The sequence below is a fragment of the Callorhinchus milii genome, unplaced genomic scaffold (assembly GCF_018977255.1).
Source record: "Callorhinchus milii isolate IMCB2004 unplaced genomic scaffold, IMCB_Cmil_1.0 Scaffold26, whole genome shotgun sequence".
NCBI classification, from domain to species: domain Eukaryota; kingdom Metazoa; phylum Chordata; class Chondrichthyes; order Chimaeriformes; family Callorhinchidae; genus Callorhinchus; species Callorhinchus milii.
The window spans coordinates 6,813,639-6,942,684 of record NW_024704767.1 but is presented as its reverse complement, the minus strand read 5'-3'; the positions used below and the strand labels follow the sequence as shown (position 1 = coordinate 6,942,684).

The following is a 129,046-nucleotide window of genomic DNA, read 5'->3' as shown; positions in this document are numbered from 1 at the left end:
GCATTATTTAAGCTCTTAAGTCCCAGCTTTTAGCAAATCTATTCAGGAATAAAGCAGCAGACAATTTGATAGTCAGCAGTGAAACCTTTGACTTTGTAAATTTTAGTTTAAAACTATTTAGCCAAAAGGTTCTTTCAAATGGGTTTATGGTTATGAAGTAGTGCACATCCCATTTGTACAGTTCAGTGCTAATACAAATATTTTTTAAAATTCTGCTTCACTAAATGGCAATTAATCTAATCTTTTGTAAGTGCAAAGTGAAAAGTATAATGAATGTATCTTATAGGGAACTATGAGATAAATTGAGATAGTTTGCTTTTTCATTTACGCAATGGTTGAACTCAATGGTTCATTCTGTTTATTCAGCTTTATAAATATATTTCCTATGGGTGATGTTCATGAACTGTTGCAAACCTATATTCTATAGTAATCTTCAATGTAAATCATGCAACAGGAATGCAAGATGGACAACTGTTGTGATATTTAGAGCAAAATATTAAAGAAATATGGCGGGGAGATTTGTAGATCTGAAGTGGTATGTTTTGAAGCAGGCTAAAGAGCTGGATGGCCTTCTCCTAATGCTGTATGTTTCTACAAGCACAGAACATGAAGGCTTGAGTACAGAACTAACATATAAATTACTGCTGGGAATAATTTTTTCCCCTTATCAAGTTTATTGAACACATCTGGTTATACACGGTTAATATTTTTTATGTTATGTTATTTTATCCTTAATTGAACATTAGGTATTTTAATTCACAAAGTCAAATTTGCTATATGTAGAAAATGGTGCAGAGTAACCCTATATAGTTTCCCTATTCCCATTTTCCCTTATTACATCAATGGAAATATACAATCCAGGCACTACACATCATAATATAATCCTATGAAGGGTATGAGACGAAATTCAGTGTGCTTTTCTTGCAGTTGAGCTAATGTTTAACTTGTTTTTCTTTGTTTCTCCAGGGAAAGAAGTTTGGTATGCTTTTTGTTTTCATAATGCTGATAATATTTTTTAAATGATATTGCTCCATGATAAAGAACTCATGGGACATTGCCATTTAAGAATGTGGGCAGGAAATGTCTGCTACACATTCCTAAGGCTTGAGCAGCTGAAGGACTTTCTTTTCAGGAGTAAGGTTGTGGAGGCATTCATCAATTATAAAGATATGCTTTCCGTCAGCCTGCAGTTGACCAGAAAATAATCCTTGTGGTAAATGTGGAAATATCTTCAGATTGGTATGTTGACACACTTATCTTTCAGCATGCAAGACCCATTTTAACTCTGTGTACTAAGCTATGTAACCCTGATTTTATATTAGAGAGAATCTCGACAAGATCAGACCTTGTGCGTTATGCCATCCTACACTGACAACTGACTAAACCAGCAGATCAAGTCGTCCTATTGTCATTATGATTTTGATCATCTGAATGGCACATGTTACGTAACTTTTGTTAAATTTCTTCTGTGCCTTACAAGATCTGCACTCTGTTTCCAGGCTCTGCTTGGAGTCCTCTCAGATGGCAAATAGGAGGTTTGTGACAACTGTTAAACTATGAATGTATTCCTGAATATTTGCCCCTCTAGTTTTTTTCTCTCCTGAAAGCACAGACTTCCCTCTGTTACCCCATTTAAGTGGCAGGTCTTTATTTGTAAATCCAGACATGAATATCCACACTATGAAACTGGGGACATCATCACATCCATTCCGTTCCCCTTTTCACAACTGCATCCCTCCAGCAATCCAATGTGATGCCCCATACCATTTGTTAGACCATTCAGGTCAGGTTTCTCAGTTACAGAACGTGGATCATGTTTGGATGTACTGAGCAGTGAGCACTCAAAACTCAGTTAACTTCTCACAACTGCATAATATTGGGAATTCAAGGGAGCCATCTCTTGATAATTGGACTTAAACCTGACTGAGTAGGATTGAGGATTTAGAACTTGATGCAGTGTGCAGATTCAGAACTAAATGCTCAAGATTCTGAGGAGAAAAACTTCCCATTTTTTTCATTAAATTCATCTTTTGTAATTTTTAGATTTTTTTAAAAAATCATCTTTGGACCATTAGAAGAATTGCAAACTTTGCATGTACATCTCTACCAATCATGTAAGCAAATGATGCCCTTGTATAAATTATACATTAGATGGGAAGTGTGTAGGATCGCTGTGTTTGAGGACAGCCAATTTTAAAAAATTAAAAGTATTCTGTAGCCAATCAAAAATTAATGATACACATCTGAATAATAAATTTTGAATTTGCTGTTATATGGATGGCACTAATCTGAATTTTGATTGTGTAAATGGTACAACTTTGAGCAGAAGCTGCTGCAACTTTAAAAAAAATAAGTAAAAATGAGCCCTGCTCCCTTTAAAAGCTCAGTGGATAGAGCACTGGACTCACAACCGAGAGACCTGGGTTCGATTCCCGGCAGGTCGAAACCTTCGGCACGTTTCCTTACTCCACACGCCTGATAATCCCTCAAGAAAAACAACTGTAATAAATTGGTCACTTCAATTTACGACTGTTTGTGGGACACTGCTGGCTGCCGCATTTTGCCCACAAATATGCAGTCAATTCACTTTACAGTCTATTCAGTGAAGCGCTTTGTCTAGAAGACGTGAAAAGCGCTATATCAAATGCAAGGATTATTATTGTTATATTTTTCAAGACCATCAGCTGGTTTGCTCCACACTTAACTCAGAACAAAACCTTTGCTATTAAAACTTTAATGATCTCATGTTGAAGCTCACTGCATTGGAAACTAACATAAACGAGGCATTTACTTAGATTTCATGATAAGGAAGTGGGAATTATAAAGTCAGTAAGAAAATCGTTTACATTTGCTCATTTTGTATCAAATTGGAAACTCGTGTTTACTTTCTTATATAGTTGTAGTCAAAGACTGTTTAGTGTACTCAAATGGAAACTGTGTTAAAATGTTTCAAATGAATCTTACCAACACCAAAAGTTTTTTAAAATATTTGAATATTGTAATTCTACGAAGGATTACATTGTAATTGTACATATTGGGGATTATTTTGGGCCACAAATGAACTGGAGGACCTGTCAGCTGAAACTAGTGCAACATTACCCCCTTGTGTATTTGATGTGAAGTGCATGTTTGAGGCTTTTTCTGTGTTTAAAACAGGAAATCTGAGAAAATTTACATGATCTGCTGAAAGGAGATGACGCATCAGAAATTGCCTAGAAACCTATTTTATAAATCAGATGACTTGTATGCTTAGGCCAAGAATAGCTCTGAGCCTACTACACTGTCCTTCCCCATGATCCACAACAGTGGGCTGACCATGCCAAGTATATTTTAGGCCAAGTATAGATCCCATTTCCACCTATTGCAAAATTCATTAACCAATTAGTCCAATTAACTCATTGACAGAGGATCTTGTACCAACTGTACAGTACCAGGTGTCGGAAAATATCTATCATTGGGGCCTTACCATGTTGAGAAGTGGTACAGTATTTTTAAAGGTAAAGATCTTTTTTAGTGATTCCAGCAGCAAAATATTTGCCTATCACTTCCTAATTAAAAAGGTAAATCAAAAAGAATTTTAATTCCAAATGATGACTTAATAATAATAATCCTTGCATTTGATATAGTGCCTTATCACGTCTTCGAGACATCCCAAAGTGTTTTACAGGATATACTGTAAAGTGAATTGACCGCATATTTTGTGGGCAAAATGTATACAAATGTTTCCTGAATTGATGGTGAATATATAAAATCACCACTAAGTTTAAATGTTTGGGCTGTGGTAAAACTTTCTCTTTTCTTATCCTTTTACTGAATTAATAATATAACTTTGTTTCACAGGGTGCAGCACAGCTATATTTTCATTTTATAAGACTGATTCTCATTAAAAGACAACTTTTAATATTTCACATTATACTGAGCAACAATGTTTGCAGTAAGATTTTATATCATAGATTATTAATGATTGCTGACAGGTTCTGACTAAAAGCATAATATGGAATTTCATCTAGGTTGAATTGGATTATTAAGTTCCTGAAATTTACTGCCCTAATAAAACAGTTGCTTAACTAAACTGAACTAAAAGTAAACAATTAACTGTTGAAATGTATTTCACATGACCAAAATGTGAAAGTTAATTATTGAAATAGATCCAAAATGAGTAGTAAGGACTTTAGGTTGACCTTAAGAAAAGGAAGGACACAATACATGTTTTTTAATACAGTATGAAGAGTAATACACTTTATTAAATATTGCCTGGAAATGTTTAATTGATTAAATCTGTTTTAGGTTTGTGCCTTGTAGCTTTTTGTTCTTTACCACTTGCTTTTTGGCGCTAGCAAGTCTGCTTCTGTCCAAGCCTGATCTTTAGCACTCTGGTACACTGCCAACTGAATACATGTTTGTATTTAGAGAAATCCCTGACACATACAATCTAAATGTGGATGTTTTGAGCTGTGACCCATTTTAAAGGGAACATTTTATGAAAGTCAAGGTACCATACACTCAGTGTGTTTTTTGAAGATATTTTTAGTTAATTTATTTCAGTAGAATGTGCACCTTCTAGTTAGTGCCCCTTCTTTATGATACTGTGACAAATTACACAAATGAACGTTTCCCACATCAAACAAAAAGATTGCCATAAGACTTCTTGTGTAATTGTTTTTCTAAAAATTAGTAGTAGTCTGAATAAGCAGGAAGAATCAGACAAGTTTTTATAATTATGTCAGTTGTGTTTGTACATGTCAAATTATGTTTTACAACATGTATTTTTGTAATCAAAATGTCCTGTCCGATAATGAAGCACAAAGGACTGAAATGACTGTACTATCATAATGTACAGTGTATTGTAGATCCTGTCCTCTGAATACATCAGAAATCATACTCATTTTCTTTGGAACAATTATTTTTTCTTGTGGTAAAGAAAGAAAATACAATGACACCCTGGTGGCGTTTATTCAAAGATGGGAGTTACTCTTCCACCCCCAATTGTTAGGTGAAATGTACAGGAAGAACTGTTTGTATACATTCCCATTTCGCTCTAAAGCATTGATGGCCAGAAGTATTCCCCTGAAGTTACACTAATCTAGTTAAGTCTGTGTTAAATCAATATTTTGTTTCCGTTAACTACTGAGTAGCAATATTTATGATGTGGACATAAATCAACAAAATAACAACAACAAAATTACATTTACGGACCGCCTTTCGCGTCAGGAAGACGTCCCAAAGCGCTGAACAGTCAGGTGTCGGGGCCTGAGCATGAGGGAGGGGTGGTGCAGGGGTGAGGGAAGGCAGAGAGATGGGAGGGAGACCAAAGGCACAATCGAAGAGAAGGGTCTTGAGACCGGCCTTGAAGGAGGCGAGGGAGGAAGCGAGGCAAAGGGACCGTGGGATGGAGTTCCAGAGTGTGGAGGCAGAGAGGCTGAAAGCCCGGCCACCGATGGTAGGGCGGGTCGGGTGGGAGACATGGAGCAGACCCAAGCCCGATGCACGGAAGGAGCGGGCAGGTTGGTAGGGAGTCAGCAGGTCAGAGAGGTAGGAGGGGGCAAGGCCATGGATGGCCTTAAAGTTGAGGATCTTGAACTCGATCCTCTGGGGGATGGGGAGCCAGTGGAGTCGGGCGAGGGTGGGAGTGATGTGAGTCACGGAGCCTGGCGCGTGAGAATACACGAGCTGCAGTTTCGGATGATTTGCAGTGTGTGAAGGGAAGAGTTGGGAAGGCCATGAGGAGGGAGTTCTTGTAATCGAGCCTCAATGTGACGAATGCGTGGGTGAGGGTTTCGGCAGCCTGAGGGGTGAGGCAGTGGCGGAGTCTGGCAATGTTGCGGAGGTGGTGGTAGGCAGTGCCGGTCATGGCGCGGACGTGGGGGAGAAAGGACAGTTCAGATCAAACAAGATACCCAGGTTCCTGACTGGCTTAGTGAGGTTGAGTGTGCAGCCATGAAGGCTGATGCAGCCAGCGCCTGAAGTGCGGAGGCACTGGCGCGAGCCAATCAGGAGGTCCTCAGTCTTGCTGACGTTGAGTTGGAGAAAGTTGGCCCTCGTCCAGGACTTGATGTCGGACAAGCAGTCGGTCAGGACGCCAATAGTCCTGAAGTTCAGGGTGGAGGCAGAGAGACAGAGTTGGGTGTCATCCGCATCAAGAAATATTCAATCACAAAAATTGTATTTGGTTGTCCGACCACAAAGGTCAAGACTAAAACTCTGTCGTGGATGTTAGGCATTCGAAAAGAGAGGAGTTTTTCCTGACACCCTATCCTGTAGCTACACTGACCATTCACTATCTCCCTGCTGTCTGTGGCACATCAGTGCGTCCAAATTTGCTGCCGCATTGGCCCCTTAACACTCGAATCATTACTGCAAAGCTCTTCAAGACGTGTCGGGCTGGCATTGAATATAATAATAATCCTTGCAGTTGGTATAGCACCTTATCACATCGCTGAGACATATCAACCCGCTTCACAGGGATATACTTTAAAATGGATCGACGGTGTAGTTGTGGGCGAAACGCATTTATTTAGGGAATTTGTTGGCCAAGACACTGGAAGAAATTCTCTTTTCATATAGTGCCATGGGATGTTTAACATCCACCTGAACAGGCAGACGAGGCCTCAGTTTAATGTCTAATCCCCTCCCCCCCCCCCATTCATCTTAGAACAGGGAGGGGGGGTCCAACCTTTTGGCTGCCGTGGGCTGGATTCCCTATTTGGGAAAGTCTATGGGCCTCATAAAGCAATACTTAGTGTTTCCATATCCAGAAACGTAACAATAACACCCCCCCCCACCCACAAACACCCCCCACCCACAAACCCCCCCCCACCCACAAACACCCCCCACCCACAAACACCCCCCCCACCCACAAACACCCCCACACCCACAAACACCCCCCACACCCACAAACACCCCCACACACCCACAAACACCCCCACACACCCACAAACACCCCCACACACCCACAAACACCCCCACACACCCACAAACACCCCCCACCCACAAACACCCCCCACCCACAACACCCCCCACACACCCACAAACACCCCCCCACCCACAAACACCCCCCCACCCACAAACACCCCCACACACCCACAAACACCCCCCCCCCCACCCACAAACACCTCCCCACCCACAAACACCCCCCACCCACAAACAGCCCCACACACCCACAAACAGCCCCACACACCCACAAACATCCCCACACACCCCCCCACACACCCACAAACATCCCCCCACACCCCCACAAACACCCCCACACACACCCACAACCCCCCCCTCTCCTCGTCCAACCGTTGCAGTTACCCGGATGTGGGTGGCCGGTAGCCCCGCCTCCTTTTAACCCCTGACGTCCCGCGGCGGCGGCGCGGCGGCGGCGAAGAGACAGAGAGAGGGAAGAGAGAGAAAAAAAAAGTGAGGGGCGGGAGAGAGGGTGTGTGTGTGTGTGTGTGTGTGAGAGAGAGAGAGAGCGAGAGAGAGAGAGAGGCAGAACAAGCTGTGAGTATGACATGGTGGGGGTGCGGGTGGTGAGGAGGGAGGGAGGGAGGGAGGGAGGGAGGACGAATGGGGTTTGATAAGCAACACGAGGAGGGAGAGAGGGAGAGGGAGGGGGAGAGAGGAGGTTTATTTGCCTCATGGAGGGGGAGCAGCGAGGGCTGGTGTGTGTGTGTGTGTGGTGATGATGATGATGATGATGGCTGCCCTGTTTTCCAGGCCTGGCCTTGCGTGTTGGGTGGTTGTTGTTGTGTTGTTGTTGTTGTTTGTGGTGGTGGTGTCGTCGTCGTCGCCTTCTTCTCCTCCTCCTCCTCCTTCTCCGTCCTCGGGATTATATTTTTCTTCGTCCATGTCTTTCTCTCTCTCTCTCTCTCTCTCCCTCACGTCGCGTCGCGTTGAAAGATATTTATATTTTTTTGTTCTATGTCTTACCTATGACATAATATTATCAGAAAGAAAGAAAGAAAGAAAAAAAAATGCACGTTGTCGGTTTTTGCCCGACAACGTGCCCTTTTTTTTTAAAAAAAACAACCAACCAACCACCAAAAAAAAATCCTTTAAATCTATTTTTATTTTTTATTTTTTTTTGGGGTGGGAGGAGGGAGGAGGAGGAGGGAGTGAGGGGAGGGTTCGGTTCCCATTGCACTTCTCTCTCTCTCTTTCTCTTCTATCTCTCTTTCTTTTCCTCTTTTCTCTCTCCTCTCCTCCTTTAAAACGTCTCCCACCCCCACCCAAGGCTGTCTTGTTTTCTATCACGCCTATTGCAGATAATAATAATAATAACCATCATAATCATAATAATAATAATAATAATATTTGCTGCTCCTTTCTGTTTCGTGTTTGTTTGTTTGTTTTTCCTGTTGAAATAAAGCTGATTTGGGGGACGTCGGTTTTAATAACGTTTGCAGATGTCTTTTAGACTAGATTGTTTATATATTATATATATTATATATATATCATGTATCTTATATATAATATATATATTATATATATATAGAAAGGTGATACATGTGAGCTTTGGTGCTGATACTAATCTGCGTTGGCCTCAGAGGAATGATACATAGCGTTAAGACAGGTTACACGATTCAAAATTTGCACGTGTTTCCAGAATATATATATTTTTTGGGGTGGTGGGGGGGAAATTGTTCTGGATGTTGTTCAACTAACCTGGCTGTTTTGACGTCCTTTAATAACTCGGGTCCACATGAAAACACACACGCTGATTGTGTTTTAATTTCTTACAGACGTGTGTAGGTGTTTCTGTTAGTGTGACTGGCCAGAGCTTTCAAACCCATCCGGCCTTCAGGAATCACCCCCAAATTCAAGTCTTACCCCCAAACGAAAAAGCCGTGTGCATTGGGCATCATGTGTTGACATTAAACACGTTAGGAATAGTCAAGGTTAATGTGCATCAGGGTTCTGTTGGATTCTTTATTTTGTTGAGTTGAATTATTTACAAGCATCTTCATCCGTTTTAGGTTGCCAAGACATACTTGGGTCAGGACAGTCGTTTCACTGCTTATTCTAATGTAATTAACCGTTGCGAGGTACATGAATCGTAACCGACGTATGTATGTATGTATGTATGTGCGCTGAATATCGCACTTTTCACTTAGCCCATGTGTTTTGTGGACACCAGAAAGATTTGTTATTATAGTTCTGATTGCTTACTTACATAATGTATGGGATTTGAGATGTGCGACGTGCAATTTTCAGGTATTTGTTTGACCTCCTGATTTTATTGCTGCTTCAGTACTAAAAAAAAATCCTCAATGTTATTGTAGAGTTAAGCAAAACCTCTTGGGACAGTGGATTCTTGAGGTTTTTCCTATTTTGATCATATATCGACTCTGTTGTGATAGCAAGGCAAATGTTTTAATAGAGTGTCAGGAGTCCTGTAGCTCAATGGTTACAGCACTCGCCTCGCAAGCAAGGGACCTGGGTTTGATTCCCAGCAAAGCGAAAACTTGGACAAGTTTCCTTACTCCACACGCCTGATGATAATCCTTCAAGAAAAAAAATTGGTCTCGTCAATTGTTTGTGGTACACTGCTGTGTGCAGTTGGCTGCCTCGTTTCGCCCACAATTATACAGTCAATTCACTTTACAGTCTATTCTGTGAAGCGCTTTGAGACGCCTAGAAGACATAAAAACGCTATATCAAATGCAAGGATTAGTATTATTGTTTGGTGTGGCATTACTCATGCCTGTGCTGTTTCAAAGGCTATTTATCAATTTGTTTGCTTGCATATTGAAATAAGTCAAGAAAGGACATATCTGGCTGGAATGATGATGTCACTGTTGGCTTCTATGCATTAGTACTATGCAACTATTGGCCTGGTGTATTTCATATGTCACAAAACTGCTTAAAATGGATGGAGGCCCTTTAAAAGAAAATGCTGCCTGTAAAAAAAAAACTAACCGGTTGCAACATCAAGCTTTTAAAGTAGCATTTTTACAACTAGATTTACAAATCACAAACCAGAATATGAATTGAACTATCTATGATTTTTTTTGGGGGGCTATACAAGCATTTTTGTGCTTGTTTCAAGTAGAGGTTTGGATCAGTGTAGGGACTCTTAGATGATGAGCAGTCCTGCTCATTCAAATACAATTCACCGTATTTCAATATCAGATATATTGTAGGCTGGAGAAAGCAAAACAAAACTTCCAATTTACAGATATTGGTGATTTTTAATAATAATAATAGTTGCTTTAGTTATTTTGATTGTGAAAGATCATATTGGCTGGTTAGTGAATAAACAAAGAGCATACACTTCCAGATTGTTATTGGAAGAGGTTAAGAAAACTTCATAGAGGGTTTTTAAGACCATGGCACGCTTTGCTATATGTGGCTTGTGAGGTTGACCAGTTTTAAAAGGGATTGGAAAAATCATTGAAGGGAAACAATATAAAAAGGATTCAGAAAATAAATGAATATTTTAATTAGAGCATACAGGTCCAGTAGGGTAGCTAGAGCCATATAGACTTGATGGGTCAAATGGCTTCCTTCTATGCTGTAATTGCTCTGATTCCATAAATGAAATTGTGCTGAAAATGAAGTGAATGAAGACTGCTCACAATCTTAAGATATATATAATTATAGGTTGATGAATAGCCTGGAGACTGCCAAGTGAAAAACATTGTCAAAGTTCATATAGAAAGTGAAAGTTTGATATAATCTGAGTTCCTCTATGTTATTCTTGTAATGCATTCTATATCTAGCGTGGAGTTTCAGCTACAGAACATAGTTTGGCATTAATGGCAAAATGAGTAACCATTTGGCCTATCAAGTATGTTTCCACCATTTCATTAGACCATGGCTGATAGCAGGTTAATACCATTTCCCTGCCAATGCAGCATATATCCTTTAATGCCTATCTCCCTCTCAAAGATTTAAGGTGACACAAAATCTACAAATGCAGAACCTTTTGTGTAGGGAAAAATTATTTCTAATTTCACTCAACTGGTTTAGCTCCAATTCTAAGATTGTCTCATGTTCTGGACTTTGTATTGCAAGACTGCAGATCTAGGACTCATTTAAGATTCAGCTTGATGCTGTAATGGGAAGATGGATGGTAGGGTTTGGATTCTAAAAGGATGATGGTAATTGAAAGATTGAAGGGCCTTTTTCATCTAGATTTCTCTTGTGATCTGGCCTTACAGGTCCATTAGAGCGACAAGTGAAAGTAAGCCTCCCATATGTGTCACTTAACCATGGATATGCTGGAATGCACACTGCAGTCTACCTGTGTTTTAAGTAGTCAGTCCTTGTCAGGGAATGTTGCGTTGAATTTGTAACACTGTTCTTTGTGACTAAATATTTTGAAATTACAAAAAATAATAATGTACTGTTAATTGTTTTTGAAACTATAAATATTTCCAATTTGCTGGCACTGAAGTTTGATTATATCCTCCTGTGCTTCCTCTCGCTCATCTTTTTCGCTTGTCCCCCTCCCCCTGCATTTTCTAATGCAGGTAATGCATTCATTTTATTCAGCGCTCAGGCCCACTTGAGAACTAACACAGAATGGGGAGGCTACCTTCGTGTTTTAGTGGAAAACATTGCCTTAGATATTTGGATTATAAATATCTTAGAACAGAGTTAGTCACTTCAATTAAAATTTTACAGAAACAGCCTAGAATACAATAAATGAATTAAATTTTTCAATGTGGGGCTTGAACCCCTAACCTTCTGACTCAGCAGCAAGAATGCTACTGACAGTGCCAGACTGACATAAACGTGGAGTTGTGTAGGAATATATTGGCACAAGTAGTTACATGTCTGCAAGAGGAAAACAATGTGGAGATCCCATATATTTAAATTGTCTTGACCATTGGGGGATTTCAACCAATTTTAAGTGTTAACTTACTATTTAGTCACTTGTTTGTGCCAAACTGAAAGTATAAGGCAAGTTGTGGTTTGTGTATGTGTGTGTACACACTGTATTTTACATAAATAATGTCCATAGTCTATAATTACCCCATTATACTGCAGAAAAAAATGAGTAAAGTTTTCTCTGCCAAATATGTATTCTGCTTAGAATTATCTCAAATTAATTCAAGTCACAATCTGTATTCTTTATTTGCAGTGTGCCTGCTGAGTCTTTTGAAAAGCCTTGTGAATGAGTATCTTCTTTGAGAGGCTGTAAATTATTATAGTACTTCTGTTCTGTATGATCTGGCCCACTGTATTATTTTTTAGAAAGTCAACTTTGTTTAGCTACAAATAAACAAAATGCATGAAAATGGTGGGGTGTATGGCTTTGTGTAATTTTGATGTGTTGTTCATAGACTTAGTGAGAGGCTCTTTTATAACAATCCCATTTGCATACTGTGTGTACTTTCCAGAAGGACTTTCAAAGAGAACTATAGCTTAGTTTTTTTTCATTGGGCATTGTGAGAATTTCTGCAAAGGCAGTTGCTGGAAATGTCAAATGGCACTGCACTTACCCAATGAAGACCAAGGAAGTTTTTTGTCTGTCAACACATTGCAACACTGATAGGCCACCATAAAGAAAGCAGATGGGTTTACCTTCTGTCAAAACATTTGGTGTAAAGAGGCTTGACCTTGCTAACTCCCTGCTCACTAGACTTCCCAACTCTTCCCTCCACAAGCTGTAGATTATTCAGGTCTGCAGCCCATGTCCCCTCCTGCACCAAGCTCCGTGAGCCGATCATCACACAACCATTACTCCCATTCTTGCCAAGCTCCTAACCTCTCGTATCCCAATGGATCAATTTTAATATCGTCATTCTTTCCTTCAAATCCCTATATGGCCTTCCCTATCTATGGAACCTCTTTGAGCCCTACTCAACTGCTTGTACTTTTTGCTTTATTTTGCTTATTCCCTCTGTTCTATCAGTAGTTCTAGAGCCTTAAGCTCTTCTCTCTTTTTTGCCATGTTTTCTCCCTATTTAGCTGCAAAAAAAACCCTTTTTGACCATGTTGTCAATAGCAATAATTTGATCACTCAATCCACGACTGCTTGTGGGACACTGCTGCACGTAATTGGCTGCCACATTTTGCTCACAAAATATACAATCATTTCACTTTACAGTGTATTCTGTGATTATTCAGGTCTGCTCTAAGATATCTCAAATATACGATGAGGTGCTATATAAAATGCCACGATTATTATTATGCTTTTGGTCAATACAAGTCTCCATTTTCTTTGCTCCCTATTGTATCTGTGAAGTACTTCAAGGTATTTATCAGGACGAGTTGTTGTTTTGTTGTTGAACTAGCATTTGTTTTGTTATAGGACTAATGGTTTCCCTTTCTATATTTTAGGATTGATGGCAATAAAGTGATCCATTATGGCTCTAATGATCCCACCGGTGAAGCTAAAATGGTTAGAGCACCTCAACAGCTCCTGGATTACAGAGGACAGTGAGTCCATTGCCACAAGAGAGGGTGTTTCTATCTTGTACAGCAAGCTAACCAGTAGTAAGGAGGTGGTGCCATTGCCACAGCAGGTGCTCTGCCTTAAGGGACCCCAGTTGCCCGAGTTTGAACGCGAGTCCCTCTCTAGCGATGAGCAGGAACACTACCTAGATGCTCTCCTCAGTAGCCAGCTGGCTCTGGCAAAGTTGGTTTGTTCAGATTCCCCATTTGCAGCAGCACTTCGGAAGCGACTACTGGTGCTACAGCGCATCTTTTATGCACTTTCCACCAAATATCATGATAAAGGTAAAGTCAAACAGCAACAACATTCGCCTGAAAGTAGCTCTGGATCCACAGATATTCATTCTGTCAGTGAGCGTCCGAGATCCAGTACAGATGCTCTAATAGAGATGGGGGTTCGGACTGGACTGAGTTTATTGTTTGCACTATTAAGACAGAGCTGGATGGTGCCTTCCCCAATTCCAAGCTTGAATCTCTGTAATGATGTTATTCACACTGCAATTGATGTAATAAGTTCATTACCACCATTATCTTTAGCAAATGAAAGTAAAATTCCAGCAATGGGATTGGATTGCTTATCCCAAGTGACAATGTTCCTAAAAGGAGTTACTATGCCCAGCTCAGGAGCAGATAATTTGGGGCGAAGACTAGCTTCAGAATTGTTGCTTGGACTTGCAGCACAACGTGGCTCTCTGAGATACCTTCTGGAATGGATAGAAATGGCCTTGGCTGCATCAGCTGTTGTTAGCACTATGGAGAAAACAAAACTTTCTTTAAGCCGAGAGGGAATGATCGGTTATGACTGCTTCATGAACATTCTCCTGCAGATGAGACGCTCTTTGGTATGTATTTAGTCTGGAATGTATTTAGTGTATAGTGCGATGCGAACTAATGTTAAATTAGTTTTGTTTTACTTCTCTTCCCTAAATTTATCAGTTTGAACAATTTTGGAGTATTCATTCAACTTGGATGGTGTTTTTTGACCGTGACTGTCTGTGTTATTAGTAGAAACTTCCTTTGTAAGCCCGTGCTGCCAAGGTCAATAAAATTGGGCAACACTGGAGTATGTGGCGTGTTACCATCTTATGTTGCTACCAACTGGTGGAATGTCGCCCTGTTATAGTTCAAACAGTTGGTTCATTTTATGACCTGTAGGAAACAAAATGCATTTGGTGCGAAACATTATTTAATTTAGATTTACCATACAGTGGTGTATAAACATCCATATTGTTTAAAGTTCATATAAATCCAAATGTTGCTCCTTGAAACAATAATTCTTGTTTCAAAAAGAGAAGGCTATAAAATGTTACTTTTTCTAAAAAGGATTGTTTAATGCTTATCTGCCATTTGTATGATTATTTCTTAGATTGTTGTGCTTTGATGTAACTATTAGCACTTATAACATTTCACCAGTATTGTTGTTTATTGATGATTATCTTCATAGTTACTTCATTTAACTTTTGGACCAACTTGGTTAACTTTTCATTTGGTAGATTTTAATTGTTTGTTTTGATTTTAATTTTCCACAGGGTTCATCAGCCGATAGAAGTCAATGGCGAGAACCTACTAGGACACCTGATGGGCTGTGCTCTCTATATGAAGCGGCTTTATGCCTTTTTGAAGAGGTGTTTATATGCCGCAAAGTTTATTTTCATAAATGTAACAGCTTCTAAAAAAAAATGAGAGCTTATTTTGTACTTGCCTTATTTCGCTCACAAAATACACAGTCAATTCACTTTACAGTATATTCTGTGAAGCACTTTGATACATCTCGAAGACATGATAAGGCGCTATATCAAACTGCAACTGATTTACACTGTAGAGAATTTGTAATTGTGAGTTGGCAGTTGTGCTACTGCCGTTCTCTCTTCCTCCAAAACGTTTTAGGTTAATTGGATTATTTTGCTTAAAATGGTTTTAGGTTTGTCGAATGGCTTCAGACTACTCCAGAACATGTGCAAGTCCTGATAGTTTGCAGAGTGGAGATGCTCCCATGTTATCGGAAACGTGTGAAGTGTATGTCTGGGGCAGTAACAGCAGTCATCAGCTAGTGGAGGGCACGCAGGAGAAAATTCTCCAACCAAAATTGGCTTCAAGTTTTGCCGATGCTCAGACTGTAAGTAGAATAGCTTTATTTTATTTTATTCCCCACCTCATTCTAAATATTTTGGAATAATGGATGCATTTTACGAATGTTAGTTTATGGGCTTAATGTAACTAAGGCAGTAACTTTTTCAACTATGTGAATCTGTGGCTTCAGCAATACTATAAGTACTTAAGATGTGAAAAATATTGTGAAGGAAAAAAATATTTCCATTGTATGGATATATAGAAATATATGTGCTACTGAGGCAGATTTCTTAAGTCTGCTGTCAAATGTAATCTGTGTGTCTAAGCATATGTTAATTTAATGATTCTTCCAAAATGCAGCAAATATACTGTACAGTAAATCCCTTTACACAGAGATAGTGACTTGAAAGGTATTGCATCAATTGCAAGGATTATGTTGGATAAATGTTCTATATATAATATGACCTTTTAATATACTGTACTATGATTTTTCTCTTGTTTAGTATTTGTAACTTACAAGAAGTTTCATGATTTTCGTTTCTTTCCCACCTAGATTGAAGCAGGACAGTACTGCACATTTGTCATTTCATCTGATGGATCAGTGAGGGCCTGTGGTAAAGGAAGCTATGGGAGACTTGGTCTTGGTGATTCAAACAATCAGTCAACCTTAAAAAAGTTAACATTTGAACCACATCGAGCTATCAAAAAGATTTCCTCATCAAAAGGTTCTGATGGTCACACTTTGGCCTTTACTACAGAGGGAGAAGTTTTCAGCTGGGGTGATGGTGACTATGGAAAACTTGGACATGGAAACAGTTCTACACAAAAATATCCCAAACTTATTCAAGGACCTTTGCAAGGAAAAGTGAGTGTTTAATTTTGTCAGGATCATCTGTTTTGTTAGTTTCTAAATTGGCACATCTTGAATGTATTAGTTTTTTATTGTTTCCTCTTTCAACATTGAACAATGTATTCTATTTTGGATCTTTCTGTTTTAAAACTGTTAACTATGTTTTAATAATAAATCATAGTAACTTTAAATGGTGTGAAATACAGTACATACTATAGGCAATTCTCTGCTAAGATTAATTGAAATGTTTTCTTGTTCTTTTCAAGGTAGTTGTGTGTGTATCTGCTGGCTATAGACACAGTGCTGCTGTCACAGAAGATGGAGAATTGTACACCTGGGGAGAGGGAGACTTTGGGCGTTTAGGTAGGCATTAACATTTTTGGAACATATTGGCAATTGCTGGATTATGTACAAATGGCAAAGATGCTAAATTTGTGTTGCAAGAGGTATCTCTTCCAATACATTGAAGAAACAAATATAATAAATAACTAATAAAGTAAATGAAGATTTTTTTAATATATGGCAAATCCTGTAAATTCTAGTTTTCCCATTGGAATTCTAAAGATTTCGCTCCTGGGAATAACGTTAATAGAAGCAACAACCTAAAAGGTTTATTCTGGTACCTCTAGCAGCTTGCTGGCCTGTACAGATCTTTCCCATGATGGCTAGAAAACCTAAAGTTACAAAACAATTTGCTGATACTGTGTTTGAATACGCACAATTGTTTCTGTGCTTCTACAGGTTCTATCCAATTTAGCCTGCACTGGGTGGGATGGGGAGGTTTAACCAGTAGGACAGGGAATGCTGTAAAGGTACTAATAAAGTGACATTTATGGTGTCTTACAAAGTAAAGAAAGCTTTCCGATGAAACAATTTTAAATTGTTTTACATTTTATGTTTCTTAGGTCATGGAGATAGCAACAGCCGTAATATTCCGACTTTGGTGAAGGATATTAGCAATGTAGGCGAGGTTTCCTGCGGAAGCTCACATACCATCGCATTATCTAAAGATGGAAGAACAGTGTGGTCTTTTGGAGGAGGTGACAATGGTAAGTTATTCTGCTATTGCCGGAATCATTCTGAAATAAAAGCTTTTGAATGCAATACCCATTTCTGAAATCGTACATGATTTCAAACGTATGGATATCCTTTTCGTGATACGGTGGCAGTATTCTCAAAGGTGTTCCATTCCTAAATTAAGGAATGCTTTTAGAAATACCACAGTGGTTTGTTTCAGTCAGCCCCCAGCATTGGCATTTTAACATTAGCCTAAGACAATAATTTTATTTTGTATGTTTTAAGTCTATACTCTAGGTTTGTTTGTTTAATTCTGCATTTTTTTGAACAAGTGCATGAGCTCCACTGTCAAAATGAGTGGGGTTAATAATAATGGGGTCATCTTTCTTCCATATTCCCAGCAGTTCAGTTATGTGACAGTGTGACTAAACTTTTGGGGAAAATAGTTAAACATTATGTGTGCTTCAGGCAATCGTAGCTAATGTTTGTCATGGCTAATATTTGTTTTCTTCATCCTGTTAGGCAAGCTTGGTCACGGTGATACGAACAGAGTTTATAAGCCAAAAATTGTTGAAGCTTTACAAGGAATGTTCATTCGTAAAGTATGTGCTGGGAGCCAATCTTCACTTGCTTTGACATCAACAGGACAGGTAGTTTATACCAAACATCCCCTTTTTTGTAATTGCAATTGTGTTATCCTCTTGATTGAAATAATAATTACAAATTATTATTGGAGTTAGGTTAAAAGATCAGCAATGATCTTATTGAATGGCGGGGCAGGCTCGAGGGGCTGAATGGCCTACACCTGCTCCTAATTCCTATGTTCCTATGTAGCAATCCTCTATTTGATCAGATATGTTGGAAATACCTAAAAAGATGTAAGTCAAAACATTTACGTTGTTAAAAATGTATTGATAAAGTGATTTTGTAGTTGAAAAATAAAAGTTGTCTTGTTTTACCTTTTCAAAATTTGTATCTTATGAAATATTTTTACAGTATTGTAATGATCACTGTATTTCACTTGTTTGTAGGTATATGCTTGGGGTTGTGGTGCCTGTCTCGGTTGTGGCTCTTCAGAAGCTACTGCCTTGAGACCCAAGCTGATTGAGGAGCTGGCCACCACAAGAATAGTTGACATTTCAATAGGCGACAGCCATTGTTTGGCACTTTCACATGGTGAGATACAAATCAGGAATTGAAATTCTAGACCAACATATTAATCGTAATTATCTCTTTAAAAAATATTTGGAAACTTAGGAGTAATACGATTATTGGGCCCACTGCAGCTCATTCTTGTATAGGCTCTGCCACACTAGCGTCTTATTCGCAATTTGAATAACACCCAATATTGTTTGCTGTTTACTTTTCTTGGATAGCTACACTTAAAAGTTTTTTTGTGTGTGTGTGTGTGAAATTTGCTGGGACTTCTTAGTACAGCGTGGGAGTGGGGTAGAAAGTTACAAAATTCTGCAGTTGAAAAATGTGAATGAAGAGTCACCCCTTGTGACTTTCACTGTTGTGTTGCACTTTTCCATCATTTGAATATCACTGTAAAATGAAATCATCGTGTAAAATGAAGAATGCTTATTTAAAGAAGGTATACAGTTAATTATATGATGCATTTTTATTTTAGATAACGAGGTGTACGCTTGGGGCAATAATTCTATGGGGCAGTGTGGCCAGGGAAACTCAACTGGCCCAATAACTAAGCCCAAAAAAGTGATTGGATTGGATGGAGTAGCCTGCCAACAGATTTCTGCTGGAACGTCACATAGCTTAGCCTGGACAGCATTACCCAGAGACAGGTCAGAAAATAATTTATACCTTATATAAGAAAAAATTGCCCTATGGAGTTTGAGAGTTGATAATGAGTGTCAGTACATTTTTTTTTAAATCAACACAATTTTTAAAAACATTTCTGACAGGCAAGTTGTCGCTTGGCACAGACCTTACTGTGTAGATTTGGAAGAAAGCACTTTTTCGCACCTGCGATCATTTCTCGAGTGGTACTGTGATGGAATCAACAATGATGTTCCACCTCTTCCCTTTCCATCATCAAGGTAGAATTTGCTCAAGTAAAATGTGTGTTATCTGTTAAGTCTAAAATTATTGAAGGTGTGAAGTTCTGTTGAAAATAATAAATAATAATAATAATAATCCTTGCATTTGATATAGCGCTTTCACGTCGGGAGGACGTCCAAGCGCTTCACAGAATATACTGTAAAGTGAATTGACTGTATATTTGTGGGCGAACGCGGCAGCCAATTGCGCACAGCAAAATATGTTTGATCTAGGGCTATTTATAATTGCCGTTCTAGTAGCTGTTGTTTAGTGGTATATTCATAATGGTGTAATAAATAAATGCCTAAATAATGTGTTACAATGTTTGCAAAGAATCATTTTTTTTCTGAGCTGGTAATGCAATTATCAGTGTAGATGTCGCACCTTCTGTTCATGTGGGCATGGCAAAAATATACATAGTGTTTTTAGTAGAGGTTTTCAATAATTACTTATTACCAATTACTGAGTAGGACTAAGTGAAATGGGAGGATTCTTTCGAATGGTTTACCTATTCTCTAGATAAGCAGTGAATGGCAAGAATAAGAATACAGTACGTCTCCAATATTACATTTCATAGATTAGTGTCCAGCACTATACCTATCAAATGAAATATGAAAGGCGGTATATAAATGCAAGTTGTTATTTTCTAGCTATGTCGTTTTTTCCTGTGTTGATGCATCAATTGTTCTAAATCAGGTTTGTTTTATTTTTGTTTGTTTTTAAAATAGAGAACATCATAATTTTCTGAAACTCTGTCTTAAACTGCTTTCAAACCATCTGGCACTTGCTCTAGCTGGGGGAGTAGCCACCAGTATTCTTGGGAGACAAGCTAGGCCTTTGAGAAACCTGCTGTTCAGACTAATGGATTCCTCTGTGCCAGATGAAATTCAAGAGGTATTTTCTTTCTATATACTTGATTTCAGTGACTAAATTAAGTGCATTCATTCTACTGAGTAATGAAATTAGTTTGAAATAGAAAAAGCGCTCATGTAATTTAAAGCACCACAAATTGTGCTAAAGTGTAAATGTTTACAATAAATAAATGTAATAGTTGTGATGCCTTGAATGAGCATTTACTTTAATCAGCAAATGTTGCTTCTAATATTGCTGTTTATAAATGCTTTTGGGAGCATGATGGATTATGAAGCTTATTAAAACGATTGGCAAATATTAATTTAAAAATTGAACATTTATTTCTGTTTTCCTCCTTTCAGGCTGTCATAGAGACCCTTTCTGTAGGTGCTACTATGTTACTTCCTCCACTGCGTGAAAGAATGGAACTGCTTCATTCACTACTACCCCAGGGCCCTGACAGGTGGGAAAGCCTATCAAAAGGACAGGTAAGAAGATTGTTTGTTTGGATTTTAAATAAATAAAAAAGCTTCATTGTTGGTACTTAAACAAATTTTTCATTGTAAATCTTGGAATATATCCCATGAGGGCCTTCTTTCATCTCTTAATATGACTAAGCTAGTGTCAAGCATCTAAAAGAGAATTTATAAGGAACTATCACACAGAGAGTAGTGAGCTTGTGGAACTCATTGCCTGAAGCATTGGTTAAATCCGATGGATGCATTGAAGAGGAAGTTTAACCTTCACACCAGGGAGAGGGAAACCGGCTCTCACTGTTTATAATTTTGGGAGAGCAAGATCAGCACATACACTGATGTCACCTGAGGTTGATGCATGCTGATGTTAAAAATACATTGTTGTGTGACGTTAGCAATGTGCTTTCTCCAGATTAATCAAGGAACCTGGCTCAATTCCAGTCATGTGTGGAGGATGCTTCTGTCAAACATAAATAATCCCACAATCTTTATTCTCCAATGTGCCTTCTTTTCTAGAATGTGGTGCATTTAATTAAAATCCCTTTAAATCAACTCTGAATGAGAGCTCCTAAAATGTTTAGTTTTCAAATGTCTAACTTTCAGTCTGTAACATTTGTATTTGTAACATACTGTGACATTTGCAATACATGTTAGCCAGAATTACAAACATTTTCAGATTCTGTATGAGTGCAGATTGTACGAGTTGAAACTTGCGTGTTATTTTCTGCTAGTGATAGTTCTTTAAAATTGGAATAATTGTCATTTTTCTCTAGAGGATGCAGTTGGATATTATTCTCACAAGCCTTCAGGATCACACCCATGTGGCTTCTTTGCTAGGCTACAGCACTCCTCCTGATGTCATTGAAACTCCCTGCACAGGACCATTGTATAACAGCCTCCCCGATGGATCCTATGGCTCCCAAGGCAGCCATCCTGATACTCATTTAGCAGAAATTTTGATGAAAACCCTGTTAAGGAATCTTGGATTCTATACTGTAAGTAACCTTTCACTTTCACATATTTAAAGTTGCTGTGGTGGGTAACAGGTTTTTCAAAGAAAATCTGCTTGTGTTATTGGATTGCATAGATAAACCACCCATGATCTAAGTAGCAACCTTTATTGTATAAAGAATGCAATAATTTTATACAACCATTCTTATATGCCCAGAAATACAGTCACCGCCCTTTACTGTGGAGTCCTGTAGCTCAGTGGTTAGAGCACTCGCTTTGCAAGCGAGAGACCTGAGTTCATTTCCAGGCAGAGGGCGAAACCTTGGGCAAGTTTCCTTACTCCACACGCCTAATAATAATCCCTCCAAAACCAAAAACAATAATAAATTGGTCATTTTCAATCTACAACTGTTTGTGGGACATCGCTGTGCGCAATTGGCTGCCGCATTCGCCCACAAATATATAGTCAATTCACTTTACAGTGTGTTCTGTGAAGCGCTTTAGGACGTCCTCCCGACGTGAAAAGCGCTATATCAAATGCAAGGATTATTATTATTATCCTGTGAAGAGCTTTGAAACTTATTCTTGTCATGAAAGGTGATATATCAAATGTCAGAATTATTATTAGCACTTTTTAGGTAGTTAATGTAGTAGTATTTGCTTTTGCTGACAAAATGGCATGCATTGGGCTGTGTGCCCATTTGTAAGTTTAGTTAATTACTTTTTGGATCATTATCAGTGATTTGCTTACATTCACTCTTTTTGTATATAGGATCAGGCTTTTGGCGAGCTTGAAAAGAATAGTGATAAGCAGCTATTGGGGACTTCGTCAGCTGAAAACAGTCAGCCAGCTCACTTACATGAATTGCTATGCTCGTTGCAGAAACAACTTTTGGCTTATTGCCATACCAACAGTGTCAGTGAGGTAAATATAATACATCTAGAATTGCAAAATATGCTTCATTTCAATTTGGGGTATGAACATTATAGATTTGTATTCAACGTAGTGTTGTACTTGGTGGCAGTGGTGATCTCTAGGTTTAAACGCATGTTTTATTTTAGAGTTCCAGCAGTGTGGCTTTACTGCACAAACATCTACAACTCCTGCTGCCTCATGCAACAGAAATTTACTTGCGTTCTGCAACATTGCTGAAAGAGAGCTCCTGGAATGGGAGTGTCAGGGATAAACTCCAAGGTATGATTTTTTTTATTTCAGACGATTTAATTTAAGTTCTTTTTATAGAATATATAACCATTTCTAGATGTCTACATGCCTCAACGTGCAGATTTTGATTTCACTGTCAGCGGGGTATTTTAACATTCACTAAATGTTTTTTAACACTGTCTGCTTTTTAAAAACAACCCATTAAATTGCAAAGTTATAGGATGGATGTTAGTTTTCAGGATGCTTTTTTTTTCTTGGTGTTCATTCACCAAGACATTGCATTTTGTAATTATTAGTTCTTTTCCATCAAATACTTGTTTTTAAAAAGAGTGACTTGGAACCATCTGGAGGTAAATGGTTCAATAAACATGTCAACTTTTTCTCAATGCAATTAATTTTTTGTACATGTACTCTGCAGTCTGGATCAACAAAGAATTATTTCTACTTGCAGGTGTCCTCTATGGTTCAGCAGCAGGGAGCATGCTCTGTCAGATCATTAACTCATTGTTGCTACTACCTGTATTTGTGGCACGACCTTTGCTAAGCCATCTGCTGGATTTATTACCATCATTAGATCGTTTGAACCGACTTTTACCGGCTGCAGCCCTTTTAGAAGATCAGGAGTTACAATGGCCATTACATGGTAAGAGGTTTATTCAGAGCTCTCGATGTCGTTGAGCTTATCTGGTGAATCATAAAGGTTTGGACTTCGCAGGTTTCATCGCAAATTATTTATGCAAGGATAATAAACATGCTGCTGTCAGGATAGAAAACCTTCCACTCCCGATTTCTGTACAGTTACACCTGTTGGGGGTGCATATTTATTGGCGACAGAATGGGTCTCAGTCCTCTTTGTCAAAGTGCCAAAGTTAATTATTCTACCACTGCTCCATTTTACCAATTGGACTGTGAGATGAATTTTGCTCAGTTTGTAAAATTTGCATCAAAATTAGAACATACTCAACATTTGGCCAACACGATCCAACATAGCTTCAAGTAACATTTTTCTGCATCTTTGCAGGTTTTAAATGATAAACCAGTTTGGTTTGTAAACACTTTAAATATGTTATTCAGAGTGGAAATATGTGCATTTGAATTATCTGTGTTTTTATAAAGTATTTGATCATATTTTTGCACTAATTACCATCTCTTACTTGTTTGATACTTTTAAACTACTGCCACCCTATTTAGCTGCTGCTAAAGCAGCAACCCTGGTTTTCGAGACAATGCTATCCACAAAACTAGGTGGTAATGTTGCTTCAGGGGGTGATTACTTCAGTTCATTTACTGGTTTGGGTGGTATAACATTATGCTGAGGTTGGTAAATTTCAAGATGCACTAGTTTACCAAACTCAGAAATTTACTGCCGAGGAGAGAATTTCTCCAAAAATGCAATAACCTTGGGTAATTGAAAAGTGTGCGTGTTGTGTTAACAGAATAAAGTAAGTTTCTGCAGTTACGCAAAAAGTTTGCAATATGGATGAATTCTTTGAAATATTATTACTAATCCTCTTGATTAATGCTGTTAGGTACCCTTGAGCATGTTGACCCTGCTGATTTGTCCATGCCACAGCCTGCCCTGTCTTGGGTCTGGCTTGTAGATCTGGAGAGAACTCTTGCACTACTTGTAGGCCGCTGCCTTGGTGGTATGCTCCAGGGCCCACCCAACTCACCAGAGGAACAAGATACTGCCTATTGGTTAAAAACTCCTCTATTCAGCAATGGATTGGAAATGGATCTTCCCCAACTAGGTAATACTGCTACTTTGAAATGTTCTGACCATCTTATCATTCAGCTTCTGTTGCTGCTTCATAGGTAAGTAAGCATACATATGTTAGAACAAATGTTCTTTATTTTTTCTTCTGTTGATTCTAAAATGAAAATCACTTTAGCTTATATGAATGTCATAGTTGGAGAATTTTCAGGAGGCTGCTGTTTTTCTTCCCCCTCTCCCTGCTCCTCCCGTCTTCTCGCAAAGGCATTTTGACTCCTAGGGTTTGGTTGTAAGGTTGTCGATTGTCCTATGACCAAGAGAGGCATCAAAACCTTGCTTGATCTTGTCCTTTACTCCACCACTTGTACCTTCCATCATGTGCGTCTTGGTGACAGTCAGGAGGGATAATCCTTGTGTGTATAATTGGTACTGAGACTAATTGTAGAATCCCAACAGTTGCCTCAGCTGAGATCACCTAATTCAAGACCAAGACTTGAACTTGCAACATTCAGCATGAATCAGCCTCTGAGACTGACAAATGTTTTGTGGTGGTGGATTACTATATGTATTTTTGTATACACTTTTGATTTATGCACATCTTTTGCAAGTATTATAAATATTTTTAAAGAGAAATTTAGTAAAAGATTGTTTCCTTAATGCAGATAAATGTATGAGCTCTTTATTGGAAGTCGCACTGTCTGGAAATGAAGAACAAAAACCATTTGAATACAACCTTGGTTCTGATGACATTATGTTTATTGATCTGTCTTTGGGTTGTACTAAAGAACCTGCCAATGCTCTGTGGCTCAAAATGCAGGATTATGCCGTCAGCAAAGGTAGGTGGATCTTTTCAGAGGGAACATTTTTTGTGTAATGGGTGAATATTGAATCTTTAAACGTGTATTTTATTTAATTATATATAGTCCATTGTATACCTGAAGTGTACAGGCACTGTGAAGAAACTAATGGTAATACTTCTACAGGGAGAATAGACTTCACAATTGAAAGATGAAGTAATTCTATCTTATCCTTGAACCGTTCGCTTCAATCTCCATTCTTTCAATGTAGTGTCATGGTATCTTACCTCTGTGTGACAATTACACATTCCTTCCAGGTGCACTCTGAAAATAGTGATCCTTCTCTTCTCATTTTATGCCAAAAATATGTGCCCGGTCAGAGCAGTCTCACAAAACACACCCAACTCTTGGCTTTTAATAAAATATTTCTTATTTATTCAAACCCATATGCTTCAATATATATATTCCCACATTCCACGCAAAAATAACAACTACAATTCTTATACAATACTTTGATAATACTATATTAATATAACTTTAACAAGGCATTATAACTCATACTCTATAAGATATCTAACCACTGAGCCTCAACTCTTGGACCAAACAAATAGAGGAAACTTACCCCAAATTCACATCTCTTCTGAGATTCTGAGATTCAGAGTTTTTATAATTAGTGATATTAAAGTCAAATGTTAGTGAAAACTCCAAAACGCAACAACTGTCATAACTCCATTCCCTCTCTTTTATACCTCAAATGTGTCCGTGTGACTTTTTTACCCAATCAGTTCTTTGTACTTTGCAAACTCAACTCCTGATTGACTAAGAATGACCTTGTTAAATAAATCCTTCGTACTTTGATAGTTTGAAAACATGAAACTGGTTAGCTCAACTGTTAACTCAACTATTATTCAGACTGAAAGACTCCGACGGGACCATAAAACGCATTAACTCACAAAATCTAACAAAAAAGCCATAAACCGAAAGCACTTAACCAACATGTTTACACCTTAAGAGAGAGAAACAGATTGACAAATTTAACAAATTCAACAGACTATCTGGCTCCGAACACCTGTGACCCCTCTTCATGTACCGAAATATTCACCCTTTTAATCCTTTACTACCTCACAGTAGCATCAAGGAACTGATTTTACACTCAGATTAAGCACAAATAAATTCATTAAAACTATTTAATATCAATTATGTCTAAATTTATCCTGATAAGATTTTTAAAAAAATAACATTGCGCCCAATGTTTCATCTTACCTGCGTGTAATTCTTGCCTTTTTATTCCAGACTGGGATAGTGCGATTCTCAGCAATGAGTCCTTGTTGGATACAGCTTCAAGATTTGTTCTTGCAGCTCTTTTAAAACACACTAGCTTGCTAAATCAAGCTTGCGGAGAGAGCAGGCAAGTTGCATATTTGCTATCAAAACGCATCAACACTGCATGTAAAATTTGTTGTATGATATGGATTGGTTAGACCAGTTGATTTGTGAACACTTGTGAAAAACCTAATGCAGGGAAGATGCAACCTTTTTCCATATTTTTGTTTACCTATTAAGTTTACCTTAATACTAATCACATTTTCAGTTTAAACTTTCCAAAAGCTTTAATTAAAAAAAAATGTTTTTCAGGTACCAGCCCAGTAAAACTCTTGCAGAAGTTTATCGTTGTGTGTACAAAGTTCGTAACAGGCTGTTAGCATGTAAAAACATGGAACTTATCCAGACTCAGTCACCTTCCAGGGATAGATGGGTAAGTTTATGAAACTGCATTGAAAAAAAATGTTTTCAAATAATTTTTGTTTACCATCTCCATGGAAAGTTAGACCATTCTTTATAATAGTGAGGGTATTTTATAAATCTTAAGTGAAACTGTCATGAATTACATTAGGCTCAAGTAGGAATGTGTATTGATTTTATAAGAGTCATCAAAACTTTGGCATCTGTTTCAAAAATGTTTTGTTATAAGCAGCTTTATCATATAAAAGGAGAAAAAAGCTGTTGTGGTGCAATGGCTATTGCAAAATCACCAAGGGAAAAGGGCTCAGTAACGAGTTATCCAGAGTTTTGAGTTAGGGATATGTGTTGTTACAAAAATAAATGCAACCAGGATATTGACTGCATGATGATTTAAATGGTGGTGACAAGTTAAACCAGAGTCGAGTTATTATCAGGAGTTTACTGTATTACAGAACTGTGTTTCTGCTTTGCTTTCAAGTTGTCTGGAAATCCGGATTCTACAGAGGACCAAGAGCACTCATTTACCCGCACCATTGATGAGGAAGCTGAAATGGAAGAACAGGCAGACAGAGATCGTGAGGAAGAACACCTGGAACAAGGGGATGAGGAAGAAGAAGAAGAAGAAGAAGAAAGGGAACAAGAGGTCATGACTGCTGGCAGTAAGTAAATCTGGAGTTTGCAACCTAAATTGAACTTCCATTGAGTGAAGTATGAAAGGCACTTAATGTTGATCACAGGTTATTCATTAATATTGGACACCTATAATACCAGTAGAGTCCTGCTGAGATAACATGCAAGTGTGTAAAATTATTGTCCAAAGCACAACTGTTTTCCCTGATGGTTAAGTGTAAGAGATTTGTTGAATGCTATCTGCACCATATTTTTAAATTGACCTCCTGCAAAAAAAACTCATATATTCGAGGTATTTGTTAACACATGCTTCTGCTTGCTATGCTTTATAATGTATGTTTGTGTTTTTCTGTTGCACGTTACAGAAATCTTTCAATGTTTTCTATCAGCCCGTGAAATTGCTCGTGGCCGCGATCGAGAGCGAATGAACAGCACCACTGGAATTGGGAATGGAATAGTTGTGCAGCTTGATGATCCACCCACTCAGCTCCTGGAAGAACGCAGGGTCAGCACAGGACTTCCAGAAGGGCAGGACCTGTATACAGCAGCGTGCAATTCTGTCATCCATCGCTGTGCACTGTTGATTCTAGGAGTCAGCCCAGTTGTACAAGAATTGCATCAAAAAGATGAAGGGCAGACCCGAACTTCTGTTTCTGGAGTTACTGAAGGCCTTGGATTCATGACTAGGTTAGCAACCAAATCTTTGAACCTTGAAAATATTTTCTGAGTGATTTTAAAAAGAACACACACAATATATTTTCAGCAATGCTAATTAAATTTGGTACAACTTCTGCTAGAAAACATTGCTTTGTGGTGGTGTTTTGTTGACACTAGGAAAAATTTAAAATTCTCAAGATTATATAAAAGAAAACATTGTTCTGCAAAACTCTTATTGGGTATGTATCATGCCCCCAAACTGCTGGTTTAAGGCAGCCTTTTGGTTTCAGTTAGCAATCCAAGTCTGGTGTTTCACAAATCAATACAGACTCATTTATTGCTTCTATGTATCTGACAGATATTCTGCAATACTCCCTTCTGGGAATAAGTGTATCCATAGAGTCCTTAGTGAAGTTTGTTTCCTCCTGCTTGAAGCCCCTTAATTAATCTGAGTTAAAGAGTTAAACCTAACTTTTTATCTTGTAAGGATTTTGAATTTTTCCTAGGCCTCTAGTAAACTTGAGAACATATGTAATCTCACTTTCAAATTGCTTCATGCCCTGTCACCTCCCTCTCTCTCCAATCTGCTCATGCCCCACTTCATTACCCGCTGCCTTCGCTCAGCTGGCACAGGTCTGCTGTATGTCCCCTCCGTTCCACTGTTGATGGTTGTCCTTTCAGCCAAGATGCCCTGAATCTCTGGAACTCCCTGTCTCAATCCCACTGTCTTGCCTCGTCTTTGCCTGGTTTCAAGTCACACCTGATGACTTTCCTCTTCAGCTGTGCTTTTGGTCACCTCCTCTCCCTTTACAGCTTGGTATCAAACCACACCGCTGTTTTAGTGCTCCAAGATGCTCCCCGCATGAAAGGCAAGTTATTGTAATGTACACTCATTGTGAAATGTTTCATTGAGAAACTCTCACTTTGGTTATTCTAGTTGCCATGATTACAAATGCTGGTTTATTGACTAAACCTATGTGATTTAATTTATAAAATGACCTTGTAAATTTCATCTTTGATTCCGTTGCTACATTTTTAGAAATGAACCATTGTGAGTATTTAACTTGAATGGATATTGAGAGCTCCAGCCTCATGAGATTTGTTTGTTCCAGAAGTGAGAGTTTAACAGCAGAGAGCCATTCTGTGCAAACTGGTTCGACCCACAAACTGACTAAATCAAGAAGTGAGTCAGATTTATCTCAGCCAGAATCTGATGAGGAAGGATATGGATTGGTGAGGAGTTCTTCTTGTTTCAATGCATTTTAATTCTCATTTTAAGTACTTCCAGCACTTACTGGGCTAGCGTTCTGCTCTGAAAAATGGCTGCCTTTGGTTGACACTAACGACACTGCACGTTTTGTGCAGGACACAATGTTAGCGGTGACCTGTTTTATTTTTTTTACACACTGCTCTTACAACGCAGCTGCTGGAACATGAGGCCCAGCCTATACAATGTTTTCCTGTATAGTGGGTGTGGATACTTTTTGTTTACCTCACCTCTGAGACTTGCTTAGAATAGTTCCTAAGTTAAAAGCGGTATTTAAATACTTTTCCAAAGAATTTTTAATTGAGTCAGATTGCAATGCTATACAAGTTATTGACTTATATTTTAAAAGACTTCATTCCAATTTTTGTAACTTTTGTAATTTTTCTTAAAGAGCTCCAGAAGAAATGTGGATTTGGATTTGGCATTTACTCGGAGAAAATGGGGTGAGTCTATTGTGCTACAAATAATGTGCCACTACAGAATGTAATATTAGCTATCTTTAGTCATGTTCATCTGTTTAATCTGTTATACACTATTTGTATGAAACACAGTTTTGGAGGTTAGATTTTCATCGATGTTGGTGCTGCCTTGCCATGGGTGAAACTCACAGCTCGAAGCAGTGTAATGAACAGACATTGTAGACATTTACTTATATTGATACCTTCCGAGAACCACAGAGTGAGTCCCTTTGCAACAAGTTTTTATAACTTGGTTCAGGTTGTTGCTACCAGCTTGTATTGTATTTCCTACAAGAAGATTTGATAAATTCGGTAATCTAGAAAGTCTTCTATTTTAAATAGTTAGACATTATCCTGTAGCTCAGTGGTTAGAAAACTTGCCTTGCAAGCGAGAGACTTGGGTGCGATTCCCGGCAGAGCGAAACCTTGGGCAAGTTTCCTTACTCCACACGCCTGATAATAATCCCTCAAGAAAAAATCAATAATAAATTGGTCACTTCAATCCACAACTATTTGTGGGACACTGCTGTGTGCGATTGGCTGCCGCGTTTCGCCCACAAATATACAGTCAATTCACTTTACAGTTTATTCTGTGAAACGCTTTGAGACATCTAGAAGATGTGAAAGGCGCTGTATCAAATGCAAGGATTATTTATTATTGTCTTAAAGTGACCACAAAATAAATTGTGAATAATCCTATTATCCTAAAGGACAATATTGTTTGAGCAACAATTTGCTTTTATGCAACACATCATCACGTAGGATCATGTCTTACAGTGCTTTATAATGACTGGATTGGATGATGAACAAGAGTGACCGGGAGGATGGATATGTGACCATAAGCGAGAGATCAGTTTTAAGGCAGAAGAAAAAAATGGATAGAGAAGGTTAAAGAGGGAACGTTCTAGAGATTTTTGTAGTTCACATTGCAAACCCTCAACTGTCCAACAACTTGGGGTGTCCTCCTGGTGTGAAAGACTATATAAATGCAATTTGTTGTTCACTTTTTTATTCTGCTTTGTACATGATTGAGTTTTTGGATCTGCTCCTTGTGTAAGTAGGCAAAAGTGCTTCCTGCAAACATGGTATTTATTCTACACTTGCACGAAAATAAGTAACTTTTGCATTTCTATTTCCATGTTATTCTCCACAGGTCCTCTTCATAGTCCGACCGATTCTCTCCGGGGCTCCTGGACACGATTGAAACACAGCAGAGATCAATCGTATGATTCTTCATACTCCTACAGTGGATCTGATTGTGATCTGAATAAACTGCTCGGAATCCACACATTTATTGAAAACATAGTTAGCTTTGTAAGTGGAGGTATGGGCACTTCTCCAGGTTTTAAAGAGCCTGAAGAAAATATGTCCACCAACCCTCAGGCTATCATTATTGCCATGGAACAGCAACAGCTTAGGTCAGAGGTAAGCAGCCGAGACAATTGTATCTTCACGGCTTAATTCGTAGTTTAATGTTGAGGCAAATACAATATTGTTCTTGCTGCTTAAACATATTTACTTTGGAAGTAATGATCTGAATTGTAAGTGCTTAGTCTATGAAATGGGTGAGCGACTGGCACATGTGAAAATGCACTCCAGCATGAATCATTTATTCATTATTAATATGAGATTATTTAATATTCCTTAGCTTCGTCTGGCTGCACTTCACCAAGTCTTGGTATTGCTTACTGGAATGGAGGAAAAGGGGAGCCTGTTAATAGGAAGTAATTGCCCAGGTTCAGGTTTCCAGTCATCATCTTTACTGACTTCAGTCAGACTACAATTCCTAGCAGGATGCTTTGGCCTCGGGACTGTAGGAAATGCAGGATTTAAAGGCGAAAGTGTTCAATTGCACCACTATCAGGTATTGACCAAATGTAATCAGATCCGCTATGTTCTGGGTGAAAAGTTTTTTTTTAAAGAAACTAAAATTGCTTACAAATACTTAATCTTACTGAAGTATATTGGGTCCAAATCCCTGACTGTCCAGGGCCTTGGGATGTCCTCCTGATGTGAAAGGCACAATACAAATGTAATTTGTTGTGTTGAGTATATATTTTAGGAATAGGTGTAAAGATGGTGAGGTATACATGTTTGCAGTTAGATCTATTTATTCCAAAATGATTAAAACATGGGAATACTGCAGAAAAAATAAAAATAGAAATACAATGAAGTAGTGAATATTATTTCGTAGAAAAAAATTATGTAAAACATACTTCTACTCTGTTTTTACTGTATTTAATAAAACTCTGATGACTTAGCATTAGGCCAATTCACACAATTTTCTTAACTGCAGAAACCAGAAAGGCCCTGAACTCCTATTTTGTTTTGGATGATCTCAGCTATGGCATCAATAGTAATGTTAATGTTAAAATTGACAAAATGCTACAGTTAATTTTTTCCCTAGAGAAATGATCCAAGCGATTGTTACAGTCTTTTCTACAGTCGTTTCAAGTAATGGAAATTCAGGTGTTTAGGTTGCACCTTTATGTGCTTTTTTTTATCCTGAATACATGGGGTGCAGTTTATCCACTGGCGTAAAAGTTGATGGTATATTTTACAAAACCCTGCAATTTAATTTGCAGAATGTTGAAGCATAAATGTTCAATTCTGTATGTTGGAAAGGATATATTAATATTTATCAATTGAACTATTCAGGATGGTATCAGGGCTGCCAGGAGAAATATTCAGCTGGATATCCAGATTGCAGTCCACAAAATATACCAACAGCTGTCTGCTACTCTGGAGCGTGCATTGCAGGCAAATAAGCATCACGTTGGTAAGTAAACTGGAACACAACTGACCCCATCTTATTAAAATGATTGAAACAAGAAAAGAATAGCTGGTCCTTAATTGTGATGCCTTCCCTTAATTAACTATCTACTCCACTTCTCCAAAAAATACTGATGAAGATCAAAAACCGTTTACTACCACAGCAGGATTGAATTAGAGTGAAACAATATAACTTATTTCTAAGTATTTATTTATCATTTCCATTTTAGTTTCTTTACCATCTCTCATCTTGCTTCCTCATTCTTCATCAACACTCAAACAGAATGGTGTTGCCCAGTTGCTTAAAATGTACCTTGATATACTTTGAGAAATTCTGGTCACAGCCCTGACATTGAGTATCTTTGGTGAATTTTCCCTAATATGTCCGCAGTTAAAACAATTTTATTTAATTCAGTAAAAAATATATTTTTTGAAACTTAGGAATTTTCTCCCTTCCTATTTTGATACACATTTAATTAGGTTCTCTTTTTCAGAAGCACAGCAGCGCCTTTTGCTGGTTACCGTGTTTGCACTTAGTGTGCGTTACCAGCCAGTGGATGTCTCATTGGCAATCTCCAGTGGTTTATTGAATGTGTTATCCCAGTTGTGCGGCAATGACACAATGCTTGGACAACCACTTCAGTTGATACAAAAGCCTGGTCTTTCACAGCTCAGCACAGCTTTGAAGGTTGCAAGCACTAGACTTCTTCAGATTCTAGCCATCACGACAGGGTAAGAGTATCGTTCACCTGTAGTATCTTTGTGATTAATTTGGAATACTCAGTGATGCAATATTTGGAGTTAAAGTCAAAGAATTGAGGCAACAATGGATGGGATTGAAAAATTATAAAGTCCACTGCAAGTTTTGAATGAGTTTTAAAAATTTCAGCTACAGAACACATTTTCAACCTAAATATGGCCTGAGAAGTTTGTTTTTTGAAAAAGCTCGGCATGAATATCTAAACAAGTTGCAGCGGGCTTATAATTAGTATAATATGGAATAAGAATAAAAATTATGGAAATTCATAACCGATCAATCACCATCTGACTGAAGCCAATGGCTAGGGATGTCCACAGTAATGCAAGGCATATCTTTGGAGGTGGTGGGGGTGAGGGTTGTCATGTTCTTGACCTCGCAAGCCAAACTCATAAGCAGTCTTATCAGGTGAAGTACTGCCAATACCGTTTAGCTGATTGATTCTTTTTTACTTCTACAATCTTATAGAACCTATGCAGACAAACTGAATCCTAAGGTGGTTCAGTCTCTATTGGATTTGTTGTGCAGCCAGCTGAAGAATCTCCTATCACACGCTGGAGTAAAATTGATCGAGCCACGTGAAGAAGGAGAAAACAAACTGGATGAGGCTGTTGAAGCTGACGGTACCAAAGATTTCAGAGGTATTACGGCTATTCTTTTCTGTTATCACATATTATATGATTTATATTTAAAAGAATAGGAAGTGAAATACAGTTCAATATAACTACAATAAATGAAAATATATATTCTAATTAATTGATTTTCCAACCAAAATGGTGACATGCTTATTAAAGAGAAAGACAAGTTGCGAGGGGAAATATATTCTGTTCAAATTACTTCCAGCAGCTTAAAAAAGAAAAACCTGATGCAATTATATTCCCACTGTAACAAGAAATGCTCATCTTTTCTTGATCATAGGGAGTCTTCAGTGTCTTCAGTGTCTAAGGTGTTCCGGTGTGTCCCATAGTGACTCCATTTAGTATAATGAACAGCTGCTTTGGAATATTTAAGGAAGAATCCAAAAAACGCAGAATTGGAGAGTATACAATACCCAGGCAGCTCTGTGCTTTCAGCTACAAATTAGCTTTCAGACCAGTTCTGCCTACCTTATTAATTTAAATGTAGCCACTGTGAAATGTACCTTACGCTAACATCTCTGAACTAGCCTAGGGACTGCAGAGGCAAATCTTGAAGATGTGTTAAAATCAAGAGTTCCTCACTACAGATGTGATATTTTGGGGGATAGTTTGAATGCAAAGTGAATACTGTGAACTTTAGTTCCCCTTTAATATAATAAGATTAATTCCATTAAGTTTTATAAACAGCAGCATTTCTACTTTGCTTTCTATACAAATATTTTCATAAATGTAGAGCAAAAATCGAGGTTTGCTTTAGATGAATGATATGTTGCTTTGTGTTTTGCAGCAGTTCTTCGAAAACAACACTCAGCAGAGCTACAGCTTGGCGATTTCCTTGTTTTCCTCCGTAGAGTTGTTTCTTCAAAAGCTATTCAATCCAAAATGGCATCTCCCAAATGGACTGAGGTGTTACTTAATATTGCTGCTCAAAAATATTTTTCAGGTACATTCCAAATAATAAAAATCTTATTAATCATTAATAAATATCAAAAGTAATAAGCTACCAAAGAGAAATACGACTCATGCTCAAATATTTGTGTTCAAAGTATTTGCAGAAGAAATACAAAGTACAAAAATAGTTTTAAAACAACTTGTGACACCACTTAAGAACCAGAGATAAATAAGCATGAAAGCTCAGGAATCTTTGTGTTCTTGTTTGACGAGAAATGATTCCAAGCGAGTTGTACAGAAAGTATTAAATTTCCTGACTCCATACATGGTCACAAGCTCCATTTGTTCATATAGGTGTGCCTCTGGTTGGTAATCTCAGAACAAGGCTACTTGCCCTTCATGTTCTAGAAGCGGTACTGCCTGCTTGCGAGTCAAGTGTTGAAGATGATCAAATGATGCAGGTAAAGAAAACATCGCATTGATTTTGCAAGTGTTGAAACAAATCTTTATTGCATCTTCGGAATGTTTTGTTTCTCCTTTTTATATAATTTAGCTTGTTTCGTAGTGCTGAGACTGCTAAATAAATCCAATGGGCATAAATATTCTTGTCTCAATTTTAAGCTGAAGTGGTCTGAGAAAATGGCTCCAGAAATGTATCTTAATTATATTGTGAATGGACAATTAATTACTCAATTTAACAAAGTTAATATTAATAGCCTGTATTTTAACGTTTTTATTCAGTTAAGCATTCTAGTTTGAAAGAAAGCAATATAGATTTGAAATGTCACACTCTTTAAATCTGTATTAACTGCTACCTGCCGTAAACTTTCCTATCTTTAATTTTTATTTGGACGTATAGGTGGTGGAGCGGCTTTTTTTGCTCATATCTGACTGCATGTGGGAGGCACCTATAGCTCAGGCAAAACGTGCTCTTCAAGTGAAGGAGAAAGAACAAGAGATGAAATTACAGGTATAGAATTACCCAGACATTCTTGGATTTAAGTCAAAAGTACAGTATAGAGACGTTTCCATGAAATTTACTTCTGGCATCATAAAACTAAATTTCAAAATGAAAACGCACCAAAAATGAAAAGCACTAAAATGACGTAAATACAATAGAAATAGGGTTGGAAAAGGATTTGGAAAGTGAGTTTGGCGGCTATAGAGAGGCATTGACTGAGATTGTCCCTCTGCCTGGGCATATCATGTGGCAACCAAAGCATGGGAGAAAATCTTTTTTTTAAACAAAGTGAAGGTGATAGAAACCCTCAAAAAATCCATCCAAATACGACAAAGCCACGTGAGAGGATGGTAAAAATATTGTCATATTTATTGGAGGTCTTGTATTGTGCTTATTTATATATATATATAATATGCAGGTCATTTATTCATACATATTTGCTGAGTTGTAGATTACTTGTATTTGTCTTAAAAATAAGCTTTAGCATTAACCTAGTTATTACTTGAATGACCTCAAATGTCTCTGTGAATAGAGAATTGGGTTTCCCATTTTGTCAAAATGTGATTCAAAGTGGCTGGCCTGACTTAATTGTAGCACATGTGTTGTACGTTTTATTATTTGTTAATTATGACAGAAGCAAGGAGACAGTGAGGAAGAAGATGAAAATCTTCCTATTCAGGAAGTGTCCTTTGATCCTGAAAAAACGCAATGTTGTGCTGTGGAGAACGGACAAGTTCTGACTCATGGTAGTGGTGGAAAAGGCTATGGATTAGCATCAACTGGCATTACGTCTGGATGCTACCAGTGGAAGGTATGCCCGTAGCGTCGATTTGCAAAGTCTTTATAAATATAACAGCACACCAAAACGTTTTAAATGGTCTCCTTTTTTAACTCTTGTATTTAAACTTAATTTGGGTAAACAAAGTACTTTTTTTAAAAAAAATCTGTTTCAAGAATATTGAGCTGATTGTGGAATTTTGTGACTAGTTTTACATAGTAAAGGAAAATCGAGGTAATGAGGGCACCTGTGTCGGAGTATCTCGTTGGCCTGTACATGACTTCAACCATCGCACCACTTCAGACATGTGGCTGTACAGAGCATACAGCGGTAATCTGTACCACAATAGTGAGCAGACACTGACCCTTTCCAGCTTCACTCAAGGAGATTACATAACTTGTGTGTTGGATATGGAAGCCAGGACAATCTCATTTGGGAAGAATGGCGAGGTAAATCATCATGTACTTGGTGTATAGATGTATATAAGCTCCATATGACAAAAAAACTTAGTATACATATATTATAGAAGAGCAAAACATTGCCATAAGAATACAAACATTTGCATGTACTCTTTAAGGTGTTATCTCTAATTGGCCATAGAACATTGACATTTATAGCACAGAAGAAGACTTGAGTTTCCCGAGTCCTCCGCTCCACCCTTGGCGGCCGTGCCTTCAGCCACTACTCCCCGAGGCTTTGGAATTCCCTTCCTCACTCCCTTCGCCTCGCACCCTCTCTTCCTATTTTCAGGTCCCTGCTGAAGACCTTTTCGACCACGCCTTTGGTCACCTTCCTCCCCCTCCCCCTGGCTCGGCCCCAGGTCCATTACTGTGAAGCGCTGTGAGACGCCGTCCGGCGTGGAGGGCGCTATATAAATCCAAGTTGTTGTTCTGCTATTGTAAAGTGCTCGAGACGTATTCATAGAGCATCATTCACGTGGAATAACAAGTTGTCGTTTGAATTCTAGAATTTGGAAGCTCTAAATCAGATACAATTTCAGTCCAAATTGTCAGCCCTCATTTTAAGTGAAGACACTTCCTCTGGCAACATATGTAGTTGTTCGCTGTAACTTTCTCTTGGGGTTACTCCACAGGACTGAAGATAGAAATTGGATGGCCATTTCTTGAAGGAAGCAAATTAATTTCCTGCTTGCTTGTTGACTAAAAATATTTCTGAGCGCTTCACTTCCCTCTGTTTAAGAGAAGCCATTTTCTATTGACTAGCTTTTAAATAAATAAGCTAGCTAAGAAAAAATTATATTGAATAGACCTTATATTTGAAATCAAGAGGACATTTCAAAGCACTTCACAGGAATTACCATAAAATGTTGTGACTGTATATTAGATGAATGCCTACAAAAGGGAGAGAATTTATTATTGACTTTTTAAGACCAAACTGGGAAAGTATTTTAAAAGTATTATTTCCACCCTCCTTCCTCCCACCCCACCCCAGATCCCTCTGTACTGAATTTGCTTCCATACGTAAAATGCTGTGTTCAAAATATGTACTAGATATACTAGGTAGTATGTCTAGTAATTTCTGCTATATATCACTCCAATAAGCTTTAACACTCACCTATCCAAAACAGACTGGTACTTTAATACTTAGACTGAGTGATGTCCTGATAAAATTTGTGCTGCCTATTTCTGTTCATGTAAATCAATCATTAATAATGTTATATATATTCTGCTGGTTCTCGATTTTGAATCTTGTTTTACTTCTAGGAACCCAAACTAGCATTTGAAGATGTGGATGCAGCTGAATTATATCCTTGTGTAATGTTCTATAGTAGCAATCCTGGGGAAAAGGTAAGAAAAAAAGTTTGTATTTTGTAATATATTGCCTGTGAAATGCAAGGATTATTTGAAACTTTCCTAGTTTTTTTAAAAAAATAAATTAAAAATGGGAGAAACTATATAAAAGGTTCTGCCAGTAAGTAATAGCATTTGAGGAAATATTGAATAGTTTTGAATTAGTTATTAAATAGAACAGGACAAATAATCTTTTTATTCTTCTAGGTTAAAATCTGTGAAATGCAAATGCGTGGCACACCTCGGGATTTACTGCCTGGTGATCCTATATGTAGCCCTGTGGCTACTGTACTTGCAGAGGCCACTATCCAACTCATCCGCATTCTTCATCGTACAGACAGGTGGACGTACTGTATCAACAAAAACATGATGGATCGTTTGCAGAAAATCAAATCTTCCATAAAAGATGGTGGTCAGAAATTAAAGAAGAGTCGTTCTGTGCAAAGCAGAGAGGAACACGAAATGAAAGAAGAGAGCAAGGAGGAGGAAAAAGGCAAGCACAGCAAGCATGGGTTGGCAGAGCTTGCTGAAATCCAGCTGAAGACCTTGTGCACTGAAGTGTGGCCTGTGCTGGCAGTAATTGGTGGTGTGGATACGGGCCTAAGAGTTGGAGGGAGATGTGTACACAAACAAACTGGTCGCTATGCTACCCTTTTAGGTGTAGTCAAGGAAGGGAGCACATCTGCGAAGGTTCAGTGGGATGATGCAGAAATTACAATAAGGTAAGTACTGATTGTGGTTTCTGTTCACATCGCTTATTTAGCATTCACAGAGCTGGTTGCTTAACTAATAAAATTAATGAATGTATTACACAGAAACAGAATATACTAAAATGTAGAAAGTGTTTTAAATATACAAGTTAGTTGAATTATCCTAAAAACGGAAGTGCTGATGTCCTGTTTAAAGCTTCAAGTTAAAAATTCTTAATATTAGAGGTTTAGGTTAAGTTGAAGGTGTTCAGTGCAAAGATGAATGCTACATTATTATTCATGCACCCTAGTAAAGGCAGTAGTTCTCTAACGTTTTTAAAAAGGATTCTTTGTGAAAATGTTTAGAATAGGCTACACCAGTATCAGAGGACGACATTTTAAAATGTGCTCTTTATTTGTTCATTTTAAATTGTGAGTTTAACAATAATTGGTGTGCTGTTTGCCACTTGAGGTGTAAATGTGGTATCATTTATGAAGGGGAAAAATATATTTATTTTAAGAATGTATTTGCATAAAAGTGAATGAAAAAGCAATTTGGCTCACACACTTGCTCTTTTTTAAAATTCATTTCTTGAAATCAAATGTAGCAGTACTCCAGGTGCTGACATTTCCTCCTGTGTGCCTCCTCTCATATTTTTAATGTTTTTTTTAAATGATTTGGGTGGTGGGGGGGCAATTTTGGAGATTGATTATTGAAAAAACATAATTAATATTGGTTACTATATTTTCAGATTTACCAGCAAATTCAGAAAGTGTTGCAAAAATGTTTCTCTATACAGGGCAGCCCATTTATAATGCGGTCGTCTGGGGCCAATATCTCAGAGGCTACAATATAAGTTTGCTATAAATGCTGACTTGTAGATCGTCGAGTTGCTGACATCTTCCTGCACACTGACTGTTGATGCGCAAAAAGCACAATTTGACGTCAGAAATGTTCCTGCATATGGAGTGCATGCTCAGCACACAGGAAGTTTGTTAATGGCACATTCGCCCACAAAATATAGTCAATTCACATTACAGTATATTCTGCAAAGCGCTTTGAGACGTCTCGAAGACGTGATAAGGCGCTATATTGAATGCAAGGATTATTATTATCATCTTGCAGGTAACGCTCTTACAAGCAATGTAATGGAAGTGATGTTAGCAGCAACCTGACAACCAGGCTGTTAAATCAGAAATTGATCAATTTTTAGGATGGGATGCCAGCTAGTCAGTATTGAATTCAGTTAACACAGGTCCACAAGACACCAGCGTTATAAATGAGCGTGCGTTAAACTGGGGAGAGGAGTGGGTTGCATTATAATGGGGTTGCCATATTTGATTTTAAGTTCCCACTGTTGTAATTTTTTTTAATGAAATGAGCCTTTTGAATGCCCTGTTTGCAAACTGCCTAACAATTTGATTGCTTATTTAATCCTTGTCACATCTATGTTTTTTGTTCTCTATCATTTTTAAGTTTCTAACAATTGTTTGACAGATATTGCTAAACTTTCCTTGTGTTTTCCCTCCTTAACAAGTGAATTCTATTTGTTATTCATTTCCTCACTAATATGTTAATTCATGAAATTCATGGCTTTCTGCATTCATATATTTATTATTTTGAAACAGCATAGCCTTCTGTGCATTCCTCCTGTCTATCCCTCACTTGCTTTTTCCTGTGTCATTCTGATCCGTATTAAAGCTTCCCAACTTCTTGGTCGCCTAGTGACACACCACTGTACAACTTGGAACCGTGTGAGCCACTCCCTTTCGATGTGTCAAGATTTCGTGGGTTAACAGCCTCCTTACTACTAGACCTCACCTACCTGAGTGGCATCCACGAGGATGGAGGAAAACCGAGCGGAAGAAGGCACGAGAAAAAGTACATCAGACTTGAATCTGATGAGAAAGGAGACAGTGATCAGAAAACCGAGGCAGATCTCACAAAAGACAACCTTGATCAGCGAATGTTAATACAGCCATCTGAAGAGGTTAAAAGTTTTATCCCAAGTGGTGCTCCAACTTCTCGATCCGAAAGTGAAATTTCAACTTATACTGTAGACTCTGCGCATCTCAATTTGGATTCTCAGCATCATGTACTAGAGGCAAAACGGAAAATGCACGAACACATATTTAAAAATCATGACTTGGTGCAGTCTGAAATTAGAGCAGTGCAATTGTCTTATCTATATCTTGGTGCAATGAAAACCATTAGCGCTCTGCTTAGCTGTAGCAAGTATGCAGAACTGTTGCTAATCCCAAAGGGTTTTGCTGAAAATAGCCACAATTCGGACTGTGCTGGACCTCCTGTTCTACAGGAAGATGTGGAATTGAGAGCCGCACTCCAATTTCTGATGCGCCACATGGTGAAACGGGCTGTAATGCGGTCCCCAATTAAGAGAGCTTTGGGACTGACCGAATTGGAGCGTGCACAAGCCATGATTTATAAACTGATAGTGAACTCGTTGCTGGACGATCAATTTGGTGGCAAAGCAAAACCAGGTATGTGCATATCTGACTCTTAATTTTTAGTGGGTACGCAAGACAAATATTGTTTATCTAAATGTTTAGGAAAATGCTAATTTAATCACAATTTAATTCTAGTGAATTAATATTAACTGATAAATGTACTTTGAAGAAGAAATCGTGAATGCAGTGAGCAATGCAGTAAAGCTTAGCTAATCAGGTTATTGTGGATGGATTTTCAGACTAAGTAGATAGTCTTTATATTCCTTTTCATTATTCTTCCTGTTAAATTATCTTTCTTGGTCTCTCTTGTCCACAAAATGGTTTCTCTCTGAGTGGAAAGGACCACAACCTGTTGTCAGATTCATGGTGCTTTTAAATTGAAAGTAAAAGAAAAAAATCGGTTCAGGTATTCTTATGAGTGACTCTTCACATTTTTTGCTGAAGTGTCGTACCTGGAGCGTTAAACTTTTTCTCTTTCAGGTGTTGATTACCTTGCTGTGTAACTCCAGCATTTGCAGTTTTTCTTTTTATTCATACTAATTAAAACTTGTTAATTATTTGCGCACATGGATTGTATTTTGTACTATAAATGGAGACTTGTATAGTCATTGCTGTTTTCCATAATGATAAATTTAAACAACACTTCTCAAACTATTGCTTACAAATTTGGTAAAATACTTGTAATGAATAGCCTGCACTCCCCTCCCTAGTTGAATGTGAGTTCCATGAAGAAAAAATATTCTTTTAGGCAATTTCATGATAAGGTTGAGAAAGCACGGAAAGAGCTCATTCTTTTGGTACAGTACACTATAGATCTTCCTTTAAAACTATTACACTTAACCTGTGTGGTTTCAATAGGCTGTTTGTTTTACAATATGTTTTACTTGTACGGGGTATGGGTGCTATATCTTAGCTGTCAAATGCTTTTTCTTGTTAAACATGTTGTGGTTTACTAACTCATTAAATTACTAGTAGATATCATACATCAATCTGAGGAAGTGGATATAGCTATGCAAGCCCAAACACCTGTCACTACAAGCCCGTCTGCTTCAAGCACCACATCGTTCATGAGTAGCTCTCTGGAAGACACCACCACCGCTACTACCCCGGTCACTGACACTGAGACTGTGCCTGCCTCAGAATCGCCAGGCGTAATGCCTCTCAGCCTTCTACGGTGTGTAGACTGCTGTCACGTTCATTCAGTTGTGTGAGTGAAAAGCCTAGATGGACCTATTAAAGTTAAGCTAGTTATTAATGAAAGAAAGGGTATTTATTTTAAATTCTTTGCCAAGTTATCTTTATTGGGTAATGAGCGTATTTTATGAGTGGTGCAAAATCACACACTGTTGTGTGATAAACTTTGCTTCATAATAATTAATCAAAAGTAGTTACTCTCCTTGTGAACAACAACAATAGACATAACACCCTTCGTATAGGATAGTGTCTCAGAGTACAGAGGGCGATTGATGTAAATGTAGGAAGAAAAATGTTCTCCTGTGTTGGTTTAGTTGATATCATTGGTAATTCAATTATCTATAACTGGAAGAAAATGAAGATGACTATTGTATTGTTTCCATCAGCCAAATGTTCTCCAGTTATCCAACCACCACAGTACTTCCCACACGACGGGCACAAACTCCACCTGTCGCGTCCCTCCCAACTTCACCTTCCGAAGAGGTGGGTAGAAGACAAAGTCTTACCTCGCCTGAATCCCAGCCAACCCGGTCAGCAAATCGCACAGGTATTTAACTGAAGCATTTTTATTGTATCGATTGCAGATTACCACATCAATGTGATGTTGCTAAATACAAGATTGATTATCAGAAGATTATTTTATTCAAAGTATTAAACTTAAAAATGTTACGGAACTCCCTTGGAAGTAACTTGACTCTTTCTAATATGTTAAATTTAAAATGCTGAATCATAACAAACTGTACTTTTAAAATGTAGGCCACTAAAATGTATATCAACTTATTGTTTTTCAAGCTTCTTCAGATCCCAGCAGCAGACTTTCAACTTCACCCCCACCACCACCTATTGCTGTTCCTCTTTTAGAGATGGGATTTTCGCTCAGGCAGATTACAAAGGCCATGGAAGCCACGGGTAATCAAATCTATTTGTTCAGGAATACAAAGCTGTGTTTTGAAAAGCAGCTATATGAATGCACATGTCTTTTATTTGGTTTAGGTGATTCCTTTGTTATTATTATGCAAGAGTTTTCCAAAACTGCAAGTCCAATAACTAGTTCAAGAAATTATACTATTCGAAGGTTACTTTTAAATTAAAATGTCAGTTTTCTTTCAAATCACTTAGCAGAATAGACCTGCTCTGTAAAATGCTGAAGTAATTTCCTGTAAGATAATGAAGATCTGTCTTTTCAACATCTCTTATCACCTGCTCCTTACAATAGGCAAAACCATTTTATGATGTGGTTTCACGTATGTTGCAGTTTCACTAAAATTGGGCTAATGAAATATTCCGCTGTATAATGAAATCCTGCTGTGTACAGAAAGTTGTAATAAGGGTGTACATTATTATAATAATAATACTTGCATTTGATATAGAGCCTTATCACGTCTTCGAGACTTCTCAAAGTGAATTGACTGCATAGTTTGTGGGCAAAACGAGGCAGCCAATTGCGCACAGCAGTGTCCCACAAAACATTGAGTAACATTGGATTGAGTAATCAAATTATTATTATTTTTTATTAGCAGTTAAGAAATGCAACAAGTAGTGCAAGCTAAAGGAATAGGTATTAAAGCTTGACTACAGCTGCAAAAAACAATCGGCAAGTTCCTCTGGAGTGCCAGCACTGATTGCCATTTATTGACCAAACCTCTAGGAAAACGTTAGTTTTTTTTTCTTTGAAAATGTGGGGGGGGGATAGTAAGAAAGGGTTATATTGTAAAATTACTTTTCATATTTTGCTTTTTTCTTTATAAACTGTGTTAGGTGCCAGAGGAGAAGCAGATGCACAGAACATCACAGTGTTGGCTATGTGGATGATAGAACATCCATGTGTAGAGGAAGATGATGAACCACAATCCTCAGTTAATGCAGATTCATGTCCTGGAGCAACAGCCTCAAGTAATGGGGGGAAATGCAGAGAGATGAGTTATTTACAGGCACCTGGAGAAATACCTGCTGCTGATGCCACAGAATTAGAGGAAGGTTTCAGCGAGAGGTACATTAGTATTCAGAATCCTTCATCAGAATTATTCACCATTAATTACTTCTTTTAAAGATTTGTTGCTAAGTTTAATTTTTTTTCCTTTTGCAGCCCTGATGGACAAGATCAAGGAGAGGGTGAATCAACCATGAACACACCTCCTTCCAGAAGCAGATCAACTGTCACGAGGAGACAGAAGTTTGAACTGGCAGCTCGAACATTGCTGGCACGTGCAGGTGATTCAACTATTTTTAAACAAAAGTATTTTCCGAATGTGCTTCTAGTTTAGATGACTGAACGTAGATATTTCTATATGTGATTAGATTGACACCTCTTGCTAATATTTTAACTGCATTGATTAAAAAGTTACACAGGGTTCTAGTGCGATTCTAGTCCACTGTGAAGTAGAATAAGTTTATATATTTTAAAAAGTGCATTATCCAGTCAGCAATAACATTTATCAACTAGCATAGCTTGATCAAATTATGATTTTTTTTCTGACCAGCTTATTTTTTTGTGTGTATAAACTACCGTTGAAAGATTCCTGAAAAAACTCTGCCCTATTTTTAACAAGTGAATGCTTCTGAATAATAGAAGCTAATAAATAAGTGTGCATCTTAATGATTGTATAAGAATTCCATTTGTGTGCAATTATACAACAAACATTTAGAAATTAAGTACGCTTTTCACGCTTAAATTGCAGCAGGACTGTACCGTTCAGTTCAAGCACATAGAAACCAAAGTCGGCTGGACGGAACATCCATGCAACAGGACTCCAGTGCTCTCCATGACTTTAACCTTGATGAAGAGCTGGAGATTGATCTGGATGATGAGGCAATGGAAGCCATGTTTGGTCAGGATTTTACAAGTGATAGCGATATATTGGGAATGTGGATTCCAGAGGTACTGGACTGGCCAACATGGGTGTGTGGCTGCAGCTTGTGCTGCTTTTGCTTATTTACTAAATTGCCTTCACTACGGTTTTAAAACTATAGTTCAGTTTGTTAAGCACATTGTTTATTGGAGTGGTGACTTTCAAAGCTTTTCGTTTCTGTTTAAGTGCAAATTAACTCTTGGCACATGCAAGCTGGTGTGTGTGTGTGTGTGTGTATTAACAACCCACTAAAAATCCTAACGTCTCATATTCTGTAATACCTAAATGTGAATGTTATAATACTAAGGAGAAGAAGAATGTTGTAAAGAGAAATGTGAGTGAAGTAGACACTTTTTGAAATTTGCTTGTTGCCACATATTCTCAATACTCCTCCATAATATTATAACCTGGCAGTCCAGAACCTACCAATTTTATAATAATAATCCTTGCATTTGATAAAGCGTCTTATCACATTTTCGAGATGACTCAAAACGCTTCACGGAATATACTGTAAAGTGAATTGTCTGTATATTTTGTGTGCGAACCATCCGATATCTAACCAAGCACACTTAATTTACCAACAAATGGGCATCAAGAGCCACTTATCCACGAAAGTTGGTGAATTTACCAACCAAAAATAAACTCCTGTTTTTTTTTTATTGAAAAATGAGAACATTGGATTAGAACCAATATTTTGATGTTGCTGGTTTTGTATTAATTTCCTATCTTCTGCTCTGTGACTGATCTCTCTCTTTCTCTCTCCAGCACGTTTGCGAGTCTGATGAAAGGGAAGAAGTGATCATCTGTGAACTGTGTGATGCAAGTGTTGCTCAATTTAACCAACACATGAAGAGAAGTCACCCAGGCTGTGGGCGAAGTGCCAATCGACAGGGTTACCGCAGCAATGGATCCTATGTTGATGGGTGGTTTGGAGGCGAATGTGGAAGTGGAAATCCCTACTATCTGTTATGTAGCAGCTGTAGAGACAAATACCTGTCTGGGAAGAGCAAGACAAAGGTGCCTGTCTCAGAAAGGTGAGATGATATTTGGTAGAAATTAGTATTTCTTCAGTCGGTGGTGTAAACGATCTTTCAAAAATCTAATAGGTCAGTAAACTACAACGCTAAATTAGTTAAAATATCATGAATTTCAAGTCTCTTATGAACTTTGTTGTATTTCTGACAATTTTTTGTTTTAAAAAAGGCTTCGCTAACATTTGAAAAACTGGCTTTGTAAATGTTCTTCAAAACGGAATTTAACATGTTCATCATCCAAGAAGCTCTTTGATTTTATATTTAAAAAAACTGAGCTTTTTTGTTTCTACAGGTATAAAGGCCAGGCACCAGATTTGATAGGCAAACAGGAGAGTGTATATGAAGGTATGTATGTCCTGTCCTATAGAGTTGACTGTTTCCAATTTTCATTACATTAAATTTTAAATAACCTTGATACTTGATGAGAAACAAATGTATTTTAGCAGCACACAGTACAAAATTATGAAACTGGATGAATAATTTAAAGTTTTTTAAAATCTATTCCTGTTTTGTGGTTTTCACTCACATTGGGTGGCCATTTATCTTTACAGAAACCTCTAATATGTGATGAAAATCCAGAACTCCATATTATAGGAGAATTTAAGTAATTCAAGGGTAGCAAAGTCTTAGTGTAGTATCTTCTGTTCAAAGTACTTCCCATCCCCTTGGAAATATCTTCCTAAAATCTTTCCAAGAACAAAACAATTTACATTGTATAGCGCCTTTCAGGTCAAGAGGACATCCTGAGGAATACAGTACCTGAGGAAAAAATTGAATCAAATGCATTGCCTTGTGATCCCATCACTTTGTGTCTCATCTTCCCTCTTCAGCCGTTCTGATATGTTGTGAGAATGTACATTCAGGCAGTTCTGTACCGTTAAAATTCGCCAGTCCTGCAAACCAGCCTGGAAGTCTTCACCACTGGTGATTGATGCATATTCAGTTAGTGCAGAAAGTACTCCCACAAAATATATACAGGCAATTCACTTTACCCTATATTTTGTGAAGCTCTTTGAGACATCTCGAAGACTTGATAAGGTGCTCGAACAAATGCAAGGATTATTATTATAGTATTACAGTGAAAAGTGTTCTCCTTTAAACATTCTTCTAACCTCTTGCATTACTAATGTAGAAGACTGGGACATGTTAGACGTTGATGAGGATGAGAAGCTGACTGGAGAAGAGGAATTTGAGCTATTGGCTGGACCTCTTGGTCTGAGTGAACGTAGAAGTGTACCTGAGCCCGTACAGTTTCCTGACAGTGATCCCCTGGGAGCATCCGTTGCAATGGTAACAGCAACCAACAGTATGGAAGAAACACTCATGCAAATAGGTTGGTTCAAAGAAAGTATACATTGAAATACAAGTCAAGATTATTCTGATCGATTGTTTTCCTTATGAAAAATGTGTTCTGCAAACACAATTTACAATTTTAACAAAATTAATAATCTAGTTTACCTTCAAATGTATACTTGCCAATAAACTTATTTCTATTCATTTTCTTTGAAGTGTCTCTATCCAATCTCATGTCTTGCGCTTCTTTTGTTGCTGAAGTAGTGTAACTGCATGTCTTATTTCTGTAAAGGGTGTCTGGGATCCGTAGATAAATCCTCATCTGGGAGAGTGACACTCGGAGAACAAGCAGCTGCCCTTCTTAACCCACACGACCGAGTTATGGCCCTTAGGAGAGTGACTGCGGCAGCACAGGTCCTACTTGCAAGGACCATGGTTATGAGAGCTTTATCACTGCTCTCTGTCAGGTAAGAAGACTCTTCTCATTTTTTTTAAAAAAAATGTGTATCTGAGAAAGGTACTGATTGGAGTAACTTTAAGCTTTGTTTGTAACCTGCACCTCCAGATTTGAATTTTATTAAACATGGTCTTATATGAGAGCTCTTACCAGACCATAAGAAATCCACCAGTGTGATTCATACCTGAATTTACATAGAAACAGGAATAGGCCATTCAGCCTGTTCCGCCTTTCTATAAGATCATGGCTGATCTGTACCTCAAGTCCAATTACCCGCCTTTGCCCCGTATCCCTTAATACCCTGACTTAACAAATTACAGTGGGTGCAAATCGCGCTGCTTCTGAATGTTTCAAATGGAATGCAAGTTCACCCCTAACCATAGTATTATATCATATAATGATCTGGAGTCTTAATGTAAAATATTTTTAATTTGAATACTAAGAAAAAGATTTGAGGAATACAAAATTGTTGCATATAAAGTATTTCTCTTCTACCCAAGTTAGTATATATTTCACTAACTACTGTGCTTAGAAGCAAACCAATTAAAATTGTCTCTGAAGAAATGGATGTTTAAAAGCAACTGGATTAAGAATAAAAAAAATTATGGATTGAGAAACTAGACTTTATTCAATTTGGTCATGATTTTGGGAGGAGTGACTTAGAAAATTCAATTTGATCTTGAGAGAAAATTTTGACCAGCAGATAACTGGTTTGTGTTTTCCTTTGTAATTTCCAGTGGTTCTAGCTGCAGTCTTGCAGCAGGTCTGGAATCTTTGGGACTGACTGATATCAAGACCCTGGTTCGGCTGATGTGTCTGGCTGCAGCAGGTAGAGCTGGTCTCTCCCCAAGGTCACCTTCCAATGCTTCAGATCGTCCTCGTGGGATTCATAGCAAAATCAACAAGCCGATTTCCTGTTTGGCCTACTTGAGTACTGCAGTGGGCTGTTTAGCTTCCAATAGTCCAAGTGCAGCAAAGCTGCTTGTTCAGTTGTGCACACAGGTAAAATGTACAAAACAATAGTTATTATTGAAAGCAGTAGAATATTCTAGGACAAAACGTTAGGCTAGTTTCCTGACTCCACGTACCTCTGTTTACCAAAGTAAGTAGGAACCCAGTTGTTAGTCGATCGGTGGTACCTGGTAAAGCGATCTTTATTTGGTCACTCAGTCCATGACTGTTTGTAGGCCACTGCTCTGCGCAATTAGCTACCACGTTTCTCCCACAAAATATACAATCAATTCACTTATATAATCTGTGAAGTGCTTTGAGATGTCTCGAAGATCTGATAAGGCACTATATAAAATGCAAGGATTATTATTAATATCCCCAAAACAAATAAGATAATAATAATGATCCTTACATTTGATATAGCGCTTCTTCACGTCTTCTCGACGTCTCAAAGTGCTTCACAGAATAGACTGTAAAGTGAATTGACAGTATATTTGTGGGCGAAACGCGGCAGCCAATTGCTCACAGCAGTATCCCTCAAACAGTCGTGGATTGAAAATGACCAATTTATTTTTGTTTTTTGGAGGGATTATTATTAGGCGTGTGGAGTAAGGAAACTTGCCCAAAGTTTCACCCTGCGTGGAATTGAACCCAGGTGTCTCGTTTGCAAGGCGAGTTCTCTAACCACTGAGCTACAGGACTCCTGTACTGAGCTACAGGATAATAAGCATAATACTTTTTTAAAATAAATACTTGCACTAAAGATGGGCAAGAGGGAATATTTACCACTAGATTTTCATTTAAGTAGCTAGAAATAAATTTAATTTGGTGCGTTATCGTTCCTAGAAAACTTATTGTCATGTCGTGTATCCAACCGCAGTTTTGTATCATTGTAGAACAAAAAAAAACTTTTTTTTTCCTCTTCTCAGAACTTGATCTCAGCAGCAACTGGTATGAATCTAACTACTGTAGATGATCCCATTCAGAGAAAATTTCTGCCCAGCTTCCTTCGAGGTATAGCCGAGGAAAATAAACTTGTGACCTCTCCGAATTTTGTTGTAACTCAAGCACTGGTGGCACTGCTTGCTGACAAAGGTGCCAAACTGAGACCAACCTATGACAAGACTGAGATGGAAAAAAAAGGTTTGTCCTGTCTTGCAACTTATAAAACTGAATCCATATTATCAATTTTGAGTAAAATTCTGTTCTAATCATTGCGAATCATAATAGCAAAATAACTGTGATTGAAGAATAAACTAGCTGCAGTCTGATCTGAGACAATGACCAGTCAGAGAAACACTTCATTGTGTTGCACTGATTTGTCTCTTCTTCTCGAGGCATTTTAGCTCCTTTTTTTTCTTGTGGGCAAGGTTCCAAGGCCTTGAAACTGGAAGAGCTAGTCACTTTTCAGTATCGCACCCAAGTGATCATTGTGTGTTAGGCTTCATTTTGGCAGGCTGTTCGGCAGCCGAACCTGATCCTGTCCTCACCTGACATTCCCACATGCAAATCTTCTAGAATATATTCACTGGATATTGTAGGAACCCTGGATGAGTTCTCTCCACACCCTCCCACTTCACACACGCGCACACACACACACACACACACACAATCCTAATTCAGGGATACCAAGTTTAATTATAATGTTGCAGCTAGGATTCGCTGACTCAACACATTCAGGAATTGAAATGTACAACATTAAGCTCTTTTGATTGTTTTTTCATCAACGTTCTACTTGATAGTGGTAATATAAAAAAGTTAATTTTAAAATGGTTCCTGCATTGTTAGTAACTTCATGATAGCATTTTGAATATTTAGCTGTTTGATTATTTGTAGAAATATGAGTGCAATACCATATGTTTGCTGTTTCCTTGACATCACTCACTGGGGATTGTCTCGTTGTTTTGTTTAAGCAGGTTTTATTGCCCATTTGTATGCCCATCCTTCCTATGATCCTTCTGCTGTAGGCCCTCTGGAACTGGCTAATGCCTTAGCAGCTTGCTGTCTCTCGTCCAGACTCTCTTCCCAACACAGACAGTGGGCTGCCCAGCAGCTTGTTCGAACTCTTGCAGCACATGATCGTGATAACCAGAGCAAACCACAGACATATGCTGACATGCCTGGAGACCTGCGCAAATGTTCATTCATGAAGTTGGAAGCACATCAGAATAGGGTAAGAAATTTTTAGTGACTGAAATATTTTCTGACTGAGCAACTTTGTAGCTCAAGTGATTGAAAATGTAGTTCTTAGAGCTAACTGCCAGTTATTTGACTCAATGCGTCAATTGGATGGATTTAATGATTTCGACCTGATCGGGAGCTGCATGTAACTATTGTATTTCGTGACTGGGGGAAAGAGGAAAGGGTCAGATATTTCACATCTTCACCCACTTTAACGTGTAACTTAATTACTAAGTGACAGCGGTTGTGTATTTTAATGGATATTTTTTCAGATGTGAGATAATAGAATTTGGATGATGAATAAGATGCATAGAACATGGAGTTCTTCATCTAATGATTTTTAATCCCCCTCAACTTCTGCTATCAAGATTTTAAATATCTCTGGATTTCTTTTCCCATCAATTAATTTACCTAATTTGCAGACACCTTAGAAGAGGGGACGCAGGATAAGATGAGTTGTTTCAAGTAAGAACAGATGGTGAAATGTTATTGAGAGGATGGATTACCCCATCCAAAAGGTTATGTGAAATTGAGTGTGGTTGTTTTGAATAACTTTTGCAAGGTGGCTTATGAATTGTTGGTTTTGAAGTACTTTCAATTGACATTTTCAAACTACATCATTGCTGTCACATTTTTAAGGTGGTATTGATTTTTTTTGTTTTCTTTTCCCCCAAAAAAATTGCCTATGAAGGTGATTACCTGTGAATGGTGTAATAAGAAAGGTCTCCTGGCAACTGGTGGCAATGATGGAACTGTTAGAGTGTGGAATGTCACCAAAAACAATTATACTTTGCAGCAAACATGTGTCTTCAACAAGTCGTGAGTCACATTTTACATATTATGGTTTCTAGATTATTTCCAATTAATTTGGAAGTAATGGCTTGAATTTTCATCAATAATTGTTCTTTTTTGATGTGTAGAGACATCATTTCCGAAGAAAACATGGGCAATCTAGGATCCCCCAGTGAACTAAATTTGTCTCCTGTTTGTTGGAGTGTGAGTGGCAAATATGTGGCAGCAGCAATAGAAAAAGTGGTGAACATCTGGCAAGTCAACGGTAAAACTGACTTTTATTCAAAAAAGTTATGATTAAATTAAGCTTATTTTCTATCCGTGAAGCAAGGTAGTAGCTACCGTAAAATGAAATCTAATGCAAAAATATTAGCTTTTATGTAACAGAATATTAATCATTACCTTCAATATTGTGGCAGAGGAATTGCATAATGCATTTGTAACGTAATACGTTTTTGTTTTAAGGAGGTAAAGGACTTTTGGACTTGCAGCCACATTGGGTTTCAGCTCTAGCCTGGCCAGAAGAAGGGCCAGTAGCATGCTGGGCTGGTGATACCTTGGAAGTTCTACTTGTAGGACGCATGAATGGATCCCTGGGACTCATTGAAGTTGTAAATTCTTCAACCATGCACAGAATTGAACTCGAGCACTGCTACAGAATGGATGGTAAGCAGCTTAGGTTGGGCAGATTTGATCCTTTTTTTCCCCCATAATTTTATGATTTCCCTTTGTGATTTTTCCAAGTGGGTTGGGATGGTTTTTTTTTAAATTTGGATTTATTTTTCTTGATATTTTAGCCTGTTCTTTTCAGATTTATGTTGTGATTATTTAAAAAAAATCCATGATTTTTGCTGTTTCTAGTGGCTGTAATGGCCATTGCCTGGTATAGTGAAGACAAGCCATTTGCAGTTGGATATGCTGATGGAAAAATGTTGATAGGTACGAAAGAACCTTTGGAAAAGGGAGCAGTTATAATTGATGCACATAAGGTAAGATTTGCTTAAATCTAGCTTTGGGGACAAATGAAAAATTATAATGGTCACTGTATGTTGTCATTCTGGTTTTCATTTCATTCCTTTCACTGGTTCGAGTGCTGGCCTTATGTTGCAATGACCAGAATGTCAGTGTGACTCACTGTCGTACTGAACAGCTTCAGCAATACTAATGAGTATTTGAACTTAACTAAGTGGAAATGTAGTCCAGCACTTTGTTGACTCCCACCTTTTACCGTTTCACTTTGTTTACTGCCAGTGTCGCGCTGTTTGGGCTTAATTTTTTTTTCGTGTATCCACAGCTTTTAGAATCTACTTATCTGCCCTCTGCAATACTTTTCATTACATACTTAAATTGCTGAATAAGTACCAACAATTGTCAACTCTGTCAAGGAGAGATACTGCATTAGTATCTTCCCTTATTTACACAAAAAAGCTGTGTCAGGATGAATTGTGTTTCAGTGTAAACCGCCTTTAGAGCTAATATTTGTCTTTAATTGTGATTGTACTAGAATAACTATGAAATTGCAACTTTGACGTGTTTGGAACTTTGAAGTGCATGAACATTTGAAAGTGATTTTTTTAAAATTCTAGGATTCCTTAGTATAATCTTAAAACATTTTCACCTCTTTCATATTTTTTTCCTCTTAACTAGGAATGTATTACTTGCATGAAGTGGGACCCATTAGGCTCGATGCTTATTTCCTGTGCCAAAGAAAACACTGTAAAAGTGTGGAGTTGTCTAGGTGGCAGCTGGCGTTGCCTTTACGCACTTTCTCATCCAGCAATGGTGAATGGTATTGTCTGGTGCAGACAAATAGGAAAAGGCTCCAAGTTGCGACTTATGTTAGCCAGGTATGCATAAATGTTCATTTTTTCAAACTATTTATTGTTTTTGATAAAAATGTGGAAACTAAAAACTCATTGCAGAAAGTAGTTAAATGCTGCAAAGTTACTGTTGACCATTTATTTATTGAAAGTTCTATCTTAAACTGCATATACTTACCAATCAAATGTGAGTGTATTTCATGCACGATAACTTGCTCTTAATCAATTTGTGTACGCATTTAAGTTTTTATAATACTTACATTTGTTGTCGCGCCTTTCACATTAGGAAGCCACTGAAATGCTTCACAAGATATACTGTAAAATGCAGTGACTGTATGTTTCTAATAGGCAAACAGCTGCTAATTACACAGCAATCTTCCACAAACAACCTTGAAGTGAATAATCAATTTAATCCATGGAGTATCCATTGTATCTTTAACATACAAAGTGTGATATTTACATAATATTTTATTTCCCTCTTTCTAGTGGTTGTCAGAATGGTTTGGTGTGTGTTTGGACTATTCCTCAAGATGTTTTCAGTGTATCACAGTCGAGTTCTAACAGTTCCGATGAATGGTGGGAGCAGGACTCCAAAAGCCAAGCAAAGGTAAATTGCTACAGAGATCTCCAAAAGTGTGTGCGCACTGATATTTTTCTCTACTTCCAAGAATTAATTTACAGTGCTTGCAGAAGAGATTCACTTCATGAATCTGTATTTCTCGCTGTTTTTTCAAAAAATGCCAAGCACTTTAAACTAAGAATACCAATTTTAGTAAGAACTTTCTTTTTTAAGAACTTGTAGATTTCTGTTCACCTATTTATAACATTTTATGCATTAGAATAATGGTGTCTGTTTAAATTTTGATGGGCAATATTCACTAATGCTCTAATATGCAGAAATTGTTTTTCAATCTTTTTTGATTTGCACTATTCTTATGTGCAAAAAAAATTCTATGTACTGTAATACTTTTATTTTAAAAAATGGTTCACTTATACTGTCTTTTATAATGGAATTTGAAGGCTAGATATAAGAAAGCTGGGGAGGCTCTGTGCATTTATCAACTGAGGGGACACATCACTCCAGTAAGAACTGTGGCTTTCAGCCCTGATGGACTGGCCTTGGTGTCAGGAGGACATGGTGGGCTAATGAACATCTGGTCTTTAAGGGTAAGAAAATTGAACACTGTACATTATTTGTTACTTTAGTGTAGTAAAATGATTTAAACATGTTCTATTGACTAGAATGAAATTGTGATGTGTATTTTAGAAATGGCAATTACGGATGTGTAATCAGATGTGACCTCATGTGTCGATTTCCTTAATAAGGAAACTGGGATTGAGTGCATCATGGCAACTTTGCTCCAAAGCAGTCTGTTCAGAGATTGAAGTTCTTGCAGAGTGAATAACATACACATCAGTAATAGATTACCAGAGGGACTCCCCAATTGGCTAACTTATTAAGGAATCTCATCATTGCTTATTTAACTGCAACACTCTTGTTTTATTAAATTTATTAAAACATTTATTAAAACATTAAAACATTAAATTTTCTGAATGTTTTTTTCAAGTATTGTGATGATTACCACGAGTGATGTCTTCTCACCCAATATTTTGGTGGGATTTCATAAATTGAAAATGTAGAATGGAGCTGGACTTCTGATTATTATTTCCTCCTTTTCCTGACTTTATTGCTACATTGAAATAACAATATGTTGCCTTCCAAGCCAATGCCTAATCATGATTTTTTTTTAATTCCTCTGTTTCCACAACTCTCCATTAACCAAGGATGGCTCTCTGTTACAAAGCGTAGTGACTGGTTCTGGAGCTATTCAAAATACTGTCTGGATCCCTGAAGTTGGTGTTGCAGCTTGTTCTAATAGGTCAAAGGTAAGAATTTAGATCATGGTTGGAATTATGGTGTGATTTTTTTTTCTTAAAAATGTTACAACTATATTTATAGGTGATCTTTTATTTTGTAGCAGTATTTTCAGGTACTTCCCCACCTTTTCTTTTCACATCCATGCTAGCACTAGAATAAAGTGTTCCACTCCGCTTCACTTCAGTTTTTCGGATTAAACCTTCCACAATGGTTCATGAAGCAAAGGGGAACTCTGGTTTCTTCATAGAACCAATAGATGAATTAAAACTGTAATATTTGATCGATGAATCCTGCAGTGATTTTTGATGTACTTATCTGAGCTCTTTCCACAGTAAATATCACACAGTAAACATAATTCAATGTGATCTGTAGAGTGAATTATGAATGACTTTTGGTTAGTGTTGAGGTGAACCGCTATAATTACCTGCTCTAGGGTAATTTTTTGGTTATGGTTACCCCATTAAAGGTATGCAAATTCCCTTATTCATTTGTGGCATATGATGTCCCTTATTTATTTGTGACATCCCTCTTTTAAATAAATTGCACTACCTCTATCCATATTCATTTGAATTGGATCTTTGCTCGTTTTTCTGGAATGGCTTTAGTTTCTATTTAGGCCAGAAGGTGGCACCAGAGTTTTTCCTCCCCCCAAAAATTCTAATTTGTAAAACTGCTTTTCAGATTTGATGATGATCCAAACCCCAAAAAACATGCAGGTATATTATTTGAATGACTATCAGGGAAGTGCAAGGAAAGGAAAATAGAGTAGATAGCTCCAGTGAGGGAGTTAATGTGGCAAAGGCACAAGGGGTCAAGTGTTCTACTTATGTTCTACTTTGTTTAATTAATAGCTGTTTTTATAGATCAGAGTTGCAGTATCCCAGATAGTGACTAGAGGTGCATTAGAGCCACAGGATAGTACTGGAATTTGAAACCCATCATTATCCTTCTTAAAGATTAAAATATGCATGAGAAAGTTTACACTTACTGGGTACAGTTTTAAATGTATTGGGAGTACAAAATTCATAATCTGTATTTAAAATGTAACCTGGAGTAAAACCTTACAACATTGAATTTGACTAGTACTAAGTGATGTATATAAGTGAATGGAATAACCATTGACCTGTTTCTAATGGAAAAGTTGTTGGCCTTAAATGCATCTGAACTTAGTTGGATCATCATTCATCCTCTACATAAAACAAACTTGATCCATTTTATACAGTCTCTGTCACTAATGGTTAGGCAGGATAACTAATTATCTTCGCTCTTCGTTGAGCATCCCTTTTATTCTGTATGTGGGGGAAGTAACTAAAATAAAGATATTTTGAATACAAAAGATATTGAATTGTGGGGTTATAAGCTGGCTCCAGTATCAAAACAGATGTTTTGTTCCATATTGTGCCGTCTGTGGTCATTTAAGTCACTAAGGCATTAAATATAATAAATGATTTCATGATCAGATGTCATTACAAGAAGTGGTAATGCTGATTAGAAAAACAATCATGGTAGTTAGCTTTTAATTACGCTACTAAATTGTAAAATGTTGCAGTGATTCCCATTGCTTATGTTTTAAGTCATGTGTAAGCATTTTGAATTAATGTCTGAAAACTGCAGAAGATGAAGTGTGATAGTTCAAATCCGCCTGTACAAAGCACATCTTCAGTCTTGTTTTCTTTGATTTGATTGACTAGGATGTGTTGGTGGTGAATTGCACACCTGAATGGATATCTGCAAACCATGTTCTTGCGACATGTAGGACTTCACTGAGAAAACAAGGAGTGGTTGGGCTAAACATGGCACCGTGCATGAGAGCTTTCCTTGAAAGGTTGCCAGATATGCTGCAGGAGCAATATGCCTATGAAAAGGTGATTTCATCTTTTGAAAACTTGGAAAGGCTAGAATTTGTTCAAAAAATAGTATTTTGTATTTGCAGCATTTTTTTAGAAAAAAAACTTAAATTATTATTAAATGCCCCATTTCCACACCACAAAATTATGATATATGGGGGAAAAGCTGGAGATTGAAATTATTTTTTTTATATGAAAGTTATTTAGTCGAATTGGTAGAAATGCTCCAGATGGGTTAACTTCTGTGCTGAAAATGTAAGTGTTTCTATGCATCTGTGATGTGCAGCAGTGTGTCTGTTTGCCATGGTTCTACCAATATTCGTGCCAGCTCTAACCCGCCCGCCTGTGGAACGAGCGCAACATTTGTGCCAGCGAATGTGCTTGGTTATAGCATGGGTGCCCTATAGACCCACAATGAATAAAATCTATGGACTTAAAAATTGGCCAACTCACAGGTCAGCAAGGTTCCACCAATGTATAAGAAGTGACATTAACCCCAATTTGACCAGAAATCAGTCTTTTTTTTAGCACAGGAAGCCGTCCAGCTTTCAGTATGTTCAGGTGATTGGTGAAATCATGATTCGGAAGCATTGACTGGCGATTGTGCGCAATTATGAAATTGTTACTTTATAGACTCCTAGCACTAACCGTGTTACAATGGCACTTTTCTGTATTTAATATTGGATTGTTACTAATTCACTGTTTATTCATAATTGTGTGTGTTACTTTTAGCCTCATGTCATCTGTGGAGATCAACTTGTCCACAGCCCATACATGCAGTGCCTTGCTTCATTAGCAGTCGGCCTTCAGCTGGATCAGCTCTTATGTAATCCACCAGCTTCGCCTAATCAAAGAAGTTTTGCCCCTGACCCTTCGAGTTGGAATGCCTCCGAGTGGTCCTGGCTAGAATGCTTTTCCACCACTGTCAAGACCGCAGAAGCATTGGCTAAAGGAGCACCTTTCCCACAATGCTTCAATGTTCCAGACTTAGAACGTGTACCAGAGGAGGAACTTACACTTGTGATGGTGAGACAATAATAATCCTGGTATTTGATATAGTGCCTGATCACGTCTTCAAGATGTCTCAAATCGCTTCACAGAATATACTGTAAAGTGAATTGATTGTATATTTTGTGGGGGGGGACGCAGCAGCCAATTGCACACAGCAGTGTCCCACAAACAGTTGTGGATTGAAGTGACCAATTTTTTTAATTGCTTTTTTAAATTTAAGTGAAATAATTGCACATTGGTAAATGCACTAATCTGGTAAACTGAGTTCTGCTGACAACAGGATCAAGGCTGGGTGGAATGGTGAGTTTCTAATAGCCTCCTAACCTTGGTTCTAGAGGTTGGAGGTGGGTGTATGATGATGTGCAGCAGTGTGTCTGTTTGTCCGTAGTTCTGACAGCAATCCTCTGGCAGAAATCATGGTTTCCATTCTGGATCTAATGGATTTATTCTTCAGCTGAATATTTCCCCCCTCTGATCACAACCTGGACCAAAGTAGAGCTGAATTAGTTCTATACAGTTACTATGGCTTATTGCTAATTCATAAGTAATACTACAGACTGTCCTATTCAGTGGATGCCATCTTGCAGTTACTGTCCGATTACTCTGCCAGGGCCGATTCCAGTGAGGTTAGAAAAAAATGATTTCTCAAAATGGTAATTTTGCTGAACATTTTTGCAGGATTCTTATCTAAATTGCACTTTTTTTGTTAAAGGACAATACCAAGTGGTTCACAGGAATGGATGAACAAATTATGTCATGGGCAACTTGCAGACCAGAGGTAATTTAGTTTATTTGTTTTTAATGAGTTTCACTAAAATTACAACTGCGTTTAGATATAATTGCTATTATTATCACCATGTCTATTCAGGACTGGCACCTTGGAGGGAAATGTGATGTCTACCTTTGGGGAGCAGGACGACATGGACAATTAGCAGAAGCTGGAAGAAATGTAATGATACCAACACTCGTACCTTCATTTTCACAAGCTCAACAGGTATGATAAAATAATTGAGTCCACTTTGAAGTTTATATTATTGGAGTGAAAGGATGCCATGTAATAAATATTTTATTTAAGCCTGTCTGAATTTATTACCAAAACAAACTTGTAAGTAAACCTTTTAATTGAATTTTATTTTGAGCAAGATCTAAAGTATCACCTGCCTCTCCATAATTAATTGTGTACCTTGAACAAGGATTTAATTTCCTTACCATTAACTTGTTGTTTTGGAGTCAGGCCAACAGCCCAGTGTGTAAATGTGTCCCATTCAGTTGTACAGAGCCTTAGAGAAAGGATGTTTTTTTTCCCCCTACAATTGTACCATGTTGTTCAAATAGAAAAACCTTGATTATTTTCCTCCCCCACACAAATTTCGCCAAAACATGTTTTGCTTAATTCTGTAACAGTATTACAACACATTAAAATTACCAATAATAACTGTGATAACCTGTTTTCAATTTTTAAACTACTTGCACTTTAGACGGTTTTGCAGAACCATCTTTCATGACTCATCGCAACTTAGCTTATAGCTACTGGTGTTCCTGTTCATCCTCCCCAGCAACACATTTCCTTTAGCAACATTGCCTTCTAGTGTTGTTTGAGTCTGTTTCCATGTTTGGCATATCTGCCCAAAGAACACAATTTTCAGTTTCATCCATGTTAGAAATACAAAACTTCATTGTTGTACAACCTTCATCAAATCTTTTCAGAGCACAAAACGTGAAGTGTGCAGAAATAGTGTTTCGAACATTGTTTCTGTTTCCTTTGACACTGCCTATTTTCCATTTCCTCACTGCTGCAAAGTTGCTAAAATGAACTCTAACAGAACCTGTTTAAAAACAATACTCCCTGCAATGTTCTAAGTAGCTTCTACGATCTAATCAAATATTTATTATCTTTATAGGTTATTTGTGGACAGAATTGCACTTTTGTCATTCAGGCCAATGGAACAGTGATGGCATGTGGAGAAGGTAGCTATGGCAGGCTTGGACAAGGCAATTCAGATGATCTTCATGTGTTAACTGTTATTTCAGCACTGCAAGGTAAAATGGAAATGCATCATAGTTTATTGGCTTCTAATTGATTGTTTTTTTTACTAATCTGTATGTAAATCTAAATCCATCTGTCTTGTGTGTATCACAGGTTTTGTGGTAACACAGCTTGTGACATCCTGTGGATCTGATGGTCACTCTATGGCTCTGACAGAAAGTGGGGAAGTCTTCAGCTGGGGTGATGGTGATTATGGAAAGCTGGGCCATGGAAACAGTGACAGGCAGCGCAGACCTCGCCAAATAGAGGCCCTCCAAGGAGAGGAAGTTGTTCAGGTGAGAGCAGAAATCCATGCGATAGGAATTTGTGTGCGTAAGAGTGATGCAGTAAATAAGTGAGTGAAGTTTTATGTTTGTCTGGAATACCTTAGTTAAAAAAGAAAACGCCACCTTCTAATAACCTGTATTTTGCTTCATGAATCAAACCATTTTATATCATTTTCTGAAACAGATGTCGTGTGGCTTTAAGCATTCAGCAGTAGTCACTGCTGATGGGAAGCTGTTTACATTTGGAAACGGTGACTACGGACGTTTGGGACTAGGCAATACGTCTAATAAGAAATTACCAGAAAGAGTCTCAGCATTGGAAGGTTATCAGGTCGGACAGGTATGAAAACAAAATCCAATGAATATCGTTCAAGAATCCACTGAGTAATGTCAGGCATTATGACCAAGACCTAATGTATTTAATTTATCTTACCTATCTTCTTATGTGTGTATATAATATATACACATATGTTAACATTATCACATTTATTGTTACAGACTACATAGTCAAACATGACCATAGTTCGATGTCCATACATTCATTACTGTTAGAATTGTGTTCACTTCCACTGTATTAAAACACAAAGTTTTTTTTAGGTTGCATGTGGACTAAATCATACTTTAGCCATCTCAACTGATGGGATGATGGTTTGGGCTTTTGGTGATGGAGATTATGGAAAGCTTGGTCTAGGAAACTCTACGGCAAAATCCTCTCCCCAAGTAAGTGTTGCAAACCCTCAATCATCGTATTAACATTACATATTAGGAGTAGATCTTGAAAAATTTTTAGGATCAAAATATAAACACTCGTCTGGAATTATTAAGTTTATAAAGATCGTCTAGAAAATGTACATTCACGAATGCTGATTTTCAGATGCGTAGTTGCTTCTAACTTGTTTTTAAAAAGCTTTTCCTTTTGCAGAAAGTGGATGTTTTGTGTGGCATAGGAACTAAAAAGGTCGCCTGTGGCACCCAGTTCTCGGTTGCCTTGACAAAAGATGGTCATGTGTACACCTTTGGGCAAGGTAAGATGATTAAAGGAAATTGGATTTTTAGAATGTCACCAGTAAAATATTATAATACATTACAAACAATTATAAAAACTATTACACTTTTGTAACTAAGTTATTATATTTTACAACACTGTAACCAATATCCAACACAAGGTGACAGCACTAATATTATTTTGAATTAATAAATGAGAAGGGATGGACTTGATTTCCTCTCTACTTTTCATGGTGCTGCTCCCTTTCAGCTGCAAGCTCTCAAGCTGATGTTACAGAGCAGGTATTTATTTATTCATGAGATCCTATATTTGAGAATTCCAAGAATTTGGGAAATGTTATCCTTGCAGTACTTGGCTGAGTATTTGATTTTAGAAACAACACCAGTACAAATGGAGAGGTAGGACAAAAGCTACTTAAGCAAGTAGGTGGAAATTGTGGAGCTATGATAAGAGAAGTGGTGTTCAGAAACATAAAAAGAAATCTAGAGTGGTTGAGAATAAACCTTCAAGGCGTGGAATGGTAGGGAGGAAATCTCTGATGATATTCAAAATTGTGAAAGAAAAGGAACAATTGTATTCTGTATCAGTTTACTTTGGTTACTCGGTTAACTAAAGATCAACTGAAGTAATACAACAATGTCTTCATATCTATAGGTCAATCTGCATACCATAGTTTCCATGAAAATAAAGCACACATAAATCAAAATCTGATGTATCCCATATGCAATAAAATTTCATTCAACAGACCGCTTAATTGGCTTGCCTGAGGGACGAGCACGGAATCACAACAGACCTCAACAAGTACCTGCTCTGAATGGAATCTTCATTGAAGATATTGTTGTCGGTGCTGAGCACACGTTAGCCCGTTCATCAGCAGGAGATGTTTATGGATGGGGCAGCAATTCAGAAGGACAGGTAGGAAAACCTCAATGAACTTTAACTTGTCTGTGATGCGGATCAACTGAGTTGTTTGGCCTGGATTGTGAACATAGTATTATAGGATATGAGTTCATCATCTCAAGGAAGTTGAATAAATCCTTTTTCAAGAGTAGTAGAGAATGTGTTAAAGCTGTTTCAATTAATGTATTGCTTGATTTTCCTTCATTTTTAGCTAGGACTAGGGCACACTAATCACGTAAGGGAGCCAACTCTCATCACAGCACTGCAAGGAAAGAACATTCATCAGATTTCAGCTGGGCGATGCCATAGTGTAGCATGGACAGCTCTTCCAGTCCCTCCAAGAGCACCAGGTGAGCTGGTTACAGCTTATCTTTCCTAAAGTTTACCATTATCATGACTTGTCAACCATTGTTACTTTATGGATCTGTCTACAAAAAAAGTATAACAATACATTTAAGATTCAACTAAATTAGTCGAATTCTATCAAAATTATACTAAAATGCTCAACTATACTATAACATACTAGTGCTAATGGATCTGGGTCCACCACATGTTGCCTGTTTCAAGAATTGTTTTAAGTAAATTCCTATCAAATTGGATATAAAAATATGTAGCGTGGGTATCACTATTTCTTGATTACCCCAAAGGTACTAGCAGTCAAGTCCACCTCCCCCCACCATTCCCTCACAATAATTTTTCCGATGAGCACATTTAGCTCTCGAGACTTTATAGTATCCAAAAGGCATTCTCATTGCCCTTCTCAGCCTTCTTTCTAATGCTTCAATAACGTTTTAAAGATGAAGTGCCCAGAATTGCACTCAACAGTCCAATAGTGGCCTCGCTATCTATTCAATGTTAGAATAGTTTATCTTGACTTTTAGTCAAATACTCTGAAGTTGAGGAGTCTATTTTGCTTGGTTGATAAGAGCTTCATGTTGACTAACTACTAATTTAGTCACAAACTGATTTAGGGAAAAATCAACTTGACACTGTTTATGCATTAATGATTTAAAGGAAAAATACAAAATGTTTCCTCAGTGTTTCCATTTACAATCTCCTGCTGGTTTGCTTCTCCAGTTGAAATAAACAGGCACTGAAGACACAGCTGAGATTGTCCTATTTCATGATTGAACTTGTGGAGCAAAATTAATCTTTCCAATTTTTCTTTTCCTAGGCACTCTGCTGCTAAAAAACAATGCACTTTTTAACCTAAATTATTCATGATTTTAAAAAAAATTAACTCTGCTGAAAGAATGACAATTGATGTGATTTATTTAAATGAGTGCATTGGCTTTTAAAAAAAAAAAAAATCGTCATTACTTGTGTAAAGAAACCTATTTGAAAATATATGTAGGGCGAAACACGATGCCCATCTCTGTGATGAACACCTGCTTTTGTTCTTGGTAGGAGTATCAGTGCCACTGCAGCTCGGGTTGCCAGACTCTATCCCACCTCAGTACAGTTCACTGAAAGAAACGAACATTGAGACAATCCGGACTCGGCTACGCTTGCTATACCATTTCTCAGACCTCATGTACTCTTCATGGAGACTTCTTAACCTTAGTCCCAACAATCAGGTAAGCATTTATTGAACTTAAAGTTAAAATGTCAACTCGTCTTCCATCCTTGTATTTGCACCCTACAGCTGCTCAGCACATCAATCTGTCGCTTTCATTAGATCCATTTTGTCGGATTTACATCAGATCCGTTTCTGCTTGGAGGGCGAGGAAAGCTCCCGTAACACATCAAGCACTGTTATCAATGAAACTGCTGCTTTCCACTGACCAGCTTGGGAAAAAATCTTGAGTACTTTGCATCCAGGAGTATCTTCCCCTCCTTGTTGAAAGTGCTGCAGTGAGGCATGATCTTGGGTCAGTTACCCTGTCAGTGACGAGAGAAAAATTCTAGTTTCACTTTGTTTGTTTAAAATAAGTTACATTCTCTGCCAAATGTTTGTTTCCAAAAGATTATTGTAAAAACATGGAACTGGAAGCTATTTAACAAACAAAATCTAAATTTCTCTGGTTCCGTCAACCTCCCTGGCTGCTCAGATTTAAACCAGTTGATGAACAGTTTAGGCATTCTGTTCGACCCTTCGTTGGATTAAATATTTTAGAGTTTTCAATGAATACTAGAAATGAATCGTCTTGTATTTACAGAGCAGTACATCTCATTATAATGCTGGAACATGGGGAATAGTGCAGGGACAACTAAGGCCTTTATTGGCACCACGGGTTTACACACTTCCAATGGTACGCTCCATAGGAAAGACGATGGTCCAAGGCAAAAATTATGGCCCGCAGATCACCGTAAAAAGAATATCTACCAGGTATGTGACAATTTATTTTTTGTGCATCAGATACATATTTTAAGACAAGACTTCACCAGAATATTTGAAAATTTCTAATTTGATTTGGAAAAATGAACAATAGAATAATGGGGGAGAAATGTATTCAAAGAGCAGCAGTAAACTTTGGTAATATCTTCATGAATCTTTGTGCACCATTTGTATTAAAGTTGCAAATGATTGGAACGTTTGTTTGATGGAACATGTTAGCCCTGTTGCTTCTATACACAAGAGACTCGTTTTAGTTTAAAATTCAACTTTTCTCAGATCTTAGTATAATAAAGCACAGATGTACAGTGTTACTTGCATTGAGATTTTACTGTTTCATATATAAGGGTGTTGTTACCCAGGGGCAGGACAGTGGGTATTCTTTGTTTTTGGGGGGGAGTGAAGGTTGGCCATGGTTGGAGATGGTCTCCAGGGGCTTGATCTTCAGCTCTTTACAGCTGTAAGGAACCAGAGGTTAGAGATGTAGAATAGAGTGCAGGAAGAGGATCATGCTTGTTTAGCTCCAAGCAGTTTGTACCTCACTGAATGGCAGATATCTGAAAGGTGCTTGATTCATATGTTTCTTGCAGGAATGTTATTGGTTTGAGCCATTTTTATGGGATTCACTTTCTTACACTAAAGAGCAAGACATGTGCAAGCTTAGGAAGGTGCCTTTACCCAGTTTATAATAGTCCATGTTTGCATGGGTTAGCTCCAGCCGAGAAACATGCAAATAACACATTCCACGTTATCTATGACCATCACCCAGAAGGATTATAGATGACTTGAAAATGACCAGAACTTGTATGTCTTTCTGGCAACACTTGCAGAAGGAATCATTGGCCTGCATTCCGAGAGCAGGTAGTCTTAATATTTTTACCTTTTGTTCCGTATTTTTTAGAGGCCGCAAGTGTAAGCCTATCTTTGTTCAGATCGCTAGACAAGTGGTTAAGCTTAATGCTTCTGACCTTCGACTACCTTCACGTGCCTGGAAAGTGAAGCTGGTGGGAGAGGGTGCTGATGATGCTGGGGGAGTATTTGATGACACTATCACAGAGATATGTCAGGTAACAAAAAGCTATTTGGACTAAATTTACAAGAAGTCAGGATTACAAGTGGCTTGATTTTTTGTAAATATTAATGGGTTTTAAATGGAACTTGGTGGAATATTGCAAATTATACAACCTAATTTTTGTAGATAGAAATGTTCATGGTAGAGAATCCCTGAGTCTTGACTGTTGAACTCTCTATTCTTATATGTGCTATGAGACGACCCTTGCTGCATGTAATACTATATTACATTTCTTTAGTGCCTTTCACATTGGGAGGACGACCCAAGGTGCATTAACACATCCCAGAGTGCTCCATTCAACAGAGAAAGGTGCTTTTAGGAATTACACAGTCTGATTCAAGTGTGGCATACTCCAGTATACTGAGAGTTCAGATTTAACTCAGCAGAACTATGGATCCACTTATGAAAGTGTCTCATGCATGGTGCACCCGGCCATTAATGACATCCCTGCAGTAAATGCTCGGAAGAGCAGCTGCTGCTCACCGTCCTGTGCAAGTCATTGGAGTTTGTGATTGCACTGTAGGTCCCATTTTATGTTACCCTCACTGCCACATTATAACAACAACATATTACATTTATAGAGTGCCTTTCACATCGGGAGGACGTCCCAAGGCGTTGGTAGTCAGACTGGTTATGTGTTCATTCGTGTAACAGCTTTTTAATTCCTGTTTTATTATTTCAATTGACTAAATTACTCACTTGCTTTGATTCTATTTTAATGAACAGGAGCTTGAAATGGGGATAGTAGATCTGCTCATTCCTACACCAAACGTCACTGCTGAAGTAGGCTATAACCGAGACAGGTAAGCATTGGGTTAATAATATACATTCTTCATATAGACTAACAAATGCAAGGATTATTATTTATTACAGAATTTATTTATTTTTACAGGATTTGTTTATTTTAAGAGCCTGTCCTTCATGAGCTATACTATGATATTTCTGACATTTTTCTGCTGCTGTCATCAATAATCTCATGTTAATTTATATGAACAAGAGTGAATTTTTTTTTGTGCAGTCTCATCAAGGTTTGATTTTGACTAAAGGCATGAGTTTAAGTTTTTTTTAAAAAATGTCACAACAGACAAACTAAAACCTATGTCATAATTCTGTTAGCTTACAAGGTTTTAATGAATTTCCGATTTTATTTTGTCGTGAAAACAGGGCATTCATGAAAAATTGTTGGAGCATTTTTTTTAAACGAGAGCTTGTTTTTGTCATAGGTTCCTTCTTAACCCGTCAGCTTGTTCAGAAGAGCACCACATGCAATTTAAATTTTTGGGAATTCTTATGGGTGTTGCCATTCGTACAAAGAAACCATTAGACCTTCACTTGGCACCAATGGTCTGGAAGCAACTCTGCTGTATTCCACTCTCCTTGGAAGATCTCGAGGAAGTTGATTTACTTTACGTACAAACATTGAACAGCATTCTTCACATTGAAGACAGTGGGATTTCAGAGGAGAATTTCCATGAGGTTAGTTAAGAGTTAAAAATACCTTTCTATTTTGTACACAATTGAGCTGTTTAATATAAAATTGTTACACTAAAGCATGGTGATGGGTTTCCGCTTGTGTGAGACAACTGGAGACCCTCAAAAAATGTGAAAAGCTTGTTAGTGTTCTAGGTAAGTCTGAATTGTTAGCTGGAGAAAAACATACTGCTAATTTATCTAATGTGCCAATCATGTAATTGAACCAACAAACGGTATTCTCGCCGTCAAACATTTCTCACTGAATGTATCCATTTTCAATCTTCGTTTTATATTACAAGAGAAAACATATTCTACCTCAAACTGAACAATGTTGAAGTGTTTTCTATATTCTGGATACATTGAGGGTAAAATGGGAGTTTTTCCCTCTTTTCAATGTGCAAGAAAATGACTAGCCTACCTCATTACTATTTTATCTGTTTGCTCCCACAAGGTCCTGGAAACATACTCCCAATAAGGCCATTCAATTCTGTGTCTCTAAACAATGCTGGTGTAAATCTCTAGATTACAAGTGTATGCTTGTTCTTGCTAATATTTATACAGACCATTTTAAAAATTATGCTGTAAAATTATGTCCAGATAAAGCAACTAATACTTTGCAAGCTCTGTATTAAACATTCTACTGAAACAAAATCAATGTACAATCTGGCTATTATGAAGAAATTAATAGTTTTTCTACATTTCAGATGATACCTCTTGATTCATTTGTGGGTCAAAGTGCTGATGGTAAAATGGTTCCCATAATACCTGGAGGGAACAGTATCCCGCTAACCTTTTCTAATCGGAAGGAATATGTAGAGAGAGCAGTTGAGTACAGACTCTGTGAAATTGATCGTCAGGTAAGTAATTGTCACAATTAATCCCAATCAACAATTTTAACCTGTTTTTGATTAATTAGGCCAGACATCGATTAAATAGACGTTAAAAATAGAATTATGGAATTATTAAAGTTTAAATTAACCTGGGATTGACTTTATCTGCAGCCTGTATTTAATCCCCCCATACTCAGTTGGTAAAATTCCTGACACGATAAATCTCTAGTCTCAGAAACTACCAGTCCTTACCAAAATGCTGTAATCTCATCCTCAATGGCGTAGGAGAGAGCCATTGCCTTAAGGTAGGGATGGGGAAATCAGGTTTGTGAACAAACCTGTAATTTGATGCTACAACTCTGATTTGCAAACATCCCATTAGCTCCCATACTTTGAGGGATTTTTATTTCCTAACGAGCACAGTCCAGTTACAAGCTCCCTGTCATTTATGTTGCAGAATTGAAGATGCTAAATTGATAAAAGCAAACTTGACTCTTGAGCCCATCATCAGCCCAAGGTAGACTCCAGTCATTCCCAACCACTGTCCCAGAGGGGATCGACTTCAAGATCCTCACCCTTGTCTTCAAATCCCTCCACTCCTCTGCACTCCCTACCTCTCTGACCTCTGTCTTCAAAACAGTGCCTGTTGTCTTCATTCCTCCGGGTCTGGCCTCCTCCAAGTCCGCCGCTCCACCCTCGGCGGCCGGGCCTTCAGCCACTATGCCCCGAGGCTCCGGAACTCACTTCCTCACTCCTTTCGCCTCGCTCCCTCTCTTCCTATTTTCACGTCTATACTGAAGACCTTTTCGACCGCGTCTTTGGTCACCTTCCTTCCCCTCCCCCTGGTTCGGCCCCAGGTCTGTTACTGTGAAGCGCTCTGAGACGCCATCTGGCTTGGAGGGCGCTATATAAATCCAAGTTGTTGTTGTTCATATTGACTCAGGTGGCTGCAGTTCGAGAAGGAATGTCTTGGATCGTCCCTGTTCCACTGCTTTCTTTACTTACTGCGAAACAGTTAGAACAGATGGTCTGTGGGATGCCAGAAATATCTGTAGAAGTTCTGAAGAAAGTTGTGCGATATCGAGAAGTTGATGAACAGCATCAGCTGGTGCAGTGGTTCTGGCAGACACTGGAAGAATTCTCCAACGAAGAGAGAGTTTTTTTTATGCGTTTTGTTTCTGGTCGATCCCGTTTGCCAGCTAACACTGCAGACATTTCCCAGAGGTTTCAAATTATGAAGGTTGATAGGGTAAGAATTGTATATTTCTTCTATATACTGGTTTGGAGACTCATTAATTATTTTTACTACATCTGTTTTAAGATTAGGGTAGTTAATTCATGGTGCCATTCTTCCACTAGCAGTGTTAGTGTACAGCTGAAGTAAAAAAAACATTTCAAATGTATTTTTAACAAAGGAGCACTGATGGAATAACTCACTTGTTCTATCAAGTTTTGAGTTTGTTTAGTATGATAATGGCATCTTGCTATTCTAGGTAAGGCATAAATAACAATTTTACATCAAATGTAACCAGCTCCAATATGAGAAATTGAGGTTTGGCTTATCTAAAATTTTCTAAAAATTGAACTCTACATTTTTTTTGGCTTTATAAATATTGTCACTTGTAAGACTATTAAACCCAAGTACAGTAGACAGCTGGTCAAACTCTAGGTTTTATCAACATAGATGCTTGTTTGTAAACCAGTCTGACTTGTTTTCCATTTCACAGCCTTACGACAGCTTGCCTACCTCACAAACTTGCTTCTTCCAACTGCGGCTCCCACCATATTCCAGCCAATCACTCATGGCAGAACGGCTGCGCTATGCTATCAACAACTGTAGATCCATAGACATGGACAACTACATGCTTTCGCGTAATGTGGACAATGCAGAAGGCTCTGATACAGACTATTAAATTTCTGTATGAACAAAATTCATTCTGTTATGTGCACAAGGAAATGCTATGGGGAGCATTGGTGCAAAGAATCCTTTGGTAATTATAGCTGTAATAGTAACTTCTGCAAACAGCCTACAATATTTTAATTGTATATGTACTTGAAGAAAACAAATGTGAAATGTAATTAGTTTCTTGATTTTGACAAATTGGCAGGTTTAAAAAGAATACATTTTCCTCCCTGTTTTTGTTCATTTTTGATAAGTTTGCATGGAGATATTTTGATGCATATTTGGGAATGGTATAGATGACCCTCCCAGATCTAGGAAAAATGTAAAAAAAATGTACATTGTGTATAATTGTTCATGAGGGAGAGAGCAATTTACATAAATATTCTTATATTTATTTTGTTTTAATTTGAATTGCCTGTGCCGAGTTTCCTAACAGAACTACATCAAAGAATAAAATGCTAATATAAAATCATGTTTGTTTTGTCAACTGGTCCTTCAAGCTGTCTGTGATATTTGATTGAACAAAAATAGCTGTAAGAAGAATTATGTATATAACAAAGTTAGCTATATTCTATTGGATGTAATTTTCTTGGATCACTATGTATGGATAGGTTAGTTTTAATTGTTGTGAATTATAAGCAGATCTATTTGGCCAGGTTACACATTTGTTCTTCCTAGCCCACCGCTTTTGTTAACTCAAAAACAGCAAGGTATTTCATATTTAACTTCTCAGTGGCCAGGTTCTGTTTTGAAACAATTGTTAGCAGGGATGCACAAAGCTTCATACTTACTGAAGCCCAAGAATAGAATTGTACAGATTGCAGGAGGGAAAGACAAAATTAGATTATATAACCATTCTGCAAAGCATTTTAAGGCGAATTTATACAATCAGGAGTCAAGTCAAGTCCCTTTACTATGATTAGTAGTGCTGTAAAGTGAGAATTTATTGCCCATTTCTTTAAATTTAACCAGATAAAGAATACTCAAGTATGATCATTTATTAATGTACATCACTGCCAAAATCACCAGTCAACCAGCAGTAAAGCAAATGTTATTATTTTTAAATGTATCCTTTGTATTACCACCCCCCCCCATACGAGCTATACATTCATGTTAACACACTGCATAAATCTAGATAAAAACACATCATCTGACACTTAATCTGTGATCATGAATATACTCAATTTACATTTTTAAACATTATACCAACTGACAGTAAAACATCAGAGAGCAGTAAATGTTTGTCTCTGCTACTTAATTTAAAAAGTCTAGATGTTTTCAAACTGGCATTGCAAAACAATTTCATGTCCCAAGAATTCAAAGTTGTGTTTAATGTATTAAAATTCACATCAGTCAAATTATTTGAACATAAATGTATTTTAATGTTACACATTCTGCTTTTAAAGCTTGCTAAACTACATATTCACAACTTACTGCATTTCTGAGCACAAAACAAGTGATGTACTTTAAGCTGTGTAGTTCAAACCAGTAACTGTGATAAACTAGGTCAGTAATGATAGTGTTAAACCAGCATTCCTTGGTATTAATGGTGATGCCTTTGGCTTGGTCCTGCTCATGCATCTGTAAGAATGGCTGCCAGCAAATGTTCCTTCTGCATAAAAGTAAATTCTACTCTGGTTAGCTGGTTTCACCTGATCAGCGGCTAGACAAATACTTACAGGATGATCAACAATTGCTTGTTTTTCTCTTGAAGCTGATTTCCATGAAGCTCCTTTGAAATAACTTTTCCTTTGGAGTTGATCTGGGGTATTTTATAGATTCCCTTATCTGGATTTTTACAGAGTCCACTGGTGATCCATCCTTCATCTTCAAAAGCTGGACTTTCAGTTCTTTTTATCTGCTTTACAATTTCATGGCAATGCGCAGAAAGATGTGTAGTTGTCACAGTTTGGTCGTTTTTCTGCAAACAAAATGGTGGTGTTCAGTGGAGCATTGTATGCGATACCGCATATGCAGTATTCAAAGGAGAAATAGTAAGTCACAAAGTGAAAATGTAGCCAGACCCCAATAGTCTGGCACAATCCCCAAATCCTTGAAGAGATAGCAGAGGCTCTGACCAAAATGTTATAAACATCTTTGAAAATAGATATTATGCCAAAAGACTTGAAGGTGCAAATGTGACACCGATGTTCAAGTTGGGGAGTGAGATGAATACAGTAGTGAAATTATAAGTCAGTTTCTCTCTTTTTAAAATCTACATTGGGATCTAGTTAGGGAGGAATTGAGTAATGCTGAATGAATGTTTTACCCAAAGCAACTAAGGAATGTGATAATATGAATAGAGATACCTGAAATAAAGAGAGAGTAGAATAAAGCAATGTTTTTAAGATTGGTGACATGTATTCAGGGGTCATTTGTGTCTAGGTCACTCATTTTCTGTATATTATATAATGGGGGACATTGCAAACTATGAGAAGCAATGCAGACAAATTAGAGTGAGTGGATATATGGTAAATCAAATTCAATATAGATAAATAATTTAAGAAGGACAAAGTAAAGGTACACAATATGTTTTTTAGATGGAAGTGGCAGGGCAGAGAGATATAGGAGTACTGACAGATAGTTCATAGAGGTGGAAGTACAAGTTAACAAGCCCATAAACAAGTAAATGGAATTCTAGATTTTATAGTTGGGCCAATGAATGTAAGGACATGTTCCTGGTTAGGCAATTGGAGTATTGTAAAAACACAAAATACTGCAGATGCTGGAAATCTGAAAACAAACACAGAAGTCGCTGGGAACACTCAGCAGGTCAGGCAGCATCTATGGAGAAAGGAAAATGAGTCAATGTTTCGGTTCCACGAGCCTTCGTCAGAACTGGGACATGTTGGGAGGGAGAGGCTTTTATATGCTAACGAGGGAAGGCAGGACAAGGAAGACAAAGGAGAAAATGGGGTAGAGGACAGGGGATGATGGGCTAAAGAGATGTTAATGATGCAGAACAAAGGGGGGGATTGCAATAAAGCAGGGGACTAGAGGTGTCAATACTGCAGAACAAAAAGGGGGTGGGGGAAGAACTTGCAATAAAACAAGCAGATCAGGGAGAGAAAAGGTGTGTCTGGGACCCAGATGATGTGGTGATGGTCACAGAAGAGAGGGAAGGTGAGCTGTTATGGTCTGAAATTGTTGAAATCTATTGAGACCAGAGGGCTGTGAGGTCCCTAGCAGATAAACGAGGTGCTGTTCCTCGAGCTTGCACTGTGGCTCATTAGAACAGCGTAGGGGACCCTTAAAAGCCTCTCCCTCCCAAACATGCCCCAGTTCTGACGAAGGCTCGTGGACCCGAAACGTTGACTCACTTTCTTTTCTCCCGACGTGAAAGGCGCAATACAAATGTAACCTTGTTGTTTCTTACCTTCAATCTTTTACAATGAATTACTTCACTAAGAGAAACTTTACAGCCTGGAACAAGTGCAACATTGGGAAACCAGCCCTTCAACATCCTCTCCACCTGCAGCAAAATCCCTGTGTATTGTTCACTGCAAAAGAAAATCATTTGAATTTTGCTTAAGATCATGAGCTAGCAACCGAAAGATTTTAAGCGCCATATAAATAATATTATAGTAAGAAAACCATCGTATTGGTTGAATCATTAAAATTTAACACTACATCATTTGAGTTCAACACTCACCATAGCATAATGGGTACTACAGTAAACCTCACATAAGTCATATCAGTTGAGATCATACATTTTCTATGACTTGTGCTAAGTGTGAGTTATGTCAAACCTGCATAGAATATAAACTCTTGAACAGGATTTGGGCATAAGTATGATTTATACAGATCAGACTTGTGCGCGTTTTACTATACTCAGATGCCCATCTACACTCCACCAGTCTTGGAGACATGAATGGAAACCAGCAAAATGAGCTTAGAAATCTACCTTAAAAATCAAATGCCATGATTATTTCTCTTGCAAGTTATAAAACTACACAAGTCTGAGTGTAAAGTTAAGTGGTTCAACCACAACTGCATGCCAAGCATTACTGATCCATTTTAATGCTTCATTAGATTGACTAATTGTAAAGAACTAATTCCAATTACTTTCTGGCAAATGTTTAAGTGGGATTAGCAATCTTCACATGACAGGGATCTGGTAAAGTAACACAGTCCCAAACAGCAGATGCAGAGCTAAGATGTGAAATGTGCATCCACTGAAATAATGGTAAGCATATGCACCTAATTTAACATTTTAACACTGAAAAGAAAATTGCCAAATAGAGCAAATCATGCTGAAATAGTTACCCCAAATTTGGATTTTGCAGAACTCCCAGAATTCTCTGGATTCTGTCCATGGCAACACTTTCCTGGAAACTGGTCAAACCTACCGAGACAAATAACTAGACATTACTATTGCAAAATGTTGGCCCTTCACTATTGCACAACTAGGATTGGATGCGACTTTAAATATGTTTTGAAGTTACATACCTTTTCTGTACCTTCCAGACTTGAGGCCATTCAGCAGCAAGTTCAGAGGAGGAATAAAGCCCTGAAGTTCCCCACACTAAACACAGAAGAAAGTAATGTTAAGAATAACATTAAGAGTTCAATTCCAGGCAGGGCGAAACCTTGGGCAAGTTTCCTTACTCCACATGCCTAATAATAATCCCTCCAAAAACAAAAAAACAATAAATTGGTCATTTTCAAACTACGATCGTTTGTGGGACACTGCTGTGCGCAATTGGCTGCCGCGTTCGCCCACAAATATACAGTCAATTCACTTTACAGTATATTCTGTGAAGCGCTTTGAGACGTCTAGAAGATGTGAAAAGCGCTATATCAAATGCAAGGATTATTATTATAAGAATATGAACTGGTCTTTCATATCAAGGCGCTAAAACAGGAATCTCACCCAGAATGAAGAAAATGTTATTCTCTGAAACAGCTGCGGTTTCCTAGGCTAACAATATTTACCTGAAGTGATTTTACAGGCAGTCTGAACTCTGTCCTTATTACACTCCAAGTCTACAGCAAACAATTTGTAATGGGTTGGCATAGTTGCTCAGAGGCCACAGCAATGCAATCCCCTTCCCGCCACCCTGCACAATACTGAGGGAGTGCACAGTAAGCTGCGTAAAACTTTAAGACATCCTCCTGAGATGAGCGCTGAATAAAAGTAAATTGTTGTAATAAAATAATAATAGCTCTTGCATTTGATGTAGAACCTCATCACGTCATCGGGACAGATCAAAGCGCTTCACAGGATAGGCCATAAGTGAATGACCAATTTTATTTGGAGAATTGTCCAGGACACCAGGAGAAACTCCCTTCTCTTTTAAAATAATGCCATGGAATCTTTAACGTCCACCTGAATCACCAGACGGGACCTCATTTTATTGTATTGTCATACATTAACTGCCTTCTAAACCTTTTGTAAAATGCCAGTTACAGGTCTTTCATTAATAACCAACCAAATGTAAGCAATATTCAGCATAAACTTCAAAATGTTTGATTTTGCTTTTAGCAACCCTTAAGAAAAATAATGAATTCGAGTCAGCAACTTCTCGTGACTTTACCTTTTCGGCAAAGATGATGTCCCCTTCAGATAATGTATTGGTCTCTTCTGTTGCCAGGTTTAAGTCTCCCTTTTCTCTTTTCCTTTTAATTGGCACAATTGTTTTAGCAAAAGAATTGTCAACTGCACGGAGTCCTGGAAGACAATTGGTAGCATCTTCGCACACGTCACTGGAACTCGTTACTGATGCCATGATACTGCTCCGAAAGGATGTCTGATTACTCAGTGTTTTGATCAAAAGGTCACTCCTGGAAGTGGAACCGCATTCTGGAAGATCTTTAGCCACAGGGACAGGGGATACACGGATACCGGTGGCATCCGATGCTGATGATTGACGGAACTGCAGCGCGCGGTTGTTATTTCTCTCTGCCGCCTTGATGTTCGTTTTAAGGTTTTCTTGAGATTCAAAATCTCTGGGAGAGTACGCGAAGGAGCCGTGCATTACCGATGACAGCTCACATTTTATTTCACTCTCGCTGTCGGAATAAAATATGTCACTTCCTTCATCTTCACTTTCAAACCAGTCTGTTGAATAATCAGACTCACCGAGGGTTATGCTGCTGTCAGGAAGTTCTACCGCCAAATGCATGGCTGTTTTCTGAAATGCCACAAAATGCATTTGCAACAATGCAATATTAATGTAATAAATCACAAACAGTCGCTCACTAATTTAACTGCTGAGCGCACGAAATCAACTGTCATTGTAATAAACTGTCCAGTTTCATCGCAGTTTTTTTTTAAATAAAAAAAATCTAAATGCAATGGTGTTTAATTCCTGAATGACCCACTTAAAAAATTAAGGGCAATTACTGTGTGTAATTGGTAAAACAGACATTAAAATATCTTCGCCTGTGACAGAAACGAGATAGCGATGAGGGTAATGAACAGAGACACTTCAGAAAGATTATCCCCCCCCCAAAAAAAAACACCACACTCTCTTTTCCATCACCATGTACCACCTCAAATTCATGGGAATATCTCGGGGGGGGGGGGGGAGAGAAAAAAATATGTGTTTAGGCTTTTTTTGTTGTTTCTTCCTTTTTTTTTTAAACAATGCATTCATTTCACGCATTAAAAGACCACAAAACATATGAACACAAAATAACCAACTTATTGAGTTAAGTCAGTCCACAGCCTTTTTTTATTAACCCCCTCTTCCCCTTCCCCCACCACGCCCCCCCCCCCCCCCACACACACACACACAGACAGAGGGAGGAAGAATTCCAGGTCAGTCTTACCAGAACATCAAAGTGAGACAGTCTGTGTGTTGTCCAGGTTTGCAGACGTCTGGCAGACAAGACGGCAAATGACATGCAAGGTGGGGGTGGGGGGGGGTATATATTTTTCCCCCCCCACAACAGATCAGGATGACTGGGGTAAAGAGGGTAAGCTCTGCACTGCTATGTGCTCACACACACACACACACACACTGTCTCAGGCTCTGGACTCACACACACACACTGTCTCAGGACTCACACACACACACTGTCTCAGGCTCTGGACTCACTCACACACACACTGTCTCAGGCTCTGGACTCACACACACACTGTCTCAGGCTCTGGACACACACACACACTGTCTCAGGCTCTGGACACACACACACACTGTCTCAGGCTCTGGACACACACACACACACTGTCTCAGGCTCTGGACTCACTCACACACACACTGTCTCAGGCTCTGGACACACACACACACACTGTCTCAGGCTCTGGACACACACACACACACTGTCTCAGGCTCTGGACACACACACACACTGTCTCAGGCTCTGGACACCACACACACACTGTCTCAGGCTCTGGACACACACACACACACACTGTCTCAGGCTCTGGACTCACACACACACACTGTCTCAGGCTCTGGACACACACACACACACTTCTCAGCTCTGACTCACCACACACACTGTCTCAGGCTCTGGACCTCCAGCTCACTCACACACACTGTCTCAGCTCTGACACACACACACACACTGTCTCAGGCTCTGGACTCACTCACACACACTGTCTCAGGCTCTGGACTCACTCACACACACACTGTTCAGCTCTGACTCACACACACACACACACTGTTCAGGCTCTGGACTCACACACACACACACACTGTCTCAGGCTCTGGACTCACTCACACACTCACTCACACACACACACACACACTGTCTCAGGCTCTGGACTCACACACACACACACACATGCGTTTGCAACGCGTGCGGCCGCTCCCCAGGCAACGTGTGGGGGCGGCACCACCGCGCTCCCGGACACTGATTGGACCTAATCCTCCCCCGCCTCCCCCCCCCGCAGCTGCAGACAGCCAATGGTCACAGAGGTAGACCGCGGCCGTGGCTCCGATTGGTTCGGAAGGACAATGGGGCTGTAAATGAGACGCGAGTGGCCCCGCCCCGAGGAAAGCAACAAATGTTGCGGCGTGAAAGAGCTGAACCCACGTGGTCATTCAACACTGGTGCTGTGTGTGTGTGTGTGTGTGTGTGTGTTGTGGGGGGGTCGGGGGGGGGTATCTCATGCATCTGTTTATGGGGACATAATACAGGGAATCAAGCTCAGAGCTGGGAATCAGACAGTACAAATCAAAGGGATAGATTGCACTGATTTCCCTTCTCCTCCCCCCCCCCAGAAAAATACCCTAATGGCTTACAAATCGTCTATGAGCTTTAGACATATTCTGCAAAAAAAAATCTTTAACGGAAGCAGCTGCTGCTCGGGGAAGGGTTGCATTCATTTGGTTATGTGTGCTGTACGTTTCTGAACTATGGCCAAAAACGCCCTTATTAACGTACCTTTGCTTTGATGATCACACATTAACGTTAAGCCGCGTGCCCAAGGTTTCGTTTCGATCCGCGCGCTCAACCGATCCCGCAATATATTGGCCACTGTATTGTAAATCAGCATTTTGAGATTCTTTGGATCCCACAGAGAAAAGAAATGCAGTTGCTGTCATGGTTATTACATAATACTTCCCGGGCTGCTTTGTTTACACAGCGGATTAGACTGCAGACTGACTGCCTCACAAATGCTAAACTGGTCAATGACGGTCTTGCTGATGGCTGGGTGTGGAGGACAACGTGACAGAGAAAAACACTGTGGCTAAACACGTGGCAGGGTAACACTGAATGTCGGTTATTTTTCTTGACTATAAATAAAGTTGCCAAGCAACCTACGCGCAGTGCTCAGCAGGTGTTTTGACATGCGATTCGTAAAACGATTCAGTATTTCTCCTAAGAAATTTGGAAACTTTGGATTTCCATGTTGTTGCCCAGAGGGAATAAATCCCTGAAGAAGGTTTCAGTGTTGACAGAGACTAACCTCTTATTTTAATTGTTCTCCTTATCTAATTAATACGAAGATAGGTGGGAGTGTAAGCTGTGAGGATGACACACGAAGAATTCAAAAGGGAAATAGACAGGCTAGGTGAGTGGGCAAGAAGGTGGCAGATGGAGTATAATGTGGGGAAGTGTGAAGTTATTCACCTAGGTAGTAAAAGCGGATTATTTTCCAGAGGGGAAGAGACTGGGTAGTGTTAGTGTTCAAAGGAATTTGGGTGTCCTTGTATACCAGTCACAAAAAGTTAGTATGCAGATACAGCAAGCATCTGGGAAGGCTAATGCCATGTTGGCGTTCGTTTCAAAAGGGTTGGAGTGCAAGAGTAGGGAAGTCTTGCTGCAGTTGTATAAGGCCTTGGTGAGACCACACCTAGAATATTGCGTGCAGTTTTGGTCTCCTTACTTAAGAAAGGACATACTCGCCTTAGAGTGGGTGCAGCGTAGATTCACCAGGTTAGTTCCCGGGGTGAGGGGGTTACCTATGAGGTTGAGTAAACTAGGCCTATATTCTCTAGAATAAAGAAGAATTAGAGGTGAACTTATAGAAACCTAAAGATTCTTAAGGGTTTTGACAGGGTAGACGAGGTGAGACTGTTTCCTTTGGTTGGAGAATCTATAACTAGGGGTCACACTCTTAAGATTAAGGGTCAGCCTTTTCAAACTGACTTGAGGGGAAACATTTCTTCACTCAGAGGGGAGTGAATTTGTGGAATTCTCTACCCCAGAAGCTGTGGATACTCAGTCCTTAAATATATTCAAGACTGAGGTTGATAGATTTCTAAAAGATAGAAGGATTAAGAGATATGGGGATAGGGCGGGTAAATGGAATTCGGTTAGAAGATCAGCCAAGATCTTATTAAATCGCGCGGCAGGCTCAAGGGACCGAATGGTCTACTCCTGCTCCTATGTCTTATGGCCTAATTTGTACAGATGTACATGTTTCGGTGGGAGAACAACATCATGCAATAAAAGAGACAATGAGATCTAAATTGAGATGAGTAGAAATTAATTATTGTATAAATTTGCCTGCCACATCTCACCCACAAGATAGTCAATTCATTTTACAATATATTTTGTTAAGCGCTTAGAGACATCTCAATGACACGATAAGGCGCCATATCAAATGCACATATGATTACCAGTCTCTTAGCCCAAAACTTCGTTCCATCACTTGATCATTTCATATAAGCACAATAAACATAACATTTATTCTGATCAATGTTTTTTGAGAGTATCTTGAATCATTTCCTTCCTCCATAATAAAATGAATTGCCTTTGACCAAAATTTAATGAGACAAGTCTTAAGTCAGACTGACATTCCAGTGCACTCCTGGGAGATGTTTAATTGGAGGTTAAAAAAATTGGTCAATGTGAGCAGCAGACAAGACATGTATGACGAGTATTTTCAGATATAAATCTGTTTCTCAATTAAGTCTAATAATAGTAATAATAATACTCACATTTGATATAGCATATTATCATGTCTCAAAACACTTCACAGAATGTACTGTGAAGTGAATTGATTATATTTTGTGGGCGAAACGGGCAGCCAATTGTGCACAGCAGTGTCCCACAAACAGTTATGGATTGAGCGACCCAATTATTATTATTATAAAAAAATTGTGGAGCATATTGCTTTGAGACTTGTAAATGAGTAATTGATTTTTTACATTTCTGAAAATAATACCGGTAGCCTTAAAAGGCTGCCAGACAAGAGAGGACCAGTTATGTGGGTTGCCAGTTGTACTTGTAAGACAGTAACATAAAGACTAGCTATTGACACGGTGATGAATCATTTGTTCTATTCACAAAGAAAGTGTATTCCTTAGAGACACTCACATTTCCTATTCATTTATCATTACTGAATAAGTTTTCGCTCTTTTACATGTCACTTCCATTTCGATTGTGTTTGTACTCTGACCTCCAGATCACACAATTACCATTAGCCAATTCAGGTAGTAATATTAGGTAATGAGTATTTGCTGCTAAATAACAAAATCACTTTCAATTCCTCCATGAAATTATAGGGCTCCAGTGCTAGAACAGCAATTAAACTGAAGTGCTTATACCAGCAGCAGCAGCTGTCCTGCGTTTTACATGCCCCCATCCAGTGCTGCTAATCATTCCACCCCCTCCACGCCAATCCTGCCACAGCATCCCACCACTAACCCTCCCACCAAAAAACATCCCCTATCCTCCAGAACACAGTATGGTACCCCAATCAGAACGGTCAGAATGGTTCAAGAGCTGGCGTCAGAAAGCTGTTGCCCCAGACAACCACTTTTTGTTTAAAAAAAACAATGTCAAAATAAATGGCGTTAACAATGTCACCGTAAACAGCCACAGCATTTAAATTGAACTGACATTTACAATCGTTATTTAAATAGATTGGAAGTTGCTAAATGCTTCATTACTATTAATCCTAAATGTAGGATTGTTAGCACCAGCTTGCTAATGCGAGGAACACTGACAAACAAAGCAGGAGCATATCTATGCAGCTGATTCAGGCAATGGGGAAAGAGCAGATGGCTGTCTAACGTAATTCAATATATACAGATTAGAGCTAATACAGATAACTACACCTCAACAAGATGAGATCTAATGACCTTCTAGAACAGTTTTACAGAGCAGACTTGTGCTAAAGCTTGTGCTCATGCATTCCCAGAAGCATCATTACACAACAATAAAGCATGCTTTTTTATCAAGATGGGTTTGCGCCAATTTATGAATTAAACAGACATTAGATTTATCAGTGAAAAATGTAAAAAAAAATTAAAAACTAAAATCTGTTATGAAATTTCATTTCCACCTTTCTTTTTGTGACTATCACAAGGTTTGTCTTTGTGTATGCTGTCCTCTCCTTCAAAGGTCTAACAGCAATTCCTGTCAGGATACTTTTGACTTCTGTGATACCAAGGCTGTATTCTTTTATATTCTGCCCTTGTAGAGCTCTGTACTTGAGGGCCAGCAATCATAGTCAATAACTCCATTTGGGATGCCAGTGTGGATGGCACAGAAGGGATGAACGGAATAGCTTTCTGTGCCAAATAAATTCTGGCGAGGAAGAAACAGTCCTTGCAGACTGTAATCTTGCAGGTTTCAATCCTGATTTATGTAGAGTGGATTAAGATGTGGGAATCAGAAACTACTTTCCCTTGGTGAAGTAAGAATTGGACTTGACTGTGTTGACTCATGGCCAAGTAGCTAAGGCTACGCATGAATTATAATTAATAATAATATTATTTATTATGATTACGCATGAATTAATGGCCACATGGCAAGATATTGGAGGATACCCATGGAACCATAGCCCATAGAATAAAAAGGCAAGAGCTTCAGGAGGCTGGAGAGAAAACTGTCATAAAGGGGAAAAAAACCTTTGAGTGGGGTGATACACCGGGTGTTGGTTATATTCAGCCAAATGTTGGTTAATAGGATTTCTCATTTCAAGTCCAAGTGACCTTATCAATACCACATTCATATCAATATGCACTCTTCATGCAATTTGCACAGAACTATAACTTTGATCACAACAGAGGTTGGGATAAAAATCCATTGGCCCATTTGTTCTCATCCTTCCAGAATACCCATTACCATACACCCACTACAGCATCAAGCTGTTTCTTAAAAGAATCCAGCATTCTGGATGCAACTACCTGGTAACCTGTTCCAGTTGTTAATTACCTTCTATACAAAGAGATGAAGGGCTATTCTCATGTTCGTTCAGTAGTGTTCATCATAAATCAAAGCAATAGACCTCAGGATAGATTGGGTCAGAGTAAAATAAGAACAATCTGATTCCAGGTTGGTGGCATACAGGCATTGAGGAAAACCTGAGTCTCCCTCCAGAGACCAGCAGTTCATTAACATGTTCATATTGAGTAGATCTGGTGCACTTCCACAGGCTCAGAGCTTACGTCTCAGAACACTTTGAGGGCCAAGACTTTTTTTTTAAAAAAAGTCTCTGAACAAACAGAACATCACACTTTTACAAAATGCTCAGCCGCAGCAGAATAATTATATGTTATTCAGTGGGTATTGCTCATCTTTTACTTCCTACAACACACCTGAGGATGAATATCTAGGACACAACGCTGCAGGTGGTGTTCATAGAAGCTTCCGTGGTGGCAAATTTAGTTCCAGTGATTAAATTCCATATCTTCAGCACTGCCTTTCTGCTAGTAATGAAGAAAGTTGAGGGACTTGGTAATTCACTGGGTTAGTCCACTGTTCATCCCTCAGGCGTTAATTGCGATGGAAGTTTCTAGTTTCTGCTGGCTACAAAGTTGAACCCAGTTTTTTAGTAAGATTGCATTCCCCGCACGGCAATTAGTGTGCAATCTTACTCAGCGGAAGACTTGGCAGCTGAATTGCGAACTTGGGGTTTATTTTTCACAATGATTATGAAACAAAGTTGCAAGAGAAGTCATCTTGTAACAAAAGCATAAAAATGAACTATTGATTCATGACAGAAATAAACAGAAAACAAAGACTCATACACAAACAAAATACAGTTCCACTAACTACCAAGAGCTCCCTCCCTTCCTGTTGTCCATCCTCACCGATATCCATCTTGGCTTGAACCATTTTACTAGTGAAACAATAATCAGCTAAATGACATTTCAAAAACACTTAGGAACATAGGAATTAGGAGCAGGAGTAGGCCATTCGGCCCCTCGAGCCTACCCCACCATTCAATAAGATCATGGCTGATCTTCTAACTTAACTCCATCTGCCCGCCTTATCCCCATATCCCTTAATCCCTCTAACCTTTAGAAATCTATCAATCTCAGTTTTGAATATGTTCAAGGACTGAGCATCTACAGCCTTCTGGGTTAGAGAATTCCATAAATTCACTACCCGCTGAGTGAAGAAGTGTTTCCTCAAATCTGTTTGAAACAGTTGACCCTTAATCTTAAGAGTGTGGTCCCTAGTTATAGATTCTCCTACCAGGGGAAACAGTCTCACACTGTCTACTCTGTCAAGCCCCATAAGAATCTTATATGTTTCTATAAGATCACCTCTAATTCTTCTATATTCTGGAGAATATAGGCCTACTTTACTCAACCTATCCTCATAGGTCAACCCTCTCATCCCAGGAACTAACCTGGTGAATCTACGCTGCACCCCCTCTAAGGCAAGTATGTCTTAAAAGGAGAAGTTAGCATAAACAACTTTGGAAAGCAAATTTTGTTGTGAAACAGGTTGTATCGTAAAGGATAATTTACAGATAATATGCCAGCAGTTTCAACAGACGATATGATCAAAACAAGGTGGGTTTGCTTTCAGGGATTTGCTGGAGGAGCCATAGACACATCTGAGAAGATGACAGTATATTGAATAAAGGCAGCAGTTGAGGAGGAAGTATTCGATTTTAAGCGAACAAGATCAGTGTGGTCAAACATTTGCCTTGTGATAATCATACTGCGGATGTCACCCCATCCAGCACTTGCTTAATGTTTTGCAGCATGCAAGTGGATACCCCTGAAGTGGATAATGCTTAATTAAGAAAGCAACCTTGAAAATTATGAATGTGCTGTTTCATGGTAACAGTTCTGGGTGCTGCTGTGTCTCCTTTTGCAGAATAAAGTCAGTTTAATAATGACAAAGAAGGATGGGGGAATGGGAGGCTGCAGCAAAATAATTGCCTTTACCAATGAAGAGGGAAATATTTGGAAAGGAAGAGGAAGTCATGATGGGAGGGATGCATATGTATGTTAGTTTTAAGGAAGAGCATGCCTTCACGTAGGATAGCGACTTGCAATGCTATAATAGCAAAGCTACATTCACATTGGATTGCCAATACAGTTCCCAAGAACACCTCAACACAAGTTAACCTCAGAATAGACAGCAGTTCCAAAAATGTCACTAGATTCATGAAGTTACTATTTTTAAAACTAAATGATCTCATTTGCAAATGGATCATCACCTATCCTACCATCCATCAGCAGAGCAGAACTAATATAAAGGTTTCTTGTCAGCTTTCCTCAACATTATGGGTCACCTAATTCGTCTGTGATATTAACATACTCTCATAGCAGGGTGCGTGCATAAGGTTGTGTTTAGTGTTAAGGGACCTGTGAATATTTTCCTTGTTAATTACACACAAACAACCAAAACATACTTCAAAACACAAGCTGAGCTTTATAAGGGCACTCTGTATCCTTTGAGTAATAGCATATCCTGGTCCTCTGCACCTTTGAATGTAATTGCAGTAGTTTTTTNAATTGTGTTAATTATCAAGACCAATTTACTACCCATCTCTCCTTTGACTCATCCTTTTACTGGAGTACAATTCCATGTGCTTGCTGCTCACCATTTGGTGGCTCACACAAATGGCCATTATTCTTTCACAAGCCTTGGCACTGAATGATGGGAAACTATTCCACCAGAGGGAACAACAATGCCAAACTTCATCCTGTCCTCATTCAGAATCCACACACATACACACCTGCAGCTGAAATCTTTGATAGCAATCAGGAGGGATGACCTTGGTTGCTTTTAGCTGTTCCCTATTCCAAGGCATTGAATCAGATTATATTGTCATACTCCTACCCTGACTGAAAGCAGTTGACTTAGCACCCATTGGAATCTGTACCTGTTCTTCCCAATCATTATAGCTCATGTAATAATAATCTTTGCATTTGGTACAGTGACTTTCACGTCAGGGGGACATCTCAAAGCCCTTCACAGGATTTACTGTGAAGTAGAGCGACTGTATTTGAAAGTCCTAATGTGGAGCATGAACCCATAATCTTCTGACTCAGAGGCTAAATTACTTTCAAACTGCTCCAGGCTGATGCACAGTAATCAGGGAACAGGCAAGGGAGCCGACTTTGCCTCTGTTTGTGAAAAATATTTTAAAAATGAGTGGCAAATATTCACCATGTAATACGTCAAAATAACTAAATTGAGATTTTAATAAGAAAAACCACTCAACCCCCAAGAAACAGCAACCATTGAAGCACAAATTAAATTAGATCGGGTGGCCTTTGTGCTAATTTTCCAAAGTAGTTGCCTTCTCAACTAAGCATTTATCCACTTCAGACTTATCCGCTTTGCATGCTGCACAACACTAAGCAAGTACTGGATGGGGTGACATCTGCAGGTATATGCCCTATTCAACCTAGCTCTCAAAACCCCTGAGAGAGAGAGGGAAAGCATGAGCTACATTTTGAGGACAAACACAAGGCAGCACTGAACCATGGGTTTGTGCTCACTTCCCCACCTGCCTGGTCCCATCATTGAGCAGATGGGGAGCAAGGGTCAGTTATATCCCCCACCTCCCCATCGCATCCACACACACAGTCCCCGCTCCCCCACTCACTATTGCCACTCACCTCTTCATTGTCTATCCGCAGAGTGAACAGCAAAAATTACAGCAACAGGTAAAAGGAGAAAATAGGTTTTCTTTTGCAAATGTTCTCTTCTTTCCTTCGAAGGAGGTGATTTCATGCTAGGTGCACCTGGGATGGGTATGAGCTTGTTTTTAACTTGCCTGAGCTGTTATGCGTTGCTCTCAGATTCCCAGTTAGATGTGTTGCCCTTTTCTTGTTGGCTCAGGAATTTCATTTTAAAAAATGGTCAGTCATTTGTCCTGGCCGCTGCTGTGTTGTGCAGGGTTGGAGTCCAGGTCACTGATTTGAGCCTCTCCTGACTCCAATGATTGATTCCATGTTGAGTTTGGACCAGGTGTAGGCTAATAGGTGGGTGGGAAAGGCTGCTTAATATGCGTTGCCTGGATTTTACAACTAGGCTGGCTGGGTGGAGTCTCATTTAAATTCATACAATCAGAGTGGAGGGGGAGAGGGCAAGCCTTCTTGGTGACTCTTTTATACAATACACACAGTTGCTCCAGTTATGAAGCGTCTCGACGATACAATAAGGTGTGAAATCAAATAAAAGGATTATTAATGTTTATTTATTATTTATGAGAGAGAGTATGGAAAAAGTGGGAGAGAGAGAGAGAGTGCGAGAGTATTGATGCCACACCAGATTGGTGATCCACCACAATGTTTTTTGTTGTGCTAAGATTGCGACTATGCTTAAGTTCCTCAACTCATCCTTTACACTGGGAAGACATGAGGAGAGGTTAATAGCAAGTAAAAATAAAGGCGACCTTGATGAAGGATGGGTTACTCCTGTTACTCAAGCAGCCAGATCCACTGAGCAATTGAGAGTGGCCCTGAACTGGAATTGAGCCAATCCTCTGTGGCAATCTTGGCAGTCCAATTCCTGAGCCAGGCAGGTCTGCAGTACTCCTGGGCACTGCTGATGACAGCGCAGCCAGCTGGCTCATTGGCAGACCAGTCGCTTATAATTCTCTTTGTAATCAAGAAATCGTGTCCTCTGCACCACAGCAATTTATGGTACAAGTTATGTTGTAAAGCTTGTTCATTTAACCTAGGCCAGGATAAAGCTGTGGTGTGCCCTAAGGTATGTAGAAACTCTTATTTCACAGTCAGTATGAAATAAAGATAACATTACGACTCACAAGCAAAATTGCCTTCAGTTTTATTGAAGATATATCACCATAATTAACTGCTTGTGAAGGAGATGTGCTGTGTACGGACATGAACAAAGTAGTGAATTATACACCAGCACCAACTAGTGGACAGAAAGGTATTGATAAGTGAACATATACTGTTCTCATTTAAATTCATGCTGTTTACTGGTATTCAGTTGAACAGTTGTAGAAAAGTATCACTTTGCAAAGAACATTCTTGAGAAGAAATGACAGCATTAAAAGGCAACATTACTTGTTCAAAGCTGAATACTGCGATTCTGCCCCCAATCTTTTCAACAACGTGAAATATGACTTTGATCTTCGGATTGAAGCTTTTATGGAAGACCACAGGGTTTAAATACTTTGGCTACAATCATCCATCTGTTGTTAAATTCTTTCCCTTATTTTAACTGGGCGGAAAATTGAGTTCTGGGAAAGAAATGTGTTTTTGGTGGGATGAAATCCTTGTTACCATTTGTATTATATATATGTATGTATGGGCAGGATTGTTTTCTGCAAATTTTGTACTGCTTCATGTCACTTCAGTCTCTCAATGAAAGAGTCTGCCTTGTGGGCAGACGGTCACCAAATAAACATGGGTTAAAAAAAAACACATGCTGTCTGTAAAGAAGAGTAGAAAGCATATTTTTGGCAAACTTAACATACAATACATGCAGTCATTATATCCGAATCAAATGGAAGCTTAAAATAAACGCAGAATTTGAAAATTAAAACAAATCAGTCTTTTGTTGCTTTTATAGTCGTTTCTTCATTCCTCTCCCCAGCCAGTCTGTTTCATCTGGTTTATTATCAGGGATCATACCAGCACTTCTTTCCGCACTAACAAACACGGAACGACACTTCTCTCTGATCGTTTGGAGTCCGACCTGCGTGATATTTCGACAAAAATCCACATGTAGCGTTCGCAAATTTCTTCCGTGGATAGTAACTGCTTCCAAGACCTTGTCAGTCATTCTTGCACAGTTTTCTAATTTTAAAGCCTTCAGTTTAGGGCATTTTTGCAGGATTTGTATAATATAGTAGTCTGTGACATGTCCACATCCAGAGAGGGTCAACGACACCAAATTTGGACACCTAGAAAACATATGCACATTTTGGTCAGACTGATGATGATATCATTTACAGTTTGAATATTAACCCAACACAACTAAATTTCTGAGCGCTGGAAACCTTCAAGGACAATAATGATTGGACATGGTTTTATCTGGAATTATCAATTATGCTTGTGAGCACTGTGATACCTCATCTCGTAAAGTCACTGGAAATAGCACTAGCACTCGAGAAACCAAGGTGCTTCACTCTGTCTGAGCAAACAAGTACCCAGACTGAAAATTTACAACAACAACAAACAACATTGGGAGGACATCCCAAGCAGTTGGACAATCAGTGTTTCGGAACGGAGCTGGGGCTCGGGATCGGGGAGGGGAAAAGGAGTGTGATCGAAGGCATGATTGAGGAGATGGGTCTTGAAGGAGGCAAGGGAGGGTCGGGGTAGAGGGACTGTAGGCTGGAGTTCCAGAGGGTGGGGGCAGAGTTGCTGGAAGCCCTTCTGCTAATGGTGGGGTGGGCGAGGACATGAAGCAGGCCAGAGCCCCTGAGCGGAGGGAGGTTCATAGATTGCCTAAAATGGTATCACACAGGTCTTCATCACCAATTGTCAGTACATTGTACTGAAATCTGTAATGAATCTACTTCAGTATTTATTCAGGTTCACTTCAGCAAGATACCAGGGTGAGTTAGTCAGGTTGGTTTTTGTGACCAAGAATAGATTTAGAGCAATCATAAGACAGGCTGTCAAACAGTCCTGAATGTGAATCTGTTTTCTTTGAACTGTAAAATGAGAATCTTTCCCACTACATTAATAGCTTCCTATTTCTTGGAAATTGAATCAGGCCTTTGTTTCCACTGAAATCAACCAAAAGGAAAATAATGGTAGAATTAGCAGTGCCTGTGGTGCCTACAATATTTCTTCTCTTTATTCCACAAAATGAAAAGAAATATGAATAACATATATTTTATTAATAAGAAGAATCCTTGCATTTGATAAAGTGCCTTGTCACATTGTTGAGATGTCTCAAAGCGCTTCATAGAATATATTGTAAAGTTCAGTGACTGTGTGTTTTGGGGGCAAAATGCAGCAGCCAATTGTGCACAGCAGTGTCCCACAAACAATTTTAAATTACTTGTTTCACATAAATGGAATGTACTTGAAATAAGGTCTGTCCAAATAGAATCAAAACTTTCAACCAACCTGTTACTTATTTGATTCAAGAAGTTATTGATGAGATTTTCGTGCTTGCTGCAGATGTCTCGCTGGAAGTTACTTTTCATCCAGTCTTCTATGTTACAGATTTTCACTCGACTCGAATACCAGCAGATAGACAGGGACCGTAACGCGGGACTTAGCAGAAAATTATTCTTCCCCAATTCTGAGGGAGAAGAGAAATTCAGCAAAGTCCACAGTGTTGGGTCCAGGAACACGTCGCGAAGTTTGTGACAGGTCAGAGATGTGCTCCTTCTGGTCTCTTTGTCCAAAAATGAAAATATATGAAGCAAACACTCTTGATTTAATTCTGTTAGCTGCATTGAAGAAATGATAAACTCAATATAAAGCCCAACTCCTAGAAAGGGACAATAGAAAAGGACCTGACCAATAGTACTACCAGCACAGTGCCTATTGCAATTGATGTACATATATGGAGTGGAATGCAGTTTAGTTTGAGAGTGACAACTGGAGTTGTAGTTAAGTATAGCTGTTTGCACCTGTGAGGCACACTAACAAATCGCATTGGCCTGTGATTGAAAAGTGAAGCACGGCCTTCTTTTAACACACACAAAATGCTTTGCATCTGATTTTGTTGGTTTATCTTATTTATTGAGTTATGATAAGTCTTGACTTGCGCTATCTCTTGGGGATTCTTTTCCCAGATTGCTGGGAGATGCATATCTGACCTTGAACAACCTTTATTAATTTATTATGTTAGTGTGGAACCCATGATCTTCCATGAAGACAAGGAAAGGTAAATCTTTCCTGTGGAGTTCAACAAAACTTTCCATGTGGCTTCACTCCTTGAGTTGCAACCTCAAATAGATTCAACAGCATCACCAGCAGCCAGTGGTGCCACAGTACAACTTCACACATCCGTATGTGGCACAATGAGATGGTTTTTTTTTAAGCAGGCTGATTTTACTTTATATTTCCTTTCTTTTTTAAAAAAAAATCAGACACAGTCGGGAACAACTGGAACACATCACTGTTGCAATAACATCCAAGGTTATAAACGATATTTTTAAATGTGCGTGTATTTGTAGGAAAACAAGATTAATATTGGCTGTATTCTGGATTGTACCACAATTGTCCCTCTTATAAACAAAAATAATTTATTGATTAGTTATTGGGACATAGGACATTTTCATGAAAGTATGATATTGTGTTTCAAGTTGCACTACATAATGTATTTCGACACTCCATGAGAGCTCTGGTTGCACCAGGACAAAATATTCCTTTGAGGATGAGGGAACACGTGATGCTTCTTAAACGATTTGTTTTAGGATCAACAACCTGAGCTGTAGTTTCTTCGTTAAAATACCGACAAGATAGCATTCCAACTCTTATCCAAATGAAGTAAACCAACCATTAATGCAGGGACGCAAAAGTTCCTGGATCAACTCTCAGTTTGTAATATGATCTGAACTGGCCCAGTGTGACCTTATTGCATTTTGACAATAAATGCGAGTTTAAAAAGGATATTCAAAGCAAAATGAATGTACCCTTTATTACATTGCAGCTGTGATAACCTTTAAATTAAAAAAAAGTATTGTTTAATGGCTTCCTATAATTGTTAAAATGTTTTGGTAATAATATTCATGATTCCCTCTTATTGTCCAAACATGAACTATTTTCATCTCTTAAGAGATTTTTTTATTCGATGGATGTGAAATTAATACTATGATCTTGTACGGTTTCCAAAGGTTATATTTAACATGCATTTGCCAGGAAGATGAAACATTGTGCTCTGGTATCACTCGGTCATGTACGTAGTATGATTAATATCTAAGATGGAAGCCTACTTCCAAACATCTGCAAAGCATCAATCACATAGCTATGTTCATGTCTACAACACTGAGTCTAAAGCTATGAAAGTTGAACTTTTATTTTTATTTGGGAATGTCATTTAACATTTAAGTGGACAGTGTCATTTTGAATAACGGTACTGAGTAAATCACGTTCCGTTACGAGAAACACAGCAACTAACTTTAGTTTTAAAAACAAGGATTGTTATTACACTTATAGTACTCCCAAAACTACAACCATTCTTATTTTTAAGTGACAGATAAAACTAACACTTTTACATTTTCAGGAAGCTTTGAAGATAGAAGAATGTTTGATGCAAGTTTTACATCTTCAGAAGACAAAACGTGGAAGATAAAGCTTGGGGTTTCAAAGGTTTATTTCCTCTCTTTCAGGGAATATCTTTTCTATTCACATGGAAGCTATTTCTTCTTTGTTCAGGAATGAAAGGTCCTGCAATCATTCAATGCAATTTCTCAAAAATCAGATGAACTGATTAAGGGAAGGCTATCAGAACAGAGAATAGTTTCCTATGATTTATATTAAACGAGTTGTTTGAAACGGTGTTAAAAATTCAATATATTTGGCTGTACAAACTAGAACACTCTTATTGAAAAGTGCTTTTACAATTGATGGTATTTAAAAGCCGAGAAGGGTCACAAGAAGTGTGCAGGAAATAAAGGGTCACATTTAAAAGATTGCCTACAGGTCTTCATTCTGATTTAGAACATATCTTTCACACAACAAAACAGCACTAGTATTGGAACATTGGGGTCTCTTCAAATTGGCCACCCGTCATGAGATGATTCTGACAATAAAGATGTGACATTGGAATATGTCCCCAACCTTTGTGCTGTGTATTAAGTGGAGCACACTGACATTTTCAGTTACTTCTTTCTACTAATGAATATATGCACTGCCTCCAAGGTGCAAGTTATGTGTGGAGAATGTTTTGATTCAAAGAATGAAGATGCTACATATACACCTTTCTTTCTGCAATCTCTGCCTTGCAGCTATAAAATGGACTATAATGTTTGACGTCCAATAAAGGATGAATGCATTACATTTTAATTCCTCTCAGCAATTACAATTACCTAATTCATAGCAACCATGAACCAGTTGAAAATAATAAAAGAACTTTCAAATTGCATTTTATAGCACTATAGTTTTATATTGAAACATCCAAAACCGTTTTACAAGTAATTACTGTTAAGTGTAATGACTTTTTTTGTTGGCAAACTCAGCAGCTACTTTCATCAACAAGCTCCCACAAACAGCCATAAAGTGAAATTTAATCTGGAGAATTGTTAGCAGGAAAAGTCACTTCTTTTCAATTAATGTCATTGGATCTTTAATATCCACCTAAAAAGAGGCAGAAGGGACCAAATGTCCTAACCAAAAACATAATCTCTTACAATTCCCCAATACTGCACTGGAGACTTAGATTAGACCATGAGTTCAAATCTCAAATACGGGGACTTTAATCCCAAACCTTCTGACCTAGAATCCAAAATAAGCATGAATCAAGTTCATAAAATGGTTTACACTTAAAAAGAAACGCACACAGGTTTGCATCAACATTGCACTTTACTATCAGTGAAACAGTACATGAACATTTACTAATATACATACCATCATTATAAGCAGCCATAGTAGTACATATACAATCAGAATTTTTTTTTTGTTGGGGATTAAAACTGAATAAATGCCATTTGACGTTATTACCGTGTCAGTTCATATTTTGCAACCAAAATGGTTTAACATTTAAATAACTTTATATAGTTCTAATTTTCAGATTCAAGTTTAGGATGTGTGTTTTCACATTTAAGAGACTGACAGACTCATGCCCAAAAACCTTCAAACTGCATAAGATGGCCTTTTCTTCTGCTTCTGGATGGTACAGTACATCCACATGCAAATACATCATTTCTTTCATCTCATTATGCAATTAAAACATTCAGTTCCAAACACTATTTCAGGCCACTATAACAGAAATTGAGAAAATGTGTCTTTGATAAGTAAAAAGGTCTTTTTCCAGGTATGAAAATATAAACATACCATCCATTATACATGACTAAGCACTCTCCCAAAGCTGTAACCACCATTTTGTGTCACATACTGCATACAATAAATGGAGACACAAATTTGTCAAAATACACCCCTTTCCCTATAAAGTAACCCAGGTGTCTATAAATTTGCTTTCTTAATCAGGGAACACTGCAAATCATAAACCATTCTTACCACCTTTTGTCCAATCAAATCTTAGCCGTTCATTGCCACCACGTGATGCAGACAGCCCTACTCTGCCCAGCAAAGTATTTGGATGAGAGTTAATGAATTTATGTTTCTCCGTAATTTTTTTAATTGCTTACGTCTTCTGAAATATGCAAAAGTGTCTAGTGATACCAACAAAATGAGAACTTTTTTTTAAAAAAACGGAACTGAATACCTAACATAAAAAAAACACAAAATCAATTGTGCAGTACAAGTGAATATTGAGGCAGAATGCCTTTGTTCTGATTTACCAGTGTCTGAAAGTGGTCACAGAAGCGAAGAGTGGCAAAAAAAAACACAACTGACAATTACAGACAGAATAATGATCAATTTCCACAAAAAAAAAGAATTCTGGGCAGATACAAATGTACTAATTAGTAAGGTTAAGGTATAGCACTTCAGAGTCAAGGTGCATTTACACTTTATGTATCTCATAATACTGAACAGCATTCTTGCACCAACTGTCCCCAGCTTTTGGCGTAGCTTTGGGGTGCCCATTTGCTTTTTGCAGAGGAAGGGTTTTAGTAGACTACGAAAAGGATCATCAACTCGCCAATAAATGCACATGCAACAATTTTCAACAGTTACTTAAACCATTTTATGTTGTTACTTAGAAGGTAAACTGATAGTTATTTACACAACAGGAATATTGATAAATGCAAAAAAAAGACCTCTGAATCTTGGCTCAATATATTAAAAAAAAATCTCACCAACTACAATGTATTGTAAAAGGTTTGGAGATATCAATGCAAATGCACCTTGAAGCAAGGAAATGCTATGCCACGTTTCGAGCAAACAAGTCATTTAATTTCAAATGACAATGTTTCCAATTTCTTGATTAACAGCAGTCATTACAATTAGAAAGTATTCTGCTGAGGTTCTCTGGTAGGCTAAAATTAGATCAAGTGTCCTCGATTACTGTATCAACACTAGTAATGGTGCAATAAACAGAATTCTCATCAGCGATTTAAAAGTGCAAGATGAAAATAGTCTTGATTTATCAAGTACTCATGGAAATGTGGAACAGTTTGTGTGCGCTCCAATGCAGTATTTATTTGGGGAACATTTATATAAAAAGGGTGGGATGCATTAAAGCTTGGTGCCTGATCCTGATTTGGTCCGACGTTCCACATAGAACAGGATGTAGGCCTTGGCCTTCACTACAGTTTCCTCTTCAGTCAAAGTAACAGTACTGTCGTTGAAATGGAACCAGCGACCTTCATGGGTTGCATATGCAGTATAATGTCCAGAACCAACCCTAAGAGGGGAAAAAAAACAATATTACTTCACAGACTATGAATTCTTCCATCACTGATTTTGCTTTATACAAAACTGAAAGAACAAAAATCTTATTGATTCTGAACTAGACAACAAATGATTTGGGATTAGAAGCAACAAACCAGCAAAATTGATTAATTGGAACAATATCAACATTTCAACACTGTGTCCCTCCTCAAGACTGGAAAAATTCAAATTTTCAGCAATTATGTTACTTAAAAGGTCTAGGTTAAAAACATGCTTAAGAATTAAATTACAGCAGACTTTTGAAAATTAAAAAGTCATTTAGATAAAAGCTTATGCAAGCTCCAGCAAAATATAGGTTAACTACTGGATGAAGAATAAAAAGGGTTTCACAACCTCACATGTACTTACCCTGATCCATGATGTACCACTACAGCTGCAAGGTCATAAAGGCAACTATCTGGACCACTGTTTTCAGGCTAGAAAAGGACAAATGTAAAGAGTTCTGTTAGAAATATTGATGTAAGCCTCAACCTTCAATTCATTAAAAGGGATGTTAAGCACACCACATCCTCTCTTTACAAACTGAACCTGAATGACAAGTTATCAAGATTTTCATTTTTACAGCTCAGTCTTTCTTCAATGTTTTTAATATTAAATACAATTTGTATACAAATTCCATTAAACAAAAGAACCGAACTACATGTGGACCTCGATAATGAGAAGTACTCAGCATTTGGATCATCTTTTGACCAGTTTTCATTTCAATCTTTCTAAATAGCATACCTCACTAATAAGGGCAAATTTATTGATAGCACTGAATAGCAAATGCAGGATAAAAACTGCATTGAACCAATTATCACAGATTAACACGACATTGCAAATGCACCAATGTTAACGCATTTGATACACACCTATGCCTTCTAAGCAGATTCTACTTTAAATAGTTGATAAAATATCCTATAGTTCAATATTTATCATTTGTATCCTGGTATACAACTGCAGCAGCTGATAAAAATTTAAAACAGGACAAATACCTCCAACAAGAAGCACTTCATGTCTAGGCCTCGTAGAGGAAATTCTACATACGTATCGATCTTGTTTCGCAAATATGCTGTCCAATGAAATCTTTTCAGATGCAAACACAATACCTAAAATTCAAGGGAGGGAAAGATCACAAGTTACCTCAACAATTAGGGGACAATACAGTAGATTACACCGACCGTTTAACCACCTGGACATTTTCAGAATGTGGTTTCAGTGCAAATGCATTAGTTACACAATACTGGATTTAGTCACTGGAGAAGTTCTGCAAATTCGAGCAATGGGGTTTCTTTCATAATAAAGGCCCAAGGCCTCGAAGAAAAAATGACCCCAAATTCAAATCAATTGGCTACTCATTTCATTGTTGTTTTTAGGAAATTGCTATCACATATTAACACCAGGTTAGCCTATATATCATTCACTTCATTTCGAATTTCATTCTGTAAAGTGCATTGAGAAAATTCCTTTATGTGAAAAGTATAACATAAATACAAATTGTTGCTTGTATTTATGTTGCACCTTTCACATAAAATATAGACCTCAGTTCTGTCAAGACGATTCCCTCAACCTATAAGGCACCAAAGTTTAACGCTCACAGCTTTGTTCACCAATACCCAAAACATCTCAACATAGCTGAGTGACAGAACTGAGATCTACGTTTGCAAAATTTACCAATGTAAAATTTAGAAAGATAAACTATTTTCTTTTAAAAATAGTACAGGAAACAAAATACAGAACTAACCTTTGGCAACTTTTGAATCCAAAATTTTTTTGTGGATTTTTGTCGCTTTTTACATTTGTGGCACATGTACAGCTCAGTTTCATCCAACTCTTCCAAGTCTGTGAAACTGCGTAGGCAATCTACAGGAAAACAGACGACAATGAACAACTCTCTAAACACTGAGCAAGAACTGATATTCTCTGTGGTGTTGCAAATCACCATTTATCTGGCTGTTAGAGCTCCATTAATCTGTAAAGCTTGTACTGACTAAGTAAGTAAACCAAAATTCACAGAAGGCTCAGTCAATCAATGCTTGATAAAAGAATGTAAACAAGTACATTTAAATATTTCAGCAACAATGAAGCTAAGTGGTCAGTTTCTTGTCTTGTCAGAAACCCTCAAACTGCTTCCTTCCTCAAACTGCTCCCTTCCTCTTGTCTGCTAACACAATTACTTTCTGTAAGCTTGCCCATTACTACTGGAAAATCGATCCATTTTATAATCATATCTCCAGCACTTACACAAGCTACAACAACAAATTACATTTGTATAGCGCCTTTCAGGTTGGGAGGACATCCAAAGGCAAAGCAGCAAACATAGCCTTACCACGGAGAGTGCATATTGGTCCATTTTCTTGATTCTTGGATCTCTTGTTTCTGAACTGACTTGGGATATCTAGCGAAAGATCTAGAAGACAAAATGTTAATAGTATCTCATTACAATGTTTAGGTTTTCTGGGGTAGGAGGGAAAAAAAGAGAAAAATCACCTTACATTTTTTGCCTTCCCTCAGCAATTTATATGTGCAGAACTACTCTCTGGTACTTTTATTTAACCAATTTCTCTTATATATTACTGGAGACAATGAATAATGTAAGCTTGTTCCACTGTGGCAGACATCTTAACCGAACAGTCTTGCCTCATTCAATATCCACACACGTACATTTCCAGCAGGGGATATTCATACTGGGACCAATTTTAGCACCACTACTGCCACCGCAGACGAGATCAAACCTGTGACTTTCTCCTTTTAAAAAAAAGAACATGGAAACAGACTTCTTACCAAGGAATGGATCAAACTTTCTGGATTCGGTCCCACAAATTAAACAGTTTACTTCGTTCTGAAGTATTCCTCCAAATATATTAGTGACAACTGTTGAAGCACCATTTCTGAAAGTGAATGAAGTGCTATCAGTGATGGTAAACTTACAAAGCAGCAACTTCTTCCTAAATGCAATAGTCATGCACTGCAGTAATATCACAACAATGTATAAACCACAAAATGAAGTATTCTGAACAATTTAAAAAAAAGTATTTGAGTAACAAGTATTTTAAGGCAAGAACCGCTAGGAATCTTTGCCTTCTTTCAGCAAAGTTTTGAATTCTATGCACTTGTAATAAATTCATCTATGATCTACATGAGAAACATGAAACAAGTAGTGCATTTTGGACTGTTCCCATCACCTCCAATCTGCGATCATAATTAGCATAAAACACTCTTTTAAAGTTGAAACTTTGCATTGTTTTATGTATTCAATTCATGTTACATCATTAAGAAAAGTGGAAGTATGAAAATTCAGTGGATGGATTCAGGAGATCATGAAGAGAGCTCACAAAAAATCTTGAGGTTGAGCACAGCAGGTTATGGAAATCAATGAAAAACAATTCTACAGACATGCAAATATAAACTTAAAAAAAGTCTCTGACTGTTTAGAAAGTTTTCCAAAACCATTCTGGAATATGTACTCATGAAAGGGATCATGTTACAATAAATGGAATGGGCAAAGTTAACCATGTACTAAATATAAGAACAATAGGAATTGCTCCATATTGATAGTCAGAGCAAACCAAATCAGGGACTTACATGCAGCATTTACTGCCTGGAGAGATGCTTGAGCTGCCTGGCGAAATAAATGAAGTTGTCATACCATTGTAGCTCCGCTGAAGCTCTAAGTGTAGATGATCCAACAGATATCGCATAAACTCATGAGCATCCTGCTGTTGATATCCCCTGCACAAACAAGAATAGAAATGGAAAATATTGTGAATTAAATGAACCTGAATCTTTCACTCGCATTGAAATAGGTAGGTGAAAACCGAGTTTGCATTAAGATAGAAATAGATAAGAAAATACAAAGCACGGTGAATACTTGCTGAAATATACACAAGACAAGAAACTTTCATAGCCATTACGCATTTGTGAAAAAGGGAAGAATCTGATGAATATACCACTTCTCCTATTCAAATCAATAGATTTCTCCCTGTTGCCTACCTGAAATTTGGCATGATCTTCCAAATGACATAGAACAGAGATTCAGGACAAAATGCTGTCTGGCTTCCTTGCCATAAGGCGCAGAGAGTTTTTCGGAATTCTTCTACCAAAGAACTAGACCATTTAGCAAGGGAGCAAAAACAAAAGTTTGTTATTAATTATTCTAATACATATCCTATGTTCTCAAATAGTGTACTATCAAAAGCATCCAACATACAAAGATATTTTCAGTCATTGAAAAATACATCTTAAAACTTTACTGTAGAAAGAATAAACATTAGCAGTAAATCTAATGGATCATTAACTACTTGAGCCAAACCATTTCCAGTAATGGGGATTAGCTCTGTGGTATTGTAGGGCCATGAATAGTGTATTAATTCATATCTGTGCTATGTGTATAGTGTGAATTCAACAAATCCTTAGTTATAACTTCTACTTTAAAAATTAAAAAGAAAATTCATCTTTAATAAACTGAAGAATAAATAAGTAATGTTTACATTAAATGCTTGAGCTGTAGAGGTTAATGCAGACTGTGCTTACAATAAAGGTCCCCCCCCCCACACTTTTGTGCTCATAAATACACTAACAATAGGCAAAGAAAAGCAGCAACGTACACACTATTATCTCCCTGGCTCCTCGTGTGGTAGGTTCTTCTACCTGCAGTTTTACCACTTCGCAACTCCACTGCTGGGAGCTCTTTGAAGTAACAGCAGAACTGGTGAATGTTACTGCAATTTAAAAAAATGAAATCAGATCAATAATAGCAGAAGGAACTCCACATCAGTATTAGGTACTAAATGGTGACCAGCACACATCATTTAGCAGGGAAGTAACTAACTACTCTGTGTCCATCTAATGATGGAAAGCTTTCTTGTCTTATGGAATAATAGTGTACTACAAATTATGTAATCCGAATTTCTAGATCTCCACCACCAGAGGTATTGTTAAACCAGTTTGTTCGGTTGCTTCAGTTTGTTTGTGGGTTCCCACCAGTATCAAATAGATACTATGCAGACTCCTACATGAAGAATGAAATCTACGCCGAGGTACCAGAGTTGACACCCAATGTGTGTGTGTGTGTGTGGGGGGGGGGGGGGGTAGTAGAAGAGGGAAGAGAAAGATTTGGTACCAAAAATTAAAAGTTGGGAACCTCACCTGCTTTCGCCTATTCTTCAGTGAATTTAGAAGTTTAGTCATGCTCATAAGTTCCAAATGTAAATGTGTCCCCATCACGCGGTGGTGCCGTTCATCCAAGTGTTAATTTACAGGTTACCATATGTTTACTGTTGTATCGTTCCAATTTGGCAGATTGTAGCAACAGAGCCCCGCACCAAGTTGAACAGAAGCATACTCACTGAGGAAGCACGCTTTCTGAAACCCAGCCTCAGTAATTTGGATTCTATCATAATGAGTGTATTCAGGCAGAGTACGTATAAAAACCACAGCGAAGGTTTGGGTAGAAATGCGGACATATATAAAATGATATGATAGGATTCCCATGGGTTGCTGACTGCACATCTGTACAAGTCTCAATTCTGAACACAAAGGTACCTGAGGGATTGCAGGATGGCATTCATAAAACAAGTGTTCCCAAGATTCCGAAGGCCTGTAGCACAAATGGCAGAGGTCCCTCCCTGTCAAAAGAATCAGGTAAACCACTATCAAATGTGGTCCTAATGAGAGGACGCTGCACAATCACTCTCAGAGATACAATAATAATTATAAAAAGTTGAATTTCTTTTATATACACACACTCCCGGTAAATGTTTTCAAGATTTTATTATGAATCTCTGTACGTAGATACACAGAAAAAGGCCAAAACAAAAGTTTCCAGAAGCAAAGTTAAGATTTTCGTAAATTTGCGACATTAACAAAATTAATATTAAAATATTATTGCAGCAGCTTATTGCAATATTTCTTTGGCTATTTCCAAAGCTTTCCTTCTGAAAACTATTTAAATAACATGAAATGTCGATCTCGAGTACATCTTGACCCTTGCAGCTTCTCATGCAAATTTTACATGAGTAGAACTGGATTTTCTAAGAACCGCAGCACATGGCATGTCTTTATTCAAGGTGCTTTAATATAGGTTAGAGTCAGAGAAAGAGATTGAGACAGAAATAGAAAACAAGATCCAGAGGCGGGGGGGGGGGGGGGGGGGGGGAGGGGGAATCAAGAGAGTGGCTGAGTTTTGAGAGAACAGGTCACAGATTGTGGTACAGTACTGTAACAACAGGATAACTCCTGGTGGAAGTATTTTTCAGTCAACAATGTAGTCAATTTGTATTCTGTACCATGTCTAATTATAGGTTTCCTATCCTATAGAGATAATTATACAGATCATCATTCGAAGATTTTTTTTCAAAATGTTGAAAAACAACTGCAGAATCTCGGCACCCTAGGTCAACTGAAATGTAGGCAGTCTCCTTCACGGTTTAAAAGATTAGCTGACCTTGGGTAAGAAATTTGTTAAGGACAATCTGTCTCCCAAGAGTTGTGCACTCAAAATGGGGCAAGTCTCTTAACAATAACCTGAAAAAGAAACCCAATTTGTGGAGGCTAAAAGTCTAATGGCTATAACCCCCACTGCAAGCAGAAATAATATCCTTTTATCCAATGGGTCTTTAATAATGCTCATGTTGAATGCATGAGCAATGATTTGGCAGATGAGCAAATATTGCTTAAGTTTCCATTAACAAGGTTCCCACTAATTGATGTATAGTGTACTTACATTGACCTTCACATACTTGCTGTTCATAGACGAACTTTCCATCAACTTTCTTTTTCCGGTGCCTATCTGCTGAAAATGCTGAACTGCACGATAAAAGGACATGTTAGAGTGCACATCATTTTCGCCAAATGAACAGCATGTCATGCTGCACAAGTCATGTGCAGCTTTTATAAAATATATTTATTCTCAATACTTTGAATTGAGTTCCAATTATTCAGGATGTTGCTCAGTCATGTTGCTATTCTAAAGAGACAAATTCCTATAGAGACCATAAAAAATTAAGATTTCCTATGTGCCTCAACCTGTAATTACAAGGAAAAAAAATCCTCAGTTGCCAAAGATCAGATTTCCACTCACGTCTGACTATGGGCAAAAGACAATAAGCGCACATGTTGAGGTTGGGAAGGTGAACATAGCTTTGGAGAATATCAGATGAGTAAATGTCTTGTGGGCTCCAGAAATAAACCATTTAACTGCTACTTTCTCAATGTAAAGATCATTTTAAACAATGTGAAGCATATGAAGATGCTAGTACTTATCTGGATGCTACAGAATCTACATTATCTTTTTTAGCTTTTCTAGCTGAGACATGGTAAATTCCGATTTCTCAATAGGCTGATTTCTCACAAGGAAAACACGTTTTTCTTACCCAGTAGAATTTTTTAAAACTATTTCTAACAATGCTGATGCAAACATATTGGTCATTGTTTTAAGAGTTTTGGGCGTATTCAATACATTTTTCATATAAATTTATTATATATAGAAAAAAATCAGATTTTATTTTCAATGAAAATTAGTCATACCATTAGAATTTGTAACAAAACTGCATTAACTCCAGACTCAGCACGCAAACAGCATTTTAAAAAAATACAGTTGACAATTCATTTTTATATTTAGTCACCAAAGTCATTCATTAAATAAGAAATCTGTGGATAAGAAAAATAAAAACCTGGGTTCTTTTCTAAGCATCAGGCTGAAAGGTTTTAGCATCCCCAATTTTGAGACCAAGCCACAGAACAGAGGATATTTTGCTTTGCATATCCTTAAATTTGTCATTTGCAGAGGGAGGAAAGAGAAAACATATTTTAAAAGCTTTTTAAAGGGAGATAGCTTAGAAGGTGTAATACCTCCATTTTGAAAGTAAAACAATGGATGCGTTCAGTTCAAGTAAATGTCTAATTGTGTGTCCTCCACAAACTCATACAAATACTGATTTTCTGATTTACAAGTCACTTGTTGATTCCATTAAAAAAAGTGGAACTATATGTCCCCATTCAATTCAAACAGACTTATCTAGTGGCTGTTGCATTAAGCTTTCACCTTTGAAACTCATGCAGATTAGTTAACTGATGTTAAACCGAAAACATGGCCACAATGGCAGGCATTGTTCTAATCCTGTGGTTTGCCCAGTTTGCAAATCCCCACCCTGCCCCCAACACAAGAGTAGAAACTTTGTGCTGTTTTCTTCAATAGTGTGCGCGATGACATACAGAAGTGGGCACAGCCTACAGAGGCAGGATTTTTTATAAATCTGCTAGCAGTCTAAGGGTTAGCACATCTAGTATCTTGCAATGGTGATATGAAGGTCCCCTTGACAACAAGGCATTTTTATGACTCAGTTATCAAAGTCAGGATAGATCGAGTAGAGTGCACAAAAAAAGATACCATTTTGTGTAGAACAGGAGATTAGCCGAAAGGCACCGTGTACTGGTTTCTGGGACACTGAAAATGGAACCTAAAATACCACATAATAGCGACCATCCTTATAGGACGTAAAAATGAGCAGGAAAGAAAAAAACAATTAACTTCTCTCTCCTCAATCCCTAGACAAGTGGTAAATAGATTTTCTGGTTCAGCACAGACCCTGCTCACGTTCACACAAGCAGACGAGCAGAGAATACATGGATGAGAGAACAAATCCATTTAGCCAAGTCTCCAAAAGATAACAGTTTAAAAATACTAAGATTGACAATATTACTATTAGGAACTATAGGCTGCCTATGGTGGGAAAGTTGGCCAGAAAATATTGCTCCGTTCAGGATTTTTAAGTTACGCATTTTAATCAGCATTTTAATCCAGACTCTTCTTAGATTTCCTCATAGTTTACACAATACAAAGGTGAGGCCGATTGGAAAGCAGCCAAAGCACCATTGTTGCTTTGCACTGGAAAGCAGTTGGACAGGCTAGGCTAGAAATTGTTTCAAAATGTATTAGGGAAAGAGGACAGTCGGAAAACATTTCATCTTTTCTCCCATAGGCAGATTGAATGTATCTACAGGAAGATTGTAATATTCCTCCATCCCTAGCCAATGTAAAGCTGAGGTTTTGCTATTCTGAACTCGACTGCCTTGTCGTTTTCAGAAAGGTCAATCATTTCAAGCTCAGGCCATCTAGTTTCAATATGGTCACTCTTAATAGAAAGATGAAAAATAATCCTTGCATTTGATATAGCGCTTTTCACATCTTCTAGACGTCTCAACGCGCTTCACAGAATATACTGTAAAGTGAATGGACTGTATATTTGTGGACGAAACACGACAGCCAATTGCAGACACAGCAGTGTCCCACAAACAGTCGTGGATTGAGCGACCAATTTTTTTTTAAGGAATATTATCCCCAGAAAAGTGATCCACCAATCGACTAACAACCAAGTTCCTACTTACTGCTAGGTAACCAGAGGTGTGTAGAGTAAGGAAACTTGCCCAACTGCTGGGAATAGAACCCAGGTCTCTCGCTTGTGAGACGAGTACTCTAACCACTGAGCTACAGGACTCCTAATGAAAATATGTGAATTCAATAGCACCAGTGAAATTGTCTGATATACCCATCTTTTGCTAATTATTACTAGCCACAAGCTGTATTACACAACAATAAGGCAACCAACACCAATACCTTATATGCTCCATACTGAATTTCTATAAACTTACAAGCCAATGAACATTTCCACCAAAATAAAGATGCTAAAATCAAGAAGAGATTTGAAAACATAGGTCACATATTGCCTACACTGAACTGAAATAATAAAGATTTACTGAGTATTGTATGCAATAAAATGTGCATCAGAAATAAAATTAAACGAGGATACACACTTAAAATCCAAACAACATGGTCAGACAGTACATTTTTACTTAATTTCAATTCTAAGTCCATAAATGTATTTTACAAATCAGACACACTACTTTTACAAAAATATTAAATTATGAGTAAGAAGCCCCCCCCCCCCCCAGTCTCCACTTAACTCTATCTATAAATTCTACAGGGCAAGTCACAGAACTAGCAATGATTTCATGCTACAGTGAATCTGAAGTCTGCAGTATAAGGAGTAATTTGCCAGCAATGACAATATTGTCAGTAGCAGACCAGTGCTGACACCCATTGTTTATATCACTCAACTGTCCCCACTGGGGAGGGAAAGTCCTAAGATGTAATTTTAGCTCACTCGTGATCATTTGAAAAGGAACTGCAGAAATAAAGCAGCTCAACAAGGCTAATATATCAAACAGGAAAGGGCACTACCAGATTGTTCAAACAAACTAAATAGATCATCATAAAAATATTCTCAACTTAATACTAAGCACTGAATTAGTTATGGTTAGCAAATTTCTCTCTGATTTTCCCCGTGTAGGAAAAGCACCTGGACTTGGCAGGTTAACTCTCCAGCACCATAGCATGAAGAATTTGTAAGCATGGACACATTGCACTAGCGCTCTGGATGAGGGGCGTCATGTAAATACAAGTTGTTGATGATTATTGGATTACCACCATCGTTTAATCCACAAGTATTTTTAAAATTATGGACAAAACTGATAGCAAAAAAAAATCCCATTATACATTACCTCAGTCTACTTTGGTCACTGAATTGGAATGCTTTCTAACAGCTGCTTCCATTTTACATTTTTCGAAATCTATCTACCTTAAAATACACATGAATTTGTTGTACTAGGCTTTTAGGACAATTGGGTTATTACTGTAAACCAATAAAGACTTTCACACATACTTCTCCAAGTTCTGCAGATGCTCTCTGACCCTCTGTACTAGGCCCAATTTGGTGTCGTTCACCACAAAATCATCACATCTGTAACTAGAAGTAAAAAAACATTAATAAACTCTCGTTAGCCCTTTTCTTTCCATTCTATCAATCCTTAGTTATTACACTAAAATCAAATTTGACATAATGTGCAACTTTTGAGAATTACAAAAATATTTAAGAAAATAGACTATTGTGTTTATAGAAATAATATTTACCAATCACATTACTATGACCAGCAGAATCGGATCATTCTTGCAATATTAAGGGAGGTCAGGATTTATTAAAACCGTTACATAGAAGGATGACCCGAAGTAAACCATGACCCTAAACAAAATTCAGATCTCAAAGTGCAGCACAATAGTTCCAAATTCTGTTGGGAAACTTTCATTCCAACTGAACATCTGTGATGCATCAGTGAGGTTTTCAAATCAAGAGATAGCAATCCTCAAAGTATGGAGAAAGAGATCAGAAAGAGGAAGAGAAAACGTGTGAACATTTGAACGATTCTTAAGATACAGTCAATTCTACTAATTTTTGTTTTAATTACTAAAACGTTGGCCAAATGCTTGTTAACCAGCTCTGTAAATGAGTTCGACAGCATGTTTCATCTTTTGAAAGAATATTCATTATACATTCAAAAGTAAAATAAACAACAGTTCCATCTAAGTTAATATATTTGTATAGCACAAATTAACAGCTCAACTTCCCAATGGAACATTTACATGAAACTGTGATGCCATTACTGCATTTAAGATAACAAGTCTTCGATTTTTAACTGTTTGTCACTTATTCAAAAGTTTGTAACAATCTCAAGGGAATTCACTTTCTAAGTTCTGCATTTTTAATTACAGCACAAAGGAAGAATGACAGAAAGTACTGAGTCACATTTTCTTAGCTGTGCAACTCAACTTCAAAGTTTCAACAACTGGGAAACTAGGGCAGTGATACTGCAATTCTTAAAAGCATTCCAAGCCAGATCCTTCTCAGATATTGCCTCAGGACCTCTGCAAGTTTCCCCCAAAACATAAATAATTATCATAAATAATCCTTAACGGAGTCAGTAAGTCTGCAGACACTTAAGGCTCTGGAAGAAATTCTGTACATTATCAGCTGCTGCACTGAAATAGTAGTTTTACAGCTGTAGTGGCTATTTGAACACTACTGTACTGACCCAACCTAAAATACATAACTTTACAAAGCATTTTACAATAGAAACACACACAGTGTCAGTTGCCTTCTTCCCTTTTTCTAACTCTAATTCTGTCTCCTCCCATCTCTCGCCATCTCTCTCTCTGGCTCAATTTCTTTCTTAATAGATAAAAAACTTTGATAAAAAATAAACTTTGAGACGTCTCGAAGACATGATAAGGTGCTATATCAAATGCAAGGATTATTATTATTTTTATTAATAATAGCGCAAAATTAGAAATTGTTGGTGAGCTAAATTTAGGAACCCAGTTGTTAGTTGATTTGTGGATTGTTTCCGGGGGTTATAATCCGATCAAAAAGAAATGCGGTCACTCAATCTACGACTGTTTGTGGGACACTGCTGTCCGCAACTGGCTGCCGCCTTTACAATATATTCTGTGAAGCACTTTGAGGCGTCTCAATGATGTGATAAGGCAACAACAACAAAATTACAGTTATAGAGCGCCTTTCACATCGGGAGGACGTCCCAAAGCGCTGAACAGTTAGGTGTCGGGGCCCGAGCATGGGGGAGCGGTGATACAGGGGTGAGGAAAGGCAAAGAGGTGGGAAGGTGACCAAAGCCATGATCGAAGAGAAGGGACTTGAGACCGGCCTTGAAGGAGGCAAGGGAGGAAGCAAGGAGAAGGGACCATGGGATGGAGTTCCAGAGTGTGGGGGCAGAGAGGCTGAAAGCCCAGCCACCGATGATAGGGTGGGAGACCTGGAGCAGGCTGGAGCCCGCTGAACGGAGGGTGCGGGCAGGTTGGTAGCGAGTCAGCAGGTCAGAGGTAGGAGGGGGCAAGGCCATGGATGGCCTTAAATGTGAAGACGAGGATCTTGAACTCGATCCTCTGGGTGATGGCATTATCTCACAAGCAGTCGTGGAATGAGCGACAAAATTATTATTATTATTGTATTAATCGGCAGGGCAGGGAACATGGAACACCCCAGTGCCCACTGAGCGGGGGGAACGGGAGTGGAAAGGTTGGTTTGGTGTTAATAGGTGGCAGAGGTAGGGAGGAGCAAAACCGTGGATGGCTTCAAAAGTGGAAACGGGGTCAAGGTGTTGACCGAATGCAGAGTCAAGAGAGAAATGTCTTTCGAGACTGGGAAATGGAGAGCACAATCCAAAGTAAAAGCTGAAGGTGCCGTCACTGAAGGAAGAGGCATTGAGCAGCAGAGCAGGGGCCGAGGTAGGAGACAGCAGGGATAGCAAGGAGTGAGACTGTGAAGAATCTGAGGTCAGAAAGAGGGTCGGGGAGTTGATGCTCGAGCAGACAGTGGGGCCCAGCGAGGATACAATACAAATTTACATTGATCACTTTTGACGGAGATATAATAATAATAATCCTTGCATCTGCTGTAGAGCCCTATCACGTCTTTGAGACGTCTCAAAGCGATTCACAAAGTACACTGCAAAGTCAATTTAACTATACCAAATGCAAGGATTATTATTATAATAATAATAGTAGTTTCCACTTTTTTTCAATAAAAAAAATTCTAACCCCCCTTCCTCACCATTCTTCTAGTTGTCATCAGCAATTTTGGAAGAAAGTATTTGGAATTTTTTTTGAAACATGTGTAGGCAATGAAAGGGTTAAAATTGATACTTCAACGTGGCCTAAACACTTTGGCAATTCTTTGAGAATGGATCCTGTCAAGTAAATGTGTAGGCATTGTTCTAAAGCTTAAGATAATTCAAGCACTTGTGCTTCTACAGAAGGATCAGCAGCAATGTTAGATTTCAGTATTTTATGACCATTGCAATCATACAAAACAATACATTGCTCATCGGAATTCCAATTGAAATTCAAGCTCTGGAAGAGAGAATGACTTAACAATTCAGTATTTGTGTTTTTATCTTTCTACATCAAGTTACAGAAACTACTTGGGCTTTTGATTGGCAATGCTACGTGTAATTTGGAAAGCCGAGCACAAAGTGACCTGCAAAAGCTGCAGAACAGTGCTGCAGAATAAGAGCAATTCCCACTAGATCTGCTGAATAAAGCCAGTCAGCTCCAAGCACCATCAGAGTTTGCATTATTGTACCTTCATACAACCATGGCAGCATTGCTGCATATAAAGCATTGCTGTTAAATTCCCCCTATAAAAGGGTGAAATATACTGCAGTAAACTTTTGGTTACTAAGACAGAAGACAATATACTTTCCAATCAAAAACATTTACAAAGGTTAATAATGACTATTCAAAACTGTGTCTTGCATTTCTCTAAAGAAACTTATTCAACAAATTTCTATTTTTCAACCCGTTTATAGATATAGAATTTATCCAAAACATCACTGCAGATTTGAAGTGATGAAAAACAGTGTTTGTCCGCTTTAATTGTTTCCCTGAGATAAACATCCTTTTGGATAGTAAAAAATTACATATATGGCTAAAATTCAACGACAACCGGACTTGTTGGAAGTTCTTCAGCCAACAAATTAAATAAAGTAGTCTGAGATATCAAAATTACACACACTATTATAATCTGAGGAAATGTATAGCTGAGGAAATTCAAACAAATTGGCAATTATGCACAATCATAATATTTTAAAGGTATCACAAACCAGTAGGTGCTGTAACTGCTGCAATCCATACACACTGCATGCTGCAACTTTTCTTTTTCGTGTTTTTCTGACTTCCTAAGGCTATTGGAATGAATCTGGGCATCTTCATAGTGTTTCTTGGCATGTCCATTCACGTATCTATAAATACAAGAATGAGGAATGCAAGAATTAGTACAAGTACTATTTATTAGGGTGTAGCCTAAAAATTTCTAGTCATAACAGAGATGCAACAGAACTTCACTCTTTTTAAATGAGCACCACCTTTATTTTTACAGCAATCTCCTGAAGACTTATTGCAAAAGCAATCTCCTGTAGTTTAAACAAAGTGATTCCCGCATCCCTCATTCTGAACAGTCATGGATTTAAATTGTAAGCCACAACAAAAAGGTTATCCCTATACATGCAGTGATGTTGGTAAGCCACTAGTCACACATATACTTTGAATTTGCCAAGGGGATAGTTGAAAAAACCCTGCTAAGGATGCATGTTTTACAGTATAAGACAATAAACAAAATGAATAGGATGTGCAGCTACATTTGAAGAGCTTAGTCTTGTTTGCAGACAGAAGCTCGAGTACTACATGATATGGTACCTCCCAGGTACCAAGGTTTCAAAGAGCTAGCCAAGCAGGTCATAAAATTATTCAAAAGAGAGCAACAATGAGAAATCATGACTCATACAGGAACCAATGATGTAGGAATAGGCTGAAAGTCCTATTGGGCGAGTTTGAGGAATTAAGCAATAGATTACTAGCCTTGAGGCCCTGCTCTTTAATCTCAGGATTATTTCCAGTGCCATGGACTGACTAGATCCAGTCAGAGGAAAATGATTAGATGTATCGAACACATGTCCTGAAAAATGGTGCAGAATGAAGTATGGGGAATTCAGATTTCTGAGATATTTGAGAACAAAGGATATTGTAAATGCAGATGCAATAAGACAAAGGCATTAAAGATCACCCTGACCAGACCCCAATAGTGCAGACACAAGGGTATTTAAGGAAGTGACTGAGGGAATTGGTCATGTACTTTGCGACTGATCGACAAAGTGATACATTAAACACTAGGATTATTAATACTTATGATAGGAGAAAAAACAGAGTACAGGACATGATACTTGCACTCAGGGCTGGTCTAGCCACTAGTGGAGTATTGTGCATTCTGTAACATGTAGTAATTAGGAAGGTTTAATGTTAATATATTATATATAATATATATATACACACACACACACACCAATATCAGGTATCGTAGGTTTGCAGCTAGGCTAAATAATGAGCATTTATGATCTTTAGTGTTACTACAATGAAAACATCAGTGATATTACTCATGTCCGGTAGCTGCAATATACTGTATCACTGCTAAAGTTGTTTAGTAGTGATGCAATACATTGCAGCTACCAGGCATAAACTGGCACATGATGGTTGCAGATTTTCAGAGGAAACCCTAACAAGCACATTGTAACCCAAGCAACATCAGAATGGTGTAGAACCAAAAAGAGTACTTTTCTCCCAACCAGAAGCTTGAAGCACCAATTCATTCCAACCGGATTGTGTAACTGGGAGTTTGGTCTGATCTTGCCCGAGCATACTGGAGTGAGCAACACAGTGGGGTAAAACTGATGCATGAGGAGAGAGGAATAATAATAAAATGGCTTGTTTTTTTTCCTCCAATTACACCTGCGGACTGCTCACAAAGAAATACTGCTACTGGAGAAGTTCACATAACAACCAAGTATCTCTGCTGGAGAATACTGAGAGGCAATTGGAGAGAATGTATTTTTAAAATGTGCAACATCCTCGCAAGATTTAATTATTCCTTTCATTGGCCTATGGTGGCTTTGAAATCACTGGATTTTGCCTTTGTGTTATTAACGGATAAAGCACACATAAAATTATACCAAATCGCCTCCACAAATATTCAGAGAACATTAGAAAACAAAATATGCCACACCATTCTGGGAATGTTTCTTCAATTCTAAAGTATAGTATGTACCATTAAAACCTTATCCTAAAACCATTACATTAAATAGCATAATTTGAATATTAAGTTAGCTATAATTTTATCGTGTGTTTTGGATGTAGCCATTATCACAGCATGTAGATTTGAGATTTCATTTCAGGTATGCTCGTCTCCAGATTAATGCGTTGCAGTCCCACAAGCAAAAAATAAAACGTTTTACAATTCCTGCACTACAAGTAAAATTACAAATTGCTTTATTATTACCTACCGTTGTAGAAACTTTAGTCTGACAATTTCCAGGCCACACTACATTAAATTATAACAGCACAGCTAGAGGACAAGAAATATTAAAAATATTGCTGTTATTAAAAGGTTGACAACAATTGCTATTCACTGCAGCAAGTTTTTAAAAAATCATGCTGTGATTGCAATCTGTTACAGTACGACAGTATGGCTCAATTTGAAGAGAGACGAAGGCTACTATGCACCTCATTTTTACTCAGCAATTACCACTGAAAAGAGCCAGTGAAGAAAATAAATACTAGTGTATAACACACTTTTAGATTTCTTTTAGATTTTGCAGAATATTAACCTTACCTTCCACAGTGAACACTCGAACACGTTAAACAGACCCACGGACTTTTATTGGAACGACAAACTGCAAAAACAGAAAGAGGGAACAGCTTCAACAATAACTTGAGGGAAACAACAACAGCTGTTGCATTATTTTTTTTAAACCAGAGTTCAATCTACCAGATAAAAAATCTCCAGGTCAAAATTAAGTTATCCCATGCTGGGACTTGCACCAGAGCAAGATCTATTTTGCTCACAGCCCACTTACTGTTGTATTCAAACAGCAGAACACATTTACAGCCTGCAGTGCAGTAAAGAATTCATGCAGTAAAGGCAGCTTTTCATTACATGTAGCATTCCTTGCCAAATTATTAAAGTTTTATTAAGATACGATTCACAAAGGTTCACAGTAATTCTCTGACTGGTTGGTAATAATAGTATTTGGGCCCAGACAGACCAGCAAATACAATGCTTAATCTCCATTTAGAGGATTTCTCAAGAACAGCAGTCAGGCACATCTCAGGAAGAAGTCAGCTCACATTATACAATGGTGGAGAGTGGTTTAATGCTTCCACAACAGAATCCCATTAAAACAGAATGCTGTTTTTTCTACAATACAGTATTGTAGAAACAATTTAACCAACTGTTTATCACCATAAGGCTTGAACCAGACTTTATAATTTTGACAAATAATACATGATGAAATAAAGTGGTTACTGCTCTGCTCCCTCTAATGTACAAGGTGCCAATATACAACACTTTCAAGTAGCAGAAAGCAGCTGGTTGAGCGGTCGCATTAAATAGCTCAGCCGGTGATAAACAAGAAAACCTTTCACAATGAGTATGAACAGTAGCCGTCAGAACTAGGTGAAAGCAATGAACCCAAATCAACCAGGTTGATACCCCACAATCCTTTACTGTTGCACAAAGTTCCTCTAACCTCATTTATGAAGCACAGCAGTGTTGCAGGCCACATCAAACCAGGTTAAAAATAAATTCTCACTGAATTAATTCCTTCAAACATTTTTTTTTTTTGAGGGAGGCGAGAAGTCAGAAACACCAAAATCTATGTATTCTTCCAGAAATACAAATTGGTAGAGGAGCTTGTTGCTATACAGAAATTAAATGCGTCTGTGCGTGTTTTTTTAAGGTCTGTGGACACAGCCGAGGGAGGCGTTCCCGAATTTCAATGGCGGCTGAGGTACTGTTCCAGGACCATCAGCAGCTTTTTGATACCTTATCCAAGTGGCTATTCTTCCCCTGGTGGCTAGGCAGCTCATTCAGCTATGGAGGGCATCAAGGTCAAGCCCAAGCTGGATCTCATATAACAGGTTTTCTAGCAGAGGTAATTGAAGTGAACAGAAGTGTAAACGGTGATTCATCATTTCCCTCCCCAGTCCAAAGACAATTCACTGATAACCTGGCTAAGATCAGCCCAGATAAAGTCTGGGAGAGGTGATGCAAAACCTTAAGAGAAGATAACCGGAAAGCAGGTTTCCACATGTGTAGTTCAGCATGATTCTGGCCAATATAGGATAACATATACAAGTCATTTTGTAATAGAAATACTCTAATAGCAGCAAGCATTAAGATGTTGATTAAATATCAAGGTAATTAGAAGGTCTTCAAATATTTACAGGCAACATTTAACTCCCAAGAGGTTACAGAGTTTGACCGAGGTCTCTCTCCTTTGTCATTATGTACATTATTTCAGCATTCTCATCTTATGACCGACAAATCCTGATTACCAAAATCAGTTCCTGTGTGACTGAACACAAGTGTCTTTTTTAATCTGAACACAAAGCATTTTTAAGTCAATATTTTAAATTTTAACAAGTACAACCCCAGGGCAAATTGTTGCATTCTAATGAATAGTGTCAAACGATTCTAGAAACCTAACAATGGGTACCTGTAAATAGTAATAATCCTTGCATTTCATAAACCACTTTATCATGTCATTGAAACATCTCAAAGTGCCTAACAGGATTTACTGAAACGTGCAATGACTGTCTTGATGGGAATTTTATTCAGTTTCTTACTATTTCTTTCTTTGTTGAAACAGAGGACTATTTAAAAGCATTAAAATAAGACAAAATTAGATAACAAAATAATCATTCAGGCAAAACTTGCTAAGTCCTTAGGGTAGAATCTGCAGAGATGTCCTCCAAGTAAGGCCACACAATCTTCTATTTCAGCAACATCAACAAGGTCATGCAGCCCATTTGAATTCATATTGTTAATATTTTATGCTATGTGCTTGACTCATAAGAACCTTAAGAGAAAAAGTTTCTAAGAATGCATTCATATTATCACAGGATTATGCAGCAATTCACAAAAATTCTACTGCCCAACTATGAGGCATTTTGCTGAGTGGATAAGACCACACCATGTAGTGCAGCTGACGTAATTATGTCACAGCCCGTCACATTTAAAATTATTCCAGAATATCAGTATTTTGAAACTGCAAAATTAAGCTTTTCTGAAAAAGCAATGAGAGCATGTTGCAAATTTCAGTGCTTTTCAGCCAAGAATGAAGATTATACCTTTACCCCGATAAGGCTATCTCTGTCTACTTCCTGTTTACAAGATAATGTCAAAGATTTCCTCTATTTTTTTTAAAAAAATTCTGGAGCCAAGTCAGAATTCTCTGAAATTCAAATTTCTTCATGATTTTAGTTGAATTTCAGGCACAAAGGTAACATTTCATCCCTGAAAGTAGCTGCTAATCTCAGTTGCCAGAGAATTATACACACATCAAAATGGGGGGCAAGAGTGAGTGCTATCCTGTACACATAAAAGTGCATTTCATAAGTGCCCAAAATCAATTTTAATAGGTTGAAGTTTTAATAGATTTTTTGAAAAATTGTGATTATTGTGATTACCCCCTCTTTTAAAGATTTGTGACTTTCGTACATCCTGAACAGGGAAGGAACAGATAGGCTGTCTTACAAGACTTTTTGCCACCATCAATGCCATTTTTCCCTGACACGGGCTGGGTGAAGAAGAAGCAAGGTCAGTTTTTCCTACTTCTTCCCTTCCCCCCACTTCCTGAGGAAACACACACTTCCACACATCCCAGCCAAGAATGCACATAATCCGCAGCTGGCAGATGACTGTAGACTGGCAATGGGGGGGGGGGGGGGGGGGGGTTGGCTACAGACAAATCCAACCTGAAAGGAATTAATTGAGCACCTCTGTACAATTCCAGGACACAAGGTTAAAAAACACACAACATTTAAATTATCCTCCACCCTCCAGAGACTGAAGGCCTGAACAACTAACCTTTTGACTACTGAAGCAACACGTTTTATCTCTACTATTCTACCTTTGCTTCAAATTTAACAACCCTTTCGTGTTCTCGAACGTATCGTCTACCACTTTCGCAAACAACTTTTTTTTTTGGATGCTGCTGCTGCTGATGATGATGATGATGATGATTTGCAGTGGGAAAAAAAATCAAGATTCGGATTTCGTAAGATTGGTGAACTTCCACTCCTTTGCGCTTCCTTCTGGAAGTAAAGAAATTCTACGGCCCTTCCAACTAATTTTGAAGACAAAAAAGGTTTAGGCACGCAGGCGATGCAGAAAATTTTTGAACTGGATGTTATTTCCAGGCTGAGACCCGAGTGGGGCCAATTGACATTGCAATTGTAATTCAAAGCCACTAAAACCCGAGCTGCAAAGAGTCACTCCCTTTTCCTGCACACAAAAGAATTCCCGTTGAACAAAATGTACGATGTTGAAAATTCTCGGCCGGAAAGTTTTTTTTTGGGGGGGGGGGTGGGGGGGTGGAAAGAGAGAGAGAGAGAGAAAAAAAAGGTGAAAAAAAAAGTATACCCTAAAAAGGAGAGTTAAGAGGCGTCGTTGAAAGAACTGCAGAACTTCCACGTAGATTGAATACATTAAAGAGAGTGAAAATCCTTTATATATACCCCCACCACCACCCCCCCAAAAAAAAGTCCAGCCGCATCGCATCATGACCTCGGTGAAAGGAAACAAAAGATGATGATGGGGAGGGGGGGGGGGGGAAATATATATATATAAAAAAATGACAATTTCCTTTCGTCGACCACCAAATCGCAAGTGTATTCGCTGCGCAGAATTCGGTACAATCTTGTCCGGCGGCAGCTGCAGCGAGACACCAAAATAGGGCAGGTTTCGACCCCCCACCCCCCCAAAAAAATAATAATAATTTAGTGTCCAGGCGCTGGTTGTGGTGAGATTGGGCCTCGGGAGTTCAATCCGGGGCTGGAGGACAAGTTTCTCTCAGAGATTATTATAAACTGCCGAGAGCCCAGACAATGGAAATGTATATATAGATATATATATGTATATATATATGTATATATATATATATGCATATATATATATATATAAATATAAAGGCCTAACAGAGGAAACCCCATCTGATCGGTCTGAGCACGTTGGATGCTTTTAACACACGGAAAGTCATTTGAAAGGCTACACTCTTACCCATGAGAGGGGTTTTTTTTAAAAAAAATCTTTATTATATACAAATACGTATAAATGTAAAGATTGATTTTTGCATTCCAGTGGTCGATAAAACTCCGGAAAACGTCTTTCTGTGCAACAACACACTCTCACTGCACGACGATGAGGAGGAGGAGGAGGATGATGATGGTACGTGGCAAAACTGTAAATATTCGGTGGGTTCTTTTAAACTCTGACTAATAAACCCGAGACTCTTCTCCTCTCCTGCCCCCCCCCCCACACACACACACAAAAAAAAAGAATCACCTCTCGCAAACCTTTTACTTCCAACCACAATTTCCAACGTCTTCTTGTAACACAACAGAAACAAAATTATTGTAACAAGTTTTGTTAAAAACGTAAATTGCTGCAATTTAACTCTGAGGCAAACAGCCCCAACACCCCCTCACACCACCACCCCCCCCCCCCCCCAACAACCCTCACACACCCCCCAACAACCCTCACACACCCCCAACACCCCTCACCCCCCCCCCAACACCCCTCACACACCTCCCCAACACCCCCTCACACCACCACCCCCAACACCCCCCCCCAACACCCCTCACACACCTCCCCAACACCCCCTCACACCACCACCCCCAACACCCCCCCCCAACAACCCTCACACACCCCTCACACCACCACCCCCAACACCCCCCCCAACAACCCTCACACACCCCCAACACCCCTCACACCACCACCCCCCAACACCCCCCAACAACCCTCACACACCCCTCACACCACCACCCCCAACACCCCCCCCAACAACCCTCACACACCCCCAACACCCCTCACACCACCACCCCCAACACCCCCCCCAACAACCCTCACACACCCCCAACACCCCCTCACACCACCCCCCCCAACACCCCCTCACACCACCACCCCAACACCCCCCCCCAACAACCCTCACACACCCCCAACACCCCTCACCCCCCCCAACACCCCTCACACACCCCCTCACCCCACCACCCCCAACAACCCCCCCCCAACAACCCTCACCCCCCCCAACACCCCTCACACACCCCCTCACACCACCAACCCCAACACCCCCCCCCCAACACCCCTCACCCCCCCCAACACCCCTCACACACCCCCTCACCCCACCACCCCCAACAACCCCCCCAACACCCCCTCACACACACCCCCAACACCCCCCCAACACCCCCCCTCACACCCCGCCCCCAACAAGGAACAACATTTACATTTCAGGCTGCGAACAGAAAGAAATGTCTTGCAAATCCAAGAAAAAAAAACATACCCAAATACAAGTTACAACCCAAACACGCGATGGGAGTTTCAATTCCCCTTCACCAACACCTCAAAAAATAACACCCCCCCCCCACCCCACACAAACCTCCCCCCACCTTCCTCCTCCTTCACATTATACCCCCCCCACCACCACCACCAAAAAAAAGAAAGCGCGAGTGTTTTTGAGCGTTTCTCTCCCCAAGCCCTGGGTTTTTCCGAAGCTTTTATTTTTTTCTCTCTCCACCCCCCCCCCCACCCCACTCCACCTCCACTCCTCCATCCCTCCCCATCGAAAAAAAATAGGCCGCAAGTGTAAGCCTGTGCTCAGGGCGGCTTTTCCTGACTTCGCAGCCGACCTCCCCCCCCCCCCCCCCACCCCCGGCGAAAGCTCTCCTGAGCGGCAGAAACGCTGCGAGTGTGTAAAAAAAAGTCGGCGAGTTTTTTCTTGTGTGTGTGTGTGTGTGTGAGTGTGCGTTGGGAGGGGAAGAAAGGGAAGAAGGGAAGGGAAAAGGTGGGGGTTATAAAAAAGAGAGAGAGAGAAAGAGAAAGAAGTCGGGAAAAGGATGAAGGGAAAAGGGGGTACACAGAGAGAGAGAGAGAGGAGGAAGGAGGGGGTGGAGGGGGAAGGGGTGGCGGGGAGGGGGTGGAGGGGGAAGGGGTGGCGGGGAGGGGGTGGAGGGGGAAGGGGTGGCGGGGAGGGGGTGGCGGGGGAAGGGGTGGCGGGGAGGGGGTGGCGGGGGAAGGGGTGGCGGGGAGGGGGGGGTGGAGGGGGAAGGGGTGGCGGGGAGGGGGTGGAGGGGGAAGGGGTGGCGGGGAGGGGGTGGAAGGAAGGGGAAGGAAGAGAGACAACAACTCACCGGCACAACACCAGGAAGAGGGCGATCCGTTGGGGAACTTGGTGGAATCCGGGACGATGCAGACACTGGACGCCAAGTGGGGGCACTCCATGTTCACACACACAGAGAGAGAGAGAGAGAGACAGAGACGGACAGAGGGAGGGAGGGAGGGGGGGAGAGGGGCGTGGAGATGCGTGTGAGGAAACCCAGAGGCTTTTTTTTTTGGCGTTGTGGGGGAGGAGAGACAGAGAGAGAGAGAGAGAGAGAGGAAGGAAGGAAAGAAAGGAAAGGAAAGAGACGGAAAGGTTTTGCCGAACTGGCTCGGTGACTGCCGGTGGAGGAGGAAGAGGAAGAAAGGATGAGGGAGGGAGGGAGGGAGGGGCGCCCCCTCTTTCTCTCTCTCTCTCTCTCTCTCGCTCGCTCTCTGTACGGTCACTCCCCACCAACGCGCACGGCCGCCATCTTCAAGCAGCGCGTTCGCCTACTTCTCGCCACAACATCCCCACGCGCTGAACGAACGACCCCCAACGAACCCCCTTCCCCCCACCTTCCCCCACCTTCCCCCACCCCGCAAACCGCAGTCTGGTTATGGCTGCGATCCCTTCCCTGACAGAGAGACAGACAGACAGACAGACAGACAGAGAGAGAGAGAATCGTCTTCTTCCCAATCCCCACCGACACCATAGAAATCCAGAGACTGGGCCTCGAGGCGAACTCTGCAGTGAGAGAGAGGGGGAGACCAGACCGCCTGTCACTCTCCTCTCGCCCTGACTTGGCTCTGGTCCGCGGCCGTTGGTCTTCTTCACCCGCTTCTCTCCCCCGACCTCCCCTCCCCCCACGCCCGGTAACCGCCGTCCCGCCATCTCCATGGCAACGATTGTCCCGTTTCCAAGGCGGTTCTCGGGGAGAGTGGGGGTTTGCATCGAGTCACAATGGCCGAGGCTCTGTTTGAAAATATATAACACAGCCGTGGGGTGGGGTGTGTGTGTGTGTGAGGGAGGGGGGGTGTCTGGTCTGTATGTGTGAGGGGGAGGTCTGGTCTGTATGTGTGAGGGGGAGGTCTGGTCTGTATGTGTGAGGTGGGGGGGGTGTCTGGTCTGTATGTGAGGGAGGGGGGGAGGTCTGGTCTGTATGTGTGAGGGGGGGGGTGTCTGGTCTGTATGTGTGAGGGAGGGGGGGTCTGGTCTGTATGTCAGTGATGGGGGGGAGGTCTGGTCTGTATGTGTGAGGGAGGGGTGGGGGTCTGGTCTGTATGTGTGAGGGGGGGTGTCTGGTCTGTATGTGTGAGGTGGGGGGGGTGTCTGGTCTGTATGTGAGGGAGGGGGGGAGGTCTGGTCTGTATGTGTGAGGGAGGGGGGGTGTCTGGTCTGTATGTGTGAGGGGGGGGTGTCTGGTCTGTATGTGTGAGGGAGGGGGGGGTCTGGTCTGTATGTCAGTGATGGGGGGAGGTCTGGTCTGTATGTGTGAGGGAGGGGTGGGGGTCTGGTCTGTATGTGTGAGGGGGGGTGTCTGGTCTGTATGTGAGTGAGGGGGGGGTGTCTGGTCTGTATGTGTGAGGGAGGGGGGGGGGTCTGGTCTGTATGTCAGTGAGGGGGGAGGTCTGGTCTGTATGTGTGAGGGAGGGGGGGTGTCTGGTCTGTATGTGTGAGGGGGGGGGTGTCTGGTCTGTATGTGTGAGGGGGGGGGTGTCTGGTCTGTATGTGAGTGGGAGGGGGGAGGTCTGGTCTGTATGTGTGAGGGAGGGGTGGGGGTCTGGTCTGTATGTGTGAGGGGGGGTGTCTGGTCTGTATGTGTGAGGGAGGGGGGTGTCTGGTCTGTATGTGTGAGTGGGGGGAGGTCTGGTCTGTATGTGTGAGTGGGGGGAGGTCTGGTCTGTGTGAGTGAGGGGGTGTCTGGTCTGTATGTGAGGGAGGGGGTGTCTAGGCTGAATGTGTGAGTGAGGGGGGTGTCTGGTCTGTGTATGTGAGTGGGAGGGAGGAGGTCTGGTCTGTATGTGTGAGGGAGGGGTGGGGGTCTGGTCTGTATGTGTGAGGGGGTGTGTCTGGTCTGTATGTGTGAGGGAGGGGGGTGTCTGGTCTGTATGTGTGAGTGGGGGGGAGGTCTGGTCTGTATGTGAGGGAGGGGGTGTCTGGTCTGAATGTGTGAGTGAGGGGGGTGTCTGGTCTGTGTATGTGAGTGAGTGAGTGGGGGGTGTCAGGTCTGCATGTGTGAGTGGGGGGGGGGTGTCTGTGTAGGGGAGGAGGAGTGAGTTAATAAGTAGGTGGGTGTGGATAGGTGTGGCTGTTGGGTTATGGGGATCAGGGTGTAAGGGTAAGATAATAAGGGGGTAATGGGGTAAGGGTGTTCTTCACAGGTAATACAGGGTTAGGGTTAGACTTTAGGATGAGACGGGGCAGTTGGTATCTGGTGGTGTGGGATGTCACTGGGGAGCAGCATTAGCATTAGGGGGGACAAAGCCTGAGGGTTGGTCATGGAGTTGGTAAATATATGACCTCAGTGCATATTCCAGTCAACTCGAGAGAGAGAGATGCGCCAGGACAGGAAAGAGGATGGTGATCTGTCTTTCCCACGTGCAATTGACGAGAGATAGGACACCATCGGGAAAAGTTGCAGAATAACTGGAAATATTAGTTATTGGCAACTGCATAATATTTACAAATGCTCACAAAACAATTGCCACTCCTCCCACATGATGGTTCAGAGTTTATCGGGCAAGTAGCTGAGAAATACAGACATAGAAGGTCTCGGGGCCAGTAGTTAGATTCTAACTACAAATCCATGTGTTGTCATTTAGTCCGGGGAGAGATATCATCACCCATCCACCACCTCCTTTTCATCTACAAACTATTACACTTTGACGATCGCACAATTTTCTTTTAAAAAAAAGGGGGGGGGGGGAAAGTGGACCGGCTACAAGCAGTGCAGCACGACGGACCTGCGAAAGACCAGGCATTTGTTTGTGTGTGTTTACGAGTGTCTGTGTGTCTCTCTGTTTAGTTTATATCAGTAAAGTGAAATAATGTAGGTTGGCAATAAAATGTACCTCAAAAGAACCAATCAGTTCCCCACAATTTTCCACAAAATCGTCACATATCCCTGCAATTCTGGGCAAACATTTCTGCACTTTTCTATTGGCCAAGGTTATGGGTACCTAAACTACCTAATCTATTTAATCTTCGGGTGGTTGATGAAGATCCTATGACACTATCGAAATTACCTGCTGCTTACAAGTATACAATTGTTGCACTGGAGAGGAATTATCTTTGAAGTGCTTTGAGATGTTTTGACGTTATAGGTGATATATCAGATTCAAAGCCAACCTATTACAATACTGATCATTGTTGCATTTCAGATCCATGTTTCCAAGATTTTACTACTTCCTTTGATGGATCTTTTTCTGTATGGCTTTGTCCCAATGAGTATCTGCCATATCTTTACTCTTAACGTTAAAAAGTTGGACAACAACAACAACAAGATTCCATTTATAAAGCGCCTTTCACGTCAGGAGGACGTCCCAAGGCGCTGCACAGTTGGGTCATGACCCGAGCAGGGGGGAAATGGTCAGGGGAGGGGAGGGAGCGAGGAGGGGGGAATAATAATAATAATAATAATCCTTGCATTTGATATAGCGCTTTTCACGTCAGGAGGACGTCCCAAAGCGCTTCACAGAACACACTGTAAAGTGAATTGACTGTATATTTGTGGGCGAACGCGGCAGCCAATTGCGCACAGCAATGTCCCACAAACAGTCGTAGATTGAAAATGACCAATTTAATTATTGTTTTTGGTTTTTTGGAGGGATTATTATTAGGCGTGTGGAGTAAGGAAACTTGCCCAAGGTTTCGCCCTGCCTGGAAGGTTACCTGAGAGCAGGAAATACTCATCCAAACTGCTCTTTCTCCAGGCTGAGTAGTCTTCATCATCAGCTCTTAGGTACACTCCTCCATCAAATATTAATGGAAACTTACTGGGATAAACCTGAAATCTTCCCATTTATTCATAATTTGGGTGGTGTGACAGCTGAGGAATTTGGTCTGAGTAATGCACTAAATGCATGGATTCTTTGCTAAGGGCATTGTTTTATACTCGACTGAAGCTGATGGAAATACAATACTTTCAAAAAGTACTTCCCATTTACCCATTTAGAGGTTTAATTTTATTGTCATCTTACAAATAGCAGTTTAGGCATAAAAGTCGTACTAGGACATATCTCAATCTATATACTAATTTAATCGTATTGAAACCCAATTCAATTAAGTTTGTTTTTTGACACTTAATGTAAATCCCAATTTTAAAAGGCAATAGAAAACATGATCCAAGTTTAGAAATTCTAGATTTTACATGCCATTAGGCATACCTATTTTGAATTGCTTTCATCTTATGTTGCTGACAGGCAAGAGGTATAGAAATGTTGGCAAGATGTAAGAGGAAATGGTCAGGGTGAGGGGAGGGATGGGAGGGAGCGAGAAGGGGGAAGAGAGTCGAGAGAGACAAATCTTTACACCTCATACAATTTCCAGTTCTGCATTTGGCCGTAAAACTAAGTGCAAGGACAACCAGGAGAAAAAGGACAAGTACATATGATTCTGTGCAGCAAAAGTATTTTGCTTTCTTCAACTTTTAACTTACCTTTTTATTTGGTCAGTAAATTTAACAGGTTTGACTGCACATTCTTAATTATAAGTCCATACTGCGAAGGTCAGCAAACTTACCAACTAGCATAAAATCTCCCTCTGGGTAGCAATCTAATTACTATCGACCTAATTTAATCTACCTAATCAGGTCTTACTTAGTGCCAACATTAAATACACAAAGTCAAGGTACCATTATAGAAAACAATTAGTGCTCCCACAGGATAAATTCAAAACGTAAAATAGCAGCTTTTTTAATTGCCAAAAATGTTTCCAATTTTCCTTCCTCCTCACCAGAAGGCATTGGCTTATGTTTGGGTACGATTCCTCAGGGAATAGTACTTTGCCCAATTGGCCATTGTTCAGATGTGAGCCTGTATAGAGGGTGCTGGCAAGCTACGGGTGGGGGACATTTTAACTAATGCCAATCCTGCTCTTGCTGAACACCCATACAGACATTTATTACAGCAGCAGTCAGTGGTAACAATCAGGAGTGCGATATCATGACCAATTGTAACACCACTGCAGATGGTTTAGCCAAGATCAGCTAACTCAGCGTAAAATTGGGTAAGTCTGGTCTACATGCCTCACTGAGAAAATATATAGGAAATAGATTCCTGTAGTATTGTCATTTTTTAACAAATTAAAATTAAAACGAGGCTTAAGCATAATCAGTAAAAGCTAAACATATTCAGTATCATATTTTGTAATTGAGATGCATCTGGGTATATGCTTTCTACCTGTATGTGGCTTTCCAGTAAGTAGAGGATAGTATTGTTTAGCTGTAGGGAGGTTGTGACTCCTGATTCCAAGATAGCAGAACAGGCAATGTCAGGGAGCGATTAGAGATGTTAAATTCTATTAGCCATTAGATGTAATGATATGCATGTGCTATATAAAAACCTGAGGAATTTTGTCACTAAAAATGTCTTAATTTAATGTGATGTATTCCTGTCCATTCACTGAAACGACCAGTAAAATTAATTGTGAAACTGAAATTGGATGAAAGACTCACTAATTGTTACATCAGTTACAATACTATAGATGCTAAACTTAAGGCATTAACACATTAATATCCTACCAACGTTAGGCAGATGTTAAGCTGGAATAGCTAAAGACCAAAGATCATTATTCTAATGGATGAGAAACAGTGAATCAGTTACAAAACTTTTGAATTTTCATCTAGATGTCACCAATTTTAAGAAGAATGTGGCATAATCTATGTTGATGCACAGAATTAATTTGTTCAATATTTATCTATGAGGATGGCAGTGAAAGATACTCAGAGACTCCAACCAATTAAAATAATGTATTAATTTGCAGTTAACAAACAGTTCATTGGTTACTCAGTAAACAAGCAATAGCTCCTGTAATCCCCTCTATACACGTGTTTTAAAAATATAGCTATTTACACATGGAGCACAATAGATTCCAGTATATCCCTAACAATTGTTGATGCCTCTGCTTTTGGCAATGTGTATCATATGAAAACAAAGGTACATCCCTTTGCAATTTTCCTCACAATTTTTGGCAAACATTTCTGCACTTTTCTATTGGCCCAGGACATAACCTTCTGAAACAGATATGAGAATGGAATGGAACAGAACGTGAACTGAGCTTTGAAGATGCTAAATAATAATAATAACAATCCTTGCATTTGACATAGGCCCTTATCACGTCTCAAAGCGCTTCACAGAATAAATACCTGTGTGATGTTTGAAGATGCGCATCAAACTCAATTAACATTGTGTACATTATCTTAAAAAGATGCTCATGAAAGGCTGGATTGAAGGTTATAAGGCTATCGTATATTCTGTAGTATAATTTCTTTGTTGGTTCCATGGAAATTCCCTCTGTGGAAGGCATCTGGTCTGGAATGAGTAGCATATGTTGTAATTCTCTATTGATAGCCTGGCATTTTACAAAATTATCTTAGGGCTAAAGAGACAATGTGGAGCTTTATCTCGTTGTCTGCCAATAGGCAATGTCATGAAATGGTGGGACCCAGCTCTAGTCAAATAAAACATGCAGAGTAAAGGACTGACAAGATACAGCATTGCTCCCTCACTGACTGAGTTCCTGATCTCAGCTGCACTGCTGTATGTCAGCACTTCCTTACCAGAGGATGGAAAGTCAGAAGAGAGCCTCCTGCCATGCACTTACTAGTTACAGCAGGATTGACTGAGGTTAAAAGAACACCAACCTATAAAAACAAATCTTTTCTTGGTTTGATAGGGTTGAGCATTGATCATTTTTACTCATTTACCTGGATGAGCTGAATCACAAAGTTGTTAGGACATACTATGAATAAATCCCATATTCTATGTAACCAGTGCCAGAGAGCAATGTTTCTACACTAACACTTGGTGAGTGAATTTTAGCTGTCTTTGCTGGTTTCCAGGTTACACATTGAACTCCATGCATCCCACAATACTATTAACAGGAAATAAAAAACAATCCCAAATCTCTCATTATTAATAATCAGTAGCAAAGCTGCAGTTTACAATGCTATAACATCTGGCAGGTTATGAAAACAAGAATATAATAGGGAGATGAGTCCTGGAAACTGTGTCTGGTCCGCTGGGGGAAATAATTGCTCTTTACACCCCTTCCTCATGGCAGAAGATTAAGAAATGCACAGAAACAGCCCGCAGCAAAACAAATCAAATAAGATTCCTCGAACAAGTGGCACACCAGGCTACAGATAAATGTATATAGTTATTAAGCTAAAGAAATACTTTTAGAACAAGAGAAAATATTTTGGTACTTTTATTTAATATTCAAAGCAAAACAAATATAATTAAAGCAACTAGTGAATGTTTATTTTTAAAAGTGTATCTTAAAAAATAATATTTTGTTCATGGATACACATGGATTACAAACACGTTGAATCTTTATTAGTCAGTACAGAATAGAGCTTTCCAATTCCATTTCACTTCATTTCAATCCCGTCAGTCAGAGGTTTCTCATGAATTGTTTTTGGTGCCTTCTCACGTCTAAAATATTGAAAAAAAATTCATTAGCACAACATTCCAGTGATTAACAGTTATATGCCAAGCATCATAGATTTCAGAAAGATTGTCTAGAGCATGTAAGGCTATTAAAATAGTTCCATCAAATCTGGCTAAGACCCCATGTTAGTTATTTTAAAAGTTGATAATTTGATCAAAAAATATTAGATAGTTAGAATTTACATTGAAGGAAATTGGCTCTTTGCATTTTGCTTTAAACTTATAACATATTCAATCTTTAAAATACTTAATTGTGGACCGATTTGAAGAAAAAAAAATCCTTACAGTTTCTTTCTTTGCAGAAAAAAAATGACACCTGCCACAACCAAGACTGCTACCAAGGCGAATCCCATTCCCAGTCCGATTGCTAGGGCTGCAAAATAGCACCAGAAAATTCACTCACGCATTGTGAAAAGCACCAAATATGTATAATCCAGAAAATAAAACATGAATCAGATTATTGCTTACTGACAGTCATAAGACGTATTTGTACTACTTGTACTTTTTAAATCACAGTTCTTAAACTGTCTCCCAGAATTCTTTCCAGTAAAACAGCTTCAAACATTCATCCATGTCCATCGACCATCGATAATTGGGCTTGGGAGGGTCATGTGTTACTTACGGGTTTTATCCACAATTTTGGACTTCATTTAATACAACAAGAAATTTTAAAAAAACAAGAAATTGAACCCGCTCCTTCCTACAAAACGTTGCAATGTTGTGCACTCTACCCAGATGTATTTAATGATGATTTAATCCGAGGATATGTAAATAACTATATGTAAAAGAGCTGGTATGTGATCCTTGCAGCTGTTGTTGGGAGATTTCCATTAACAGGCCAAAGAGGATAGTCTTGAGAGAGGCCTTGAAGGAGGCAGGGGCAGCGCGAGGCGGATGGATTTCCACATGGAGTTCCAGAGGGTGGTATCTTGTTAATATGTACCAGGAGTAAGGAGGAGCACAACCGTGGAGGGATTCAAGAGTGAGGACGAGGATTTTAGTAGGTATGAACAGCACCTTCACCTCTGTTAAGCCTGGTACTGCATAAACATAATCCTCAGAAAATTCAGGTTTTGTCCAGACAAAAAGATAGCAGATGTTACTTCCCACTTACCTTCATTCCCAGCAGGTTCATCGTCTTCACCGGCAAGCTGATCTGATCCATTCAAGAAAGACATGAGAATTGAGAAATAAAAGGTGTGTTACCTGTGCCCCGTATCATGGAAGGTTACCGCATTAAATCAAATCTGATACATTTCAATAACACTTCTGTTCATTTACTTTCAAGAGAAACCTAACCCCATGGTTGAGGTGCTAGCATACGCTAGGTTCGGGGAAGAAAAATGAAAAGATAAAAATGTTTTATTCATCATAAAAAAGACCACAATGATGGTGTTTCTGACTGGATGGACCTTCGTCTTTTTTTCATCCAGCATTTCTTATGTTCTTTCAGAAAATCTCTAAAACCATGGTGAGTCTCACTTGCTTCTAGTTCAAGGTTTTTTATTCTTGGTGAAAAAATAAATCATCCATTTCTACGTCTCACTGTGAAAGAATTGCTTCATGTCTATTCATTTTTAGCAGGTCTGATATTTTGTTTCTGTTTCTCTCAAATCTTTCACTGTTTCCAATGGGCTGACCTTGGTGACAGTGACTGATAAAGGGCCATGTTAAATGCAAAGCTAGTTGAAGAATTCTGATAATTCAATGGTTACGCAGTGCATCCCGAAGTACCTGCAAA

The 129,046-nt window shown here is 38.9% G+C and overlaps 5 protein-coding genes across 8 annotated transcripts in view; 1 reads left to right on the top strand and 4 right to left on the bottom strand.

Annotated features, from left to right (window-relative positions):
* The first annotated feature begins 7,453 nt into the window (after window positions 1-7,453).
* herc1 (HECT and RLD domain containing E3 ubiquitin protein ligase family member 1) lies at window positions 7,454-71,475 on the top strand. The gene is made up of 78 exons (XM_042344121.1): window positions 7,454-7,485; window positions 13,276-14,231; window positions 14,919-15,014; window positions 15,311-15,505; window positions 16,013-16,324; window positions 16,576-16,672; window positions 17,215-17,358; window positions 17,849-17,976; window positions 18,358-18,502; window positions 18,960-19,131; window positions 19,252-19,386; window positions 20,116-20,281; window positions 20,602-20,727; window positions 21,489-21,710; window positions 22,439-22,591; window positions 22,729-22,861; window positions 23,283-23,474; window positions 24,361-24,582; window positions 25,208-25,381; window positions 26,636-26,750; window positions 26,978-27,098; window positions 27,564-27,744; window positions 28,081-28,402; window positions 29,485-29,605; window positions 30,031-30,082; window positions 31,251-31,522; window positions 31,746-31,961; window positions 32,756-32,876; window positions 33,364-33,601; window positions 34,095-34,267; window positions 35,052-35,207; window positions 35,510-35,616; window positions 36,015-36,125; window positions 36,751-36,927; window positions 37,104-37,343; window positions 38,619-38,702; window positions 38,913-39,427; window positions 41,097-41,896; window positions 42,836-43,037; window positions 43,444-43,604; window positions 43,850-43,966; window positions 44,816-45,047; window positions 45,144-45,268; window positions 45,736-45,935; window positions 46,672-46,940; window positions 47,233-47,285; window positions 48,073-48,273; window positions 48,526-48,700; window positions 49,428-49,692; window positions 50,571-50,784; window positions 51,558-51,814; window positions 52,514-52,641; window positions 52,743-52,879; window positions 53,080-53,280; window positions 53,476-53,603; window positions 54,262-54,461; window positions 54,921-55,041; window positions 55,455-55,601; window positions 56,220-56,321; window positions 58,005-58,178; window positions 58,893-59,186; window positions 59,884-59,949; window positions 60,040-60,165; window positions 61,073-61,211; window positions 61,312-61,493; window positions 61,669-61,824; window positions 62,082-62,204; window positions 62,407-62,509; window positions 63,236-63,405; window positions 63,602-63,740; window positions 64,798-64,967; window positions 65,550-65,719; window positions 66,627-66,792; window positions 67,524-67,600; window positions 68,021-68,273; window positions 68,975-69,127; window positions 70,044-70,349; window positions 70,828-71,475. The coding sequence occupies exons 2-78, from the start codon at window positions 13,302-13,304 to the stop codon at window positions 71,011-71,013; spliced, it is 14,652 nt and encodes a 4,883-aa protein (XP_042200055.1). The 5' UTR covers window positions 7,454-7,485; window positions 13,276-13,301; the 3' UTR covers window positions 71,014-71,475.
* Window positions 71,476-71,929: 454 nt separating this feature from the next.
* LOC103188008 lies at window positions 71,930-82,710 on the bottom strand. Of its 3 annotated transcripts, XM_042344123.1 has the most exons (8): window positions 82,693-82,710; window positions 79,341-79,461; window positions 77,778-77,826; window positions 76,541-77,137; window positions 75,453-75,528; window positions 75,270-75,348; window positions 74,380-74,503; window positions 71,930-72,924 (listed from the first exon to the last, which is right to left on the bottom strand). In XM_042344123.1, the coding sequence occupies exons 4-8, from the start codon at window positions 77,126-77,128 to the stop codon at window positions 72,679-72,681; spliced, it is 1,113 nt and encodes a 370-aa protein (XP_042200057.1). In that variant the 5' UTR covers window positions 77,129-77,137; window positions 77,778-77,826; window positions 79,341-79,461; window positions 82,693-82,710; the 3' UTR covers window positions 71,930-72,678. The 3 variants fall into 3 exon arrangements, with proteins under 3 accessions (XP_042200057.1, XP_042200056.1, XP_007905990.2); XM_042344122.1 differs by lacking the exons at window positions 79,341-79,461; window positions 82,693-82,710 and having other exon boundaries at window positions 77,778-77,987; XM_007907799.2 differs by lacking the exons at window positions 77,778-77,826; window positions 79,341-79,461; window positions 82,693-82,710 and adding an exon at window positions 77,469-77,496.
* A 5,671-nt stretch (window positions 82,711-88,381) lies between these two features.
* On the bottom strand, window positions 88,382-91,080 carry fbxl22 (F-box and leucine-rich repeat protein 22). The gene is made up of 2 exons (XM_007907788.2): window positions 90,662-91,080; window positions 88,382-89,484 (listed from the first exon to the last, which is right to left on the bottom strand). The coding sequence occupies exons 1-2, from the start codon at window positions 90,994-90,996 to the stop codon at window positions 89,145-89,147; spliced, it is 675 nt and encodes a 224-aa protein (XP_007905979.1). The 5' UTR covers window positions 90,997-91,080; the 3' UTR covers window positions 88,382-89,144.
* Window positions 91,081-94,050: 2,970 nt separating this feature from the next.
* On the bottom strand, window positions 94,051-119,923 carry usp3 (ubiquitin specific peptidase 3). Its single transcript, XM_042344048.1, is given in 16 exon segments — window positions 94,051-96,014; window positions 96,410-96,477; window positions 97,036-97,149; window positions 97,785-97,903; window positions 98,370-98,450; window positions 98,825-98,931; window positions 99,626-99,772; window positions 100,034-100,147; window positions 100,648-100,761; window positions 101,585-101,667; window positions 102,765-102,818; window positions 102,820-102,847; window positions 106,762-106,845; window positions 110,552-110,689; window positions 113,110-113,170; window positions 119,685-119,923. Coding segments are annotated over 16 exon segments (1,572 nt in total). The 5' UTR covers window positions 119,776-119,923; the 3' UTR covers window positions 94,051-95,845.
* Window positions 119,924-127,051: 7,128 nt separating this feature from the next.
* Window positions 127,052-129,046, bottom strand: part of si:dkeyp-73b11.8 (protease inhibitor bitisilin-3-like) — a 7,103-nt gene continuing 5,108 nt past the window's right edge. The window contains 4 exon segments of one of the 2 annotated variants that reach the window (NM_001292200.1): window positions 127,052-127,290; window positions 127,591-127,607; window positions 127,609-127,678; window positions 128,420-128,461. In NM_001292200.1, the coding sequence (NP_001279129.1) occupies window positions 127,250-127,290; window positions 127,591-127,607; window positions 127,609-127,678; window positions 128,420-128,461 (170 nt within the window). In that variant the 3' untranslated portion in view covers window positions 127,052-127,249. 2 annotated transcript variants of the gene reach the window in all.

Bases quoted from the DNA above. Each gene is read 5' to 3' on its own strand.
- herc1 (XM_042344121.1), top strand. From the start codon at position 13,302: ATGGCTCTAATGATCCCACCGGTGAAGCTAAAATGGTTAGAGCACCTC. The intron at 21,711-22,438 runs GTAAGTAACCTT...TTTTGTATATAG, and splicing joins GGAATCTTGGATTCTATACT to GATCAGGCTTTTGGCGAGCT. The intron at 50,785-51,557 runs GTTTGTCCTGTC...TTGTTTAAGCAG, and splicing joins GACTGAGATGGAAAAAAAAG to GTTTTATTGCCCATTTGTAT.
- LOC103188008 (XM_042344122.1), bottom strand. From the start codon at position 77,852: ATGTCATTTGCCGTCTTGTCTGCCAGACGTCTGCAAACCTGGACAACA. The intron at 77,138-77,777 runs GTAAGACTGACC...GTGGCATTTCAG, and splicing joins TGTCTCACTTTGATGTTCTG to AAAACAGCCATGCATTTGGC. The intron at 75,349-75,452 runs GTATGTAACTTC...TTGTCTCGGTAG, and splicing joins GTCTGGAAGGTACAGAAAAG to GTTTGACCAGTTTCCAGGAA.
- fbxl22 (XM_007907788.2), bottom strand. From the start codon at position 90,996: ATGCAGCTAACAGAATTAAATCAAGAGTGTTTGCTTCATATATTTTCA. The intron at 89,485-90,661 runs GTTGGTTGAAAG...TATGTTTTCTAG, and splicing joins TTGAATCAAATAAGTAACAG to GTGTCCAAATTTGGTGTCGT.